Raw genomic sequence first — 144,179 nt, 5'->3', positions numbered from 1 at the left:
CAACTGCACTGTGCTGTTGTGTGCAATCTGCCAAAGTGCTCAAGTTACTTAAATTATTAATTCAAGATTAACTATTTATATTAACTAGCAGTATTTTATTTTTAATTTGAATTTACACGGGCCTAAGAGCCTAGCCTACTACTATGCTAAAGCTATATTTCCTTACTATTCTAAGTCTAACTCTAGGCAGACGCTCTCAAGCCCACTAAGATAAAGTGAGGTTAAATCAGATTCAGTATATGATTTATTAATTAATATTAAATTATATAATATTAATAGATTAGAATTACTTATATTATGGATTATAGATAGACTATAGATTATGAATTAGAATTACTTATATATTATAGATTATGAATTAGAATGTATTATATTATGTTATATAATATATATTAGAAGAATTACTTACATTATGGATTATAGATAGAAGAATATAGATTATGAATTAGAATTTAGAATTACTTATATTATAGATTATGAATTAGAATTTATATTATATTATGTTATATAATATATTATAGATTAAGATTAAAGATTACAATTATTTTAGTAATACAGCTAGTACCTTGAAGCTTTGCTTAGTACAGTTGTTGTCGTCACACAGTCAATCTTTCTTGAAAAGAAATTAGAAAATAAAATGTCACAGCAAAACACACAGCACTTATGCGGCTGCACTCACTAGCCCAACAAGTTTGCTTCACTGATGGACTGAAGTGAGCAAAACACTAAGGGTACTTTTAATAAAATTAAAATAAAATGTAAAATGAGAAAATCTTTCCAAAACAGTTAACGTCACTGCTTGCTGATCAAAAAAAAACCACAGCACTTATGTGGCTGCACTCACTAGCCCAACAGGTTCACTTCACTGATGGACTGAGGTGAGCAAAACAAATGAAATAAAAATAAATATTAATTAAGAAAAATTGACTTGGTCTCTTGCTGTTGCTAAAACAAAGCACAAACTAAAGAGCTGCAGCACCAGTACTAATATAACTTAGATTAGCTGAACTATAAAGTTATTAAATTATTAACTAAGTAAGTTATTAATAATTTGTTTATTAATTATTAATTAATAATAAAATGAATTATCAAATTCTAGATTGAGTTTAAAGGTAGTAGTGGACTGGTTAATCTTCATGTTGGATAAATTATTAACCCTTCTACCTGACAGACAGTCTCAAGCAAAATAAGCTAGTAATAATTTTATTTATAGCTAATTAATTATTAAGCTAGCTAAAATGAATTATATAATATTACTAATCTATAATGATTTTAGATTAGACACTAGTAGATGTCTTGAATGTCTACAGTACACTCTACACTAGTATACTATAGTATATATATATATGACTGACAAATAGATATAATATAATGTATTAAATTATTATATATTCTATTAAATTATTATTTATAAATTCTGTTATTTAATTTATCTAAGTGAAGACAGGACAGGCAGTAGGCACTGCCAGCCCAGGGCAAGGGCACCCCAGTGCCAGTGAGGCACTGGGTGCACTGTCAACTTAACAGCACTACACAGTTGATGACAGACAGAAGCACTGAAAAAAATTAAATAAAAAAAATTACTAAATTAATAAAATTATTAATTCAGTAGAACTGAAGTGAAGAAGAGTACACTGTGAGAAATGGATCTCTCAGGCAAGTTCTGGTCTTATAAAGACGGTTTCAGAATTCAAAAAACAGCAGCACAGGCATTGGACGAGACCCTTAGCGTGACGTCACAAGAGCGAGCTGATTGGACGGACGAGGATCAGCTCACTCCTGTTTGAAATTTTGGCGGTTGCACGGCGAAAACGAAGACGATCGAAAATTCTTCGTGGGTGTGAGTCTTCGTCTTTGCCTACGTTTTGCCGGCACTGTATTCTGTTCTACGTTTCTTCGGATTTTTACTATATATTTTTACTAACTTCTTCATAGAATGCTAATAGGTTGGTTTAATAAGACCTGTCTTCCACAAATCCATGTTGACTTCTAATAATTGGATTATTGATCAAGATGGTTTTTTTTTGTTTATTAAAGTTTTCGATATTGTACATATTAATCAAATCCTTCCATAGTTAGCAGTAACAGAATTTTTTCATCATTCCAACATTTTACAGGAAAGTATATACAAATTTAGTCTCAATAACCAATTTAACATAGATTATTAAAGTTGTGCATTGATACATCATTAATTCATCGCATATAATTGGGGATAAGACTAACATTAGGCGAGAGCAGGGGAGGGCTGGCAGCCTAAGGCCTGGGGGGCAAGTCTAGTCAAGTGGCCCGTTGCGCCACCGAATCAGCCCACTATACATGCCCATCTTTTCCTGATTTTCTAACGCATATTGATGTAATGTGATGGGACTGGGAGTAAAAAAAATTATGTTTAATACATTAAAAAACAGCTAATCTTTGTAACAAAATAAAATTTAAATACGGAAAAAATTGGACCCTAGACATTTCCTTGGGCCCCTGCCTGTAATTATCCGCAGAGTCCCTTTGTCCCTCATTCACTAAGCCACATCTCTGTTTTACTTACTTCCGGTAGTTCAGGTATAGATCAAATAAACACATGTAAACAGCACGTGCATGTATAGATCAACTGAATAAGAAATACAAACTCTGTATTTGCAGGTATACATAAATAATGTATGCAAACATAGCATAGCAGAATAACACACAAACCCAGCTTTGCAGGTACAGATCAACTGGAAATCACATAACAACTAAGCATTAAAGGTATAGATAAAAACCCCTAAATTACAGGCATAGATCACAAGATGCACACCCCCAAAGCCAGTCCAGAGTGAGCCAACTTTGTCCCCAAACAGCCCAGGGTGAGCCAATTTTGTCCCCAAACAGCCTGCCCTGACACCAGTACAAGCTCTGCAACACCGACACCCAAACACACACACCAGGACAGGCTCTGCCACACCGACACCCAGACACACACACCAGGACAGGCTCTGCCACACTGACACCCAAACACACAGACACCAGGACAGGCTCTGCCACATCAACATCCAAACACACACCAGGACAGGCTCTGCCACACCAACACCCAAACACACACACACACACACACACACACACACACACACCAGGACAGGCTCTGCCACACAGACAGCCAAACACACAGACACCAGGACAGGCTCTGCCACACCAATATCCAAACACACACACACACACACACCAGGACAGGCTCTGCGACACTGACACCCACATCCAAAATGCTTTCCACATTGGTTTGTTTGTTTGTTTTCCCCCCTTGTGTATTGATGCCCAGCCAGCCCCCCCCTTTGGTTTTAATGTATTTCCCCCCACACCCTTGTGTATTGCCCCATGTGGATTTGTGCCCCCAGCCAGACCCCTTTGTACATTATGCCCCTTGTGTATTGCCCCATGTGGATTTGTGCCCATAGCCAGCCCCCTTTGTACATTATGCCCCAACACCCTTGTGTATTGATTTATGTGATGTCCCCAGCCAGCCCCCTCCCTTGTGTATTGATGCCCCCCTTTGCATTGTTAATGACTGACCCATGTAATTTGAACCCAGCCCCCCACCCCCCACCTTTGTGTATTGATTTATGTGGTGACCCAACCACCCTGTTGTGTACTTATACCCCCTAGCCACCCCCATTTAATTGTTGTCCCAATGCAGCCCCCCCTTTGAATATGGCTCCCCTTCCGCCTATTACCCCAACTATTTTTTTATTTTTTTAATACTTACGTTTTTGCCGCATCCTTCACTGCTGCTGAGAGCTTCAACGTGCTCTTCTAGCTGTCACGAGGAGCTGTTCCGTGTGACTCCGCCCCCTTGAGCGGCCCATCACATTGACGATGTGACGTGCCGCTCAAGGGGACGGAGTCACACAGGACACTGGCCGGCACTGTGCAGGCACGCTGGCCGCTTTAAGAGTCACAGCCACATCGGCTGCAATGGCATTTCGGTGTGCCGGCCACTTCGGCCAGCCTACCGCGGATGCTGCGGGGGTTAAAGACGGCCCTGGTGTGGCCGAATCAGCCGCTTAAATGGGCAGCCGCTTAATGTAGATTCAGGGCGGCCTGGGGGGCAATTGCCCCCCTGCCCCCCGGCCCAGCCCGCCCCTGGGCGAGAGGATTCCCATGAGGGAGCGTCTATTCTTTTTTATCACGCGGAAGATTTTCCCAGGATCTCCAGATTTGTTCATAAAATTTATATTGACCTCTAGTTCCAAAGAATCCTAGTTCCATCTTCTTTTGACATTCAAACTGCATGGCTACGTTTTTCCAGGTTATTTTTTCAGCTAGTTTCCATTTTCTTGCTATACATATTTTGGCTGCTATAAATAACTGTGATATTAAAGACTAATGGAAAGTTTGTTAAATAAAAGAGATTCCACTTTAATTTCTTGGTTTATATTTAACATCCTAAACAAAATGTTTTTCAATTGTTCTTTCAGAGAGTCTAGTAGCGGGCATTCCCACCATATAGGTAACATATGGCCTATATCCTTCAGGCATCTCCAGCAACGATTCGAATTTGCGCTATTTTTATTTTATGCAGTCGTGTTGGAACTAAATACCAGTGGTACATTATTTTAGAATTGAGCTCTATTAGCAATATACAGTGGGTATTCCGTGTAATTAATGATAATTAAGCCAATCTTCCATACAGAATTAATTTCCTATTACATTTTCCCATTTCAATAACTGAGGATATTTTTCTCTATCCTTACTCTCTTTAAAGAGGAGCAATATTCTGTAAAGCTGACCTTTTCTCTGTAAGTTATTTACTAGCCTATTAATTGAGTGATCTGATACAAATAGGGTTTTATATATATATGTATTAGTTTTTCAACCTTACGTACAAAAACATATTTATTTTGAATATTAAATTTTGATTGCAAGTCCCTAAACGATAGGATTTGTCCGTCTACCACTATGTCCGATACATATAATATACCGGCATTAGCCCATATTGATGTGTCCATATTTTCTATATCATAACTAGCTATGACTATTTGAGAGTTCAAAGAGATAACTTGTGTTAACTTAAATGTATTCTTAAATTTATTCAAAGTAAATAGAGTGTCTTCAATTATCTGGTTATTGATTGTTTTTTGTTATAAAATAGAGATGAGAATCCATCTGGGCCTGGTGCTTTCCCAGGTTTTTGGCTATTGTTTCATCTAATTCTTGAAGTGAGATAGGCTAATTCAAGTCGGAATTAGATATTTTTGTTAATTTTAGGTTATCTAAGAACTTTCCAATATCGCTTTTATTCTTGTCCTTCACATCCGATAGATTATATAGTGCACTGTAAAATTTTCCAAAAGCATTAGCTATACCTGTAGGATCTAAAATGTGTTTATCCCCTACCACTAACTTTTTAATTGTCTTTATTTCATTGTTAAATTGTAGTTTTTTAGTTAACATTTTCCCCGTTCTATTATTTCCATAGTACCATTGTTGTTTAAGCTTAATAATAGCTTGGTTAACTTTCTCATATGTTTTTATTTTTTTTTCTGCTCTAATATCAAGTATTTTATCTAGGCACTTCTGATCGAATGTTAATTTATTTGCTCTTTCTAATATAGAAAATTTGATATAAAGTTCATTAATCCTTATTATTTATTTTTTTCCTTTCTGCACCTAACTTTATTATAATATGAGAGGTGTACACCATAAAGTCCCGGGAGATACTTCTCCGTTATCATTAAAAGTTATAAATGGTTCCGCCCCTCTTTTTGAAGATAATCCATATTAGTTACAGTATTTAAAAGACTTATTTCATCTCCATTTTGTACGTAATTTATATTGATCATTATTTTGTAGCTCCAAACCAACAGGAGCGTGATCAGACCAAGATATTAGGCCTATCTCTATTTTAATAATGTCTGTGGTTTCATCAAGTAAAATCTATATGGGAATATGTTTGTACAGTTGAATAAAAAGAATAATCTCTTTCAGTCGGATGTAGAACTCTCCAGCAGTCATATAGTGAGTATTGCAATAATATTTTTTGTAAAGACATAGATGTATCTTGAAGGTGTGTACCTAGTTTATTTTTCTGCTTACAGCTTTTATCGATTCTAGGGTCAATTACGCAATTGAAATCGCCTCCACATATCGAAATTCCAATTGTATAATTTTCCAATTTTGAGAATATTTCCTTAAAAAATCTAACTGGTGATTGATTTGGGGCATATATATTTAAGAAGGTGTACAGTATATCATTTATTTTTATAGTAACAATTTGATATCTTCCATTTGGATCGGCAATCTCATGTATTAATTCTAAGTTAAGTTTATTTTTTTTTATAACTGAATATTTATTGAGATCCGACATAAAAGAAAACATATACAGCATCAGTGTGTCATGGATGAATAACATAAGTGCGCATTACTGTTGGACAGCACAGTAAACATACCGTCGTACAGTGTGTAAAGACAAAAATCATAATCAATACATCGGTATAATGTACATACAATATGTCATACAGATCTCAGTTTTTATTTATTTAAACCGTGAGGGGGATGGGATGGGGAGAGAAAAGAGGAAAAAAGCAAAAAAAAAAAAAAGGGGAACAAGAAAAAGTCAGAAGTAGAAAAAGGTCAATCAGGTTGCTAGAGTCGCCTTCCGATACCAGATGGTCCGCAAATCTTTCTGGATAAAACCGCTAGGCATAGGACAGAATGTAGCAGTATAGTACTCGTCCCAGGCAGCCCAGGTATCATGGAAAATATGTGGAGTATTAGAGGCAGAGTGCGCCGTCTGTTCGTAGGTAAGGGTTGTGGTAAGCGCATATAAGACGTCCTGGATCGTGGGAGGGAGAGGGTCTTTCCACTTACGCGCAATGCAAACCTTGGCTGCGATCAAATCTCAGATCGACCTTGGACAATAAAATTTTTTGAGTATAGATTTGCAAATCTTATTATAACGTCTTGAGAAAGAGAGGCATCTACTTCTTTTGGTTTCTGTAATCTATGATGATTTTCTATATAGTGAGGGCAAAGTTTCTCTAGGGATATAAAAGAACTAAAGAAGCCCTCCAAAAAAGTAAGTATCTGATCATTACAAACTGATTCTGGAATTTCTCTAAGGCGGATCCTACCCCAGACATGCTCTGGCAGGTCGAATCCGACGGGAGGCGGCAGGAGGCGGGTGGTATGAGACAGGTGGCAGACAGTAGGCAACAAACAGCGGGAGCCATCAAACGCACTAGGCCAAACTCTGGGTAAGAGCCAGGCTTTCAGCACCGGAACGTGCTGCGAGGCATGCACGTCCATGTACTCGCGCCATGTCATCACGCCACAGAAATATAATCGATATGTTCTTGAATGTATACCTTTAGCATAAATAATTTCCCTACTACCTATGTTAAATTTACTGGCCTGTAATTGCGTCAATCTAATGGAACTATGCCTGAACTGAAAGAATCCCTAAAGATCAATAATAATGGTTAGGCCAGAATTAGGCTTAGCTTCTTAAGTACCCTTGGGTGTATACCATCCGGTCCAGGGGCCTTGTCTATCTTTGGTCAGGTCCTTTAGTGAGGAAAGTTTTACGATGCTTGTTTAAATTATCTTACTGTATTAGCCTGCACCACTCCTACTGGGAAACTGTTCTATGAATCTAATACACTCTGAGTAAAGTAGAACTTCCTTACGTTATATCTAATCCAAGTTTTAGACCATGACCTCTTGTTCCAACATTGCTCCTCCTTTCAAATAAGCTTGCCTACAGTACTTTGTTAAATCCCTTTAAGTATTTAAATGTTCTATTGCATCCCTCTCTCTCCTTTCCTCCAGGCTATACATATTAAGATAATTTCTGTCCTGCAAACCACTTACCATTTTTGTAGCTCTCCTCTGAACTCTCTCCAATGTGTCGATAGCTTTCTGAAGATGGTCTCAACTGGACACAATACTGTAGGTGAGGCCTGACCAGAGATCTGTAAAGTGGCATCATCCTTTCAAATAAGATTGCCTCCTGTACTGTGTTAAATCCTGACTCTATTGGTTGCTCGTACGGACCTTTAACTCCTGACGAGTTTCGGCTCAAGGATTTTAAAAGTCCGTACGAGCGACTCTATTGGTCGTCATCAGGGGGCTCGTCTGACATCAACCAATGAAGAGCAGCTGCACTTCATTGGTTGATGCCAGAGAAGGTTAACCCCGTGTTATCCCCTTCTAAAAAAATAAAACTAAGAAAAAAAACACGAAGAATATACACAAATATTTGCCCAAACCGAACACAGGAACGGGTGAATATTCGTGAATACAAAGATTTTTTTCCCCACGAAGACTAACACCAAGAGTTGGCCGGCCCCCATGTTTAATATAATATATATATATATATATACACACATATATATATATATATACACACATATATACACACATACACAAAAGACCAATTATATATGAATGTAGGGCTGCAACTAACGATTATTTTCATAATCGATTAGTTGGCCGATTATTTTTTCGATTAATCGATTAATCTTAAACTTATAATTTACAATGGCATTTCACGATTTTCCTTCGTATTTTACTGACATAATAATTAAAGCTATATTTTAACAAGAACCCCAAAAATACCAAAAAAAGCTTTACTAGTAAATATTCATGTAAACTTTTTGCCCGGTTATGCACATCTCACCCCCAGCTTGCCTCTCTGTCCCAGAAATGCCTTATACCCCCTATATGCTACTCTGCCCCTATATATGCCTTATACCCTCCTATATGTATGAGATGCTACTGTGCCCCCTTATACCTCCTATATGCCACTCTGTCCCCTGATATGCCTTATACCCCTCCTGATATGCCTTAGCCCCCTATATGCCACTCTGTCCCCTAATATGCCTTATACCCCCTATATGCCACTGTGCCCCCTGATATGCCTTAAAGCCCCACATATGCCACAGTGTCTTGATATGCCTCCATGCCCCCTGATATGCATTTTACCCTTGATATGCCTCCATGCCCCCTGATATGCCTTTTACCCCTATATGCCACTGAGATGTCACTGTGCCCCCTGATATGCCTTATAGCGCCTTCATGCCACTGTGCCCCCTGATACGCCTTATAGCCCCTTTATGCCACTGTGCCCCCTGATATGCCTTATAGCCCCTTTATGCCACTGTGCCCCCTGATACGCCTTATAGCCCCTTTATGCCACTGTGCCCCCTGATATGCCTTATAGCCCCTTTATGCCACTGTGCCCCCTGATACGCCTTATAGCCCCTTTATGCCACTGTGCCCCTGATATGCCTTATAGCCCCTTTATGCCACTGTGCCCTCTGATACGCCTTATAGCCCCTTTATGCCACTGTGCCCCCTGATATGCCTTATAGCCCCTTTATGCCACTGTGCCCCCTGATATGCATTATAGCCCCTTTATGTCACTGTGCCCCCTGATATGCCTTATAGCCCCCTTATGCCACTGTCCCCCCTGATATGCCTGTGATGGTAGCCGACTGAGACTTGTGGGCATACAAGGATTAATGTGTATTTTGTATTTTCAAACTGATGTTCCTGTATAATCCCGTTATGTTTATTGGTGCTGCTTCCTGTCTGCAATACCATTATCTTGAGGTGATGGTATTGATCCTTTGTTGTCGTGTGAACTATTGCATTGTATTAATTAAAAACCTGAGTTAATTTCTTTCTGTTAACTTTCCTTTTGTATACAAAGTACTTGGTTGTTTGTAGTGTTTTACCCACCCCTTGTTTTCCTATATAACCTTGTATGCCTTGCAATAAACAGAGAAGTCTTCCCCAAGAGTTTGGTGTGCGTCCATTTCTTGGGAGGGTTGCGGCAGAGTCTTCGAATCTGTCAGCATTGAGCTTAACACTTGGCAGCCTCTGTAAGGGCTGTACTTGGAGGCAGAAGGATCAATACATGCCTTCCTATCCAGTGGCTAAAGGACTCGATGCCTACCCCCGCTCAGGTCAAACCTGCTACCGTCTACTGACCCTTCAGCCTCGCTCCAAAAGTTTCTACTGAGACCAGCATCCTGGGGGAGATATAGTCACAGACTTGACCCCAGTCTCAGCAACGCTCCTTTCTGGACGATACATCCTGGGGGAGAGGCTGCTCCAGGTATCCGTATCGTCACATTTGGTGGCAAGCGGTGGGATGTACCTACTCTACCTTGGTCTACTAATACCAATGGACTATGAACTGCTGACTGTTCCCACTCTTCATGAACTAGTGACTGCCCGAGGAGGTGATCCTGGCCAGAAGCGAAAAGCAGCGTTAATCCAAACCCTGCACAACATGGATGGGGAACAACACAACATTGCTACCCCGCAGACAGAGTTTGATCTCCAGATGAGGGAGGTTCTTGCTCTCTATGATAGGCCTGTCACCTTGGAGGAAAAGTTGGCACTGCGGGATAAAATTCGTTTGGAACTTCGAGAGGAGCAGCAGAGCTGCAGCCAGCGTATCGGATCAGAGAGGCTGATTGGGTTCCCCTGCTGCAAGGTAACCTTACGGGTCGTGCTAGAGCTGCCTTTCTGGCTCTACAAGGTGAGGGAGCCCTCCATTATGCAACAGTAAAAAGAGCTATTTTGGACCGATATGCCTTAAATGCCAATACGTATCGACGGCAATTCCGAAATGATAGACTGAAAGATTCAGAAACCCATAGTGAATGGGCCAGTCGGATAAACAGGTCCTATGAGCAGTGGCTCCTAATGGCAGATATCCAGGACTTTGATAAACTAAAACAGCTGATGTTAATGGAGCAATTCTTTTGGCATGCCACGAGGACATTCGGAACTGGGTAAGGGATAGGAAACCTCTTACCCTCAGTGATGCTGCCCGGCTGGAAAATTGAGATATTGATATGCAGGTTCGCCATCATAACCCACTAACAGAGCCACTCACCAGACAGCCTTGGCCCAGAGCGCCAGCTGGCAATACCAGACCTAAGACAGAGAACACACCACCTTTTCCCACCCGAACCACATTCTTTACTCGTCGCCAGTCCTCCTCCGGAAAACAATGCTGCAGATGCAATGGATTTGGACATGTCCAAGCTCAATGTCCGAGGTCTGCTGTTGTGGGATTTGTGCAAGGCGAACCATACTGCAAATTTTCTCCTGTGACTGAGACTGTCTATGAGGCCTACACTACCCATCTACCTAGTAACTCAAGTCTAGACAGACATATGCAGGCTGTTACTGTGGGCGGGCGACCCTTCACAGGATTGAGAGACTCTGGGGCCACTATCACCTTGGTCAAACCTAAATGTCTACCTCCAAATAACCTGTTACCCCAGGAGGTTACTATCCGCACAGCCGGGGGTGCTTACCATACCCTCCCCACTGCCAAGATCCACCTGAATTGGGGGACAGGACAAGGGACTGTCGTAGCTGGAGTAATGGATGGATTACCTGCGGATGTATTATTGGGAAATGATCTGGGAATGTTGGTTAGCCAATACTGGCCGCAGGAAGAAATAACTGCTGTAACTCGCAGCCAGACCAGAGGGAACAGCAACCTAGCTGTATCTGAACCAGCCGGAGACCCGTCTATAGTGAGTACGCTGCCTTCTGACTTTCCTGACCTTGACTGTTCACCTTTAAAGTGGCCCCACCCTGCTGACTTTAAGACACAGGTAGCAAGGGACCCACCCTTGTCATCTCTCCGGTCCCAAGCAGATTCAGGGGGCAGGGGGGAGAGCATGGGTCGAGTGCAATGGGAGGATGGACTGTTGTGTCATATAATAGAGAGCCCAAACCCTGCACAACCCTGGTTAGAGAAAAAACAACTAGTGGTACCTCGACCCTACCGGGAGACACTTCTTAGAGTCGCCCATGAGATTCCGCTGGCAGGTCATTTGGGGGTGAAACGGTCTACTAAACGCTTGTTGAAGACTTTTTTTTGGTCCGGTGTCACAGGAGAAGTGCGTAACTTTTGCAAATCCTGTGATACCTGTCAGCGGGTTGATAAAAGTGGAGATCACTCCCGAATGCCTTTACATCCCTTACCCATCATTCAGGAGCCCTTCTGGCGGGTCGCTGTAGACATTATTGGTCCATTAGCCAAACCCAGCCGATCAGGGAAACAATATATTCTTACAGTGGTTGATTATGCTACCCGCTACCCTGAAGCAGTGGCGTTATCTTCCATCACTGCTAAGAGGGTAGCTGAAGCCCTTATTGTTATTTTTACCCGTGTAGGTTTCCCAGGGGAGATCCTCTCAGACTGTGGTGCTCAGTTTATCTCGGACCTCCTACAACAAATTTGGGAGTTGTGTGGGGTCCGAGCCATTCGGACCGCCCCCTACCACCCCCAGACCAATGGTCTCTGCGAGCGCTTCAATGGCACATTAAAAAGCATGATTGGGGCGTTCGTGGACACTGAGCCAGACTGGGAGAGATATCTGCCGCACCTCCTCTTTGCTTATCGGGAGGTGCCACAGGAATCAACAGGATTCTCTCCCTTTGAACTACTATATGGGCATAAAGTACAGGGACCATTAGACCTACTCCGGGAGTACTGGGAAGAAAAATCACTCTCGGAAGAAAATGTTATCCTTCTCTATGTTCTAGAACTGCGGGAAAAATTAGTGACGCTAGCCCGTTTTGCCGATGATAATTTACGAGCTGCTCAGACACGTCAGAAGGTCTGGTATGCCTAACCCCCAGACCAAATTGCAAGCTAAGTGGTGTGGACCTTGGACCATCAGCGAGCGACTTAACAATACCACATATGTAGCAATGCGAGACCCCCCAGAGGGCGGTCAACGCACCTTTCACATCAATATGCTAAAGTTTTATGTGGAACGTCCTGAGATGTCTTATAGTCTTATGTCTTACAATGCCTTATAGCCCCTTTATGCCACTGTCCCCCCTGATATGCCTTATAGCCCCTTTATGCCACTGTGCCCCCTGATACGCCTTATAGCCCCTTTATGCCACTGTCCCCCCTGATACCACTGTGCCCCCTGATATGTCTTATGCCCCCCCGATATAAGAAAAACTGACATCGATAAAATAGATACATTATTTATATTTATTAAATATAGACAAAAAAAATAAATACACAATACAATATAAATATATATAAATATATGGACAATATAAACAATAAATCAAATATTACAGACATCAAAAAATAAAAAACACAAATTAAAGAATGCACATAATTAATAGATCCCGCAAAAATTCTACCTGCCACACCAAGGGTTAATATATCAACAGAAGAAACACAGGGCATTTGCTCTGAAAAACATAATTTTATAAATCGATAAAAATCAATTCAACTAATCGATTCTGAAAATCGTTGACAGATGCAGATGCTAGCTGTGAACTAAAATTCCTATGATTCTCGGCCTGCCAGGTGTCCACCATAATGCTGGCTGAGCATCATTGGAAGAGTAGTCCACAGCAGCAGAGATTTTTTTTTTTTAATTAAAAAAGGCTAATGTTGGCTTCCCTCCTTTGATTTTGGAATCAAAACATTTGCTACTGCAAACATTTTTAGATGAAAAAGTGGAACAAAACAGTGATCGCATTATTCTTCACGATATTCTTGTAAGAAGCTTTTATTTCTTTATTAATTCATGTAAACTATTTTTTCATATTTAATAAAAGGTATGATCGAGACATTTTTGCCAACCTGCACCCCCAGTTATGCACATCTGCCCCCAGGCTTTCCACTTTGCCCCAGTAAATAAGGCATTTCTGGAGGCAGAGTGGCATATAGAGGGTATAAGGCATTTCTGGAGGCAGAGTGGCTCAGCGGCTGTTTTGAATGTTGGTCTGCTGGCCAACATCCGCTGCAGCGAGGGATCTGGATCTTAGTCTCATAGTCAGACCTATTTGAGGTCTGATTATAAGACGACCCCGATTATAAGACGAGGGGTATTTTTCAGAGCATTTGCTCTGGGAAAAAAACTTGTCTTATAATCGAGCAAATACGGTATATGTTATTCAGGTATATCAGTGTTACAATATCATTATCGCTAATTTTGAAACAGCAATATGTGCAGTGGATTGGACCACAGGCAGTCAGGCAGGCACACCAGTAAGAATGGGAACGGTGGTCGGGGAAGCAAACATGGTGAAAGCATTTAGAGATGGGGGATTTGTGGTTTTGTGTTACACAGCACATATACTACACCTAGTGTTAAGGCAGCTATTCCAACTGACTTGGAAAACTGGTTGAAAATGATGGGCGCTTTGACTGCAGCGTTATAGCAAGCCAGCAGCTAAAGAAGGAGCAGGAGAAGGCAGGTCTATACCACATCGTCTGGATCCAGACTAAGTCACATGATAGAGCGGATCTTACAGCAGTACCAGGCCCTTCATTCCATGTCCTCTGAACAAAATATCAGAACCATTGGTCAGAGGTGAATGACCATTAATGGGTCAGATCGTGGCAGTCCTGAAACCATTCAGGAAAGAACTCCCTGGGTGAAAGCAAAAGGGGCACATGACTGAGGGGATGGCAGTCAACCCCCTTCCTGTTTACTGTTAATAGGGGGCTGTCAGTCAGGGAGTGATTGACTGCCAGGGCTAGTAGGTGATAGGTGCAGAAGTGACTGGTCACCCCTGTTTGTTGAGGCCCAGAGCCCACACCACCTTGGCTACCAATTGTGTCTGGGATCAACTGCCTTACCTCTACTGTGCCCCTTTAAGTTGAGTTATTCCTTCAACCAATGGTGTCTTTGATGCTGTCATATCTGAAAGATAGCACCTCAGTAATTGAATTGATGGAAGAAGTTGCTTGGACAGAAGATATGTGGCTAGTTACGGTTGACATACAATCATTATATACAGCTATTAGACATAAAGATGGAGTAGAGGGAGTAAGACTGTTGTTTTAAAAACATAATCTTACACCTTTGGAAAAGAATCATAGAAATGTTTTGTGTGACAGCATGTACTTTATACTGCAATTCAATTATTATTTTTATTTTAATGGATGCAATTCAATTATTATTTTGTCTTACAGACATGTGGCACCAAAAGGGTCCTCTATATATGCATTTATATATATTTGAAAAAGCCCTCCCTTGACTCGACTGACCTGTCCAATTACTGTCCCATCTCGCTACTTCCTCTTGCCTCCAAGCTTCTTGAAATAATTGTTTATAGCCAATTAACTAAGTTTCTTGATTCCAATTCCCTACTTGACCCTCTTCAATCTGGTTTTCGCCCTCAACACTCTACTGAGACCGCCCTTACTAAAGTTACAAATTACCTACTTACTGCTAAATCCAAGGGACACGACTCCATGCTAATCCTAATGGACCTTTCTACTGCTTTCGACACTGTGGACCACCCTCTTCTCCTTCAAACTCTTCATGCTTTTGGTCTCTGTGACACTGATCTCTCCTGGGTCACTTCCTACCTCTGTGATCATACTCTCAGCATCTCTGTCTTCAGTAACACTTTCCCTCGCCTCCCCTTCTCACCAAGGCTCAGTTCTAGGACCCCTTCTGTTCTCTCTTTACACTTCCTCACTTGGCAAACTAACCTCATCCTTTGGCTTACAATACCACATGTATGCTGATGACACCCAGATCTATCTATCCTCTCCTGATCTCTCTCCCTCTGCCTTAGATTGTGTAACTAACTGTCTCGCCTTTGTCTCTACCTGGATGTCTGCACATTTCCTGAAACTCAATGTCTCAAAAACCGAACTTCTCATCTTCCCTCCCTCCATTGCTAAGATTCCCACATCAGTCTCCCTCAATGTTAATGGTCATCTCCCTGTCCCCTCATGCTCATTGTCTTGGTGTCACCCTTGACTCCGACCTATCTTCACCCCCTACATTCACTCTAAAAACTGCCATCTCCATCTTAAAAACATTGCCCATATCTGTCCCTTCACACAGCATGCTGCTAAGGCTCTTGTCCATGCGCTTATTATGTCCCGCCTTGATTATTGTAATTCTGTCTTAGCTAGTCTTCCTCTTAATCATCTCACCCCTCTACAATCCATCATGAATGCTGCCTCCAGACTTATCTTCCTCTCCCATCGCTTTACTAACACCTCTGTCAGTCTCTTGGCTGCCTGTGTGCTTCAGGATTCATTTCAAAATCCTGACTCTTACTTTCAAGGCCCTTCACATCAGTTCCCCTACCTACATCTCCTCACTCATCCCTAAGTATACTCATAAGCGGTCTCTCTCAGAAGGTACAGATCAAATAAATAACACATGGAAACAGCATTGCAGGTACTGATCACCTGAATAAGGCATACAAAGCCTGTTTTTGCAGGTATACATAAATAATGTATGGAAACATAGCAGATATAGATCAACAGAATAACACAAAAACCCATTTTAGCATGTATAGATCAACTGGAATTCACATACAAACTCAGCATTAAAAGTATAGATATAACCCCCTAAAAGCAGGCATAGATCACAGGCTAGCCCCGGTGTCCACACTGCCAACATAGAACCTGACCAGCACCCAAATTACACACACATAGGACTTGCCATCTTTGCCCCAAACAGCCCAGCCTGAATCAACTTTGTTCCCAAACAGCCCAGTGTGAGCCACCTTTGTCCCCAAACAGCCCATAAACACCCTGGCTGTGTCATCTCGGTCCCCAAGGCTCAAACACCCTGCTTGTGCCATCTTTGCCTTTCCACAAATCAATTATACATATATGATACACACACAAACACTTATGCATTCACTCTCTAATTCACAATTCCATTCACACAATCATTTATTGTCTCACTCATTCACACAAATCATTTACATATATTAATGCATTCTCACAAATCATTCAAGCAATTCATCCACACATTAATTCATTTATTCTCTCATTCATTCACACATTAATTCACTAATTCTCTCACTCCTTCACACAATCCATCCACACATTAATTCTCTCATTCATTCACACAATGCATCCACACATTAATGTATTAATTCTCTCTCTCTTTATTTCAATATTGTTACTACCCCCTTTCTAACTATCTATCCTCTCCCTCCTTTTCTCACTATCTACCCCCCTTCCCTTTGTAGTTCACTTACCTTGCTGAAATCCTGTGGTGGGAGAGCGAGGCCTCTGTCTCTCTGCCACCGTGCCAGGATATGAAGTAATTTTCCGGTGCTCAGCATGAAGCGCTAGCACCGCGACCAAGACAGAAGCCTCGCGGAGGAGACTGAGGGGTGCCGAGCGGTAGGGGAAAACGTATTCCTAACTGACTATCGCGCCTCTCTCTCTGACAATCTTTGCTCCCTTGCAGCTGCACAAAATAAAAAGGTATGGTGTTTCAATTGGGGGGGACACACAGAGGGCCATGGCCCTCTCTGTCTCCCCCTTGCCGAAACCACTGAGGCTTAAACGTGTTGAATTTGGATGTAGATTGTTTGTTTATTGGTTTATGTGTAATAAAATATATATTTGTATCAAAAAATTCTGTACCTGCATATTTGCTTTATTTTATATTTAGCACTGTCCATTTTTTTTATAAATGGTATAAACAGATAACTTTATTGTGCGCATGAATGCAAATTTATGTAAATATTATTATTAATGGTTATTAACATATAACCATTACATGAGCTGGAACTGAGCCAAGTCATGTATTTGTCAACCATGCCACTGATAACCCATTCTCTGTTGTGCTACCGGTGTCCCATGCGTGGCAGCACATATTCACCAAACAAAAATTACAAGGGCAAAAGCCCCAGGAGTGTCCTGCACTTAACCTGGAGATTTATGCACCACAAGGCCAACCACCTGTAAAGGTGGTTATCTCTTGCACCATGAGAGCAACCAACCACACCAACATGAACAGCACTAATAATGGGGGGGCGGAAATTTGGCCCATACAGCAAACAATAACAGGGGAAGATATGTAAAAGGAGAATTCCCTAGTGAAGACTAAGTCAATGTACCATTATCATGTGTACCAGACTAATGGTTGTTAAATGAAAAACGTAAGAGGCCCGAGTGATGAAAGAGTTGCCAATGAGGCAGTTAAAGCCACAAGTTATGAGAGAGGGTGAATTGGATGAGAAAAAGAAAGTGAGCCAGAACAAAAATCTGAATGATAGGTGGGGGGAGTGGTTATGGGAGATTTAACAGCAATATGTGTGTTATGGATTCAAAGGCAGGGATGATAATTTCTCCACTGCTTTAGCAACACTCGTCCAGCTTCCAGTAAATCAACCCAACAAACAGCATGCCGATCTGAACAGTCTATTTAGTAAGCTCCCAATGTAGCGGACAAAACCAGTCGCATTACGTTTAAAAGCAGACGGACATTTACTGTATTGGCTCGGATATAGGCCGCACCCGCATATAGGTCGCACCCTAAAAGTTAGGTGCTTTTTTAATGAAAAAAGTTTCTGCCCCCCCCGAGATATGCTGCCACTCTGTCACGAAGATGAACCCCCCCCGAGATATGCTGCCACTCTACCCCCCCGAGATATGCTGCCACTCTACCCCCCCCTTGATATGCTGCCACTCTGTCCCCAAGATGCCCCCCCCACCAGACTTACCGGTGCAGACTCCACGGGGTCTTGCGGGGCCGGCGGGGGACATCTACACATAACACGTATTCAACTTCCGGTGCCGGCACTTCCGCCGTGGGAAGTACCGGCAAGGAAGATTGTTCACGCAGACGTTCACCGGCAGCGGCGTTGCGAGCAGAAACCACCTCCGCTGCCGGCACGTCTGCAAGATGTGCTTTAAAATCTCCCTTGCCATGACTCCCCCGTGGGAATTCCCAGCAAGGGAGATTGTTAAAGCACATCGTGCAGACGTGCCGGCAGCGGAGGCTGTTTACGCGCATCGCCGCTGCACGTCTGCGCGATGCGCTTGGACAATCTCCTGTGCCAGCACTCCCCCCGTGGGAAGTTCTGGCAGGGGAGGCTGTCTGAGCACATCCGAGAGTAGGATACAGGTCCCCTGCACCGCTGCGGGGGATCTGTATCCTAACCCCGCTGCCTGCCCGGCGCCCGAATATAGACCCCGAATATAGGCTGCACCCCCACTTTAAAGACTTAAAGTGGGGGGGGTGCGGCCTATATTCGAGCCAATACGGTATTACAGGGAAAGGCAGGCTTTTCTACAGAAAAGCATCAGATAACTGGGGTAACACAATTAACTTCTAACAATGCAAGAAGCTAATTCTCCATCAGGTACTCTCATTATGGAGTTACGGGATACAATGGGGAAGGGGAGTGTACCTGACACACAGGGGACATAATACAATTACCTTTGGTGAAGATACCAGTACACAAGACATATAATTGGATTAACGATAGTCTTGATGGAAATGTATGTTTATTTGCTGATGACACAAAAATTTGCAACAGGGTTGATGTTCCTGGAGGAAGAAGCCAAATGGCAAATGATCTAGGTAAACTGGAAAAATGGTCAGAGCTGTGGCAATTGGCATTTAATGTAGATAAATGCAAAGTAATGCACCTGGGGCATAAAAACCCAAGGGCAGAGTATAGAATATTTAATACTGTCCTAACCTCAACGTGTGAGGAAATGGATTTAGGGGTAATTATTTCTGAGGATTTAAAGGTAGGCAGACAATGCAGTAGAGCAGCAGGTAATGCTAGCAGAATGCTTGGTTGTATAGCGAGAGGTATTAGCAGTAGAAAGAGGGAAGTGCTCATGCCGTTGTACAGATCACTGGTGAGACCTCACTTGGAGTATTGTGTACAGTACTGGAGACCATATCTCCAGAAGGATATAGAAATGTTGGAGAATGTTGCAGAGAAGGGCTACTGAAATGGTTTATGGATTACAAGATAAACCTTACCAGGACAGGTTAAAGGATCTTAACCTATATAGCCTGGAAAAAAGACGTGACAGGGGGGATATGATAGAAACATTTAAATACTTAAAGGGAATCAACAAGGTAAAGGAAGATAGTTTATTTAAAAGGAGAAATACTACCACAACAAGAGGCCATAGCCATAAACTAGAGGGGCAAAGGTTTAATGGTAACATCAGAAAATATTACTTTACGGAAAGGGTAGTGGACACATGGAATAGCCTTCCAGCAGAAGTGGTAGATGTTAATACAGTAAAGTCATTTAAACAAGCATGGGATAGACATAAGGCCAAGCTAGATATAGGATAAGGGCAAGTACTAAAGGAAGTTGGGCAGACTGGATGGGCCTACTGGTTCTTATCTGCCGTCACTTTCTATGTTTCTATGTTTCTATGTTTCTATGATAGGGAGTTTCGCCATTAACATACAAACATTTCGCTCTTCTGCATGTGATCTGGCAGTTCTTATAACTTTCTTTGTCTCTTTCTGCCTAATTTTATAGATCTGTCTATCTTCCTCACTTTGGGTATTTTTGTATCTACTAAAGGCTAACTTCTTGTCTTTTACGATTTTGGCCACTTCTGCAGAGTACCACGGTGGTTTCTATAATTTTTTTCTCTTACTGACCAGCCTAATACAAATTTCTGTTATCTTCAATAATACAGCTTTTACATAATCCCATTTCTCCTGGACAGCTTTTGTTTTTGTGTGGTGTGACTCACTGTGAGTCACTGTTCGTATATTAAACCACACAGACTGATGATCACTAGATCCCAAACTTTCACCTACAGAAATATCTGTTAACAAATCTCCATTTGTGAACACTAAATCCAATATGGCCTCCTTACGAGTTGGTTCCTCAACTACTTGTTTTAAAGATAATCCCAGTAGGGAGTTTAGACTATCCACACTCTGGGTACAACCGGCTACTTTCGTTTTCCAGTTCACATCAGGGAGATTAAAGTCACCCATGATTATAACGTCCCCCTTCACTGTCATTTTAGCTATTTCTTCCGCTAGTAGATTATCTAGTTCTTTTACTTGTCCTGGGGGTCTATAAATCACATCTCCGTGAGTTACTTTATTTTGGCAAATTGTACTGTAACCCAAACCAACTCTATGTTCTCCTCACCAACTTGTATTAAGTTAGATTTTATGTTATTTTTCACATATAGGACCACCCCTCCCCCTTTCTTGCCCTTTCTGTCTTTTCTATATAACGAGTACCCCGGTATTGATATGTCCCAGTCATTTTTCTCATTATACCATGTCTCAGTAACAGCCACTATGTCAACATTCTCAGTTGATACAGTTACAAGTTCATGGATCTTATTCCCTAAACTGCAAGCATTTGTAGACATGACCTTTAGCTTGTCATTTAACACTGACGCTGCAATCGCTTTCTGTCCTTGCTTTAGGGGGGCAAAATACAGTGGGACAAAAAAGTATTTAGTCAGCCACTAATTGTGCAAGTTCTCACACTTACAAAGATGAGAGAGGCCTGTAATTTTCACCATAGGTACACTTCAACCATGAGAGACAGAATGAGACAACAAAGTCCATAAATCACATTGTCTGATTTTTAAAGAATTTATTTGCAAATTATGGTGGAAAATAAGTATTTGGTCAATAACAACAGTTCATATCAATACTTTGTTATATACCCTTTGTTGGCAAACGTTTTCTGTAAGATTTTCACACACTGTTGCTGATATTTTGGACCATTCCTCCATGCAGATCTCCTCTAGAGTAGTGATGTTTTGGGGCTGTCGCTGGGCAACACGGACTTTTAACTCCCTCCAAAGGTTTTCTACGGGGTCGAGATCTGGAGACTGACTAGGCCACTCCAGGACCTTGAAATGCTTCTTACGGAGCCACTCCTTCGTTGCCCGGGCGGTGGGTTTGGGATCATTGTCATGCTGAAAGACCCAGCCACGTTTCATCTTCAATACCCTTGCTGATGGAAGGAGGTTTTCACTCAAAATCTCACGATACATGGCCCCATTCATTCTTTCCTTTACACGGATCAGTCGTCCTGGTCCCCTTGCAAAAAAACAGCCCCAAAGCATGATGTTTCCACCCCCATGCTTCACCGTAGGTATGGTGTTCTTTGGATGCAACTCAGCATTCTTTCTCCTCCAAACACGACGAGTTGAGTTTCTACCAAAAAGTTCTACCTTGGTTTCATCTGACCATATGACATTCGCCCAATCCTCTTCTGGATCATCCAAATGCTCTCTAGCATACTTCAGACGGGCCCGGACATCTACTGGCTTAAGCAGGGGGACACGTCTGGCACTGCATGATTTGAGTCCCTGGCGGCGTAGTGTGTTAGTGATGGTAGACTTTGTTACTTTGGTCCCAGCTCTCTGCAGGTCATTCACTAGGTCCCCCCTTGTGGTTCTGGGATTTTTGCTCACCGTTCTTGTGATCATTTTGACACCACGGGGTGAGATCTTGCGTGGAGCCCCAGATCGAGGGTGATTATCAGTGGTCCTGTATGTCTTCCATTTTCGAATAATTGCTCCCACAGTTGATTTCTTCACACCAAGCTGCTTGCCTATTGCAGATTCAGTCTTCCCAGCCTGGTGCAGGTCTACAATTTTGTTTCTGGTGTCCTTCGACAGCTCTTTGGTCTTGGCCATAGTGGGGTTTGGAGTGTGACTGTTTTTGAGGTTGTGTACAGGTGTCTTTTATACTGATAACAAGTTCAAACAGGTGCCATTAATACAGGTAACGAGTGGAGGACAGAGGAGACTCTTAAAGAAGATGCTACAGGTCTGTGAGAGCCAGATATCTTGGTTGTTTGTAGGTGACCAAATACTTATTTTACCGAGGAATTTACCAATGAATTCATTAGAAATCCTACAATGTGATTTCTTGTATTCTTTCCCCCATTCTGTCTCTCATAGTTGAAGTGTACCTATGGTGAAAATTACAGGCCTCTCTCATCTTTTTAAGTGGGAGAACTTGCACAATTGGTGGCTGACAAAATACTTTTTTGCCCCATTGTAGGAAAGGCTGAACTTGATGCACGCATGTCTTTTTTCAGCCTATATAACTATGTAACTACGTAACATCATCAGCTACACAATATACACCATTTGAACTTATGACTGGTAGGAAAATGCCACTTGCTTTTCCTCATGAACCATATTTGTCCACACCACAAAAAGATGCTATAGCTAAGACAAACTGGTTACAATTGTGGCAAGATAACTTAGCAGAACTTCTTTCATTTGCAGCAACCCGTATACAGACCTTGTCAGATCTAAACTCACAGGGGGTCTGGGTCTTCCTAACTTGGAATGGTATTGGATGGCGTCCCATTTACGCCGGTTGGTGGAATGGTCCATTGAAGTTCCCTTAGGGGGTATAAGGCATATCATGGGGCAGAGTGGCATATAGGGGGTTAAAAGGCATATCAGGGAGGCATATTTATTCATGGGGGAAGTGTAGGAAATCATTGTTATGCTTTTATTCTGTTCTACACACTTTAGGCCTGAATGCAACTTGAGTGCTAGGAACATATGTTATCAATTATGTGACGTAGCTATTAGAGGGACTTCTGTAGAATGCCGGTGTATCCTTTGACTGCTCCAATAGGATTCCTTAAATTCACATATTGCCCATATATAGTAAGAACTTATACCCTAACTGAAGGTAAAGGGGTAAAAATACTCATGGTTACAAGGGCAAGGTCTATTTCTCCTCCATCCCACCAAGCCTACAGTACCTACAGACACCATCAGTTCATCAATCAGTGCTGTATGTATACTACTTTGTTACCAAATAAACCTACTTAAGAAGACTTAGAAGCTGTGGTCTTGAGTGCTGTTTGGTCACTGGAAAAGTTTAGATATTTAAGACAAAGAATATCTAACAATCCTGGCTTACACTTGCCCTTGCATCCACACACTTGCCTTTGTCTCGCATTTCTCATAATTTCTACCCAATCTCTCCCTGATATGCCTTTTAACCCCCTATATGCCACTCTGCCCCATGCTATGCCTTATACCCCCTAAGGGAACTTCAATATTTCCCCTTTCTTGTTACCCCTACTTTATCTCTCCTCTTTCTCTTTATTGTTTCCCTTCACTTTGATCCCCCCTTTCTTTTTATCTCTCTGTCAGGATTCCACCCTGTGAGCCAGGAATTTGTATTCATTTGCTAGGTGTCATTTCCACGGCAGCCTCTAGAGGCCAGCTGCCTCTGCTTACCTGGGTGTAACCCTACCCCTTAAATAGCTCCTTCCTCCTCCATTTGAGGCCTTTGCATTGCAGTGTGAGCAGCTTATTGCTTTACTGTGCGTTTGGGCCCTGATTATGAGAAACAGTCATTTAAGGCAGCAGGCTGTCTACCTTAAGCCGGAGTAATTTATTGCTATAGTGAAAGGAAAATGCCTGCAACTATCAATTATGCATCTGTTAAGGACGGAAGACTAAGGAATTCAATCAAGATTGAAGTTCCTGAGAGAAAGAAGGAGGAAATAGGAACAACGTATGTTGTAGAGGAGGTGCTAATTAAAACACTTGGACTGAATCTTAACGACATCTACCAAGTTAAAGGTACATATGTAATAACATTATTAAACATCGGTGTGTGTCATAATATCTACAGGAGCCTCAAATGAAAGAAAGATGACCCTCGATTGGATGGACTCCACTTCATGTTGTTGTATGAGGAGGAAAATCATCTTACTGTTCATATGTATAATCCATACATGTCTGAGAAAGCTATCATAGTCTGGTTATATTGCTATTGTAATAAAATATCTAGCCCACAGAAGGTACGGAATGAGATGGGTATTTGGAACGGTAAGAGGAGGTTCGGTGGAATAGTGCATCCCCCCCAGAGTTTCTCCATTGGTAGCAACAGGGGATACTTTTTCTACCCAGGGATGCCATTCCTGTGCGGGTGGTGTGGGGCCTATGGGCACACTCGGGTGACCAGCACAGCTGACCCTAGGCCTCCTATGCAGGAACTGTGGAGAATGGGGCTACCTCACCGCTAGCTGTAATAAGTTCAAGCTGTGGAACGGATGTGGCAAGCCAGACCACGTGTATAATATGGCGACTGGACGGCCTGGGAAATTAAATCCAGGTCCAAGTAAGCCCTCCTCTACAGCTTACCTGAAGGAGCCTGTAATGGTGATGTCGGCACTGGATGATCTTGCTGTGCTGGTTGCAGTGGCATCAGTAATCTCAAGTGATCAGATGAAGGAACAGGCTGTTTCGGGTCCAATGGGTCCCTCCCAGTGGTGGGTGCTGTGGATCCCAATGTGTTTTTAAATCCCTGTGCAGGTCCTTCTACCAGCCATGAAAGTCGCATTCCTAAGAGAGACCCTGAGAGAGCAGTCCTGATAACAGAGGTGGAAAGTCCAGCAGTGAGATAACCCTGCGCATATGATTGCTCTGATGGAAGCGGATGTGGAGCATCCAGCTGGTCCTATGCCTAAGAGGGGAGGTCTGACAGTGAATGCTGTTTGGCACCCCTTCTGGTGGCTAATGTCGAGGTCCTGGGAGACAACACGGAGGAGTAATCCAAAGTAGAGTTTTCCGGAAGCCTTGGAGATGATGCAATTGAATCATCAAAGCGGAATTCAGAGCAAGGAGACCTTCTGGAGTCATCTGTCCGGAAGGTAGTTCGGAACATACAGAGCTGTGCAGGTGTTGTTGAGATAGGACTTTCTCTGTCTGATTTCATCATGGATTACAGCAGCATATCAGAAATTTCGGACTCTGAAGGTGAGAGGGGCATTGATAAAATACACTAATGCTCTCACTGGATCTCACTGTTGCCTCACTTAATATGAGGAGTATGAGGAGCTCTGTCAGAAGAGCGTCTTTGCATATTTACAGTAACTTAATGTATTATTACTAGAGGACGAACAAATCCGTGATAATTTTAAGGTCTCATATGGGCGATGGCGGCACCAGAAAGACCCAAGTCAGAATTTTTTGGATTGGTGGGAAACCATCAAGTCCAAAAAGAGAACTTTTTTTATTGTTGCTGATAAGAGGAGGAAAAAAAGAGAGCAAGTTTTTAAAGATCTTTTTTTTTTTATTTACATTTTTCTTTATTAAGAGGCACAATTGTTGAGTCAAACAAGTACAGGTATTCAGGACATACAGTAGAAAGGAGTCAACATTCCACAGCAGTAAAAGGAATCAAAGGAGACATGTCTCCCAGGAGCAATAGGCGGAATACAAACAGTATTGGTACTGTAACCACAGGAGATACAATAAATCTGAGTAGACAAAATCTGTAGTATGTCTCGTAATACAGTGGGGAAGACATGGCATCGTCGCTGAGAATAAAAAGAAAACAGTATGTATTCAACCTGAGAAATGCGTATGAAGTGCCAGTAAAGATCGAACAAGGGCACCAGAATGCCCGGAGAAAACGGATAAACAAAAACGTATAACAGCCGAGAAGTCTGGGAGCGGTCTGTGTCAGGAATATAAAAGGAACATGTATATGTAACATTGTATACAGAGCAGTGTCACATACAAAAAGAAAATTTGAGGAACAAATAATCAATGTCTAATGAAATGTATGACATAGGCATATGACACAGGTCTAAAAGAAACAAACAAAAGGACGACTGGGTGCGACCGTTCCAAGAGCTGAAGTTAACTTTCCCAAAATGCAGCCTCACAAAGCTTAGACCAAGGAGACCAAATTTTGTCATATTGAGACATTAGTTGCTCATTGTGCAGCCTTCTTTCCTCTTGTGGACAGAAAGTTTCTCTAAAATGTGGATGCTTTCTAAATGATGTCATATAGAGGACAAACGTGGTGTCTCTGTTGATTTCCAGTGACGAGCAATGAGCAATTTAACAGCCAAAAAGAAATGTATGATTAGCTTCCTAAAAGAAGCGGGTAGGTGGTCAGGGAACATGTGTAAGAGTGCAAGTTGTGGAGAGAGGGAGGTCAACCTGTAGAGAGGTCTCTAGAAAACAGAACACCTGTTTCCAAACTTCAAATATAGGTGGACACAATCACCAAACGTGTAACATCGTACCCTCAGATTGGCATCCCTTCCAGCAAAGGGAGGAGCAGGAGGGAAACATGTGTGACAGGCGTTTTGGCGTAAGGTACCACCTACAGGCTATCTTTTTTTGCAATTCAATATGGTTGGTGCAATGTGTGACGCCTCTCATAGCCTCTTCAGACTCAAGCCATATTTTGAGCGGGAACATAGTGGCTAGTTCCTTCTCCCACGCCAGCATGTGAGGGAGTTTGTCCTCCCATAGACCAGAAAGGAGAAAAGCATAACACACAGAAATCATGCCCTTTTGAGGAGTAGTTGCAGAGCACAGTTTAATGAAAGGGTGAGAGGAGAATACATTAACAGTGAAAGAGGAAGATTGGGATTGAAGTAAGTGCCTGATTTGTAAATATTTGTAGAAGTCCCGACGTAAAGAGCGTTGATGAAACAGATCACCAAGTCTTAGAGGAAAAACGGTGCACCATGAACTAAGATGTAAGTTCGGGATCAACAATTCTAAGGAGCTACGCGGAGTAGCCCTATTGATATGGTGTAGAGAGTGGGTTTTCCTGGCAACCTGAGACCAAATCTGAAATGTACAAAGTGTGGTGGGCGGGAGGTCAGGGAAAGGGGAATGATATCGTTTGGGGAGCCATAGTAGTTGAGAAACTGAATATGGGTGTAAGTAGGAGTTTTCCCAAATAACCCATCGGGGGATCTCGTCTCGGTAATGAAAAGTGGCCGCTTGTGAGAGTATAGTGGCCTTGTAGTAAGCCAAAATATCCGGAGCACCCAAGCCCCCTTTAAATCTAGGAGAGAAGAAGGACTGTTTAGAGATCCTCAACCGCCCTTTGAGATTGATGAAGTCATTAAGCGTTTTTTGTATATGTAAGAGGAATTTATGAGGAACAGTCACCGGGACTGCTCGAAAGACGTATAACAGTTTTGGAAGAACCATCATTTCAACAGACGCACCATGAAAAGTCAAAAGAGCGTCATCTCTGGATAGTGTTTAGTATGCGTTTCCACAAGGGAATAACATTAAAATCATTCAATTTCGATAAGGTCTTGGGAAGTTTGATCCCTAAATAGGAGAGGTAGTCTCGTCTTCATTCAAAGTCATACGAGGCTTGAAGGGGGATGGACAGGTGAGCGGGTAAATGTAAGTGCATAGCTTGCATTTTGTGTATGTTAAGTTTGTGATAAGAGATCGCCGAGTAATGTTTGATTTGGTCCAACAACGCTGGTAAGGAAATAGAGGGACTCGTAATAGATGCCAAAATGTCATCGGCGAATAGGCCGAGGATGGAGTCGTCACCACCTGAGCAAGGAAAACCGTGTATCAGCGGGTCAGAACGAATGCGCTGGGCCAACGGTTCGAGAGCTAATGTATATAGCAGAGGGGAAAGCGGACAATCCTGGTGCGTCCCATTTGAAATCATAAACGGAGGAGACACAAAGCCTGAAAAATGGACAGAGTAGAGGGCCATAATGGCTCGAATCAAGGATGAGGTAAAGGATAAAACATGTGTATGATATCAAAGAAAAACAGAAAACTTAGTAGATAAGCCACCGTTCGAGCAGATGAGTGGAAACAGTCCGCGAACAAAGAGGAACGATGGATGGAGTCCAGTGCCACGAGGAAGTAGCGGAAGTGGGTGTAGAGGCACAAGAGTGCCGCAGAAAGATGAATGTGGTGCGAATCGTCAAACGGTGTCAGTGAGGCCCTCGTAGAGACAAAGTGGAGTTGAGACGAGCTTCCGAATCATACCGAAGAAAAAAAAAAAAAAAAGTCTCTTCTGTTCTGTTCTGGCCCTTCATCTTCACAGCAAAGTATAAGGAGATGAAGGAGTTTATGTGTGTGTAGGAGATCGTTTTGAGTGCATAGTCTCCCATTCATGAGCAAGCCGCTTGGGGGGAGATCTACGAGGTTGAAGGCGGACTTGATTGGAGTCAATAGTCGGTTGTGAGTCAGGTAAACCCCAGTCCGAAAGTAGTTGAAGTCCCTCGACCGGCGTCTTGATTGAGTGTGTAATGCCATGTCTGTTAATGAGGAGACGGGTGGGGAAACCCCATCTGTAGAGGATCTTGTATGCCCGCAATGTAGCAGTAACGGAGGAAAAGGCTTTGCGTTGTTGCAAAGTGTATTGGGAGAGGTCTTGGAAAAATTGAAGATCATGATAACAGTCCGGAATATTGTGTTTGAACTTTACCTTCTGCATAAGTTTGTCCTTGATCTCTGTCAGGGTTTCGGCCTACCTGCACTGGCTTTCCTCCTCATGGCTCTCTGTTTGTTAGGCCGCGCCCCCTTCCTCTTCCAACTTTATGTCCTAGTTAACCCCTCCTCTTCCTGCAGGCTGTGACTATATTAACCAGCTAGTTCAGTTGCTGGTTGCCCTTTCGTGGTTCTGGACCTGTGAGTGCGTGCTTCCTTCCAGTGTTTGATTCTTGTGTATGACCCGGCCTGTCTGACTCCCATTCTGGTGCTGACTCCTGCCTGCTTTTGAACTACGTGGATTTCTGGACTCCTGACCTTGGCTCGTATGACTACCCGTTCTGGCTCCTGACCTTGGCTTGTTCTACGACCACCCGCTTGTCTTATGTTTTGGATTCTTGTTATTATTTTATTTTAATAAACATTTTGACCAGTACCTTTTTGCCTCCGTCCTGATTCACTGGTACCCTGACATTACGAAAGGGCCATGAATCCTGATGGTACTGGTACTCTTCCTGTTCCTACAGTCTTCACCCGGTTAGACCAACAGGATCACAGGTTGGACCAGTTGGCTGCTGCAGTACAGACACTCCTTAACCGTACAGCGCATTTGGAACCACCACCTGCACGACCTATAGCTCCAGCTCCTTATGTTGTTCCTGCACCAGCTGTTGCAGCTGAACCACTGGCTCCCAGAGGCATGAGTGGTACTGCTCCTCTGCCCCAACGCTATGGAGGGGACCCCACCCAGTGCCGTGGCTTTTTGAACCAGGTTGGCATATATCTCGAATTGGTGCCTCAGGCTTTTCCGACCGAGCGGGCCAGGGTTGGTTTCCTGATCTCACTACTAACCGACAAAGCTCTAGCATGGGCTAATCCACTTTGGGAGGCGAATCGGCCTGTTGTGCAAAATTATGCAGAGTTTGTGGTTTCTTTCCGTAGAGTCTTCGACATTCCGGCCCGCGCTACCTCTGCTGCCAAACACCTTATGTCCATTCGCCAGGGGACTAGGACTGTGTCTGATTATGCGATTGAGTTCCGTACCTGGGCAGCAGAGGTCGGGTGGAACAATGAGGCTCTAGTGGCTGCTTTCTTCCATGGTCTGAGCGATTCCATTAAGGATGAAGTAGCAGCTAGGGATCTCCCTACTGACCTCGAAGCCTTAATCACCTTCCTGACCCTTATTGATATGAGGCTTAGGGAGAGACCCTCTTTCAAGGAACGCCTGAGGAGGCATCCTTTTAGGTTGGCGCCAACCTTTTTTAACCCACCCGTTCCTCCCTCTCCTCCCGCGCCTCCTGTGGATGTCCTGCCGGAGGGCGTTGAGCCCATGCAGTTGGGGGCTACCCGGCTCTCTGAGGCCGAGAGAGCGTACCGTAGGAGGGAGGGCCTATGTCTTTACTGTGGCCAAAGTGGGCATTTGCTACGTTCCTGCCACACTCGCCCGGGAAACGCTCGCACCTAGGGTCCGGTCGGGGACACACTCTAGGTGGGCTTACCCAGTCCCCTAACATCTTCAAAAACAAGCCTCTAGTTACGGTTGTTTTGTCATGGCCAGTGGCTTCGATTGTTACTAAAGCGCTCATAGACTCAGGTGCTGCCGATGCCTTTATTGACACCTCCTTTGTGGCTAACCATTGTATACCTGTTATTAACAGGGAGAAGCCCTTGGCCGTCCAGGCTATTGATGGTAGGCCTCTACAGCCTTCGCTCATTACCAAGGAGACTATTCCTCTCTCCATGTCCATCGGGGCTCTCCATCAGGAGAAGATCCAGTTCCAGATGATCTCCTCTCCTTACTTTCCTGTGGTGTTGGGCTATCCGTGGTTACAAAAACATAATCCTACCCTCGACTGGCGGCAGTCTGAGGTGTTAGCCTGGTCGCCTTCTTGCCAAAAGGAGTGTCTTTGCGAAGTTATCAAGGTCCTTTGTACTGATGCTACCCCGGTGTTGCCACAAGGATACAAGGACTATGCTGATGTCTTTGACAAAGTTCGGGCTGGTTCCCTACCTCCCCATAGGTCCTATGATTGCGCCATAGAACTCCAGCCAGGCGCTGCTCCTCCTCGTGGTCGAGTCTACCCATTGTCAGTTGCTGAGAATAAGGCCATGGAGGATTATGTCTCCGATGCCCTGGCTAGGGGATTTATACGTAAATCCACTTCCCCCGCTGGTGCCGGCTTTTTCTTTGTAAAAAAGAAGGGGGCTGAACTTAGGCCCTGTATTGATTACAGAGGTCTGAATAAAATTACGATCAAAAATGCATATCCAATACCGTTGATCACTGAGCTTTTTGATCGGTTAAAAGGGGCCAAGCTGTTCACCAAGTTGGATTTACGTGGGGCCTACAATTTGGTACGCATTAAGCAAGGACACGAATGGAAGACAGCATTTAATACCAGAAGTGGGCACTATGAATATCTGGTTATGCCTTTTGGCTTATGCAATGCCCCTGCTGTCTTCCAGGAGTTTATCAATGACGTACTCAGAGATATGCTACAGGAGTGTGTTGTTGTATACCTTGACGATATACTCATACACTCGCCTTCTCTCGAGACCCATATCAGTGACGTCAAACGTGTCCTCCAACGCCTCAGAGAGAATGGTTTATACTGTAAGTTGGAGAAATGCGAGTTCCATAAAAACCAGGTTGCATTTTTGGGCTATATTATTTCCGATAAGGGCTTTTCTATGGACCCTCAAAAGGTTTCTGCGGTACTTAATTGGCCTCGTCCTGTTGGTCTTCGGTCTGTCCTACGCTTCCTCGGTTTTGCTAATTATTACCGCAAATTCATACGCAACTTCTCTGATTTAGTCAAACCCATTACTGACCTCACCCGAAAAGATGGTGATCCTTTACGATGGCCTCTGGTTGCGATTCAGGCGTTTGAGGATTTGAAAAAAGCATTCGCGTCCGCTCCCGTCTTGGTCCACCCAGACCCGACACTACCATTCATCCTGGAGGTAGATGCGTCTGAGACAGGAGTAGGCGCCCTTCTGTCTCAACGTCCTAAACCTGAAGGCCCGCTACACCCGTGTGGCTTCTTCTCAAAAAAACTCTCTCCAGCCGAATGCAACTACGAGATTGGTGATAGGGAACTTCTGGCTATAATTCTAGCACTCAAGGAATGGCGTCATCTCCTTGAGGGGACCACGACACCTGTTTTGATTTTAACAGATCACAAGAATTTGACCTACCTCTCCAAGGCCAAAAGATTGACTCCTCGGCAAGCTCGGTGGGCCTTATTCCTTTCCAGGTTTAATTTTCTGGTATCTTACCTCCCGGGCTCGAAAAACGTACGTGCGGATGCTTTATCTCGACAATTCACTTCCTCTTCCAGAGAAGAAGTGCCTCCGACACCGATTATTCCTCCCGATCGCATCCTGGCAAGCATCCGTACCAGTCTGACCTCCCCATTGGGGGAGAAAATCCTGGCTGCACAAAATCAGGCTCCACCGTGCACACCGCCTGGCAAGTGCTACGTACCTGTTCCCCTCCGACATTCCTTGTTGCGCACTTACCATTGTTCTAAGGCCGCGGGCCACCCTGGTAAGAATCAAATGATTTGGGGTATGACCCGTCAGTTCTGGTGGCCCAAGATCCGTAATGAATTAAGGAATTTGTTGCCTCCTGCCAGACCTGCGCTCAAAGTAAAGATCTCAGGCATCTTCCTGTGGGTTTACTGCAACCTATTCCCAATGGCGAAAGACCCTGGACACACATTTCCATGGACTTCATTGTGGAACTTCCTCCCTCCCAGAACAATACTGTCATTCTGATGGTAGTGGATCGGTTCTCCAAGATGTGCCACTGTATCCCACTTAAGAAACTCCCGTCTGCGCAAGAATTGGCAAACGTCTTTACGAGGGAGATCTTTAGGCTGCACGGAATACCTAAAGAAATAGTCTCGGATAGAGGGAGTCAGTTTGTGTCTCGCTTTTGGCGTGCCTTTTGTCTCCAGTTGGGGATACGCCTTTCCTTTTCCTCGGCCTACCACCCACAATCTAATGGAGCCGCAGAGCGCTCGAACCAGGGCTTGGAGCAGTACCTTCGTTGTTACATTTCGGATCATCAGAACAACTGGTCTGACCTGTTGCCTTGGGCGGCGTTTGCTCATAATAGCCATGTATCCACCGCCTCTGGTCTCTCGCCTTTCCTGGTAAACTACGGGATGCAACCTACCATGCTACCCGATAGCTTTCCACCCCAGAGCATCCCTGCTCTCGAGGACCGTCTACGCGAACTCCGATCCATGTGGGCACGGGTCAAGGACTCACTCCAGTTATCAGCACGACGGTACAAGCTCCAGGCTGACCGCAAACGGCTTCCGGCTCCTTCCTACCAGGTCGGGGAGAGGGTTTGGTTATCCTCTCGCAATCTGAACCTCCGGGTTCCCTCTCACAAACTGGCCCCTCGTTTTGTGGGTCCCTACCGTATTCTGCGCAAGGTTAATCCGGTGGCTTATGCCTTAGATCTTCCTCCCAACATGCATATTCCAAATGTCTTCCATGTCTCGCTGCTGAAACCACTTGTTTGCAACCGATTCACTGCTTCAGCTCCTCGCCCTCGCCCGATTCCGGTTAATGGTCGATTCTCGTGTGTCCAGGGGTCGCCTGCAATATTTAGTTCATTGGAAAGGATACGGACCTGAGGAACGATCTTGGGTGCCTGCCCAGGATGTTCATGCCCCTAGACTGGTACGAGCCTTTCATACGCATTTCCCCTCTAAACCTGGTCCCTCCCCCCGGGGGAGGGGTCGTTAGGGGTGAGGTACTGTCAGGGTTTCGGCCTACCTGCACTGGCTTTCCTCCTCATGGCTCTCTGTTTGTTAGGCCGCGCCCCCTTCCTCTTCCAACTTTATGTCCTAGTTAACCCCTCCTCTTCCTGGCTTCCAGGCTGTGACTATATTAACCAGCTAGTTCAGTTGCTGGTTGCCCTTTCGTGGTTCTGGACCTGTGAGTGCGTGCTTCCTTCCAGTGTTTGATTCTTGTGTATGACCCGGCCTGTCTGACTCCCATTCTGGTGCTGACTCCTGCCTGCTTTTGAACTACGTGGATTTCTGGACTCCTGACCTTGGCTCGTATGACTACCCGTTCTGGCTCCTGACCTTGGCTTGTTCTACGACCACCCGCTTGTCTTATGTTTTGGATTCTTGTTATTATTTTATTTTAATAAACATTTTGACCAGTACCTTTTTGCCTCCGTCCTGATTCACTGGTACCCTGACAATCTCATAAAAGTGGATCCGAAGGATAACGTCCCTTGGGGGGAACCAGGTAGTGTTTTGGGACGAGGTAGCCGGTGAATATGGTCTATCTTGACCTCTTCCGTCAATGGAAGCTCCAAAAGAGATCAGATCATTGTGGTGACGAAGGTAAATAGGTCCTCCGAAGTGACGTCCTCAGAGATACCACGAATACGCAGATTATTACGCGTGATCGGTCCTCCAAATTGTTACGTTTCAAGCGAAGGTAATCCACTTCTGCTTGCAGGGAGTTACAGGTATCCACCACGTGTTGTGCGCACATGAAAATTCCTCCATCTTGTCTTCAAGATGAGTAGTGCGATCCCAAGCTCATTGAGGTCTTTTTGTATATCAGAGAGCGCGACTGCCATATCCTGCTTAAATTTCTGTCTCATGTCGTCCAGAAGCAGTTTCATGGCGGTGATGGTAATATTTTGATTATCAGGGTCCTCAACGGAGGGAGATGGAGAGTGAGGAGCAAGGCCAACATCGAGGCCTTGGGAGGCGTCAGAGTCTTCATCCCCGCCTCGTATTACCAGCAAAGTAACTCAACTCGAAAAAGGTATTGATTATTGATTATATAATATATTGATTATATTGCACAACCCCAGAGTCCTTGAAAAGAGCTGTTAGAACGACTAAGTATTTTACATGTGCCTCTGGTTTTCAGCTGAATTATAGCAAATGTTTTACTATTAGTGATTGGGATGGCAGTCAGACACCTGCTGTCCAGACCCAAGGTGACAGTATTAAAATTCTGGGAGTGTTTTTTGATTACGCAAATAATGGCGAGAGATCATGGGGATCTTGTTTTAGAAAAATTAAACCGCAAAATAGAATTATGGCAAACCCGAAAGCTGACAATGGAAGGGAAAAGTTTAATCATCAAGACAGTACTCTTGCCTACGATGATGTATTTAGGAGTGATATTCCCCCCTTCTGACTTGCAAAGAAACATATGCGTGTTTGTTTTATGTTTTTCTGGAACTCCAGAACTGAGAAACTAAAAAGAGAGAGAGAGCGCGCAAACAAAATGTGAATGGTAGTAAGGGGATGCCTGATGTGAAGCGTATTTTATATATATAGTTTTTTACTAAGTGTTTTAAAAACTTTTACAAAGAATGTACATTTGCTTCTTTTTTAAGCTACGCGGCTGGTTATATTTTTAGGAAATATAACTTTTACTCGCTGTCTCTTAACTCTCCTGTGCTTTTAAATCCGCGAAAGTATGTCTACTTAAGGAAAGCAATACAATTGTATCACCTCCAAGATTTTAGCCCGGATATTTTAGCAAATCCAAAGAAGTTGACTGCTGCTATTTTATCAAAGGAAGAAACTGAGCAAGTGGCACAATACTCTCTCATAGAGTCCAGAAGAGTTTGGCAGAACAACAAGGTTGTTGGAGGGACAGGAGGTGTATGCAGGCAAGAGGGAAAGAATGATTGGAAGAGAGATCACGGGGGTGCTATGGGCTGGACTCCATAGTCTCCCCATGTCGTCTACTGCAAGAGAAGGCAAGTTTGCTGGCTAGAGACAAATTCAAGCCAATAAGACCATGTATTTTGATACTTTTCCACTAACCATTCCACAGTAAGAGCCATTTCCTCCAGTACTCGGGTTTGACCTAGTCTGAGAATCAATTTCCTAAACAAAAGGGGTCACCCGAATTCAAAGGGACACTAACACTTCTGAGCTGGGTTATGGGACCACCCCCGGTGACAGGCTCTTTGGTATGTAGGACGGCAGGGAAGAGTGAGGCCATCTCTGGAACTTGATCCTGAGTTTCTTCCTCCATATTAAGTGTAGGAGAGTGTTGTGGGTGGAGGTAAAGAAGGAAGGTGGTATCTCTATGCGGATGTGGAAAAGATACAAGAGGTTTTGATAATCCTGCCTGTCCATGAGATATTTGGGGGGTTGAAATTCTGCTGGTAAAGTTGAGAGAGGTCATTGGATAGCCATGTGCAAAGGTATTTTATTTTGGTTCGGGACCAGGTAAAGGGAAAGAATTCCACCAGTGCTTGGCCCTTGGCCGGGGTTAGGGTAATGTTGAGAATCTCCGATTTCGAGTCATTGGTCTTTAAGTTGGATATTGCCCCCTAAGTACAAACTTATTCATGATAGTCAATTCTTGGGCCGGTGATTGAGATACAGTAAATTGTAGTCATAACCAAGCACCTTGTGGTGGGGTCAGGGGCGTACCTAGAGTATTTGGAACCTGGGGTGGATCCTGTATGTGGCACCTCCCCCCCACAAACTTTAAAACTGCATAGCTTCTCTCATTGACAGTGGTACAGCACAACTGTTATCTTTATATACTGAGGCAAAGATTGACGGTGGTATAGGATAACCGTTATCGTTATATACTGAGGTACACACTGACGGTGGTACGGCATAACACCAATCACTATATACTGAGGCAAAATTTGACGGTGGTACAGCATGATTTCTATCACTATAGATTGAGCCAGACATTGACAATAATGCAGCATAACCCCTATCACTATATACTAAGCCAAACATTGAAGTGGTAGGCCTACACCACATCAGTGTCTGGCTTAGTATATAGGGATGCACCGAAATGAAAATTCTGAACCGAAACCGAAAATTCAGCATTCACTTGGCCGGAACCGAAAATGACCCCAAGCACCTTTAAAAACAAACAAACAAAAAAAAAAAAACTTTATTAAAAGTAACTCACCAAAATGAGACAAAAAAAAGTCAATAACAATATGAATATGATTGTTAACAGCAATCACAGTCCTATCATGCCCAGGCATACCCAGATCCCAGCATGTACTGGCTGATTTAGCATGATATGATTGTGATTGCTAACAGCATTTTATTTTTACAGTTTTCAAATATTGGGGTAATTCAATTCTGTCAAATGGCAGGATGTGTTTAATGCCAGTGCTACTAGGCCCATTTGCCTACTACTGCTGCCCCTCTCTCACTTTTCTTACATTGAGGGATCCGTTCTTTTTCAAATATTGTGAAAATTCAGTCTTGAACCAATGGGATGCATGCATCATACACTACTGCTGCTCAGTCCTCCACTGAGTGCCTGACTGTCCATGCCTGTCCTACCTCTGTCGCTGCTTCTGTTTCTGGTGGTAGTCCTGTAGTGCAAAGTAGGTGAAAGAAGAGTCTAGAAGATTTCAGGAACCTCCGCCTTTGTGAACACCCACTGATTGTCATTTTCAAAATAAAAAAGCCCTCTGGACTTTCATCTAAACACTCAGAAAACAGAATCCGTTAACCCAGGGTATATTTTTTACTTTTTTGGGTTTTTTTTTTCGTTTTTTTTATGATACACACATATGCATGCACATTGTGTGATCAGTGTCGTATTGTAACAGGAGATCTCACACGAGGGTGATTCCCCGGTGACGCTGTTACAGGGTCACCGTACCCAAGACTGGGTACCCCTGTTTGAGGGCTGAGGAATCACCAGTCATAGGGATAGCTACTGCTATCCACAAATCAGTCAGACCACCATCTGTAGTAAAACAAGAACCACTTTTATTACAAACACACAGAACTTATTTAGAGCCTTAATTCTATCAACATTCTTTTAACAAACGTTCTCAATACACACAGAACCCAACCCAAAATCCCATCAGCTTGGGGAGTACATAGGCAAGGGATTAAGTGATACAATGGGTTTCCCCGCCTGTGTTTTCCCCCAGTAGTGAGGCCGCTGTCTGGACAAACAGGGCTGTGCTGGCCGCTTAAGAGTTGCTATAATTGCAGCCACATTTGGTCCAGCTATAACTTAAAAACACCCTATGAATTATTGGGCATTAAAATACACTGCGCAACAGTGTCAAGTAGAGTGAATATGACAACTGGGAACATCAGGTTTTCATTTGACAGCCTAGTCTCCCATGTACTAGCAGGGATTCAGCTCTGCTGGTGCAAAATCACCATGACATACATGAAGGTCATGGGTCCTGTAGGACGATTTTTCGTGACATACTTTATACATCACAAAAAACAAGAGTGTGTTGTTGTTCCAGTTATGCAGTTTTCTGGGTTTTTTTGGCAAAATAAAAGCCTATTTTTAAAGCAATGTCTTACCATTATTATACCATGTTACAGGAAAGCTTATTGTTTTGGCATGTACTTAAATCTCAATAAGAAATTGTACAACATCCTACTTCTTCAAAAGAAGATTGAGTCCTATGTTAAATATGATAAACTTTATTGGACCAACAAAGGAAAATATGTTATGACATAAAAAATTGGGACCTTATAGGTCTCTTTTTCTGATGGAATGCAATTAACAATACTATGACATAAATTATGCCATAGCAGCAAAGCCAACTTGGTTGTTTTCAAAGTCATACACAGAGTAGTACTGACGTAAGAATACATCTCCCAAAATCCAAAGTGGCTGCCCATTTCGGGAAGGTAGGTAGGTAGACTCAAACCCAACAACACAATATCCATTTATCTACAAGAGAGATATGTAAGGTTAATAGGCAATGCCAAACTGTGACATCTGTGAACATCATTTTTGTGTACAGTTGTCTTACAGAATTCATAGGACAATGCTTTATTACAAATGTTTATATAAAATCTATTAGGATTAAAATGTAAGGAAGTTTGACTTTACTGAGAGCATGGTAGATAACTGGTGGAGATTCCTATCAGAAGTTGTAGAGGCTAATAAATTGAGGGAATTTAACCATGCACAGAATAGGCATAAAGCTTTTCTGAATCTAAGAAAAGACGAAGGACTGATTAAAGAGTCGCTACACCAAGAAAAATTAGCAGACTTGATGTGCTGAATGGTTCTTATTTGCCATCATTCAATTTTTCTATGGTAGATAAATAGAGAGATAGAGAGATGTAATAATATGCCATTACCTGTAGTATGTATCCAGAGGGTGGAATGGAAAACTGGGTTCCACTGATGATGAAGCTGATAGATGGCAGATTCTGTACATTGTTGCAGTTGACTGCATACTTATGAATGAAATTGAAATCAATAAGATATCGAGGAAGCCAAGTAAACATCACAAGTGAGGAATTAGGCTTTGCACGTAATTCATTTATCACTAAAGCTAGATACAAAGGAATGTAACACAATGTTTTAACACTATGTAAGCTGCTGGTGATATATATATATAAAATGTAATTTAAACAAATAACTATTGCAGCTTAGTTTTGTCCTTAATAAATGGTTCTAGACCTCAATAGGTTATAAAGTTAACCCCTTAATGACAAAGCCCGTACATGTACAGTACAATTAGAAAAAGACTGAACAAGTATGATTTGTTTGGAAAGATTGCCAACATAATGGCTGGAAAAAAATCAAGATGTTGCAATGGACCAGTCAAAGTCCAGAGCTCAACCTGATTGAAATACTGTGGTGGTAACCCTCAATGAACTGAAGCAATATTGTAAAGAGAAGTGGGATAACATTCTTTAACAACAATGTGAGAGACTGATAAAGCCATACAGAAAATGATTACTTCCAAGTTATTGTTGCTAAAGGTGGTTCTACAAGCTATTGAATCATAAGGTGTACTTCATTTTTCACATATGGCATCATCTTAGTTGAATAAATCATGACACTGTGTAATATATCATGTGTTAGACCTGATTGTTATTATGTCCTCCTATGTTAAACCATAGAATTCAAAGAGGGTGTACTTTCTTTTTCGCACGACTGTATGTTGAAGTGTAATTTCTCTAATCCCTTCACCTCTGTTTTGTATTTGCCATTGTTGTCTCTAGGATGAGGTTTGTCATGTTGTCTGTGTAATCCCTTAACATTGTGTTATGTGTTAGATTATTTTAACACTTTCCTGTTTACTAGAAAAGTCATTTTCTTCTCCCCTGGTAAAGTGGCTATATAAACAATGCCCACTCCCAAGAAGTGTCCTTCTGCATCTGATTCTCTGGTGTGTTACTCTGGTGATTTGTTAATTTTGTTTTGAGGACCAGAGTGGCTACTCATTTGTAGTGGATTAGAGTGTGATGAAGATGGAAGCGAGGGCCAGGAAAGTCCCACCTGGTTCCTGTTACAGTTTTGAATACAAAATTAACTTACGTTTCTGTTCTCCATTTGCTGAGCACCAATGTATTGCAATATAGTTCCTAAATACTGTTCTGGAATAGTGAGTAAAGGAGTTCCAGTGTCCACAATTCCCTGGCAACCCTGACTGCACCAGCCACTTGCCTGGCCGTTAACATAAAACCTGGTAGATGAAAACCAAGACTTAACTAAGGCAAATTTGTAATGTATCTGTTGGCAAATCATCAATATTTTGAGCTGAATTTCTAAAGCACTATTTTTTTTTTAATGTTACTAAAGACACATTCATGACAACAATGCAAATTTACCAGATGCTGACCAAGTGTTCAGATATCTATTTAAAGACAATCAATACAAAGAAAAATAATAAACTGTATTTTACTTGAAAACCAAGATAGATGCATCTGGCATCGCACAGTTAACTTAAATTAGTATGATGCCATTCAGTGAGTGCTGAGTTAACGTGAGATGGTCTGGAGTTTTGACACAGTATTGAGATTCAAAAGTGGGACTCACTCTTCAATAGCAATTTGCCAGTAAATCTCTTCAGTCACTCGAGTCCAGTATATCTGTCCAGAATAGAGGCTGCTATCCACTCCCCCAAGAATCACTTCTCCAGATTGGCTGGAAAGATAAGAATGAAAATATGTAAATCTGTAGTAGTTGATATCTGGTTGTCAACTTGTCACACTGAAACATCTCCTGCACTGCAGCCAGGGCTGCACACTGATGTCCGCGGGCGGATTTGGGTATTGACCCGGAGAAGCAGCGCTCATCTGGCAATCTCCAGGTCAAACCCGGATAGTTCCCAGGTATGGGTATTTGTAAATAAATGCATGGATATGTGTGTGGAAATGTAACAGCAGCAAGACAGACATGGGCAATGCATGTCCACACAGTAGTAAAGATGCAGGTTTAAACAGTATAATAATGAGGTAGATCAATTACTAAGGATATTAGTAATCAAATATAGGTGAACCACTCCCAGGTAGTGAAATAACTAACAAGTGGGTTTTTGAATGAATGTTGCTAACCATTGCACAGGAGGTCAGTAGGATAAAACATAAACCAAAATAAATAATTTAATTTTGATCAGAGAGTATTTTAATATATACTGTATTATAATATATACAGAACATGAATATAATAAAAACATAACACATGTAAATGTAAACATGTTGAAATGTTTTTGCTATTATATTCTTATTCCGTTGATGTTATTTGTATATTCTTTTAGCTATATTTGTTATAATTATCTAATATGTGTTAAATACCCCTTGTTTTCATCTGTACAGTATATGTATTAAGAATGACTCATTGTCTAGTATACAGTTGTGTGAAAAAGAAAGTACACCCACCTTGAATTCTCTAGTTTTACACATCAGGACATACAACCATATGTTCCTTAGCAGTTCGAAACATTAGGTAAACACAACCTCAGATGAACAAAAAGCCACAAAGACATGTGTGATAAACCCTTACTGCTGCCATACAAATTAAGCACTCAGGTGCTGCTAATCAAATGCCCTTGATTAATTGACTATCAGCTAGTGTGATGCTAGTGTGAGCATCCAAAGAGTTAAGACTTCAGCAATGATTTTAGAGAAGCAATTGTTGCTGCTCATTAATCTGGGAAGGGCTACAAGGCCATTTTCAAACACTTTAAAGTACATCATTATACAGTGACACATGCAGTAATCTATTACATGGTTCTTCTTGTCAATGAAATGCATCAGATGGCGAATTATTATCACCACTGAATGTATTAAGTTTACATTTGTTTTTTTATTAAAAAAATATTTTCATTAACAAAACAAAGGAAATTAAATGGCAAATTGTTTTGTTAATGCCAAACTTAATTTCTCACTTGGAAAAAAGCCAGTAAATTAAAGATAAAGATCTTCAAAATTAAGTCCACTCCCCTGTGTCCTTGATATGACATAATCAATGACATAGAGATTACATCACAATTTGACTTCATCAAAGCCTGTAACCTTAATAACCTTACTGATGATTCCACTTGTAACAGCATGAATAACATAATCAATCACTTTATCACTGACGTCACTGGCAACATGAGAGATCCAGCAACACTAATTTTAAACTGAAAGCTCCAGTAGCATTTCAGTTCAATCCAGAGAATTGACAGTGTGCCATTGATGTAAAATCAGAGAGATTGGGAGTACAACAACCTACAACAGTAGCCTCCTAGTAGTAACAATGCACCAGTCAATGGGGAAAAAAAGTTTCACTGCAATTTTAGCTTTAATATAACATAATAATTAGACTTGCGCATTCGTCTTCGGGCGAACATGAAAACGAGCACGAAGAGGCCGTTTTTTTGTTCGTTCCGAAGACACGCCGAAGAGAATACAGTGCCGGCAAAACGTAGGAGAAGACGAAGACTCCCAACCACGAAGAATCGAAGATTCTTCGTGATCGTCTTCGTTTTTGCCGCGCAGCCGGCAAAATTTCAAACAGGAGTGAGCTGATCTCGTCTGTCCAATCAGCTCACTCTTGTGACGTCACGCTAAGGGTCTCGTCCAATGCCTGTGCTGCTGTTTTTTGAATTCTGAAGGCGCCTTTATAAGACCAGAGCTTGCCTGAGAGATCCATTCATTTTTCGCTGTGACTGCTTTGGCAACACTCCTGTGCTGCATCCGAGCGTTACAGAGAGATTGTTCTGTTCTGTGTGAGACTGGTAAGCCTTAGCCTGCCATTTCTCACAGTGTACTTCATCCTCACTTCAGTGCTACTTAATATAATTAATAATAATAATTTGATTAATTTAATTTTTTTTTATTTAATTTGTCATCAACTGTAGTGTAAGTGCTGTTGAGTTGACAGTGCACCCAGTGTCTCAGTGGCACTGGGGTGCCCTTGCCCTGGGCAAATAAATTAAATAGAATTTATAAATAATAATTTAATAGAGTCTATAATTTAATAGTTCATTATAATATTATATATATATATATTTGTCAGTCATATATATATATATACTATAGTATACTAGTGTAGAGTGTACTGTAGACATTCATCTACTAGTGTCTAATTTAAAATCAGTAATATTAATTAATATAATTAATAATTGAATTCATTATAAAATTATATATATATTTGTCAGTTATAGTTAGTAATAGTATACTAGTGTAGAGTGTACTGTAGACATTCAAGACATCTACTAGTGTCTAATCTAAAATCAGTAATATCAATAATTCTATAATTCTTTCTTATCTTAATAGTTAATTAAATTAGCTATAAATAAAAGTAATAATATTAATTAATTACTACTAGTGTATAGTTCAGCTAATCTTATTAGTACTGGTGCTGCAGCTCTATAGTTTGTGCTTTGTTTTAGCAACAGCAAGAGACCAAGTCAATTTTTCTTAATTAATAATCTTTCATTTTATTTCATTTGTTTTGCTCACCTCAGTCCATCAGTGAAGTGAACTTGTTGGGCTAGTGAGTGCAGCCGCATAAGTGCTGTGTGTTTTTGTTCAGCAAGCAGTGAAGCTAACTGTTTTGCTGTGACATTTTATTTTATTTCTAATTCTTTTCAAGAAAAATTGACTGTGACGAGCTGTACTAAACAAAGCTTCAAACTACTAGCTGTAGTACTAAAATAATTCTAATCTTCTTTAATCTTAATCTATAATATATTATAAATAATATATAACAATATAAATTCTAATTCATAATCTATAATATAAGTAATTCTAATTCTAAATTCTAATTCATAATCTATATTCTTCTATCTATAATACATAATATATAAGTAAATTATTTCTAATCTATTAATATTATATAACTTAATATTAATTAATAAATCATACCGAATCTGATTTAACCTCACTTTAGCTTAGTGGGTTTGAGAGCGTCTGCCTAGAGGTAGACTTATAGTAAGGAAATATAGCTTTAGGCTAGCATAGTAGTAGGCTAAGCTCTTAGGCCCGTGTAAATTCAAATTAAAAATAAAATACTGCTAGTTATTAAATAGTAAATAATTTAAATAACTTTAGCACTTTGCCAGATTGCACACAACAGCACAGTGCAGTAGTGCATAGTTTTACTTTTTAAGCAGTAGCACTGAAGAGAACTTCCTCTAATTTTTTTGTCTTTAATTCATTTTTCCTTTTTTTTTATTTTTTTTTTTATTTTTTATTTTTTTATAGTTTTTTAAACACTACACTACACTACACACACACAACACAAAATTTGAAATGGATCCTCCTTTTGGGACTAAGGAGGGACAAGCTCCATCTACCACCACCACCACCACCACCAGTTCTAAGATGCAGCCTTTGCGTCAGTCTAGTCGGCCAAGTAGGCCAAGCTCTCGCTTATCATTTGGGGAAGCATTGCTTGAAGGATCATCAAGTAAAGGAAAGGCACCAAAAGCAGGCAGTAGTAGTGCGGCTAGGCCCACAAGCTCTATGGTTTTTTACGGAAAGCCTAAAGCACCAGAAGCACGTTCAAAGTTAAAGGGTAGCACAAGTAGTACCAGCCCAGTGACTAAAAAGAAGTGCCTTTTGCCCCAAGCAGCATCTTCCCCATCCACAAGCAGCATGCAAGGTACCAAGCAGAGCCAAATTAGCAGCAAGACTCAGAGGGGTCCCAAACAAAAGCGATCTCATTCCTTTGTAGGGAAAACCACCACCACCACCCCCACCGCCTCTACCACCACTAGTGCTGCACCTACTGTTCCCACTGGTACCGCCACGCCATGTCCTCCTAGTACCTCTAGCAAGCCACCAAGTCCTTACAACATTTTTGTAAAGACAGTTAGAGAGAGGGCTACACATAGTGGGACTCCACCTAGCGAGGTAGCAGAGGAGCCTGAGACTGAGAGGCCAAGTGCAGAGTCTATTCTTCCTGCTCGCACTACTACTAGTCACGAGTCTCACGACGATATCAGTCTTAGCTCCAGCCTAGCAGGAATTCCATTCGATCTGGCTAATGAAGAGCTAGACTATGAGCCAGAGGAAGTAGAGGAGATGAGTGGTCAGGAATCAGATTCCTCAGGGAGCAGTCTCCAAATGACTAGTGCACAATTTTCCCCTGAGCCTCCACCTTCTCCGCTACGATCATCACCATCACCACCACCACCAGCAGCTGCAGCAAAACCTAGCAAATCTAAAGCATTTAGCAGTCCCACTATGGCCAGTACTGTTACCACCAGTCCCACCACCACTAGTTCTGCCTCTGTTCATCCACCCCGAGCAGTAGGAGCAGCACCCAAGGCACACTCCAAGGCTATGCGCGCCCCAATTTGGGAGCACTTTGAAAATGTTGAAGAAGGGCGCTATGGAAAGTGCAAACATTGTGGGAAGCTAATAAGCAGAGGGAAAGTGTCTGGCCATTTTACCAGTGCTAGCATGAAGCATCACCTCAGCACTCAACACAACGCTGTGCTATTGGGGAAAGATGCAGAAGTAAAACTTAGTGCAGGCAGCATAGCTGGTGGCCGTGGAAAAACCCCAACAGCTTCTTCTTCTGAGCCAATAGCAGCAGCAGCAGCAGCAGCAGCAGCTAGTGCTGGCAGCCAGAGACCAAGGCAGGTTGGAGCACTGCATGTCCAGCCCACCCTGGAACAATTTGTGGCATTCCAATCCAAAAGGTCAATGCCCAAACAGCAGGCCAATAAAGTAACGCGACTGATTGGTCAGTTCATTGCTGTTGGAGGGGCATCCTTCTCTATGATCGAAAGGGGAGCCTTTCAAACAATTGATGGCGGCTGTGGCTCCACAATATACAGTTCCGTCACGTTCCACTTTCAGCAGGAACATTGTCCCCTCATTGTATCGGTCCTGTGTTGCAGCAGTGAAAGAGGAGCTTTCCAAGGCTGCTGGTCAGTGTGTTCATTTCACTACAGATTTGTGGAGTGCACCTAGCGGCCAGCATGCCTTTCTTTCTTTGACAGCACACTGGTGGCAGCCCGGTGTGTCTAAGGAAGCTGCTGCAGCAGGCTACCGATCTTTCCTTCTCCATGCAGAAGTGATGGATGAAAAGCACACTTCCCAAAATATTCTGCATGCAATGAGGAAAATGTTTAGCCTTTGGGTGGGAGCAGAGGCGGGCACCAATGTTGAAGTTGGTTTTGTGGTAACTGACGGAGGTGCCAATATGGTGAAAGCGCTGCGAGATGGTCATATTGTTGGTGTGCGCTGTGCAGCCCACATCATCCATTTTGTAGTGAAGGCAGCAATGTCAGAAGGAACTAATGTGGCAGCAGTAGTTCTGTCCCGCTGCAGAAAGATCGCTGGGCACTTTCACCATAGTGTTAAGGCTAGCCAACTTTTGAGGGAAGAGCAAGAGAGGTCAGGTCTTCCCGTACACTGCCTACGCCAGGATGTCAGTACACGGTGGAACTCCACGTTAGACATGCTGGAGAGGATTTTGGAGCAGCAGAGGGCAATCCATAATCTTGCCTCAGAGCACAATATTGGGATTACCTCTCCATTGAATAGGGAGGATTGGACAGTGATCGCCCAGCTAGTGGCAGTCCTTAAACCATTCAGGGATGCCACAGAAAATTTAAGCTCAAACACTGCCAGTCTGGCCCAGGTAATCCCAGTGTTCTCCCATCTAGGCAGCAAGATGGATGTGTTCCTTGGAAACCGTGAGGCTGTTCAAGGTGGCACTCTACATCCTGACGTAGCAGCCATAGCCAGGAAGCTGAAGGATCTGCTAAAAGTACACCTTCGCAAACGAATGGAAGAGAGTCCCGAAATGATGCTAGCGTGCCTTTGCAATCCAAGAATTAAGGGAAAGCTAGCTTTGAAATTTAATGTTCTCAGTAGCTACCGGGAGCAATTGGTCAACAAGGTGCGTGACTGGCAGCGTAAAATGGGAATGCTGTCCGAGGAGGGAGAGGTGCAGGAGGAGGAAGAGATGATGTGGTCTGCTACTCCTAGCAGCAGCATCAGCAGCAGTGCCACAAGCAGCACAACACAGCTGAGTGGAGCAGCTGCGTTTTGGGAAGAGGCACTTGGGAGTATAGTTGGACCATCTGACAGAGCTAGCAGCAGAAAGGAGAGTAGTGCTGCTGAAATGGTCAAACTTTACCTCTGTGAAGTTCCTTCTGCGCCTAATGTTGATCCTCTTAGCTACTGGGATGAAAAGAAGAGTGTGTGGCCTGCACTCTCATGGGTTGCGCAGCAGCTACTATCATGTCCGCCAACCACTGTTCAAAGTGAGCGCGTGTTTTCTATGACTGGAAACATACTGAGTCCACAGCGCTCACGCATGGCACCTCATCTGATGGAGCAGATTGCCTTTCTTAAATTCAATCTGCCCAAGTTGGGTTACCCAGCTCTTAGCTTGGAAAGTTAATTTTTTTTCTCTGTAATGTTTAAGGTAGTTTCTCCCCCTGGTTGCACGTGTTTGTGGTGTGGTAACGTCTGCTACCTCCGCCGGTGTAGCCAATTTACGCTAGGGCCTAGTGTCTGAGTTCTGGAAGTCCGCTCCCAAACGCCAAGGACTGACAGTCTTCGGATGCTTTGCCCTGGGGTGAAACAGGTGAGCGGGTCGTCAATTGCCCACTCATTCACCTTTTTCCGTTTCCAACGCTGCTGCTGGTGGTGGTGCCAGTATCTTTTGCCAGTTCGCTTCCTGGCTGAAATCATGCCTCAAATGTCCCTAATGGAGAGGGTAGTTTCTCCCCCTGGTTGCACTTGCTGCGGTGTGGCAATGCCTGCTACCTCCGCCGGTGTAGCCAATTTACGCTAGGGCCTAGTGTCTGAGTTCTGGAAGTCTGCTCCCAAACGCCAAGGACTGACAGTCTTTGGATGCTTTGCCCTGGGGTGAAACAGGTGAGCGGGTCGTCAATTGCCCACTCATTCGCCTTTTCCAATGCTGCTGCTGCTGCTGGTGGTGGTGGTGCCAGCGTCTCTTCTCTGCCAGTTCGCTTCCTGGCTAGTGTCATGCCTTAAATGTCCCTAATGGAGAGGGTAGTTTCTCCCCCCTGGCTGCGTCTGTTTGCGGTGTGGCAACGCCTGCTACCTCCGCCGGTGTAGCCAGCTTACGCTAGGGCCTTGTGTCTGAGTTCTGGAAGTCCGTTCCCAAACGCCAAGGACTGACAGTGTTTGGATGCTTTGCCCTGGGGTTAAACAGGTGAGTGGGTCGCCAATTGCCCACTCATTCGCCTTTCCCAATTCTGCTGCTGCTGCTGGTGGTGCCAGCGTCTCTTCAATGCCAGTTCGCTTCCTGGCTAGTGTCATGCCTCAAATGTCCCTAATGGTAAGGGCAGGTTCTCCCCCCTGGTTGCACTTGCTGCGGAGTGGCAACGCCTGCTACCTCCGCCAGTGTAGCCAGCTTACGCTAGGGCCTTGTGTCTGAGTTCTGGAAGTCAGCTCCCAAACGCCAAGGACTGACAGTGTTTGGATGCTTTGCCCTGGGGTGAAACAGGTGAGTGGGTTGCCAATTGCCCCTTCATTCGCCTTTCCCAATTCTGCTGCTGCTGCTGGTGGTGCCAGCGTCTCTTCAATGCCAGTTCGCTTCCTGGCTGGTGTCATGCCCAAAATGTCCCTAATGGTGAGGGCAGTTTCTCCCCCCTGGCTGCGTCTGTTTGCGGTGTGGCAACGCCTGCTACCTCCGCCGGAGTGGCCAGCTTACGCTATGGCCTAGTGTCTGAGCTCTGGAAGTCTGCTGCCAAACGCCTAAGACTGACAGTGTTTGGGTGCTTTGTCCTGGGGTGAAACAGGTGAGTGGGTCGCCAATTGCCCACTCATTCGCCTTTCCCATTTTTCACTGCTGCTGCTGGTGGTGGTGGTGCCAGCATCTCTTCCGTGCCAGTTTGCTTCCTGGCTAGAGTCATGCCCAAAATGTCCCTAACGGTAAGGGCAGTTTCTCCCCCCTGGCTGCCTCTGTCTGCGGTGTGGCAACGCCTGCTACCTCCGCCGGAGTGGCCAGCTTACGCTAGGGCCTAGTGTCTGAGCTCTGGAAGTTTGCTGCCAAACGTCTAAGACTGACAGTGTTTGGGTGCTTTGCCCTGGGGTGAAACAGGTGAGTGGGTCGCCAATTGCCCACTCATTCGCCTTTCCCAATTCTGCTGCTGCTGCTGCTGGTGGTGCCAGCGTCTCTTCAATGCCAGTTCGCTTCCTGGCTGGTGTCATGCCCAAAATGTCCCTAATGTTAAGGGCAGTTTCTCCCCCCTGGCTGCGTCTGTTTGCGGTGTGGCAACGCCTGCTACCTCCGCCGGAGTGGCCAGCTTACGCTATGGCCTAGTGTCTGAGCTCTGGAAGTCTGCTGCCAAACGTCTAAGAATGACAGTGTTTGGGTGCTTTGCCCTGGGGTGAAACAGGTGAGTGGGTCGCCAATTGCCCACTCATTCGCCTTTCCCATTTTTCACTGCTGCTGCTGGTGGTGGTGGTGCCAGCATCTCTTCCGTGCCAGTTTGCTTCCTGGCTAGAGTCATGCCCAAAATGTCCCTAACGGTAAGGGCAGTTTCTCCCCCCTGGCTGCCTCTGTCTGCGGTGTGGCAACGCCTGCTACCTCCGCCGGAGTGGCCAGCTTACGCTAGGGCCTAGTGTCTGAGCTCTGGAAGTCTGCTGCCAAACGTCTAAGACTGACAGTGTTTGGGTGCTTTGCCCTGGGGTGAAACAGGTGAGTGGGTCGCCAATTGCCCACTCATTCACCTTTCCCATTTTTCAATGCTGCTGCTGGTGGTGGTGGTTGTGGTGGTGCCAGCATCTCTTCTGTGCCAGTTCGCTTCCTGGCTAGAGTCATGCCCAAAATGTCCCTAATGGTAAGGGCAGTTTCTCCCCCCTGGCTGCGTCTGTTTGCGGTGTGGCAACGCCTGCTACCTCCGCCGGAGTGGCCAGCTTACGCTAGGGCCTTGTGTCTGAGCTCTGGAAGTCCGCTGCCAAACGTCTAGGACTGACAGTGTTTGGATGCTTTGCTCTGGGGTGAAACAGGTGAGTGGGTCGCCAATTGCCCACTCATTCGCCTTTTCCATTTCCTTTTCCATTTCCATTTCATTATTTTCCTTCTGATACACAACCAACCAACCAAACATAACACACACAATAACACAAATAACACAGTGACATAATACATAACACATATAACACACAGTGACAACACACATAACACACATAACACATACACGTACAATGCACAAATCACAAGGACCTTTCCTCTTGTTATTTGTCATGGCCTTCACTTCTACACTCACTAGCATTAACGCTATAACTCACACTTCATACTATAACATTTTTCCATCCACATACCTGCCAACAGACCCAACTTTTTCAGGGACAGTCCTGCTTTTTTCCAGTCCTGTCCCATCTAATTTAGCTATCTAGGTATGCAAATACACGTTGGTAGTTATAGCTCGGTAGGTAGCACTAGTATAAACATTAAATAAATATAATAAAGTACTAAATAATAAATCTAACTTTAAAATACATTTAAATAAACCCCTTAATTTTTTAAAACCCATTAAAATTAAAATTAAATTATTATTTAGACATAATACATCTTTAACCAAACCAGTGCACTGCTACTAATCTTAAACATAACCGTACATTAACCCTAAGCTATTTTTTAGTTCTTGTCCAACATTTTTCCATCCGCATACCTGCCAACTCACCTAAGATTTTGGTGGACAGTCCTGCTTTTTTCCAGTCCTGTCCAGTAAAAGTTGGGTTGTTGCAAAGTATGCCATTGTGAATAGGTAGCAAATGTTAGGCATGTATTACAAGTGGTCCAAAATCAATTTAAAAATGTAAAATAATCCCTATTCTTTTATTAAACATCTATGGATGTGTGACTGTGTATGATAAACGGAGGCCAAGTTCCTTGGAGCATTTGTCTCTAGGTCATTTTGTGTACAGTACACCTCAGTACGTGTGTGCAACTCTATTGGTCGTTTCGGCAGGGGGCTGGCCTGCCATCAACGAATGAAGTGTGTTCTGCAATTCACTTGTTGATGCCAGACCAGCCCCCTGCCGAAACGACCAATAGAGTTGCACACACGTTCCTTCACGGCAGCTGCTGCTTCTCCGATGTGTTGTTAACCCCGTATTAACCCCTGCTAGGCAACCGGGAAGGAAAAGAAGATTAAACGAGCACGAAGAATGTCCGCGAATATTCGCCCGAAGAGAAGACAGGCACGGGCGAATATTCGCGGAATACGAAGGTTTTTTTCCCCCCGAAGACGAGCACGAAGACGAACACGAAGAGCCCCCTGGTGCCCAAGTCTAATAATAATCCTCATAAACTCAAAACAATGCCCCTGATATCCTTGTGTCATATATGCCCTGGATGTTCTGCAGCATACAGGCACACCAGAATTAAATATAATATCGCACAATTTAACTGTCAACATCAACTAACAATGCCAGTGATAATGTCATGTGTGATGTCATTAACAAAAGCATATGGAGATGTGAACTTAATTTCAAACAACTTCATCTTGTATTTTCTGATTGTTTTCTGCTTAAGGCTAGGTTTCCACTTGGGTTTTTGTCCTGCGTTTTTTTTCTTGATGAAATGCCACTGCATTTTCTTGCGTTTTTGCGTTTTTTTCTGGAGTTTTTACTGGCGTTTTAGCCTTTCTGTGGAAATTGCTTTTTTTTTGACCTTAGGCAGTTTTTCCAGCCTTTACAAGTTAGAAGTTTCACCCAGCTAAAAGGGATTAGGATAAATGGCAAGTATCTGCCCCCTGATGTCATTTACTTGGTAGAGTTTTACTTAAACACCCCGGCGGACCCTTTTGTCTCTTTTCTGTGGTTTGTAAGGCCTGCTTTATTCCGAATGTCTGCTCCTCTAGGAAGATTGGTCCCAAATGAGGGTGCAAATTGTTTGCTGTTGCTTTTGGCACGCAGGATCCAGTTGATGCGTCGCGTATGTTTGTTTGTAATGGCATGTTTGTTCCAAATGGTGTAGAATTCAATATGAACTTTGTTTTGTGTGAAACTGTTTGTTTCCAGCCTATTTCTCGTAGGATACACAGATACTGGGTCCATCCTCTGCATTGTAACTGTGGAAAAAACGCCATAAAAAACGCCAAGGCAAAAAACCCACATGGCTTTTTCATGGCGTTTTTTCTCTCCCATAGACTTCTATTGGAGAAAACCGCCACGATTTCCTTGCAAAAAACGCCAGAGTGTCAACATGCTGCGATTTTGAAAAACTGCCACAGAGCCCAAAAAAGCAGAAAAACGCCAAAGAGGACTGAAAAAACGCCAAACAAAAAAACGCCAAGTGGATATGGCATTCTGCGATTTCCTATTGAAGAACAGCTAACATCTGGCTGCTGCGTTTTTTCACTAAAAAAACGCCAGGTGGCGCTATTGGCGTTTCTATGGGCGTTTTTAGCTAAAAAAAACCAAGTGGAAACCTAGCCTAAGTGTGGCATTAGCAAAAAAATATTGCCATGTGTTTTGATTAAGCCACTCTTGTTCCTCACCCAGTGAGGTAGAAGCTGAAGACTGCCTGTGGGATAAGATTCTGTTGTATCAGTCCTTGCACTGCAGTGGTAGCTCCTTCTGCTGACAGAGATTGATAGGCCATGCCAAAGATACCATCAAACTTGGAATAGTAGAAGAAGCTGCTGGGCTCAGTGACACTCAGACCCAACTCCTGATTCTGGATAGACAAACCTTGTACCTACAAGATATAATGGCATTAATGTCTTCTGGAAGGAACAGCCCAGATGTACAGCTAAAGAGTTCCAAATATCCACTGGTGTTAACTGTGTGGTGGGAGCTTCATGGAAAACGCTTCCATGGCCAAGTAGCGGCATTCAAGCCTCACATCACCAAGTACAAAGCGTACAAGTACAAGCGTCAGATCAAGTGGTGTAAGGCATGCTGCCACTGGACTAGGTAGCAGTGGAAATGTGTTCCATGGAATGACGAATCACACTTCTCTGTTTTGCAGTGTGATGCGTGAGTCTGGGTTTGGCGGATTAGGAGAATGTAACCTGCCTATGCCAACTGTTAACTTTGGTGGGAGAGCGATAACAGTATAGGGCTGTTTTTCAGCGGTTGTACTAGGCCCCTTATTTCCAGTGAAGGGAAATCTTAATGCTTTAGCATACCAAGACATTTTGGACAATGCTATGCTTCTGACTTTTCTATTCCAGGATGACTGTGTTCCAGTGCACAGATCAAGGTCTATAAAGACATAGTTGGATAAGTTTGGTGTGGAAAAACGTGACTGGCCTGCCCAGAGCCCTGACCTCAACAACACCGTTGGTATGAACTGAAACGGAGATTGCAGGCCTTCTCATCCAACATCAGTGTCTGACCTCACAAACGCTGTACTGGATGAATGGGCAACAATACATACAGGGAATATTTGTGTTGATCTCCTAGGACACTGAGAGATTGGTATCATTATACTCATTATTATATTTAGAATTACTATGCATTTAAACGATTTATTAATATTGTATTTATACATCAATATTGTTATTTTTTTGGTGCCCCCAATATCTGTTCCTTAAACTCTTTTGTGTTAAACATGACTTCACAAGAAAAATGGTTTACTATAGCCTGTCACCCTAATATTATTCATTTCAACTCACTGTCACTGTGTCATATCCCAAAACTCCAGTCATGCTGCCACTGCCATACCACATGGAAAACTGCTGATTATTGGAAGTGTAGGTAGAAGATTGACTAGGATTAAACAACACGTGATTGGCTAGAAAGAAAACATGATGTATGGGTTACAAAAATGATGCATTTTAAGGGGAACCCCCACCAATATTTTTGTTACTTGTAGAAAAGTAAAAATATGTTTCAAAATAGCCTGCCATTTTCTTTTTTTAAACAGTTTCCAATTTTTGCAGACACCTGCAAAATATAAAAACATTAGGTATTCTAGTTCTACTATCTTAGCCCAATCTATAAGGCTGACTCCTTATCATACTGCTATGGGGTAATAATACAATGGCTTAGTCTTAAAAATACAGCCATACACTCTGACAAATGACAGTCTATGAAGTAATGGGACCAAGAATCAGCTTGGTGTGAAGTTTGAACAAGTGAAGTCACTTAACATATCACATACTGATAACAATGACAGACTTCAGGCCTGCAGATAAATTGGTATTAAATAAAATAAACCCCGTATTTTGTCAGTGCTAACCTGCATTACTGCATTACCTTTTTCCCATGAGACTTTCCCAAAAAGCAAAGGACATGTCTTATGACATTCTGTAAATGGCTCATAGTAAGGTAGGGTGACAACAGTCCCGCAAGGGAACTTTAAGTCCTGGGCAGCATCAATCCGGGACAATGCATTGTCATTTGAGGCATTTGAGTTTATTGAGGAGATGATTCTACTTCAGCTGTCTAAAGTTAAGACAAATAAGTCAGTGGGGCCTGATGGGATACACCCCAAGTTACTAATAGAGCAAAAGAGATTTATTTCACCAATCATTGTTAACACGAGTAGTGCCAGAAAATTGGAAATGCTTGGTTCTATACAGAGAGCCTTTAGCAGTAGAAAGAGGGAAGTACTCATGCCGTTGTGCAGAACACTGGTGAGATCTCAATTGGAGTATTGTGTACAATACTGGAGTCCATATCTCCAGAAGGATATAGATATGTTGGAGAAAGTGCAGAGAAGGGCTACTAAAATGGTTCATGGATTACAGGATAAAATTTACCAGGAAAGCTTAGAGGATCTTAACATATATATCCTGGAAGAAAGATGTGACAGGGGGGATATGATATAAACAGTTACTTAAAGGGAGTCAACTAGGATGACCACATGTCCCGGATTGCATGGGACAGCCCTGCAATGGAATGCATTGTCCTGGAATCAGTGGTGTCGGTACGGGGGGCAGATAGGTAGTGATTGCATCGAGGCATTACAGCAACACCGTTTGGGTGCAGAAAGCAAATGTAGATCGCTTTCTACACCCATTTAAAGCCATGATGGTCCTGGCACATCAATTGTCGCTAACTGAATGTTTTGGATTGACGTGCCCGGACCATCAATTGTTGTCAAGGGGTTAAGCTTTTCATTAGCTTTTGAAGATGACTAATAGATTTTCTAAATAAAATTAAGAAAAGGTGCTTTGTTTTCAAATTTTACCTTATTATACCTTATGTAGGTACACTAAATGATATCAGCCTTGGTCCAAAAATAAAATACAGCTTGGTCCTTATGGGGTTACAGCCCTTACTTGCTGGCAAATTGTATGTTTCTACGTAAATAGTGGGCCCTTTCCTAACACAAAAATGGATTTCATTATACAGGCTAAGAAATCTATATAGAAAATAAAAAATGCAGAGTACAAGGAAAAAATTGCCTTTTCTGAACACTGCATTACTTACTGCAAGCTGGACTCTGGCAGTATGTAGATGCGACCCAAAGATTTGAAGAACCAGTATCGAAGGCAACCAGGAAGTTCTGTGGTGGTGTCCCAATACTGATCTCACCAAAGTAATATGTCTGAAATAGACATTGTAATATATGTATTGGTAACCAAGCTCTAACAAAGGAAATATTGCATTTTACAGTGCAGTACTCACATCCAGGTACAGGGGCTCATAAGCAACACTTAAGCGATTGTGAATTTTCGAATTGTATTTAATGCCTGGTTCCCTTATGTAGCTCCTCATAAATTCCTCCAGGATTCCTTCCTCAGCCATTGTTTCTCGAATGGACTTGAACCTTTTCAGTGGGACTCTTCAAGACAGGCAGAAGGTTCAAGTTAGTTTTTCTTGTGCATAGATTACTGAGCTTCCAAGATGTCATTGTACATTATGCAGATTCATCTTGGCTGTTCTTACCAGGGATGGCCCTTACTAACTGATATTTAATTTTGAGAGATAAAATGTTAAATCTCACCTCAATATATCTACAATTAACTGTTTAATGAATAAGCCCCTAGACATATACCTTGATAACCTTGTCACCATAGGAATGTTCAGTAATGCTGGGAGGGGCTTAAGGTAGGGTCCAATGCTGTACTCTGATTGGCCCCTGTACAGCACAGCATTTCATTTCCTTGATGAAAACTGATTTGTATGTTATTATTGTTATTTATTATGCAGCACTTTATGCAGTACATGTATATTGTGGTATGACAAAATTAGAATCTACAGACTAAGACAAACTGATACACTACGTAAAGAGGGCCCTGCTTGCAAGCTTACAATCTAGTGGTAATGGGGTGTAGACAAACAATGTATGGAGAAATGTAGAAATAGTGCCAAACAGATATGGTAACAGCAAGAAATATGTGAGGAACCAGTATTATGATAGATGTTCCCAGAAACAAAGGAGAAAGAGGTGTAGAAAAGACAGAATGGAAAGATTTGGACTGGTCCGACTGAGCATAGCGGGTATTGAAGGGATACCAAGGATTGGTATATATTGCCATTTACGTCTGCTGCTCTCCACTCTCCTCTGGTGTTTTTCACCACTCTGCTCTGGTTATTTGGGTACTGGATAGTGATATCCCTTTACGTTGCTTGGGGATATTGCCTACGGATTGCAGGGAATTATTGTCCTGAAGGGAGAAGTCGCTCTTGGCGGAGAGGGACAACCTGAGGTCCCTGGTCGGGAATCTAAAGATCATTCAGTGTGACTCACAGGAGTTACTGTTTGCCAGTCCCTCCCTGCAGTCATGATTGGCCTCGATTAGAGTCAATGAACCCTCCAGCCTGCCTACTCTAGTGATGTCACTGAAGACAGAGAATCGTTCAAAAATTCAAATATTACAGGGATTCAAATATTACAGGGATTCAAATCTTACAGAGAATATCACTGACACCATACTTTTATAAATAAATACATTAATAATCTTCACTGCCCCCAGGATTTAGATTTCCCTTAGTTTACCCACCTTTACCTCTAACTGCACCTTAAGTTAACTTTATGAAATTAATTAAATTAACCCTCAGTCCTCAGCATTAAATTAACCCTAAACACCCCATTAACCATCACTGCCCCTAAATTAACACTAAAGACCCCATCAACCATACCAATTTATTAGGTAATTTATCTGGTGTACATGCAATTAATTTAGGGGCAGTTATTGTTAATGGGGTGTTTAGGGTTAATTTAGGGCCAGTTATGGTTAATGGGGTCTTTAGGGTTAATTTTAGGGGCAGTTATGGTTAATGGGGTCTTTAGGGTTAATTTTAGGGGCCATTATGGTTATTGGGGTGTTTAGGGTTAATTTAGGGGCAGTTATGGTTGATGGGGTCTTTAGGGTTAATTTAACACTTATGGTGCAGTTAGAGGTAAAGGTGGGCAAACTAAGGGGAATCTAAATCCTGGGGCAGTGAAGATCATTAATGTATTTATTAATAAAAGTATGGTGTCAGTGATATTCTCTGAATAATTTGAATCTCTGTAAGATTAGAATCTCTGCAAGATTCCAATCTTTGAATCATTCCAATCTTTCCTCTGTGAATTAATGAGCTGTAACCTGATCCCAGAGTCTGTGTCTGAGTGCTCTGCAGATGACTCACTCTAGGATCAGGTTACAACTGCATGATTCACAGACTGAACAGTTACAAATGAATCATTCAGTCTACTGAACCGATTCATCCGGATCACTGAAAAGAATCGGATCGAAAGAACGATTCCTTCATGATCCGGACATCACTACACTCAGTGCGTGGTGATGTAGATAGTGTCAGGGGCTTAATTGCGATGTCAGCTCTCAGAAAATGAGTGAGGACTATTTCGATGACGGCATGTGCTTTAAAACTACTACTGTGCCGGTGATATAAAATGAGGGAATGTGATAGGTAGTACAGTGAGGGAATGTGATGTTAGGAGAGGAGCAAAAGGGACAAGGGGAAGTGAATGAAACAGAGAGAGTGTAGAGAGGATAGAAAAATAGAAAGAAGGAAATAAAGTGTCAAAACTCAATTCAATTCAATGATATAGCTGAGTTTTATTACATGTGTGCACAAGGAGAAATCAAACATGTCTTTCTGGAGTGGCACAGTCCCACTATGGGTATTTATACATTCCCTTAGGTCTATATTTTAACATATATTGCTATGCACATTACATTCTTTGGTAAGCATTATAATCTAACAAGGTCCCTTAAGGTAAAAAAATTTTAAATATAACAACTAGTTTCAGTTAAGAAATAGCTAGTTTCAATAAATGTTATATCTGAATGATTGGTATACAGAATATATACTACCAGGCTTTGAGCCTAACATACACACATTCCAACAAGAGTTAATAGACATAAAGACACAATGGAATCTCTCAAAACAAAATGGTCTCTTAACCCAACCTTCCCTAGAGGCCACCACAGTCCATAGCTTGAAAGAAAGATGCAAGAGAAAGAGAGGCGAAGGAAAGGCAGAGGGGAAGAGAGAAAGAAAGAAAATGAGGGAAAAGAAAGACGAAACGAAGGAGAAAAAGAAAATGGGAGGGAGAGAAATAAAGAGGGATAGACAGAGGGAAAAATTATAGACATAAGAGAGAGGGAGAGATAGAATAAATAAAGATGATATAGTTAGATAAAGAGGAAAGATGAATATTGAGATAGGAAAAAAAAGAGGCATCGAGAGAAGAAGGAAAGAAAAGTACACATCATATTAATCACAGGCATATACACTAGTTGTCTATAGTAATGTTTCAAGTCCTGTACACTGGATACAAAAATATTCAACCAATCATTCATTCCATTCATCGCCTTAATCAAAAACAATTCTAGTGCAAAGTGTAAATGATTTGCAATAAACTATGAAATTCTGTTTGTTTCCATGGTGATTGCTCCACATTTATCACTTCAGTATCATTAAGCACAATAACTTTTGTGCTTGGAATGATGTTTCATCCATTCTGCCACAATAATGACATTTATTTCCATAGCTAAATTAGGTATATGTTTTAAACAAAACATTTTGGAGCTTACCTATGGAAGTCCTGTATAATAATATCTCTCACAATATCCACCCATCCTAGATATTGTTTGAAACACTATTTATACCATTGGCGCACAACTCCAGTCCTTGAGGGCTGCAAGCAGGCCACAGTTTCTTTGATATACCAACAGCACAGGCATTTCAATTAACAACTCGGTGAATGGGAGTAACACAGAAAGAAGAAAATAATAAACACATACATAAGAATGTTGGACAACACTGATGTATATAACGTATGAATAATTTACCTCACAAGTCCTTCAGAGAAACAAATCAAAATGAGTATGAAAATCAGCCACTTCATGGTGAATGATTTCACCAACACTGCCAGTGTGGAGTCAAATAACATAGCTTCCTACTTATACAGCCAAGACTACTATGGTAACCACCCATAATTGGATGTTTCACAAAAAATATGTTCTTATCTGTTCTTTGCTTTATGCTTGACACAAAGCCAGAAAACACTGTAAATATAAAAGTAAATAGTCCACATTGCCTTCCAACTGGATTTTTACAGATGTAGCTTCAACTCACAGGCCAGGCTAAGCCCAGTTACCCAAGTAATAAAAACTCCACCACCAAATGATTTTTATTTTACACTTCACACCTCCATTGTCACATACAACTTAAAATAGATGTGTTAACAGAGACAATGACTACTATCACACAAACAAATATATATATCAACACCAACCTAGCCTACCCAGGTACCATACCACACACCAATTTTGAGAAGGCACATACCCAGGTGCCCTAACTCAGACATGAGGTTCCAAGCACCACTCCCTGCAAAATATCTCCCACTAGTTATGACCACCAATATTCATACTAATGCATTAACTCCTTGGTTACCTGGCAAACTACCGCCGAGAGCCTATCCCTTGACACCTTAAGCCAGATGGGCTCCCGCTGCAAACAAAACATGGTGTCATGTCCCATGTTCCTGTAATCATGTTTGTCTATCTCTTATATGCCTTTTGTCCTCTATTCCCTGAATCATCAGGATCTCAGTTCCTCTCTCCTCTCCCCATGTCCCAGCTAAGAGTTCCCATCCTTGCTTAAAGGAGAAGCGTCTGATGATCTCGGCTCCTTGCTCCATCCCCTGTGTTCCTTGCCTTGTTCCGTGTCCTTTGTTGTGTCCTGTACCATGTGTGTCTTGTCTGGCTATGTTTCTAGCTTGGTCTCCCATTCCTTGTTCCTTGCTCTGTTCCCCCTGCTCGCTATGTTTCAGCTGTTACTCTGCTTAGCTTCCATACTCCCAGTCTGCAGCATCCTGCACATGTGTCAGGCTGGTAGGAGCGAGGAGAGGAACCCAGTACGCAGGCTACCTTCCAGGAGATGAGGGAAGGTTTAGAGGATAAGGCAAATCAGAGACGGTCCGAAGGTCAGGGCGGGAGAGAGCAGCAAAGTCCGAAAGACAAGCCAAAATTCAGGGTTGGAGAGATCAGGATAAACGAAGTACAAAGCCAAGGGTCAAACCAGAAATCACAAAAATCGGCAGCGCAAACTAAATAGCTCTGTCAGGGAAAATTACTGAGCACTGAATGAAACTCAGTGCCAGTTTTTAAATCCTCCACTAGATGTCGCCCCTCCTCCTTGCGTGGTGCCGTTGACGTGCATTCCCCAGGCTACGTCGTGCAGGAAACTAGAAGAGGCAGGAGGGGGCGCGCGCGCGCGTGCCTAACACAGTCTGAAGGAGCTGGTTCCGGGAAGATGGAGGATGCGGCGTGGGAGACAGTACCCGCTATCGGCGGGTACTCAGGTGAGTTGCTGCGGCAAGGATTCTCTCACCGTGGACCCTGACAACATGCTATGTCTCATAATTCTGTTTTGCTGTTTCATTTTTCAAAAACAATATCCCATGATTTCTCTCGCCATTACGTGCATCAAAAACCACTCACAGAATTTTAATACTGTCACCTTGGGTCTTGACAGCAGGCGTCTGACTGCCATCCCAATCACCAATAGTAAAACAGTCACATTTGACAACTTACATAAAAGATCAAAACGCTGAATAAAATCATCTGGGAATGCCATTTTCTTTAAAACCATAAAGAGGTGTTCATGGGATACACGGTCAAAAGCTTTTTTAAAATCAAGAGATAAAATGACCAGTATTTGTTTACGGTCTTTCTGATACCAGATCAGATCACGTATTACATTTAGGTGTTCCCACGTCCTGGGATACCACAGATATGATCTAGGTGAATAACCTTATCTATTACAGCTTTTGTTCTGTTAGCTTAGCCATAATTTTATAGTCTACATTCAGAAGGGTGATAGGCCTCCAGTTTTCTAATTTTGATCACCCTTCTTAAAAATTAGTGTAATTATGCCTCTTCTCCATGAAGATGGTAACTCCTGGGCATTAAAAGCTTCTATAAAAATATAAAAAAGATCAAACTGTAAAAGTTCCCAAAAACATTTATAAAATTTCATAGGGATTCCATCTGCTCCTGGGGACTTAGCAGCAGAAAAGCTTTTAATTGCATCATGCAATTCAGTTAATGACAGCTTTCTGCTGAAAACCGCTTGATCACCAGATTCTTGTTATGGCCCTCAGAGTATTTGTTAAAATCTCATTAAAAAGGTTTTGGTAAAACTCCTGTGGTACTTTTCAAATGCCCGAAATGGAGGACTGGCCTTCCATTTCTAAAATTAGGTCTCTCTTTTGAGATATTTGTTTAAAAAAGAAACAAGAGCACTTCTCCCCTTCCTCCAAATGCTTTACCCGGGCATTAAAAATAATTTGTTTGCCTTTTAAAATCTAAAACCTTTTTAATCTCCTTCTTTAAATTAAACATCAGCTCATCAGTATTGCTTACACCAGCCTCTTTCAACTAAAAAAGAGTTTGCAAACGAACATTAAGATCTTTAAAAACTTGTTTTCTTCCTCTTGCCAGCAACAATAAAAAAAAAGATCTTCATCTTGGACTTGATGGTTTCCCACCAGTCCCAAAAATTTTGACTTGGGTCTTTCTGGCGCCACCATCGCCTTAAAATTATTCTGGATTTGTTAATTCTCTAGTAATAATAAATTGAGTTTCTACAGATCATTCCTAGTTTTTGATTCATTAGGAATTAAAAAGCGTTTTTAAAAGCTTATGGTCTGAGATTATCTTCTAAAAACATGTCCTGGAGATTAAAACCAGCAGAAGACAACATAAAATCTATGCGGGAGCTGACCTGGCCATTAGACCATGTATATCCAGGGTCAGAGGGTTTTAAATGCCTCCACACATCTTTCAATTTAAAATCAATGATACAATTTCTAAGCTGGTAAAATGGTTCTCATCCCCTCTCCTTCTATTTTCACCCAGTAGGATACAATTAAAATCAATTCCAACTATTAGAGGGGAAGAACCTGTGGCAAAGAAGGAGATATGCTCTAAAATTTCTATGCTTTCATTCTTAACTGGTGAAGCATATACATTCATAAGACGCACATTAAAACCTTTAAAAACAACATCAATTAAAATTGCTCTCCTGGGAGCAATTTCAATAAAATAATTTAAAACCACATGTTTGTTCTTCAAAAGGATCCCAACACCAGTGGCTTTACTATCCTTTGACCCAGACCAGTAAGAGGGTCCAGTCCTTCTTTAAATGTCCATAAAACAGTCCATGATCTATTGCACACTCCTGTAAGAAAATTATGTCCACATTTAGAGTCTGTAAATATGAAAACAAAGCAGCCCTTCTGACAGAGCTCCTCATACTCCTCACATTAACTGAGGCAACAGTGAGATCCAGTGTGAGGTCTAGTGTATTTTATCAGAGTCCGAAACTTCTGATACGCTGCTGTCCATGATGAAAAAAGGATCAGACAGAGAAAGTCCCATCCCAGCAACACCTGCACAGCTCTGTGTGATTCGAGCCACCTTCCGGACAGGTGACTCTGGATGTCAGGCCCCATCCAGGCTGCGGTGCTGCATGTCTTTAGTTTCCCTTGTCTTGCTACTGTTCCCACTCCGCTGTAATCCATTTTTGGATTTCCTTATGCTCTGTTCTGTACTTCTGATTCCTTGATTCCAGTTCTGCTCCTTGCTCTGTTTCCTTTATAAGGTGTGCCCCACCCATTATGTTGGTCTCAGTCTGCAGTCTACAGGTATGTCTCTCTGATATGTGTTTAGATTCCATGTTTAGTAGACTTACGCATTCGTCTTCGGGCGAACATGGAAACGAGCACGAAGAGGCCGTTTTTTTGTTCGTTCCGAAGGAACGTAGATCAGAATACAGTGCCGGCAAAACGTAGGCGAAGACGAAGACTCACAACCACGAAGAATCTTCGTTTTTGCTGTGCAACCGCCAAAATTTCAAACAGGAGTGAGCTGATCCTCGTCTGTCCAATCAGCTCGCTCGTGTGACGTCACGCTAAGGTTCTCATCCAATGCCTGTGCTGCTGTTTTTTGAATTCTGAAACCACCTTTATAAGACCAGAGCTTGCCTGAGAGATCCATTAATTTTTCACTGTGACTGCTTTGGCAACACTGCTGTGCTGCATCCGAGCGTTACAGAGAGAGATAGTTCTGTTCTGTGTGAGACTGGTAAGCCTCAGCCTGCCATTTCTCACAGTGTACTGTGTTCAGTTCTACTGAATAAAGAATTTTATTAATTTAGTCATTTTTAAATTTAAATTTTTTCTGTGCTTTTGTCTGTCATCAACTGTGTAGTGCTGTTGAGTTGAGTATAAATGAATACATTATAAAGTTATATATATATTTGTCAGTTATATATATATATATATACTATAGTTAGTATACTAGTGTAGAGTGTACTGTAGACATTCAAGACATCTGCTAGTGTCTAATCTAAAATCAGTAATATTATATAATTCATTTTAGCTAGCTTAATAGTTAATTAGCTATAAATAAAATTAATAATTAATTACTACTAGCTTATAGTTCAGCTAATCTTATTAGTACTGGTGCTGCAGCTCTTTAGTTTGTGCTTTGTTTTAGCAACAGCAAGAGACCAAGTCAATTTTTCTTAATTAATAATATTTAATTTTATTTCATTTGTTTTGCTCACCTCAGTCCATCAGTGAAGTGAACTTGTTGGGCTGGTGAGTGCAGCCGCATAAGTGCTGTGTTCTTTTTTGTTCAGTAAGCAGTGACGGTAACTGTTTTGCTAAAGATTAATATTTTCTCATTTTACATTTTATTTTATTAAAAGTACCCTTAGTGTTTTGCTCACCTTAGTCCATCAGTGAAGTGAACTTGTTGGGCTAGCGAGTGCAGCCACATAAGTGCTGTGTGTTTTTGTTCAGCAAGCAGTGAAGCTAACTGTTTTGCGCTGACATTTTATTTTCTAATTTCTTTTCAAGAAAGATTGACTGTGTGACGACAACAACTGTACTAAGCAAAGATTCAAGGTACTAGCTGTAGTACTAAAATAATTCTAATCTTTAATCTTAATCTATAATATATTATATAACATAATATAATATAAATTCTAATTCATAATCTATAATATAAGTAATTCTAATTCATAATCTATATTCTTCTATCTATAATCCATAATATAAGTAATTTTCTAATATTTATTATATAACATAATATAATAAATTCTAATTCATAATCTATAATATATATAAGTAATTCTCTCTAATTCATAATATATATTCTATCTATAATCCATAATATAAGTCATTCTAATCTATTAATAATATTATATAACTTAACCTCACTTTAGCTTAGTGGGCTTGAGAGCGTCTGCCTAGAGTTAGACTAGAATACTAAGGAATATAGCTTTAGGTTTAGCATAGTAGTAGGCTAGGCTCTTAGGCCCATGTAAATTCAAAGTCTTTAAATTTTTAATCCCCTTTTTTTTTAATTTTATTTATTTTTTATATTTTTTTTAAACACTACACTACACACACAACACAAAATTTGAAATTGATAATCCTTTTAGGACTAAGGAGGGACAAGCTCCATCTACCACCACCAGCACCACCACCAGTTCTAAGATGCAGCCTTTGCGTCAGTCTAGTCGGCCAAGTAGGCCAAGCTCTCGCTTATCATTTGGGGAAGCATTGCTTGAAGGATCATCAAGTAAAGGAAAGGCACCAAAAGCAGGCAGTAGTAGTGCTGCTAGGCCCACAAGCTCTATGTTTTTTTACGGAAAGCCTAAAGCACCAGAAGCACGTTCAAAGTTAAAGGGTAGCACAACTAGTACTTCTACTAGCCCAGTGAGTAAAAAGAAGTGCCTTTTGCCCCAAGCAGCATCTTCCCCATCCACAAGCAGCATGCAAGGTACCAAGCAGAGCCAAATTAGCAGCAAGACTCAGAAGGGTTTTCCCAAACCAAAGCGATCTCATTCCTTCGTAGGGAAAACCACCACCACCACCACCACCTCTACCGCCTCTACCATCACTAGTGCTGCGCCTACTGTTCCCACCGGTACCGCCACGCAATGTCCTCCTAGTACCTCTAGCAAGCCACCAAGTCCTTACAATATTTTTGTAAAGACAGTTAGAGAGAGGGCTACACATAGTGGAACTCCACCTAGCGAGGTAGCCGAGGAGCCTGAGACTGAGAAGCCAAGTGCAGAGTCTGTTCCTTCTGCTCGCACTACTACTAGTCACGATATCAGTCTTAGCTCCAGCCTAGCAGGAATTCCATTTGATCTGGCTAATGAAGAACTAGACTATGAGCCAGAGGAAGTAGAGGAGATGAGTGGTCAGGAATCAGATTCCTCAGGGAGCAGTCTCCAAATGACTAGTGCACAATTTTCCCCTGAGCCTCCACCTTCTCCGCTACGATCATCACCACCACCAGCAGCAAAAGCTACCAAATCTGGTAGAGTTAAAGCAATTAGCTGTCCCACTATGGCCAGTACTGGTACCACCAGTGCCACCACCACTAGTTCTGCCTCTGTTCATCCACCCTGAGCAGTAGAAGCAGCACCCAAGGCACACTCCAAAGCTATGCGCGCCCCAATTTGGGAGCACTTTGAAAATGTTGAAGAAGGGCGCTATGGAAAGTGCAAACATTGTGGGAAGCTAATAAGCAGAGGGAAAGTGTCTGGCCATTTTACCAGTGCTAGCATGAAGCATCACCTCAGCACTCAACACAACGCTGTGCTATTGGGGAAAGATGGAGAAGTAAAACTTAGTGCAGGCAGCATAGCTGGTGGCCGTGGTACTACAACAACAACTAGTACCATCTCCAGAGAGAGTGGAAAAACCCCAACAGCTGCTTCTGAGCCAATAGCAGCAGCAGCTAGTGCTGGCAGCCAGAGACCAAGGCAGGTTGGAGCACTGCATGTCCAGCCCACTCTGGAACAATTTGTGGCATTCCACTCCAAGAGAACAATGCCCAAACAGCAGGCCAATAAACTAATGCGACTTATTGGTCAGTTCATTGCTGTTGGAGGGGCATCCTTCTCCATGATTGAAGGGGAGCCTTTCAAACAATTGATGGCGGCTGTGGCTCCACAATATACAGTTCCGTCACGTTCCACTTTCAGTAGGAACATTGTCCCCTCATTGTATCGGTCCTGTGTTTCAGCAGTGAAAGAGGAGCTTTCCAAGGCTGCTGGTCAGTCTGTTCTTTTCACAACAGATTTGTGGAGTGCACCTAGTGGCCAGCATGCCTTTCTTTCTTTGACAGCACACTGGTGGCAGCCCGGTGTGCCCAAGGAAGCTGTTGCAGCAGGCTACCGATAATTCCTTCTCCATTCAGAAGTGATGGATGAAAAGCACACTTCCCAAAATATTCTGCATGCAATGAGGAAAATGTTTAGCCTTTGGGTGGGAGCAGAGGCGGGCACCAATGTTGAAGTTGGTTTTGTGGTAACTGACGGAGGTGCCAATATGGTGAAAGCGCTGCGTGATGGTCATATTGTTGGTGTGCGCTGTGCAGCCCACATCATCCATCTTGTAGTGAAGGCAGCAATGTCAGAAGGAACTAATGTAGCAGCAGTAGTTCTGTCCCGCTGCAGAAAGATCGCTGGGCACTTTCACCATAGTGTTAAGGCTAGCCAACTTTTGAGGGAAGAGCAAGAGAGGTCAGGTCTTCCCGTACACTGCCTACGACAGGATGTCAGTACTCGGTGGAACTCCACTTTAGACATGCTGGAGAGGATTTTGGAGCAGCATAGGGCAATCCATAATCTTGCCTCAGAGCATAATATTGGGATTACATCTCCATTGAATAGGGAGGATTGGACAGTGATCGCCCAGCTAGTGGCAGTCCTTAAACCATCCAGGGATGCCACTGAAAATTTAAGCTCAAACAGTGCCAGTCTGGCCCAGGTAATCCCAGTGTTCTCCCATCTAGGCAGCAAGATGGATGTGTTCCTTGAAAACTGTGAGGCTGTTCAAGGTGGCACTCTACATCCTGACGTAGCAGCCATAGTCAGGAAGCTGAAGGATCTGCTAAAAGTACACCTTCGCAAACGCATGGAAGAGAAATCCATCCCGAAATGATGCTAGCGTGCCTTTGTGATCCAAGAATTAAGGGAAAGCTAGCTTTGAAATTTAATGTTCTCAGTAGCTACCAGGAGCAATTGGTCAACAAGGTGCGTGACTGGCAGCGTAAAATGGGAATGCTGTCCGAGGAGGGAGAGGTGCAGGAGGAGGAAGAGATGATGTGGTTTGCTACTCCTAGCAGCAGCATCAGCAGCAGTGCCACAAGCAGCACAACACAGCTGAGTGGAGCAGCTGCGTTTTGGGAAGAGGCACTTGGGAGTATAGTTGGACCATCTGATAGAGCTAGCAGCAGAAAGGAGAGTAATGCTGCTGAAATGGTCAAACTTTACCTCTGTGAAGTTCCTTCTGCGCCTAATGTTGATCCTCTTAGCTACTGGGATGAAAAGAAGAGTGTGTGGCCTGCACTCTCATGGGTTGCGCAGCAGCTTCTATCATGTCCGCCAACCACTGTTCAAAGTGAGCGCGTGTTTTCTATGACTGGAAACATACTGAGTCCACAGCGCTCACGCATGGCACCTCATCTGATGGAGCAGATTGCCTTTCTTAAATTCAATCTGCCCAAGTTGGGTTACCCAGCTCTTAGCTTGGAAAGTTAATTTTTTTTCTCTCTAATGTTTAAGGTAGTTTCTCTCCCTGGTTGCACGTGTTTGTGGTGTGGCAACGTATGCTACCTCCGCCGGTGTAGCCAATTTACGCTAGGGCCTAGTGTCTGAGTTCTGGAAGTCCGCTCCCAAACACCATGGACTGACAGACGTTCATGCTTTGCCCTGGGGTGAAACAGGTGAGCGGGTCGTCAATTGCCCACTCATTCACCTTTTTCCGTTTCCAACGCTGCTGGTGGTGGTGCCAGTATCTTTTGCCAGTTCGCTTCCTGGCTGAAATCATGCCTCAAATGTCCCTAATGGAAAGGGTAGTTTCTCCCCCTGGTTGCACTTGCTGCGGTGTGGCAATGCCTGCTACCTCCGCCGGTGTAGCCAATTTATGCTAGGGCCTAGTGTCTGAGTTCTGTAAGTCTGCTCCCAAACGCCAAGGACTGACAGTCTTTGGATGCTTTGCCCTGGGGTGAAACAGGTGAGCGGATCGTCAATTGCCCACTCATTCACCTTTCCCAATTCTGCTGCTGGTGGTGGTGGTGCCAGTGTCTCTTCTCTGCCAGTTCGCTTCCTGGCTAGAGTCATGCCCAAAATGTCTCTAATGGTAAGGGCAGTTTCTCCCCCCTGGCTGCGTCTGTTTGCGGTGTGGCAACGCCTGCTACCTCCGCCGGAGTGGCCAGCTTACGCTAGGGCCTAGTGTCTGAGCTCTGGAAGTCCGCTCCCAAACGCCAAGGGCTGACAGTGTTTAGATGCTTTGCTCTGGGGTGAAACAGGTGAGCGGGTCGCCAATTGCCCACTCATTCGCCTTTCCCAATTCTGCTGCTGCTGGTGGTGGTGCCAGTGTCTCTTCTCTGCCAGTTCACTTCCTGGCTAGTGTCATGCCTCAAATGTCCCTAATTGTAAGGGCAGTTTCTCCCCCCTGGCTGCCTCTGTTTGCGGTGTGGCAACACCTGCTACCTCCGTCGGAGTGGCCAGTTTACGCTAGGGCCTAGTGTCTGAGCTCTGGAAGTCTGCTGCCAAACGTCTAAGACTGACAGGGTTTGGGTGCTTTGCCCTGGGGTGAAACAGGTGAGCGTGTCGCCAATTGCCCACTCATTCGCCTTTCCCAATTCTGCTGCTGCTGCTGGTGGTGGTGCCAGCGTCTCTTCAATGCCAGTTCGCTTCCTGGCTAGTGTCATGCCTCAAATGTCCCTAATGGTAAGGGCAGTTTCTCCCCCCTGGCTGCGTTTGTTTGCGGTGTGGCAACGCCTGCTACCTCCGCCGGTGTAGCCAGCTTACGCTAGGGCCTTGTGTCTGAGTTCTGGAAGTCCGCTCCCAAACGCCAAGGACTGACAGTGTTTGGATGCTTTGCTCTGGGGTGGAACAGGTGAGCGGGTCGTCAATTGCCCACTCATTCGCTTTTCCCAATGCTGCTGCTGCTGGTGGTGCCAGCGTCTCTTCAATGCCAGTTCCCTTCCTGGCTAGTGTCATGCCTTAAATGTCCCTAATGTTAAGGGCAGTTTCTCCCCCCTGGCTGCGTCTGTTTGCGGTGTGGCAACGCCTGCTACCTCCGTCGGTGTAGCCAGCTTACGCTAGGGCCTTGTGTCTGAGTTCTGGAAGTCCGCTCCCAAACGCCAAGGACTGACAGTGTTTGGATGCTTTGCTCTGGGGTGAAACAGGTGAGTGGGTCGCCAATTGCCCACTCATTCGCCTTTTCCATTTTTCATTGCTGCTGGTGGTGGTGCCAGCGTCTCTTTTCTGCCAGTTCACTTCCTGGCTAGAGTCATGCCCAAAATGTCCCTAATGGTAAGGGTAAATTCTCCCCCCCGGCTGCGTCTGTTTGCGGTGTGGCAACGCCTGCTACTTCCGCCGGTGTAGCCAGCTTACGCTAGGGCCTTGTGTCTGAGCTCTGGAAGTCCGCTGCCAAACGTCTAGGACTGACAGTTGTTTGGATGCTTTGCCCTGGGTGAAACAGGTGAGTGGGTCGCCAATTGCCCACTCATTCGCCTTTCCCAATGCTGCTGCTGCTGGTGGTGGTGCCAGCATCTCTTTTCTGCCAGTTTGCTTCCTGGCTAGAGTTATGCCCAAAATGTCCCTAATGGTAAGGGTAGTTTCTCCCCCCTGGTTGCCTCTGTTTGCGGTGTGGCAACGCCTGCTACCTCCGCCGGAGTGGCCAGCTTACGCTAGAGCCTAGTGTCTGAGCTCTGAAAGTCTGCTGCCAAACGTCTAAGACTGACAGTGTTTGGGTGCTTTGCCCTGGGGTGAAAGAGGTGAGCGGGTCGCCAATTGCCCACTCATTCGCCTTTCCCATTTTTCAATGCTGCTGGTGGTGGTGGTGGTGGTGCCAGAATCTCTTCTCTGCCAGTTCGCTTCCTGGCTAGAGTCATGCCCAAAATGTCCCTAATGGTAAGGGTAGTTTCTCCCCCCTGGCTGCCTCTGTCTGCGGTGTGGCAACGCCTGCTGCCTCTGCCGGAGTGGCCATCTTACGCTAGGGCCTAGTGTCTGAGCTCTGGAAGTCTGCTGCCAAATGTCTAAGACTGACAGTGTTTGGGTGCTTTGCCCTGGGGTGAAACAGGTGAGTGGGTCGCCAATTGCCCACTCATTCGCCTTTCCCATTTTTCAATGCTGCTGGTGGTGCCAGCATCTCTTCTCTGCCAGTTCGCTTCCTGGCTAGAGTCATGCCCAAAATGTCCCTAATGGTAAGGGCAGTTTCTCCCCCCTGGCTGCGTCTGTTTGCGGTGTGGCAATGCCTGCTACCTCCGCCGGAGTAGCCAGCTTACGCTAGGGCCTTGTGTCTGAGCTCTGGAAGTCTGCTGCCAAACGTCTAAGACTGACAGTGTTTGGATGCTTTGCTCTGGGGTGAAACAGGTGAGTGGGTCGCCAATTGCCCACTCATTCGCCTTTTCCATTTCCTTTTCCATTTCATTATTTTCCTTCTGATACACAACCAACCAAACACAACACACACATAACACATATAACACAGTGACATAACACATAACACACATAACACACACACTTACAATGCACAAATCACAAGGACCTTTCCTCTTGTTATTTGTCCTGGCCTTCACTTCTACACTCACTAGCATTAACGCTATAACTCACACTTCATCCTATAACATTTTTCCATCCACATACCTGTCAACAGACCCAACTTTTTCAGGGACAGTCCTGCTTTTTTCCAGTCCTGTCCCATCTAATTTAGCTAAACTAGGTATGCAAATACACGTAGGTAGTTATAGCTCGGTAGGTAGCACTAGTATAAACATTAAATAAATATAATAAAGTACTAAATAATAAATCTAACTTTAAAATACATTTAAATAAACCCCTAATTTTTTTTAAAAAACCCATTAAAATTAAAATTAAATTATTATTTAGACATAATACATCTTTAACCAAACCAGTGCACTGCTACTAATCTTAAACATAACTGTACATTAACCCTAAGCTATTTTTTAGTTCATTTTTCCATCCGTATACCTGCCAACACATCCAAGATTTTGGTGGACAGTCCTGCTTTTTTCCAGTCCTGTCCAGTAAAAGTTGGTTGGTTGCAAAGTATGTCATTGTAAATAGGTAGCAAATGTTAGGCATGTATTACAAATGGTCCAAAATCTATTTAAAAATGTAAAATAATCCCTATTCTTTTATTAAACATCTATGATGTGTGACTGTGTATGATAAAAAGGAGGCCAAGTTCCTTGGAGCATTTGTCTAGGTCATTTTGTGTACAGTACACCTCGGTACGTGTGTGCAACTCTATTGGTCGTTTCGGCAGGGGGCTCGCCTGCCATCAACGAATGAAGTGCGTTCTGCAATTCACTCGTTGATGCCAGACCAGCCCCCTGCTGAAACGACCAATAGAGTTGCACACACGTACCTTCACGGCAGCTGCTGCTGCTCCGATCTGTTGTTAACCCCGTATTAACCCCTGCTAGGCAACCGGGAGGGAAACGAAGATCAAACTAGCACGAAGATAAAGCTGTTAAGATCTTGCAAGGTGCCTTCCCAAATAAAAAAATATATCATTGATAAATCTTTTATACGTCACCAGATGCCTTCATGGAATCTCCATCATATATAGTAGAATTTTCCCAAGCAGCCATAAATAAATTTGCATAGCTTGGGGCAAATCTGGTGCCCATAGCTGTACCCCTTTGTTGAAGGAAATTTTTTTTTCCAAAAAATAAATAACTGTACTGTAAAAGCAGTTGTATGCCTTCAATAATAAAATCTACTTGATCCGGCTGGAGTTTATGTGTGATTTTCAAAATATCACATACTGCCTTACATCCTATCTCATGATCAATGATAGTGTATAAGCTTGTCACATCACAGGTGACCAAAAATAGCGAGGTTCTCATTTCGCTTCATGTAATAAAATGTCCTTAGTATCCTTCAAGTAAGATTTTTGTTCTATCACAAAAGGTTGTAAAAGGTGATCAATATATTCAGAAAGTCTCGATGTTAATGAATTTATTCCAGATACTATTGGTCTTCCTGGAGGGTTCACTGCGTCTTTATGTATTTTAGGCAGTAGATAAAATACTGGAATCCTGGGATTTGTAATAGATAAATAATTATATTCTTGGCGGTTTAAAATGCCCTAGTGTAAACCTTTATCTAAGAATGTTACTAATATTTTCTTATAATCACTAGTAGGATCCTTATTTAATTTTATATATACCTCTCTATCATTAAGTTGTCTTATTGGCTCTTCTACATATTTTGGTCCGATTGTAGATCTTTTAGTGCTTCATATTGTTTTTTAGTTAAATTATACTTATATTTACATTCCAATTTCTCCACATCCTCCATATACAGTCTTGGAAAAAAGTGGATTTCTCTTTAAACTGGGTATGAAAATATTTTTTAGCACTTGATCACTTGCATGATTCTTTTCTATTGCTGTCTTGGAAAAATATTTCTTCAAACATAAATTGCGAATAAATTTGTTTAAATCAATAAATATATTAAAAATATTTGCTTTTTGTGTGGGTGCATATTTTAATCCTTAATTTTAATCTGTAATATGGTCCTTATTTAATTTTGTTTGTCTGAGATTAAAAATTCCTATCTGGAATCTCCTGTCTCTCTTCCTTAGCTCCCTTATTTGAAGCTCTTCCTTTTCCCTTTCATCTAGGTCCCCTAGGTTTTAAAGGGGGTTCTCCGGGCATTGAACTGTCTTTCTCTCTACCCCATATGTGTTACTTATTTGAGTGGGTGAAGGTGTCTGTATTGTGTCTTTCTTATTGTGCTTAAAGTGGTCTCTTCTCTTTAGTTGTTCAATGTTAATAAAACTCTTTACTATTTATAGTTCTATATTTAGGGGACTCTTCATGTCTTGGCCTTTGTGTATATTAAAATCTGTGTGTCCTCTGTGTATTCAGTGTTGCTTGGTGTTCTCTCTTGTGTATATATGTATTGTGTTTATTAAAGTCCCTAATTTTATCATTTTTATAATCATCTTTATCTCGAATATATTTGTCTTTAATATCTCTTTTATTCATTTCTATATATATATCTTATTGAGGGTCTCATTTCTATGTTTAACAATGAGTTGCATTAATTTGATAGTGGCCCTTTTTAAAATATCATTCCATCTGCTATTTTTATTTATAGATTTTTGTATTTCTTATGGTCCTGGAGCCCATTCTGGTATCGCTAGGGTTAATCCAAGCGATTTTCCATAGCAGTAACGCAAGGGTTAATAAAATTGGCTTGAGATGGATTGATGAACGAGACACTGATTTACCATATTATGAACTTGATTATTTAATTACGAAGATTAATACTTAAGGAGGAGGAGAGAGCTGAATGTCACGCCCCTGATGAAGCAGTTTTGCGAAACGCGTAATGCGCATTGACGTCAGAGGAGACGGGAGGAAGCTGCATAGACGCACACAACATAGAGACTGTCTGTAGGGATACTCTTATGGTGAAGCTGTAACTGGAACAGCCACAAAGACACCTAATTTTAAGACATTTTACGTAATCAAGTTGCTTTTATTTTTTATTTATGATTAAAGTTTATCTATTACTAAGTACCTCCCGGTCTTCTCTGCTTCGGATCTCTAGTTGCAAGAGTCGCTACAAATTGAGCGATCTCTCCATCACTCTACATATGGGCATATTATTGCCCTTCATATTGTAAGGGGCTCTCATACTATATATTTTTCTCTTTACGTATTACCCTATGTATGTTCTTCTTCCTTTTTGTTTTCTATGATATTGGGACTCCCTACTAGGGTGACCAGACTTTATTTCTGCCATTCAGGGACACACTGTGAAGTGCATGAGATCACAGACACACAGGTGTGTATATATATATATATTATATATTAAGCCAGTATCCCAAACTCATGCTGAAGAATCCCATTAAGGATGAAACAGCATGTCTGAGCCTCAACCAGCTGGACATCGACAACCAGGTCTCCCTCCTGGAACAACTGCTAGACGAGGCCGTATGGACCCCCACTAAACCCCATCGACCACGGCGGGGAAGATCCTCCCCCACCAGGGGGAGGAGGCGGTAACTAGTGCCTCTGTTTGAGCTAACCTTCTTTTTACTCCCAACTAATGGCGTCAATTTCTATTTTCTCCATTAATGTGAGGAGCATGTTCCAGAGGAGCGGTTTACTAACCTTCCTTTCTTCCCAGCAGTGTGATGTATATATGTTGCAGGAATGTGCTTTACCCTTCTCTCGTTCTTATCCCCATCTATGCAGGGAATGGTCTCACAGCCCGTCCTTCTGGTCTGGCGGTAATGGCTGCAAGTCGGCGGCGGTTGCTAATCTGATCCGAGGAGCCAACTTCACTGTGGACGCTGTCCAGGAGCTGGTCTGCGGCAGACTTCTAGTCGTGGACGGATCCTGGGCAGGGGAGCCTGTCAGGCTCATCACCGTGTATGCCTCCCCCGAAAAGAAGCAACGCCTGGGGCTACTCCAGACCACCACCAGGACCATAGTGATGGGCGGAGACTTCAAATGCCCGATCGAGGAAGGAGGGCGCACTTCCAGCCAAACCTGGACGTGAATTCCAAACTGCTCAGAGAGATTGTCACAGAGGCATCCTTAAGGGACGCTATGGGCTCCATCGGGACCGGCTCCGTGAACTATTCTTGGAGCCAGCCGGATGGCTCTGTGCGTTCCCGGATAGACTTTGTGTTCACCACTTTCTCATTTATTGTTACCCCTGATTCACTACCGTTTAGGGTGTAAAGTGCTTGTGCATTCCTTACCCCGAAGTGCTTAACTTTGCATTTATCTAGATTAAATTTAATCTGCCATTTATGTGCCCAGTCCCCTAGTCTAAATCCCTCTGCAGCAGTAATATCCTGCTCACATTGTACTATTTTACAGAGTTTAGTGTCATCTGCAAACACAGAAACATGACTTTCAATGCCTATTGCAAGATCATTTATAAATATGTTGAATAAAATAGAATTCTTACCTGGGAATTTCTTTTCTTTGTCCATTTCCAGGTGGCACTAAGGAGAGATAGTCTCCGCCCCTCAGGAAAGGCAGGGTACCTATTAAAGATTTGGAACCTCCCCAAATCCACAGTTACTTAAAAAGACTACATACTACAGTTTGGCCATCCTAGGTGTAATAGAGCAGATGCAGGAGATCTATTTATGGTCTTTAGTGTTAAGGTATAGACAAGATCAAATATTCTAGACCAAATTTCTTTAACTCCCTGGCAATTCCACCATATATGGAGAAAACTCCCCTTTTCCAATCTACATCGCCAACACAAGTCAGAACAATTAGGGTACATCTTGTCAGTAGCGTACCTAGCGGGGGGCGGTCCTCACCGGGTGCCGCTCATCAGGGGAGTGCCAACTTGCCGGCACCCGGCACCCCTCCAGAGACGGACAGTAATGTCGCTTCTCTTCTTCAGTTCTTCTGTCTTCTTCCGGTTCAGAGGGCACGGACAGCGCTGGGCGGGCTTCAGTGTTGTGCGCCGGGATCTGACAACAAACCCCGGTGCACAGCAGCTGTTGCCGCGCGGATCGCAAGGGAGCGGTATCGGAGGTCTTTAGCAGACCTCCGGCTCCCTTGAGTGATTTTAAGCCAGTTCAAGGATCTCCCTTGAACCCGGCTTAAAATCACTCAAGGGAGCCGGAGGTCTGTTAAAGACCTCCGATACCGCTCCCTTGCGATCCGCGCGGCAACAGCTGCTGTGCACCGGGGTTTGTTGTCAGATCCCGGCGCACAACACTGAAGCCACGCCCAGCGCTGTCCTTGCCCTCTGAACCGGAAGAAGACAGAAGAACTGAAGAAGAGAAGCGAAGAGGAGGAAAAGGAGCTGTAAGGCGAAAAGAGGAAAGGTAGGAAAGCATTCAGTGAGAGTGACAGTGGATTGGTATATGTGTGGATTGGTATATGTGTGGATTGGTAAGTGTGTGAGAGTGATGGGTGTTATGCTGTACCATTTCCAATGTCTTTTTCATGATATAATTATGCTCTAAAAGTACATCATAACTCCCATCACTCTATACTGTTACATACAGTGGCAGAGCTGGGAGACAGAGGCCTTGCACCCCCACCCCCGAACTCCTGAAAGGTAAGTGAACTTCAAAGAGGGAGAGGGTAGATAGTTAGGAGGGGGTAGATGGGGAGACGGGAGTGAGACGGGGGATAGGGGGCAGATAGGGAGAAGGGAGTGAGAAGGGGTAGATAGGGCAGAAGGGAGTGAAAAGGGGTAGATAGGGCAATCATACTCCTATCATGCCAAGTCTGCGAGTACATCCTGGAATCTGGGTATGCCTGGGCATGATAGGAATGTGATTGCTGTTATCAATCATATATATATATAAATAATATTGTTATTTAATTGTTTTGTCCTATTTTGGTGTGTTACTTACTTTAAATAAAAGTGTTAGATTTTTTTTATGGTGTGGGGAGGTCATATTCCATTTCGGCCAGGTAAATGCTGCATTTTCGGTTTCAGTCCAGAATTCGTTTCGGTGCATCCCTACTACTAATAAAGTGGTAGGCCTACACCACATCAATGTTTGGCTTAGTATATAGTGATTGGGGTTATGCTGCACTATTGTCAATGTCTGGCTCAATGTATAGTGATAGGGATTATGCTGTACCACCGTCAATGTGTGCCTCAGTAAATAGTGATAGGTGTTATGCTGTACCACCGTCATTGTCTGCCTCAGTATATAGTGGTAGGTGTTATGCTGTACCACCGTCAATTTCTGCCTCAGTATATAGTGATAAGTGTCATGCTGTACCACCTTCAATGTCTGCCTCAGTATATAATGATAACAGTAATGCTGTACCACCTTCAGTGTCTGCGCCGGTATATAACGGTAGAAGCTATGCAGTTTTAAAGTGTGTGTGTGGAGGGGTGCCACATACAGGATCCCCCCCAGGTGCCAAATACTCTAGGTACGCCCCTGCATCTTGTGTAACCTCGAGGGGACCAAATACCACCTGTTCAAAATTTTGAATTGGGTTTCTGCCAAAGATAAAGAATGGATAGATTAGTAACATCGAATAAAGATTTTTGCCAATTAACCAAATCAATCTCTATATTTAGTTCTCTTTCCTAGATAGCTATAGTCTGTATATTTCTTGCTACTAGAATAGAGACAGAATTAATTAAATATCTGCTTTTAGATAACACTGTCTACAGTTTTTCCTGAGTTCGTAGCATTGTGTCTTGATTACCTTTTATTATCTCTTTTAATAAAAAGTTTTTAATCCTCAAATATTTAAAGATATTAGAACTATTCAGGTTAAATTCTTGTATTAATCGTGGAAACGTTTTAGGACCTGCTATAGTTATAATTTGATCTAGAGACTCTATACCTTTATCTCTCCAATCATCCAGGTTTATATTTGGAATATAATATTCTGCTGATTTAAGTTTGGAGAAAGTCGGAACTCCTTTATAAAGATTTAAAGATTTCTTAATGGTTTCCCAAATCGGGAGTAATTGACCCAATATCATATTTTGTTTTCTTATATTTAAGATATTTTCTGTGGTTAAGGGGTACCAAATGATAGCCGCTAACTCCTTACCACCACTAACCTCTGATTCTATATCATACCATCCTTCATTGATAGATTCCTCTAGTTGTAATCTGTAGATGTGTACAATCATATTTGCCAAAAATATATTTTTAATAATAGGAAGGCCCAGACCGCCACATTTAGGTTTTCGGGCCAATATAGTAGACTTCAATCTTGGTTTCTTTGCCTTCCAAACAAAACACTCAAAGCTCCTCTGAGCTAAGCTTAACAATGATTCAGACACATTTAACGGCAGCATTGAGAACAAGTATGACCATTTCGGAACTATATACGAATTTAAGATATTGATTCTACCCCACCGAGAGAATTCCTTATTCCTCCATTCTTTTAACCAAGAATTTGTTTGCTTCAAAAGACAGATAAAATTGGTTTCTAGAAATGTTGTCATTGTTTTTGTTATATAAATGCCTAAATAAACAAAATCTGATTTTGCCCAGACGAAATCAAAATTACTTTGTATTTGTTCTTTTTCTCTACTGTCCACCTTGACTTCTAATATTGAGGTTTTGTTTATGTTCATCTTATAATTTGAGGCCAAACTGAATATTTCAAATTCCTCTAGTAAATAAATTAAAGAAAGCTGTGGATTAGTAATAGAAATTAATATATCGTCTGCATAAAGATTGATCTTTAGATCTTGTAGGAAAACCATATATATTATCGTTACTTCTGATAGCGGTGGCTAATGGTTCAACTGATATAATATATAGCAGGGGAGAAAAGGGACAACCCTGTCTTGTTCCATTTTTTTTTTAAAAACATTCAGCACATATATTAGGTCCTACTGTTCTGGCTGATGGGTTTGTATAAAGGGCCATAATTGCCACATATATCCACCCCGTAATTCCAAACTTTGTCAGAGTACATCTCATAAAATCCCAGCTAACCCGGTCGAAAGCTTTCTCTGCATCGACAGACATAATAATAGTTGGAATAGACTTCTTTTCTGCTTGATCTATAATGTTGATTATTCTTCTCATATGATTACAAGAAGATCTTCCAGGAATGAAGCCGACCTGATCCCGGTTAATAATCGTATTCAAAATCAGTTTTAATCTACTGGCAAGTATAGAAGAATATAATTTCATGTCTACATTGATAAGTGAAATAAGCGTGTAGTTAGCAGGGTCTGAGGGGTTTTTACCTTCTTTAAGGATAGGGAGACGATTTGATCTAATCATTTCATCAGGAAATATGCCTTTATCAGCAATAGAGTTAAAAACAAGCATCAGAGGGTCAAGTAATTGTATACTGAAACTTTTAAAGAATAAATTTGTGAAGCCATCTGGGCCAGGAGTTTTGTATTTATTTAACCTGGAAATTACTAGACTTGGGCACCAGGGGGCTCTTCGTGTTCGTCTTCGTACTCGTCTTCGGAGAAAAAAAAAACTTTGTATTCCGAGAATATTTGCCCGTTCCTGTCTTCTTTTCGGGCGAATATTCGTGGCCATTCTTTGTGCTCGTTTCATCTTCGTTTTCTCCTGGCTGCGTAGCAGGGGTTAATACGGGGTTAAGAACACATCGGAGCAGCAGCAGCAGCAGATGTGTTCGCGCAGTGAAGGTACGTGTGTGCGACTCTATTGGTCGCCGGAAGGGGGCTGCTCTGGCATCAACAAATGAATTGCAGAACTGCAGAATGCACCTCATTCGTTGATGGCAGGCGAGCCCCCTGACGAAACGACCAATAGAGTTGCACGCACGTACCGAGGTGTACTGTACACAAAATGACCTAGACAAATGCTCCAAGGAACTTGGCCTCCTTTTTATCATACACAGTCACACATCCAGAGATGTTTCATAAAAGAATAGGGATTATTTTAAATTGATTTTGGACTACTTGTAATACATGCCTAACATTTGCTACCTATTTATAATGGCATACTTTGCAACAACCCAACTTTTACTGGACAGGACTGGAAAAAAGCAGGACTGTCCACAAAAATGTTGGGTGTGTTGGGAGGTATGCGAATGGAAAAATGTTGGACAAGAACTAAAAAATAGCTTAGGGTTAATGTACGGTTATTTTTAAGATTATTAGCAGTGAACTGTTTTGGTTAAAGATGTATTATGTCTAAATAATAATTTAATTTTAATTTTAATGGGTTTATTGAATTTTATTTTAAAGTTATATTTATTATTATTTACTTTATTATATTTATTTAATGTTGTAGTGCTACCCTACCCAGCTATACCTATGTGCACTAGCATACCTAGTTTAGCTAAATTTGATGGGACAGGAAAAAAGCAGGACTGTCCCTAAAAAAATTGGGTCTGTTGGCAGCTATGTGGATGGAAAAATGTTATAGGGTGAAGTGTGAGTTATAGCGTTAATGCTAGTGAGTGTAGAAGTGAAGGCCAGGGCAAATAACAGGAGGAAAGGTCCTTGTGATTTGTGAATTGTACATGTGTGTGTTATGTGTTATGTCACTGTGTTATATGTGTTATGTGTGTTATGTGTTATGTCACTGTGTTATATGTGTTATTGTGTGTGTTATGTTTGGTAGGTTGTGTATCAGACGGAAAAAAATGAAATGGAAATGGAAAAGGAAATGGAAAAGGCGAATGAGTGGGCAATTGGCGACCCACTCACCTGTTTCACCCCAGGGCAAAGCATCCAAACAACTGTCAGTCCTAGACGTTTGGCAGCGGACTTCCAGAGCTCAGACACAAGGCCCTAGCGTAAGCTGGCTACACAGGCGGAGGTAGCAGGCGTTGCCACACCGCAAACAGACGCAGCCAGGCGGAGAAACTGCCCTTACCATTAGGGACATTTTGGGCATGACTCTAGCCAGGAAGCGAACTGGCATTGAAGAGACGCTGGCACCACCACCAGCAGCAGCATTGGGAAAGGCGAATGAGTGGGCAATTGGCGACCCACTCACCTGTTTCACCCCAGGGCAAAGCATCCAAACAACTGTCAGTCCTAGACGTTTGGCAGCGGACTTCCAGAGCTCAGACACAAGGCCCTAGCGTAAGCTGGCTACACCGGCGGAGGTAGCAGGCGTTGCCACACTGCAAACAGACGCAGCCAGGGGGGAGAAACTGCCCTTACCATTAGGGACATTTTGGGCATGACTCTAGCCAGGAAGCGAACTGGCATTGAAGAGACGCTGGCACCCCCACCACCAGCAGCAGCAGCAGCATTGGGAAAGGCGAATGAGTGGGCAATTGACGACCCGCTAACCTGTTCCACCCCACAGCAAAGCATTCAAACACTGTCAGTCCTTGGCGTTTGGGAGCAGACGTCCAGAACTCAGACACAAGGCCCTTGCGTAAGTTGGCTACACCGGTGGAGGTAGCAGGCGTTGCCACATCGCAAACAGACGCAGCCAGGGGGGGGAAACTGCCCTTACCATTAGGGACATTTGAGGCATGACACTAGCCAGGAAGGAAACTGGCAGAGAAGAGACGCTGGCACCACAACCAGCAGCAGCAGCATTGTGAAAGTTGAATGAGTGGGCAATTGACGACCCGCTCACCTGTTTCACCCCAGGGCAAAGCATCAAAGTCTGTCAGTCCATGGCGTTTGGGAGCGGAGTTCCAGAACTCAGACACTAGGCCCTAACGTAAATTGGCTACACCGGCGGAGATAGCAGACGTTGCCACACCACAAACACGTGCAACCAGGGGAAGAAACTACCTTAAACATTAGAGAAAAAAAAATTAACTTTCCAAGCTAAGAGCTGGGTAACCCAACTTGGGCAGATTGAATTTAAGAAAGACAATCTGCTCCATCAGATGAGGTGCCATGCGTGAGCTGTCATAGAAAACACGCACTCACTTTGAACAGTGGTTGGCGGACATGATAGAAGCTGCTGCGCAACCCATGCTGCTTGGGGCAAAAGGCACTTCTTTTTACTCACTGGGCTAGTAGAAGTACTAGTTGTGCTACCCTTTAACTTTGAACGTGCTTCTGGTGCTTTAGGCTTTCCGTAAAAAACCATAGAGCTTGTGGGCCTAGCCGCACTACTACTGCCTGCCTTTGGTGCCTTTCCTTTACTTGATGATCCTTCAAGCAATGCTTCCCCAAATGATAAGCGAGAGCTTGGCCTACTTGGCCGACTAGACTGACGCAAAGGCTGCATCTTAGAACTGGTGGTGGTGGTGGTAGATGGAGCTTGTCCCTCCTTAGTCCCAAAAGGAGGATCCATTTCAAATTTTGTGTTGTGTGTGTAGTGTAGTGTTTAAAAAAATTTAAGGGGGATAAAAAAAAATTAAAGACTTTTAATTTACACGGGCCTAAGAGCCTATCCTACTACTATGCTAAACCTAAAGCTATATTAGTATTCTAGTCTAAGTCTAGGCAGACGCTCTCAAGCCCACTAAGCTGAAGTGAGGTTAAGTTATATATATTATATTATTAATAGATTAGAATTACTTATATTATGGATTATAGATAGAATATAGATTATGAATTAGAATTTATACTATATTATATAATATATTATAGATAAGATTAAGAAGATTAAATTATAAGAATTATTTTAGTACTACAGCTAGTAGCTTGAAGCTTTGTTTAGTACAGTTGTTGTCGTCACACAGTCAATTTTTCTTGAAAAGAAATTAGAAATAAAATAAAATGTCACAGCAAAACAGTTAGCTTCACTGCTTGCTGAAACACAGCACTTATGCGGCTGCACTCAGTAGCCCAACAAGGTCACTTCACTGATGGACTGAGGTGAGCAAAACACTAAGGGTACTTTTAATAAAATTAAAATAAAATGTAAAATAAATGAGAAAATCTTTGCAAAACAGTTAACGTCACTGCTTGCTGATCAAAAAACAAATGAAATAAAATGAAATATTATTAATTAAGAAAAATTTACTTGGTCTCTTGCTGTTGCTAAAACAAAGCACAAACTATAGAGCTGCAGCACCAGTACTAATAAGATTAGCTGAACTATAAGCTAGTAGTATAGTAATTATTAATTATATTTTTTATAGCTAATTTAATTAACTATTAAGATAAGAATTATAGAATTATTCATATTAATGATTTTAGATTAGACACTAGTAGATGTCTTGAATGTCTACAGTACACTCTACACTAGTATACTATTACTAACGTAACTATACTATATATAACTGACAAATATATATATATCATTTTATAATGTATTCAATTATTAATATTACTGATTTTAGATTAGACACTAGTAGATGTCTTGAATGTCTACAGTACACTCTACACTAGTATACTATTACTAATACTATACTAACTATAGTATATATAACTGACAAATATATATATGTAATTTTATATGTATTCAATTATTAATAATATATTCTATTAAATTATTTATAAATTCTATTATTTCATTTATTTAAGCAGGACAGGCAGTAGGCTACACAGTTGATGACAAATTAAATAAAAAAATTATTACATTAATAAAATTATTATTATTAAATATTAATTCAGTAGAACTGAAGTGAGGATGAAGTACACTGTGGGAAATGGCAGGCTGAGGCTTACCAGTCTCACACAGAACAGAACTATCCCTCTCTGTAACGCTCGGATGCAGCACAGCAGTGTTGCCAAAGCAGTCACAGCGAAAAATGAATGGATCTCTCAGGCAAGCTCTGGTCTTATAAAGGCGCCTTCAGAATTCAAAAAACAGAAGCACAGGCATTGGACGAGACCCTTAGCGTGACGTCACAAGAGTGAGCTGATTGGACAGACGAGGATCAGCTCACTCCTGTTTGAAATTTTGGCGGCTGCGCGGCAAAAACAAAGACGATCTTCGGTTGTGAGTCTTCGTCTTCTCCTACGTTTTGCCGCCACTGTATTCTCTTCGGCGTGTCTTCGGAACGAACAAAAAAACGGCGACGAATGCGCAAGTCTAGTATCTACGATATTTCCAAATTGATGCTTCTATTATTTGATTCCAATGAGTCTCTTTAATAAACGCTATATCTATCCCCTCTTTAGTTAACGTATCGTATAGATAGGATCTCTTATAGGGGGAATTTAAACCCTGTGCTTTGTCATCATCTTAAGAGACATGGAAAATTTGTTTTCCACCCTCATCCAGTACTGCTCCCCGCCCACGAATCCCCGAGCGGAAACACACATCCAGAAACATTCAGACACGAAGAAAACAATCATACCCATCACACTGTGAAGGAAAAACGTGCTTCCATCATTAGTGTGAAGAAACTCCCTGAGCCAGCAAGGAGCGAGGGGCCAGCGTATGAAGTAGGGAACGTGTTCGCCCCTTGTTCTTATACCTATAACATATCTCATATGTGCAAATATCCATCTAAAACATTAAGCTTACAAGATTTCACAATATCTCCCTTGTAAAATTAAAACATTTAATTATAGTAAATTTGAAAAGAAAAAAAATCCTTGTGCAATCGTTAGTAATAACAAGCAAACAGTTATACATCCCTATTACATGATTTCTTATATCATATCTATTACTATTACCCAGTTCATATAGTGTGTTCATATCTTATATATGGGAGTATCATTTCAAGCCAGTACATTTAGATCATCCCAGTGTCTTAATTCTATGATTATGACAATATATTATCGGGAAAAAGTTAGTGAAAAAAAAACCACTCACTGTAATAATCATAAGTTACTAGTAACTAGCAAAAGCAGCTATACCTTTGTGACTTTGACACCCTTTCCGTTTACCATTACCTAATTCATATAACATGTCATATATAAGGATATCATTCCAAACCAATGCGTTTTCATCCCAGTGTCTTACAAAAAAAAATCTATATATATATTGTGTTTATATTCAGTGTTCCTATGTGTCATTATCGCTTTTTTTTTAAACTTTCCTCCTTCCTTTTACAACTACCAGTTAATAAAGACTAGCGGAGAAAAATACATTTGTGTTTCTAGCATAACTCTTCCCTTTCTTAGTGATTTCTTATATAATACATATTATAGCCATTAGCCTGTTTATATAACATATTTTATAAATGAAAACATTATTCCAAAATGTTGAATTTACGACAGCCTTATATCTCGGTTTTAAAATTATAACACTGAATTATTTAGTGAAAAAAAAAAAGGAAAAAATCACAAGGAAGACTGACTATATATTCGTATATTACCATTTTCGTGAACCATTGAGAATAATCCCTCTAAAGCCTGTAAATCTACATAGAGCCGATTCTAACAAATTTCCCCCATTAGGTGACAAGTCCTGGTTTGATTAAGTTCCACTTCAATAAATTATCTTTTGCTTGATTATTGATTCAGAGTTTTGTCGGGAAACCCCAAGAGTATATAATATTGTTTTGTCGTAGACAGGAAGTAATGTCTATAAATTTCTTTCTATGTAATCTGGTTGCCCGTGAGAGATCAGAAAAAGTAGTTAAAGATGCAAATTTTTTGTTTTTAGTAGGATTCCTACTCATTTCTTTAACTATGTTATCTTTGATTCTAGAATTGGTAAAGCAAATAATAACATCTCTAGGTGTATTTGTTTGTGACCAGTTAGGGGGCATCGGAAGTCTATGAGCTCTTTCAATTGGCATCAGCCCATACTTTTCATAGTCTATAAATGTTGAAAGTAGATCCATCAAATAGGGTTCAAGTTCTTTCACATCTTCGGTGATTCCTCTGGGAATCTAATTGGGGGAGGTTTCTTAATTTTCACAGACATTTTAGATTTTTCCTCCTTGTCCCCCTTTCCAGCCTTATCTCCTTTTGGTGCCATTTAGCGTTCTAATTTAGAAATCTATCCCAAAATATCATGTAGAAAATAAGAATAGTCACCAGTTTTTGTATGTGAAGAAATGACCTTCAAAAGCCCTTAGGCTAAAATACTTTTAGTAGATATTGTCAATGAATCCGCATACGTCAAGCCCAAGAGGTGGGGAATACTATAGTTAATAGTAGCTCTGTGCAGACCCAGTTCACCCCAATAATTACGGATGGTAGTATACATAAGGCTTCTTAAGAATGATTCCAGCACTGGAACTTCATATGTATATGTTAAAGCCCAGAAAATGTCTTTGACAAATATCATGGGTTCCATTTGCACAGCGATTGCTAACACAGAAAGACGCATATCTTGACTCACAGTTCGTTGAAGAGGGGTCCGTCCTTGTTCAGATATTCACCATTTAATCATTTTAGCCTCTATGGGTACCTGTAGCAGCAACAGTAGACAGTGGAAATGTCTTCTTAAATATTTAATCGTTATGCAAATAAGCTTGTCTTCATGTCACCTCTGCTCCGTATTTGTCTCCTTATTTGATAAAATTTGAGTGGAAGAAAGTTAATCAATAGGTCGCGCACATCAGCGGCATAGTAACCTGCCACACGGCTGCAGGCTTCACGGTAAGGGTTCGCTGGCACCCTGCCAGAGACCGCATCAGCGGTCAAACACAGAGGCCAAGAGTCCACGCCCCCCGGGATGGTCTAAGAACGCCAGAAGCACTATAAGCACCGTCAGTGGCGAAGGAAGACACCGGAGAGACAGCCGACATAGCCGCCGAGCAGACCACTGTGGGTGTAGCAGAGCCGGTTCTGGGGTAACATAGTAACATAGTTCATAAGGTTGAAAAAAGACCAAAGTCCATCAAGTTCAACCTATATACATATTGTGTCCCTACTGTGTTGATCCAGAGGAAGGCAAAAAACCCTTATGAAGCAGATGCCAATTGCCCCATACCAGGGGGAAAATTCCTTCCCGACTCCAAATATGGCAATCAGAATAAATCCCTGGATCAACGTTCTGTCCCTATTAATCTAATATCGATAACTTGTAATATTATTGCTTTCAAGAAACACGTCCAGGCGCCTTTTGAACTCTTTTATTGAGTTTACCATCACCACTTCCTCTGGCAGAGAGTTCCATAATCTCACCGCTCTTACTGTAAAGAACCCCTGTCTGTGCTGGTGTAGAAACCTTCTTTCCTCCAGCCGTAGAGGATGTCCCCTTGTTATAGATACAGTCCTGGGTATAAATAGGTCCTGGGAGTGATCTCTGTACTGTCCCCTTATATATTTATACATAGTTATTAAGTCCCCCCTAAGCCGTCTTTTTTCCAAACTAAATAACCCCAATTCTGATAATCTTTCTGGGTACTGTAGTCCTCCCATTCCCCTTATTACTCTGGTTGCCCGTCTTTGAACCCTCTCCAGCTCCACTATATCTTTCTTGTACACTGGTGCCCAGTACTGTACACAGTATTCCATGTGTGGTCTGACTAGTGACTTGTACAGGGGTAGAATTATTTCCTTGTCGTGGGCATCTATGCCCCTTTTGATGCACCCCATGATTTTATTTGCCTTAGCAGCAGCTGCCTGACACTGGTAGCTACAGGTAAATTTACTGTTAACTAAAACTCCTAAGTCCTTTTCCATGTCAGTCGTCCCCAGTGTTTTCCCATTTAATACATATTCCCAGCCTGGATTTTTCTTCCCCATGTGCATAACCTTACATTTATCTGTGTTGAACCTCATCTGCCACATGTGTGTTTGGATGTCAGAGCCTGTCCTGGTGTATGTTTGTTTAGATGTGTGTGTTTGGGTGTTGGTGTGGCAGAGCCTGTCCTGGTGTGTGTTTGGTTGTTGGTGTGGCAGAGCCTGTCCTGGTGTGTTTTTGGGTGTCAGTGTGGCAGAGCCTGTCCTGGTGTGTGTGTCTGGGTGTCAGTGTGACAGAGCCTGTGTTGGTGTGTGTGTTTGGTCATCTGTTTCCTGGCACTTAACTTACAATAGGAATTATTTCATTTATACTTATCCAGAGATAAAATGTCCTCCTGAAGTTGTAGTGACTTCAGGGGACAAAACGTTCAAGGCCCTGAAATCATTTAGTGGAAAAGTTATTTATTGTGTTATAATATTTATTTCAAGGATTAGTCGCACTAAATTGTGGCTTCAGGCTTCCCATGTTGAATGATCAAGTATTATGTTAGTCCAATAACAAAAGTACTTTTGGCTATATATAGTTTTTTCAGTGGTATGATTTAATGGTGGAAATTATGAATGCCCCCCCCAGTTTGACTGTGGGATCTTGTGTGCCCCCCCTATATATTGTTTCTAGAGTCGCCACTGGAAGTGTTCAATGTTAGTGAATGGTATTTATTATGCTACATTATGCTAGTAGTAAAAGTATTGAACTGAGCTGAGTAGATGGAACAGAATCTTTAAATATAGAACAACATTAGATTAATATCATCACTTTGTATTAGGGTAGCACTGAATGTGCTATGAGAGGGAATCCACAGATTATATTAAGGAATTTTTGGCTACCTTCCTTTATATAATGGAAATTAAGAAGTGTGTCCTAGGGAACAAGCTAGAGGTGTGCAATGTGTGAAGGTTTAATATCTAGTGTTGAAATACCAATGTTTTTAATTTATCATGATATTTGTTATAATGCTTGCATTCAAGTAACTGATTTTGTTTATTAAAAATCACTGATTGCACAAGAGTATAGCTGAGTTTACTGTTAATCTACTTCCTATAGCGGTAAAAAAGTGTAGACAATGAATATTTTTACAAAGTGAATGGTTTAATCTGGTGTTGGTAGAAGCAGCTAAACGTGAATCATCAAATTTATTTTGAGAGTTAACATATTTATAGTTGTTCTTCCATAGGTTTCACTATTCCAAGGCTCATAGTAGTAGTAGTTTATGCTGACTGAGCAAAGCCCATCCTGTTGTTGCCCATATCATATATGGTGTAGTACTGCCTGAGGAAAACATCTCCCAAGATCCAAAAAGGTTGTCCATTTTGGGATGGCAGGTAAGTCACCTCTACACCTACAGTGCAATATCCATTCTTCTGTAAACAGAGTGAACCAATAAGTGAAATTAGAAATTTAGACAGCGATAGAACAGATTTAGTTGTTCTATTATGTGTATAAGCCAAATCACTGATTTTCAGGATGCAGGGAAAAACTGTAATGGTTAAATAAAAGTGAGTATATAGTCAAATGGTATATTTAATCACTTTTGACTAAAGATTCAGAATACAGGTGAAATCACAATCTGTATCATACTTCTTAATTATGGAGGTAATTATTTCAATGAGAAGGCAACTTTTTGGAACACTGACAGTATGAAATATCAGTGTCAGAGCTTAGTTTGTGATTTATGATGAAAATAATTGATTTGCTTTACTTTACATTAATCACATGATCATTTTAATGTATAAGAATTAAGACAAGAAGATTCATTGAGATCTGGTACCTGGTTTATATATCCAGAAGGAGGGATTGGGAACTGGACTCCATTAATGGTAAAGCTGATTGGAGGCAGGCTCTGTACATTGCTACAATCCACTACAAACTACAAATAGAGGGGGGAAATATTATTCACACATGTTGCCATTTAGAAAGACCAGAGTTGCTTTTGACAATTTTAAATTTATTTATTTTAAATGATTTAACATTACAACAAGTATTGACGGATCAAATGGGATCTCTAGGCTGGATTTCATAAAACTAGAGTCGTTATTTTCAAAGTAATGCAGACTAAAATATTATGCATTTACCATACAATGTGTATTCAAGAAGAAACACTATATAACCACCTGAAGACATCTAGTCTTCCTGTGGTATTCCATGAGCTCTTACCTCTCCATATTGGCTCTGCTGGGCTCCCAGGTACTGAAGCAGAGTGCCCATAAATTGCTGAGGCACTGTAAGGAGAGAAGTCCCCGTATCAACCATAGCCTGGCATCCTTGATTGCACCATCCAGTTGCCTGTCCATTTATGGAAAACCTGAAAACAAGATCTTCTCAGTATCTTTGCTAATTAATACCATTAGAGTCAGGCAAACCTGATTCATCAGTGATATTCAGTTTACAATAAACCTACTTAATTTTGTCTTCTGAAGCTATAAAAATACTCACTCGTCAATGGCGATCTGCCAGTAAAGCTCCTGGGTCACTGGGGCCCAGTATATCTGACCAGAGTACAGGTTGTTATTAACTCCACCAAAGACAACCTCTCCAGATTGGCTGGAAGAAGATACAAGCATCAAAGACAGCAAGTAAACATTCTTTAAGGATTTCTAATTTAACCCCTTAAGGACCTTTTACACCACAAGACAGAATGTTTTTGTTTTTACTATGTCTCTCTTGTCTCTGTATCCACGCAAATTTCATATTGTTTTTTCAGCACAAGTAGGGTTTCCTTTTGACCATAAATGTAAAATGTTATTTTGCAAGAATAAGATAAAAAAAAAATTACAAAAAAAAAATGTACACAGGTAGATCTGTTGGGGAAAAATACCCTAAACATTAATTACCTTGATTTTAAAAATACTTTTTATGCTCAGGATTCTAATCTATTTTGTCCATTGTTGGGTAAATATTACAATTCATTTTCAAACTCAATTTTTTTTTTCAAACTTGGTGGACCTCTACGTTCAATAATGTTTACAGATTTCAAAAACAACCCATAAAACTATGTTGCTGAAAAGAATTGCAGCCATTTTATCTCTAATATCTTAAAAAAATGTTTTTTGCATGTTGCTTTTCATTTAATTTTTTTACCTTTTTATTACACTGACCTCCATTAGAGAGTAGTGCACAATGTATAGAGATCCACTTTGGATGCAGCCGGCCCCCCAAGCGGCACAGACACATCTGCTGTTCAGGTAAGGGGGTGGGGGAGGCTGTATGAATGAGTATTTGATATTGAGTGAATAAATTAGTGAATTAATGTGTATATGAATGAGAGGAGTGAATGAATATTTGTGAATGAGTATATGTAAATGAGTATCTGAATGAGGGAATTAATGAGTATCTGTGAATTAATATTTGTGAATAAGTGAATAGCATGGATGTGTAAGTGGGGGTGTGACACAGGGAAGCTGTTTTTTGGGCAGAGATGGCACAGGGAAGCTGTTTTTAGGGCAGAGATGGCACAGGGAGGCTGTGTGGGGGGCAAAGATGCCACAGGCAGGCTGTTTTGGTCCTATGCTTCCAATCTGGGTGCTAGGACGGTCCTGTGGTGCCAGGGCTGATTTGATACTAAAGTGGCATAAATACACAATGTGGGGCTGGCAATATGCAAGGGTGTGGGGGCATCAATTCACATGGGTGTGCTGGCTGGGGCATCACATTAATCAATACTAAAGGCGGGGCTGTCTGGTGGGATAAATATACAATGTGGGGCTGGCTAGGGGGCATAAATACACAATGGGTGGCTCGCTGAAGTGACACAATGGGTGGCTCGCTGAAGTGCACAAATACATGTGGGGGCTGGTGGCATCGATACACAAGGGGGCAGCTGGGGTCATCACATAAATCAAAACCAAAGAGAGGGGCAGGCTGGGGGCATAAATACACATAGGGCTGGCTGAGGGCGATACACAAGGGGGCAAAAACACAAAAAGACATAAGCAGTGGGGAATTAAAAAAAACAACTTAACCCGTCTGGATGTGGGTGTCAGTCTGGCGGAGCCTGTCCTTGTGGGTGTGTTGGTGTGGCAGAGCCTGTCCTGGTGTATGTGTTTAGGTGTCATTGTGGCAGAGCCAGGCCTGTTGTGTGTTTTTGGGTGTTGGTGTTGCAGAACCCGTCCTGGTGTGTGTGTTTGGGTGTTGCAGAACCCGTCTTGGTGTGTGTGCTTGGGTGTTGGTGAGGAAGATCCTGTCCTGGTGTGTATGTTTGGGTGTTGGTGTTGCAGAACCCGTCCTGGTGTGTGTGTTTGGGTGTTGGTGTTACACAACCCGTCCTGGTGTGTGTGTGTTTGGGTGTAGGTGTTACACAACCCGTCCTGGTGTGTGTTTTTAGGTGTCGATGTGGCAGAGCCTGTCCTGGTGTGTCTGGTTGGTCATCTGTTTCCTGGCACTTTACTTATTGTAGGAATAAATTGAATTATTTAATTTTTACTTATCCAGAGACAAAACGCCTCCTGAATTTGTAGTCACTTCAGAGGACAAAACATTCTAGGCCCAGAAATCAGTGAGAGGAAAAGTAAAGGATTTGTGTTATTTACTCTATTTTATTCTGCATATTTTATGTGTGGCTTCAGGCATCCCATTAGTGATGACTTTTTAGTTTACTGATGTACTACCAATCCCATCACATAAAATTCTATCTTATACTATCTGCCTAGCACTGATATTCTCTTTATCCAGTACACATGGATGCTGAGGAGTTAAGATTCTGTCTATTCTTTCTATTTTATTTCTGTAAAAAGGCCCACCAAAATCCACAGCACCAGGCCCATGATGCTATTAATCCAGCCCTGACTAACTGAGGTGAGAAAAAGGGCTGTATGGGGTTAGATTCTGAAGCTCCACCTCCTCATGGCTAGTCCCCCCAGAATGCATATTGCCCACTTTAAAGTTTGGTGGAGGAGGGATACAAGTCTGGGGCTTACAGTATATGGCATCGAGGGGGTAGTAACTGGTGTGGGGTGGCTTAATAACAATTAAGTTTAGCAAAGTGTGGATCTCTGAAATGTTTAATGTGTAAGATTTGAGGGGTGTATGGAGGTTTATTATAAGTCATGTTGTCTCAATAGCAGCTACCTACTGATCTATACATGCCCAAATAATATCCCTATCTCCTTTTGAGGCTATATGTATTTTTCTGATAACTGGGCATTAAAAGACTGCTATTATATTAGATCACAGTGAAGTGACTTGCCTTATTATTCATTAAATCTGTCCAAAGAACATGTGATTTATTTTTTAAGAAAACTAAGACATCTTCTTTTTCTTCTCAGTCTTACTTGCTAAAAGTTGGGTAAAATGTGGGGCCTGATGGTGACTTCTTCCCCAGAAGTCCTGTTTTTACATACATTTTAATAATAAAGAATATGTTTGACTAATATGAGGAGTAAGATATTTTGGTGACAAATTCTGATTTTCTTCTAAATTACATATTACACCAGACTTACCTGCCCAGCCAGACACTAAAGATGGGGGAGGTCAGCAGGTTTTGTTGCAGCATTCCTTGCATGGCAGTGGTAGCACCACCAGCAGAGAGAGCTGGGTAAGCCATACCAAAGATACCCTCAAAGGCAGCATAGACAAAGTTGGTGCCAGGCTCATTGATACTCAGACCAATCTCTTGGTTAGTGATGGTCAGGCCTTGTACCTGTAAAAGAAATACAACTGCTTAGGGTTGACTGGCACAGAACTGAAACTGAATACCATATTTGCTCGATTATAAGACGTGTTTTTTTTCAGAGCAAATGCTCTGAAAAAATAACCCTCATCTTATATTTGAGGCCATCTTCTAATCAAACCTCAAATAGAGGTCTGACTATAAGACTAAGATCCAGATCCCCCGCAGCGCTGTAGGGGACCTGGATCCTCCTCTCTGGTAACCTCTGCTGCTGCCGGCACTTCCTCTGGAGGCTTCTATGACGGAGCGCCGACGTGACGTTCTGGTGCTCCATCATTGAAGCCCCGGCAGAAGTACTGGCAGCAGCGGAGGTTGTCTGCGCGATACGCACAGACAACCTCCTCTGCTGCCAGCACTTCCACCAGGGCTGCTATGACTGAGCACTGGAAGGTCACGTCACGCCAGCGCTCCATCATAGAAAACTCGGTGGAACTAACGGCTCCCCCCACTAGACAACAGGGAGTCTTAAGTATGAGGAACGAGTCTAGGGAAGCATAGGTAAGTTGGAGGGGCAAGAGTGGCATATGGGGGGATATAAGGCATTCCTGTAGGCAGAGTGGTATAATGGAGGTTAAAAGGCATATAATTGAGGCAGAGTGGCATATAGGCAGGTATAAGGCATATTTGGGGGGCAGAGTGGTATATAGAGGGATAAAGGGCATTTCTGGGGGTGCAGAGTGGCATAATGGGGGTTAAAACGCATATCATGGAGGCAGAGTGGCATATAGGCAGGTATAAGGCATATCTGGGGCACAGTGGCATATATGGGTTTAAAAGGCATATCTGGGGGGCAGAGTACCAAGCCGTGGGGCAGATGTACATAACTGGGGGGCAGGTTGGCAAATAAAAGGAAAAAAAAACAACAAATTTTTTTTTTCTCAATTATAGTTTTTATGAAATATGAAAAAATAGTTTACATGTGAATGAATATTTACTAGTAAAACATTTTTCCTATAAGGTAGTCTTATATTCAGGCTTTTTCTTTTTTTCCTAAATTAATATTCAAATTTTGGGGGGGTCCTCTTATAATCAGGGTCGTCTTATAATTGAGCAAATACAGTATATCTAACAATGCTGGGTAGCAGTGGCACTCAAATATGGCCATCTTGCTGTTATTGGCTGGTGACATTCTCTTACAGTATATTCGGTGAATGTGCTGATTTACGGGAATTAAACAACAAGTGATTGAATTTTACAGTGTTTTAGGAATATATGCTGGAAATCATGAAAACACGTATGCATTGGTGTTTCATGCTTTAAAAAGGATCTATCAAATGAAAATAATATATACTTATGAAGAGGATATAACAAATGGTTTTTATGTTAACAGTTTGAGATGGTGCAGCAAGTTAAAATATGTTTACAATGTATTTTAACTAACATGTTTTTTTGCAGAGTGCTTGTTTAGTAGTTGACCCTTTTTCACACATAGAGGTCTTCTATGCGTTTTGACAAAGGACTTTCAGTATGGGAGTTGAGACATAATTGGTTTATCCAGAAGTGGGCATAAAGGAAGCAGAAATTACTGGGAGCAGGAAAAGCTACCTTTCCAACACCACTGTAATGAGTGGGCTGACCCAGAGGTGTGGGGGGCACCTTTAGGAAAAAATTAGGGACACCTCCTAAAATCCTGTTGCGGAGCACCACGTGTTTATGTTACTTTTCTGCAATCTCTTTTTATATGTGCAGTAACTGTGTAATATGTAATAAACTTTTGAATCATACCACAGCTTTGTGTCACATGCAGTGGCGTCTCCAGGTTTCATATTTAGGGGGGGCACATGGGGGGCCAGGGACCAAAGTAGGGGGGCCAATTATAAAACGGTACATATACACTATATATATATATATATATATATATATATATATATATATATATATACACACACACACGTTAGACGTGCATTTTTAACTACATAATATGTATTTATCTCTTTGAAGTAAAGACTGTGATTAAAATATGATTTCAAAATAACAGCTAAAGTGACAGTTATTTTTCATTATTTAATATTAGCCCCTGCTGACAATATATATAAATATTAGACCCTGCTGCAGATATATAGAAATATTAGACCCTGCTGCAGATATATATTAATATTAACCCCTGCTGCGGATATATATTAATATTAGCCCCTGCTGCGGATACATACTTATATTATACCCTGCTGCCGATATACATAGAAATTATACCCTGCTGCCAACATATATTAATATTAGCCCCTACTGCCGATATATATTATTAGTCCCTGCAGCCAATATATATAAATATTAGCCCCTGCAGCCAATATTTATTGATAATAGGCCCTGCAGCCGATATATATAAACATTAGTCCCAGCTTCCGATATATATTAATATTAGCCCCTGCAGCCAATATATATTAATATTAGACCCTGCTGCCAATATATTTGCCACACTGACTGCAGATCAGGGGAAGACAGTGAGAGTCAGTGCAGTGTTCCCTCCTTCTGACTGCACCGTGACATTGAGAGGTCCTCTCCCCTGTAATCATCCCCAGAGTCCCTTTGTCCCCTCATTCACTAAACCATAGCGCTCTTTTACTTACACCCTGTAGTTCAGGTATAGATCAAATAAACAACACATGGAAACAGCACATGCAACTGAATGAGATTAAAAAAAAACTTGTATTTGCAGGTATACATAAATAATGTATGGAAACATAGCATTGCAGGTATAAACCAACAGAACACACAAACCCAGCATTGCAGGTATATATCAACTGGAAATCACATGTACACTCAGCACTGAAGGTTTAGATCAAATAATCAACACATGGAAACAGCACTCCAGGTATTGATCAACTGAATAAGACATGCAAATCCTATATTTGCAGGTAAACATTAATAATGTATGGAAATATAGCCGATACAGATGAACAGAATGACACAAAACCCAGCTTTGCAGATATAAATCAATTGGAAATTACATATAAACTCTGCATTAAAGGTATAGATAAAACCCCCTAAATTACAGGCATAGATCACTGGTCACACACCCCAAAGCCAACCCTGGTGTCCACACTGCCCACATAGAACCTGACCAGCACCTAAGTTACACATTATGTCAACTTTGTCCCCAAACAGCTGAACGTACGCCGTTTTTGTCCCATAAAGACCTCTCCCTCCCAATCTATCCTATCTACCCCCTCTCCCTCCCAATCTATCCTATCTACCACAACTGCCTCTCTATCTACCACATCTGCCTCCCAATCTATCCTATGTACCCCCCTCTCCCTCCCAATCTATCCTATGTACCCCCCTCTCCCTCCCAATCTATCCTATGTACCCCCTCTCCCTCCCAATCTATCCTATCTACCCCCTCTCCCTCCCAATCAATCCTAACTATCCCCTCTCCCTCCCAATGTATCCCATCCACCCCCATCTCCCTCCCAATCTACCCCCTCTCCCTCCCAATCTATCCCATCTACCCCCCTCTCCCTCCCAATCTATCCCCTCTCCCTCCCAGTCTATCCCATCTACCCCCCTCTCCCTCCCAATCTATCCTTATCTACCCCTTCTCACTTCCTATCTACCTCTTCTGACTCTCTAACCCCCTCCTAACTTTCTAACCCCCCTTTGAAGTTCACTTACCTTGGGCTTGTCCAGCGGTGAGATCGCGAGGTCTCTGTATCCCTGGTTCTGCCGGCTTCACTGCTGGGCGCCGGATATGACGACATATACCGGCGCTCGGCTTGAAATGCCGGCACTGCGAACCAGGAAGAGGCCTCGCGGTCGCGGAGAAGAGTGAGAGGCGCCGAACGGTTGCTGAGAACTTATTCCTCAGCAACCGCTCGGCGCCTCTCACTCTCTCCTCCGGGTCTATTAAAAAAAAAAAAAAGCCGGCGTTTCAATTGGGGGGGCACACCGGGGGGCACAGCATGATGTAGGGGGGGCCATGGCCCCCTCTGGCCCCCCCTGCCGACGCCACTGGTCACATGATGTGTGGCTAATGGGGATATGTTCAATTAAGTGGGACATGAGACAAACTCCCTAAATTAGTGACTCTCCTGTGATAAGGAGACTTGCTGGAGCTCTCCCTCTTCTTAGAAGTGGCTTAACAACAGGGCATGATTAACTTGCTGTGTAGGTGGGGCTATCCCCAAACAATCTTTAGTAGGAGTGAAAGTGGGCAGGAAGTGGGCATGTTTAAACACACCTCCCTGAGAAAGTGGAAGGAGACTGGAATGGAGATCAGAAAGCCTTTTGCTGCATACATCTGCAGAGGGGCAATGCGCATTTTTTATAGGGTGTGCAAAGGTTATGTGGTAATAATGTCTGGGAACTTGTAGGTTTATACCAAGAGTCTTATTTTGCAGTGCTGCTTGCTCAGAGTTTTGGGTTACTATTTTCTATCTCCTGGCAGTGTTATTTGGTAATACTCACGCCTGCATTTTCGCCATTGACTTCTTATATCTTTTAAAGTCTCACTGGGACTATACCTGCTACCACTGGCTAGCCCTGCCTCAGTAGAGGGGAGGTGCTGGCAGCCAGCACTGGGAAGTTCACAGTAGTGATAGGAAGTTCGGATCAGGAAAGTGAATCGGATCATTTCGATTCGTTCATTGAAATGATCCAATTCATGATCCGAATCTTCAGATCATTCAGTGTGACACACAGGAGTTACTGTTTCCCAGTACCTCCCTGCAGTCACACTAACGATTGGCCCCGCCCATTTCATTACAGTCAATGAACCCTCCTGCCTGCCTACTGTAGTGATGTCACTGAAGGCAGAGAATCGTTCAATTCAGTTATGGTTGATGGGGTGTTTACTGTTAATTTAGGGGCAGTAATGGTTGATGGGGTGTTTAGGGTTAATTTAGGGGCAGTTATGGTTGATGGGGTGTTTAGGGTTAATTTAATGCTGATGACTGAGGATTAATTTAATAAAGTTAACTTAAGGTGCAGTTAGAGCAGGGGTGTCCAAGTTTTTTCTGCAGTGGGCCACTTCATCAGAATTGTATATATGCGCGGGCCGCACTCATTTTTCACTGAGAGAAAATATGGCCTTTAATAAAATATGCAGATTAAAATAAAGTAAATGACACAAAACCTTTACTTTTCCTCTCACTGATTTCTGGGCCTACAAATTCAGGATTCTGGATAAGTAAAAATAAAATAGTTCTATTTATTTTAGGGATGCACTAAAATGAAAATTCTGGACCAAAACCAAAAATTCAGGGTTCACTTAGCTGAAACTGAAAGTGACCCCCCCCACACACACTTTTAATAAAAGTAAGTTACACACTAAAATTGTACAAAAAAATTATATATTATGATATATAACAGCAATCTCAGGCATACCCAGATTCCAGCATGTACTGGTTGGCTGGGCATTGTATTTTTTGTCCAATATTAGTGTGTAACCACACTTTTATTAAAAGTAACATACCACAATTGGACAAGTCACAATATGACTTGGCATGATAGGAGTGTGATTGCTAACAGTAAACACAGTCTTTTTATACCCAGGCAACCAGTGAATGCTGGAACCTAGGCATGATGGGACTGTGATTGCTGTTAGCTGTTACCAATCACACTCCTATCATCCCAAGTCAGCCAATACATGCTGGTACAGGGTGGCTGTAAGTGCAGACCCCATCCTGCTGGCAGCATCAATACACAAGGGGGGCAGCTAGCCAGGTTTCAGAATGTACTGGCTGACATGGCATGATAGGAGGAGTGTGATTGCTAACAGCAAACACACTCTTTTTATACCCAGGCAACCAGTAAATGCTGGAACCTAGGCATGATGGGACTGTGATTGCTGTTAGCAGATTGCTGTTAGCTGTTAGCAATCACACTTCTATCATCCCAAGTCAGCCAACACATGCTGGTACAGGGTGGCTGTAAGTGCAGACGCCATACTGCTGGCAGCATCAATACACAAGGGGGCAGCTAGCCAGGTTTCAGCATGTACTGGCTGACTTGGCATGATAGGAGTGTGATTGCTAACAGCAAACACACTCTTTTTATACCCAGGCAACCAGTAAATGCTAGAACCTAGGCATGATGGGACTGTGATTGCTGTTAGCAATCACACTCCTATCATCCCAAGTCAGCCAATACGTGCTGGTACAGGGTGGCTGTAAGTGCAGACCCCATACTGCTGGCAGCATCAATACACAAGGGGGGCAGCTAGCCAGGTTTCAGCATGTACTGGCTGACTTGGCATGATAGGAGTGTGATTGCTAACAGCAATCACAGTCCCATCATGCCTAGGTTCCAGCACTTACACATCCATGCTATCACACACACACAAATTCATTCACATACTCATTCAAACACCCTCCCCACCCCCTTACCTGCTCTACAGCTCTCAATGCCGCTCACAGACTTCAGCAGGGGGCACGGCCTCCCTCGTTCTCCCCACAGAGGAAGCAGGACTGGAGCAGAGAATAGACCCTCCCACAAGTAAGCAGCAGGGCTCTTGTGATCCTGGCTGCTGATCTCACGCGGGCCGCACGTCGAGGTTCCGTGGGACGCATTTGGCCCGCGGGCCGCATGTTGGATGCCCCTGAGTTAGAGGTAAACTAAGGGGAATCTAAATCCTGGGGGCAGTGAATATTATTAGGGCTGCAACTAACGATTATTTTCATAATCGATTAGTTGGCCGATTATTTTTTCGATTAATCGGATAAAAAAAATGAATGTAAATTTTTCAATTATTTAAAATAATTTAATAAACAAATGATGTTAAATACAAACTGCAGAATAAAAAAAACTTTGATAAAATGTATTTCTTCTCTTTATTTCCCAACCAGCCCCAATTTATGCACATTTGAGCCCAGACATGCCACGCTGCCTCCCAGACATGCCACGCTGCCTCCCAGACATGCCACGCTGCCTCCCACATATGCCACTGTGCCTGATACGCCTTATACCCCCTGATACACCACTCCATCCTCCCCAGACATGCCACACTGCTTTCCCACATATGACTTACATACCCTGTATGCCTCATACCCCCAGATATGTCTCTCCGTCCTCCCCAGATATGCCTTATACCCCCTAGATATCTCATAGTGCCCTCATAGAGTCACAGACCCATTCGCATCACACAGACACCATACTTTTATAAATAAGTACTGGGTTAATCTTCACTGCCCCAGGATTTAGATTCCCCTTAGTTTGCCCCCCTTTATCTCTAACTGCACCTTAAATTAACTTTATTAAATTAATTCAATTAACCCTAAACACCCCATTAACCATAACTACCCCTAAATTAACCCTAAATACCCCATCAACCACAGCATCCCCTAAATTAACCCTAAAGACCCCATCAACAACAGCCCCTAAATTAACCCTAAACACACCATTAACCACAACTGCCTCAAATTAACCCCAAACACCCCATTAACCATAGCTGCCCCTAAATTAACCCTAAACACCTTATTAACCATCAATGCCCCTAAATTAACCCTAAACACCCCATTAACTATAACGTCCCCTAAATTAACCCCTACTTCCCCTAACTTTCAGCAGCCCAAATATTAATTTTATACTTACAGTGAGATGAGTGTCACAGCCATGTGGTTCTGGAGAAGGAAGGGGCAGGGCCAGTTGTCACAGTGATTACAGGGAGGGACTGGTAAGTAGGAACTGCTGCTGTGAGTCACTGAAACGGATTATATAATGAGGGGTATTTTTCAGAGCGTTTGCTCTGAAAAAACCCTCATTTTATAATCGATAATAATAATTTTATCGATTAGTTGTTGCAGCCCTAAATATTATTAATGTATTTATTTATAAAAGTATTGTGTCAGTGATATTCTCTGAATGATTTGAATCTCTGTAAGATTCGAATCCCTGTAAGATTCGCATCTTAGAATCATTCGAGTCTTTGACTCAATGAGTCTTCGTTCCTCTGTGAATGAATGATCTGTAACCTGATCCAGAGTCTGTCTAAGTGCTCTGCAGATGACTCACTCTAGGATCAGGTTACAACTGCATAATTCACAGACTGAGCTGTTACAAATGAATCGTTCAGTCTACTGAACCGATTCATCCGGATCACTGAAAAGAATCGGATCAAAAGAACGATTCATTCATGATCCGGACATAACTAGTTCACAGGTTTAATGGTAAGACATATTTTGCTCTAAGCTGTTACAGGACTGAAGGTCTAGGCATATACTTGAAAAAATGGTTTTGTTAAATTTGGAATTATTACTGAACTAAAAAAAAGTTGAGAAATGGCTGTAGAGATCTCTCACATATGGTTTTGCTATCTGGTACTTTGTTGGCACTAAACATTATACTAGTTATTCACATTGCATATTTTGAAGCATAATTAAAATATATTAAAAAAACAAACTTACTGTCACAGTGTCATAACCAAAGACACCAGTGAGACTTCCACTGCCATACTGCATAGAGAATCGCTGATTACTTGAGGTATAGGTAGAAGATTGGCTTGGGTTAAACAGAGGGTGGTTCTCTAAGAAAGAAGAGCAGTTTTCAGGTGAAAAATGCTGTAATGCTGTACAGAATTAATGATTATGATTTCATAATAATTATTATGATAATAATGATTATGATTTCATAATACACACTGAGATTAAACAGCAACAAAAATAAAGTTCTTTTGGGAAAGTTATTTTGGGAAATGTGACTGTAGAGCTGGTCTTAGTACAAGGCGCCCCAGACACCTGCCTAGGGCATTTGAGTATCGGGAGAGCCGCAGCACCCAGGCAAGTCACCCCAGGGTCACGTAATGAGCACATGGTAGGTAGCTGGGCGTAGTATGTATGTGTGTGATACAGAGTAGAATGCACAATGGAAACAATATATATACTCTATAGAGACTATGTTTAGTGTGACAATGAATGTCGGTGTCAGTGTACAGTGTGGGGGAGTGTACAAGATTACAATAAATCTGTGTGGAGGAGACAGTTACTGGGCTAGAATGAATACGTGACTGGATGTCAGTGTACAGTGTTAAAATGTGTGTGAAGGTGTCAGTGTACAGTGTTAGAATGAATTTGTGTGAGGGTGTGCATGTTAGAGTGAATGTGTGTGGTTTGTTAGAGTGTTTTCTAGTATACAGTGTTTATTGTGTGATATGTCAGTGTATGAAGTTAGAGTATGTTTGTTAGTGTACAGTGTATTGTATGTTAACATATGGCGTTAGACTGAATGTGTGTTAGAATATGGTGTTAGGTTGTGTGAGCAAAGAAGGTGGTGTGCAGAGTGACATGAAGGGAGCAGAGCACTGATCAGTGAAGAAGCTGTACAGAGTAGGGGCCAAGCAAATATTTCCTGTGTCTGTGTGTAAGGCACCCTATGTACCCTGTGCATACAGCTTCTTCACTGCTCTATAATGCTAAGAATAAAATAAATCTCTCTCTGTCAAAGACTGGGGGAGGGCACACGAGAATATTCTTGCCTAGGACTGGTCCTGTGTGACTATTAGAAAACTCTTTCCAGCGAGTGAGAAATGACAAAAACTGTGGAGAAAAAAATAGTGGTGAATAAAGGGTATGAACTGGCATTGCGAAGCCCCTCACCACTTGTATACAAACTCATACAAATTTCTGGGATATGTGAGAATCTAACATTTTGTAAAAAACCTCCATAACTAGATATATACAGTATCTCACAAAAGTGAGTACACCCCTCACATTTTTGTAACTATTTTATTATATCTTTTCATGTGACAGCACTTAAGAAATGACACTCTGCTACAACGTAAAGTAGCGTACAGCCTGTATAATAGTGTAAATTTGTTTTTCCCATCAAAACACACAGCCATTAATGTCTAAAGCTTGGCAACAAAAGTGAGTACAATTAGCCATTTCCCCTCCCCAGTGTTAGTGTTACAAGGTCTCAGGTGTGAATGGGGAGCAGGTGTGTTAAATTTGGTGTTATCGCACTCTCTCATACTGGTCACTGGAAGTTCAACATGGCACCTCATGGCAAAGAACTCCCTGAGGATCTGAAAAAAAGAATTGTTGCTCTACATAAAGATGGCCTAGGCTATACGAAGATTGCCAAGACCAAGCATGGTGGTGGGAGTTTCATGGTCTGGGCCTGCATGAGTGCTGCTGGCACTGGGGAGCTACAGTTCATTGAGGAAACCATGAATGTCAACATGTACTGTGACATACTGAAGAAGAGCATGATCCCTCCCTTCGAAGACTGGGTCGCAGGCCAGTATTCCAACATGATAACGACCCCAAACACACCTCCAAGATGACCACTGCCTTGCTAATGAAGCTGAGGGTAAAGGTGATGGACTGACCAAGCATGTCTCCAGACCTAAACCCTATTGAGCATCTGTGGGGCACCCTCAAACGGAAGGTGGGGGAGAACAAGGTCTCTAACATCCATCAGCTCCGTGATGTCATCATTGAGGAGTGGAAGAGGATTCCAGTGGCAACCTGTGAAGCTCTGGTGAACTCCATGGCCAAGAGGGTTAAGGCAGTGCTGGAAAATAATGGTTGCCACACAAAATATTGACACTTTGGAGCCAATCTGGACATTTCAACTTAGGGGTGTACTCACTTTTGTTGCCAAGGTTTAGACATTAATGGCTGTGTGTTGAGTTATTTTGATGCGAAAACCAAATTTACACTGTTATACATTGTAGCAGAGTGTCATTTCTTCAGTGTTGTCACATGAAAAGATATAATAAAATATTTACAAAAATGTGAGGTGTGTACTCACTTTTGTGAGATACTATATATATATTTGTTAAATATAAACCTCATTTTATAATCCCCCCACGGATGATATTATAGATACTTTTAACTCTTTACTTATTCTCCTGTACTCATGATATACAACCTTTTAATACGTATGTTTACATATATGCCTATAACGTATTGTGTTATTGCATTTAATGACGGCATTGTATTATAATTAAATGTATTAATGCTTATGTTTTATGGATGGAGACAGTACCCTTTCCCTTCCCCTCCCCTGTTTAGTCTTGTTTATCCCCTTATTTTATTACCCATTTGCAACCCATTGTTGTATATTGCAAACTTTCATAAAATATATTTGAAAGAAATGTCAAAAAGAACTTTAAAGGGCCATTCTTTCTTTCTGTTGTTCATTTATGTATTTATGTGATCAGGGAAGCAAAATGAGTGTTGATTTCTATTTGAGTGAAAAAACAAGCTGTCTAATAGGTGCACAGGCAATTCACTTGCATCACTACAGTTCAGCACACTAGGTCAACTACACATTGATGTAAGGCTGAAATTCTTCAAGGAAATGGGTGCTTAGGAAGCTTTCACAAATAGATTTAACTTTGCATTTAAATCACTACCACCCCCCAACACAGGACCAGATTAACATGGGGGCTGATGGAGCTGCAGCTCCAGGCCCCTACCTGAAAATAGGCCCAGTCAGGGCCAGACTGACTGGGCGTATGTGTGATGTGGCCGCCAGGCAAAAGAGGCAGCTTCCCCTTGAGCACGTGGTTGCATCCGGGCCCGCCGGATGATCATTTCCGCAGGGACCCGCTACTTACCTGTGCGTTGCTCGCACACTATGTGAGCAACGTCTCTTGTACCGCCAAGGGGATGCAGGAACCCAGCTGAGTAAGGTCATGTACATCACGTATGTCACATGACCCTGCTGTGCTTCTGCTTCCCTTGTGCAGTAAACAGAAGCAACACAGAAGGATGCAGTGGGCCCCCCGAGCGGTACAGACACATCTGCTGTTCAGGTAAGGGGTTGGGGGAGGCTGTATGAATGAGTATGTGATATTGAGTGAATAAATGAGTGAATTAATGAGTATATGAATGAGGGAATGAATGAGTATCTGTGAAGGAGTGAATTAATATTTGTGAATAAGTATATGTAAATGAGTATCTGAATGAGGGAATTAATGAGTATCTGTGAATGAATCAATATCTGAATGAGTGAATGAGTATCTGTAAATTAATATTTGTGAATAAGTGGGGGGGCATGGCACAGGGAGGCTGTTTTGGGGCAGAGATGCCACGGGCAGGCTGTTTTGGGGGCAGAGATGCCACAGGCAGGCTGTTTTGGGGGCAGGGATGCCATGGGCAGGCTGTTTTGGGACAGAGATGCCACGTGGAGGCTGTTTTGGGGGCAGAGATACCACAGGAAGGTTGTTTTGGGGGCAGAGATGCCATGGACAGGCTGTTTTGGGAGGCAAAGATGCCACAGGCAGGCTGTTTTGGGGGCAAAGATGCCACAGGCAGGCTGTTTTGGGGCAAAGGTGGCAAGTCTTTGCTTCCAATCTGGGTGCTAGGGAGGGCGTGTGGACACAATCTGGGTGCCAGGGCTGATTTGATACTAAAGCTGGATGAGTGGCATAAATACACAATGTGGGGCTGGCAATACGCAAGGGGGCAAAAACACAATTTTAAAAATTATTGTTAACTTAACCCGTCCGGATGTGGGTGTCAGAGCCTGTTCAGTTGTGTGTCTTTGTGTGTCCGTGTGGAAGAGCCTGTCCTGGTGTGTGTTTGGGTGTCTGTGTGGCAGAGCTTGGCCTGGTGTGTGTCGGTGTGGCAGAGCCTGTCCTGGTGTGTGTTTTTGGGTGTTGCAGAACCTGTCCTAGTGTGTGTGTTTGGGTGTTGGTGTTGCAGAACCCGTCCTGGTGTGTGTTTTTTGGTGTTGATGTTGCAGAACCCGTCCTGGTGTGTGTGTTTGGGTGTTGGTGAAGCAGAGCCTGTCCTGGTGTGTGTGTTTGGGTATCGGTGTGGCAGAGCCCGTCCCGTTGTGTGTGTTTGGGTGTTGATGTTGCAGAACCCGTCCTGGTGTGTGTGTGTTTTGGTATTGGTGTTGCAGAGCCTTGTCCTGGTGTGTGTTTTTGGGTGTCGGTGTGTCAGAGCCTGTCCTGGTGTGTGGGTTTGGGGGTCGGTGTGGCACAGCCTGTCCTGGTGTGTCTGGCTGGTCATCTGTTTCCTGTTTCCTGGCGCTTTACTTACTGTAGGAATAAATTGAATTATTTAATTTTTACTTATCCAGAGAACGCCTCCTGAATTTTGTAGTCACTTCAGAGGACACCATTTTTTAGGCCCAGAAATCAGTAAGAGGAAAAGTAAGGATTTATGTTATTTACTCTATTTCAATCTGCATATTTTATTAAAAAAGATTAGTGGCACTAAATTATGGCTTCAGGCATCCCGTGTATGATTACTTTTTTAGTGTACTGATGTTCTCCTAATTCCATCACATAAGATTCTATTTTATCTGCCTAGCGCTGATGTTCTCATTATCCAGTACACATGGATGCCAAGGAGTTAAAATTCTGTCTATTCTTTCTATTTTATTTCTGTAAAAAGCCCACCAAAATTCTCAGCACCAGACCCATGATGCTATTAATCCGGCCCTGCCACAACATAGATATTTTTTCAAGAAGGGTTCATCAAATTGCAGTTATAGTGCATAGAAATTAGGTACAATTTCCAAATAATTATGATGCAACTATAACTGTGTGTGGAAACTGGGATATATAAAAGGTACCACTGCCAAATGAATGAAAGCAAAACAAATGGTGTGAAGAAATTATTTAGAAAAATGAAATGAAGCAGTGCTCAAGATGTTCCTAAAAGTTCTTGTAACAGACATCAACTAATAATAGATGATAGACTTAGTATGGTTCAATGTTACTAGCACCTGTATTGTTACTATAGTACAGTACATGAAGCTGCCCCAATTCCCTACATTTCTGATGTTGGTCTTAAGAAGAACTTCAAATGGTCAGTTCCAAAACTCCTGCCAAGGGAACAATAGAAGAGAATTACGATATCACGCTCTTCTAAACTACATTGAGATTATGATAAATGAGGGACTCTTTAAAATAGCCTACCTAGTTTATTAGTAGAGTGTAGCAACACAGCTTCAGGAGTCTGTTCACACTTGGGGTCATCAATCTTTCATATAATTCGGATAACCACAGACCAAGAAGGTAGGAGGCAGGTACATCTGGGCACTTGTTGAACCCTGTACCACCTGGTCAAAATTGTATATGACAATTCTTGAATCTTTAAGAGTGTCTTACAGTTATTGAGCATTTATAAGTTAAGGTAGGGATGTTTTTCTGATGTTCAGGGGTAGGAGGGAGGTGAAGGTCTATTTTGTCTATATTCTTTTGATTGTGACACAGTGATACAAAGAGAGTGGAGTGGTAGATCTATCTAAAACCTTGTGTGGAAATATGAAGGGGCTAACGCTAGGTGGATGTAGAGAGATAAGAATCAAAGGAAGATATCTGCTGATACCAAAATCATACTAAAAAGTAAATTGAGGATTTATGGGACAAAGAACCAAATCTCCTTAGTTTATCTACATAAAGGAGGTGGAGTAATCTTAATATCTGATCACCTTTTCACCCCATGGAAGTTATGACCCTGCATTACAGATGTATTCTGCCTCTCAATTGAAATTCCAATCTACGTAAAAAATCTGGGACGTTTGTCCATAATCATTAAAAAGTTAAGGCAGCCACACACTGCACTTTTACACTGTATTTCCCGGGTGTGCCCTCTGGCCAGACTGGGCATGTTTTTGATGTTGATCATATGCAATACAGATGTTGTATTGCATGATACTTACGACAAGCTGGGCTCTGGCAGTATGTGGAAGCAACCCAAAGGTTGGATGATCCAGTGTCAAATAGCACCATGAAGCTCTGAGGAGGGGTTCCAACACTGATCTGCCCATAGTAGCAGGCCTGAGATGAAAACCACATTCACATTCAGTTTAAGTTGTCAAGTTAAGAGTCCAAAATTCCCATTACAGGGTTCATGACAAGATTTTTTTAGGAAATCAAAAAGGGGAAAAAGATGGCCTGAATAATAACGCCCGTTCCTGTTTCTCCCTCTTTGACCATAATCTTAAATTTAAATTGTGATGGAACCCTCCATCACTGGGGCCACTGGAGAGGCCTGACAGCCAGCCCCCTCCCTATTGACTATAGGCCTTGACTTTGTAAAGACTTCTGTTGCTACCCCCAGCAGGATATCATCTCATCACTTGCTGAGGGGATTATCCCTCGCAGACAGCCAGGATCTGCAACCAGGGAGTGACCGCCATTGTTTTACTTAAATATCAGAAAGGCCCCCCACCCCATGGTGCACTACTATGTTGTCCCCCAGTTCCACCACTGCAGACATTTACCCCGGCCAAAACTTGGAACTAATTTTGGCCAGTAATAGATAGTGGAGGTTGGGACCCCTATTGTATTGTTAATCCCTTTACTGACCCTGTTGTCTCTGGAAGGCAGATTAAGGGGTGGTTTGTATCCCAATATCTTGTTTTATGTTAATGTTGGCTATATCCAGCCCTATGTGTGAAAACTAAACCAGTCTTCGTTTTAGTTATACCCTACACTGAGTCTCGGCTAGTGACTGGGAAACCGGGGAAAGAGTGTGTTGTGCCAGGCTAAGGGAGCACAAGTCAGCGGAGGTAGTCGGTCGTACTATCCAGGTCCGTGACATAAGCATTTTATATCTTTTTACCCAGATGCTCCATCCAGTTCTGTTCTATGCCCCACCATGGTCTGTGCCTGGCCCAGGGTGCAACAGGGCAATTGATCCCCATTCTGGCCCAAAACTCCATATAGTAAAAGCAAGGCAGACAGAGAGCACTAACTGCAGGTGAGACAAAGTGAGGGATAGATTGATTGGATGAAAGGGTAAAGGAGTAAGTGAGGATGTATGTTAGAGTGAGAGTATATGTAAAAGTGTGTATGAATCTTACATAAGTATGTGTGAACATTAATGGGTATATGTGTGTGGACATGGTGTGTTAGCATGAATCTGTAAGTGTGTGTGTTAGGCTGTGTGTATGTGTGTAAGCATGCGTGTATGTATGCTATCTCACGCTCTGTCTCCCTACTCCCTCCAACCGATCTGTGTTCCTGTCTTTTTTCCTGCAGCTCCGCTTCTTCTCTTGCCTCTACTTGTTCTTCCCTCTTCTGGCTTCTCTCTTTGTCCAATTATCTCCGCTATCTGCTCCCTTAACCTGACCTCTGCAAAAGGGTGAAGCCTGTGTGAATACCCTCTTCCCAATTGGAGGAGAATAATGGAAAAAGAATTTCAATATGAGAAGTGCAGAAGCTCCTCTCAGAGTACTTCCACAAAAAGCAGAGCCACAGAGACAGCCTTTTCCGTTTCTGCGAAACGGGGGACAGAGTGTGTCCGGACTTTTTTGAAGGCCTGGTTAATAGAGCAAATTGCGGGGAAAAACAGCTAATCGTTTACTTTTTTCCATTTTCATTTGGCAACAGTGTTATCAATGCCTCAACGTGTTGCTACCAGTAATATAGCCATGGAATTATATACTAAAATTGATGGCTGCGGAAGAGTTTCAAAAGCCAATTCTGAAAAGTGTCTCCCCTGAAAAGGGATGTACTGGACCTGCATAAAGTTTTTTTTTTTGCTGAGGTGAAATACCTTATGCAACTATACTTGCAAGGCCTTCCAAGCTCTTTCTGTAGAAGAAACATGTTTCAGAATGAAAAAAACTCTATTTAGGAAAAAAAGAAAAAAGAGAAGTGTATTGTGTCATTTTCTAAGTTCAACTGTGATATATTAAGATTGTACCTTGTGGTTGTACATCTCATTATACTCTCATGTGGATGTACTACAGTATATATGAAAAATGTACATTAACTATTGAAAAAAAAATTAATTGAAAAAAAAAGAAAAGTGAAATAAATAGAAATTGCAAATGTGAATGTGTTTGTATCAATGTACAGTACTTCTACACACATTAACAAGTATAATATTGTAAGTATAATCTATGTTATACTTACATCCATGTACATAGGCTCATAGGCCACTGCAAATTCATCTTTGTGGTTAAAGCTGTATTTCATGGCAGGGTCTCTTTTGTACATTTTTAGAAATTCCTCAAGAACACCTTTTTCCTTCATCATTTCTCGGGTGGATTTGAATTTGCTGAGAGGGACTCTGAACAAAAAAAATGTGGAGTGTCAGTCAGACACAGTCCAGTAATATCAACAATTACAATAATGTGCATTGACTATGCTACTAAAAGTAAGCATGACCAACTCTTATTTTTGAATCTTTCCCATATGCTAATTACAGCAATGCCCAGATTAGTTTTATTCATGATAACAAATAGAAAAGTTTAAGCTTTTTCCCCAAAACTGTTTTCATTCTATTCTTTTTTAAAATATTTTTTTACAGATTTTTTTAAGGTAGATTTATGCACATCACACAATTTTTAAGAATTTATTTACTGTAATTCCCCATTTAGAAGTCTACTCCAAGTATTTATTTTCACACATTACACCTCATCATACTAGAGACTTAAAATTTTACTTGCTTCCCATGTAGAAAAATGCCAGGTTGCACTTGGTATTTAGCAGGGCAGCCATGCATATTCAGCTAGTGTCCACATACTACAGGACCCAATCTGCTGCTGGAGCAGCAGTAGGGGTAATTATGTTCTATAGGCCAAATCTGGTTATCAAAATGTGCAGAGGCAGTTGCATCCCCTCTTTAGCCCCTTGTTAATTTGGTGAGATATATAACACAGTACACCCATCCTCCTCTTCTTTAAACTGCTCTTCTATTTGTGCAGAGCACTGGGGTGACACATTAAATGCTAGTGTGCCACCCTCAAGGCTTGTACAATGCAAGGAAACAATACTACAGTTGCGTGTTGGTTAAGCAAAGACCTCTGTAGTCAATAGTCCAGTTATATAGGAGATTAGAGATCTCTCCGACAAACACACTAGTGCTGCAGTTCAATAAGGAATTCGAGTTGATATCTGACACATTTTACCAAGTTGTGAGCTAAATGCTTAGCAAATAATATTTTGTGTCTGGTAAAGAGACATAAGCACCGAAAAAGTTTGTAGATATAAATATATATTACGCTGACCTGACTAATCCCTCTGACAGCTGGAGACAAACGAGCACAAAGACCACCCACTTCATGGTTACCGACTGTGATTAACTCAACAACTCAGTTTTTGGGAAACCCAGGATCAGCTTTTATATTCACAATAACAACTTTTGCCGTATCACTTTCCAACACCGTTTTGATTAAACATGTTTATTTTGGAAACCTGTTGCATTTATTATCAACAGCTAATAGTGCTGTTAATGGAATGCTAATCTAGCAAGCTAAGTTTCCAAGTATCAAAAATGTGTCCTCCAAAGCTTAGCAAATTTTGTAACACAATGATAGGTGTAGTTCAAAGTAGATGGAACTATTGGAAGGCAATTGTGTTAAGACTTTAAGAATTTAGTAAAGGTCAATGAGCCAGAATTAAACCTTTTTATTGGTCTTTGTTGTTCGATTGTTGACTGAATAATATGATGGCCCAAAACATGTACCCTTCTCAGGTCCTCCAGCAACTGCCTTCTGCAAACTTCACTGAAAAAAAATCAGTTCTGAGGCAACTGGCCCTACTTTTCTGGATCGCTTTTACAAATGTGCTGCTGCATACCTCCAGCATTTCATGTGTCTAAATTGGGACACCTGTGTTGGAGGTGCAAGAAAAGAGGTGGAGAGGGACAGGGCTGGGCCTGGAAGTGGACATGGCCAGGGTACAGCCACCACCCAGTTACCAGAATAGCTATCTAGTGTTGCAAGGTGTTGAACTCCATTTAAGAGCTCTAAAGAAGCATTAGCATAGACCTCCACTGATCATAAAGATTAGAAGATTTCCCCAACTAATCCCTGATCCCCACTGTTTGCTAAAGCTACCCAAGACAGTGTCACTGAAAACTGGTACTGTTTTGTGAAAATCATGCACTGATTAAAGCTCTCAGAGCCTATAACCCATCTGGGTTCTTTTCTTTTTGTCTATATCCAATCAATATTTCTAAGCTCCAGCCATTGCCACCAAATTTTACCAGACAAGGGGATTGTAAATTCCGGCCCATACAAAAAGGGCTGAAATCGTTCAAGGGCCAGGCAGTCTTTTTTTTTCAATGGCTGCATATCCCATTTCTCTGTCCAGCAGCTAGCAGATTTGGAACTCCACAGGATTCTCTACTCTTTGTTCGTTAATTTTGCTAAATGTCAGAAGTGATGCCCAAGGTACTGCTAAATATGTTAAATTCATGGAGGCATTTGTCCTCCAGTCTCCTGCAGTCTACAGTTTGTTGAAGAAGGCTTGACCAAAGGTTCAAATCATGTTTGTAGATAAGGATTGGCAAATAATGGGAGTCTGGAACAAGGAATAACAGATGACAGAAGTCTGGAATGGGATCAACTGTCAGATGTCAGTATCAGGACAAATAAGGGTTGGCACAACCAAGGTCATACACAAGCAGGCCAAAACATGGTACAGAAGGATTAGGCAATGGTATAGTCCAGGATCAGTAGCTGGATAATCAACATTTTTCATCCATAATTAGGTTGAAAGAAGAAAATATTGGATAATTAAATATATTATTGTTAAGCATAACATAAAGGGCTGCAACTGTTAAAAGGACAGTAGTATTAGCAAATTGATCCAGGGAGTGATCAACCCATTAGTGTATGGAATGGGTTAAAATACCATATTTGCTCGATTATAAGACAAGCTTATCTCTGAAAAATAGATATATAATCGAGGTTGTCTTATAATCAGACCTCAAATAGCGCTGCAGGGGACCTGGATCCTTCTGTCTGCTAACCTCAGCTGCTCCCGGCACTTCCTCGGGCGTCTATCATCGAGCGCCTTCAGAAGTGCGCAGCGGAGGTTGTCTACGCGCATACCTTCCCCGGCTGCCAGAGGAGAATTCCCCGCACCTCTGCACGGTGTGTATAGACAACCCCCGTTGCTACGCTTCTATGATAGAGGACCGGCGTCACATGACCTTCCAGGTCATAGAAGCTGCAGCGGAAGTTGCCTATGCACTGGTAAGTCGGCGGGGGCAGTGTTAAATGGGGCATAAGGCATTTCTGTAGGCAGAGTGCCCCATGATATGCCTTTTAACCCCCTTAATGCCACTCTGCCTCCAGAATGCCTTTTAACCCTCTATATGCCACTCTGCCTCCTGAAATGCCTTATACCCCCCTATATGCCACACTGCCCCATGATATACATTTTAACCCCCTATATGCCAGAGTGGCACATAGGGGGTTAAAAGGCATATCATGGGGCACAGTGGCATATAGAGGGTTAAAAGGCATATAATGGGGCACAGTGGCATATAGAGGGTTAAAAGGCGTAATAGGGGGCAGAGTGGAATATAAGGGGTATAAGACATATCTGGGGGGCAGATGTGCATAACTGGGGGGCAGGTTGTCAAATAAAAGGAAATAAAAACAAAAAAATTATTTTTCTCAATCATAGCTTTTATTATGAAAAAATAGTTTACATGAATTAATATTTACTAGTAAAACTTGTTTCCCTATATGATCGTCTTATATTCAGGCTTTTTCTTTTTTCCTGAATTAATATTCAGATTTTGGGGGGTCGTCTTATAATCAGTGTCGTCTAGGTTTCAAAAATATAAGGTTCGATGGGGTAAATTGCATTGGCAGGCTTCAAAGAGGACCCAAATAGCACATGGGGCAGAATGTCCAGATTTGGGAAAAACGTTAGTGATACTTATTGCCCTATAACTTGCAAGAAACATAAAAACATTGGGTATTTCTAAACTCAGGACAAATAGTAGAATCTATGTAGCAGGTTTTTTCATTAGCTTTTGTGAGTAAGTAAAAGATTTGTCAAATAAAAGTGATTTTTTTTGTTATATTTTTCAAAATATTTTATCATGTTTTATAGGAAATTAGATGATATGATCAAAAAATGGTTTCCGAAGAAACAGTGGCGACTCTAGAAACAATATATAGGGGGGCACACAAGATACCACAGTCAAACTGGGGGGGCATTAATAATTTCCACCATTAAATCATACCACTGAAAAAACACACACACATATATATATATATATTGCCAAAAGTAATGTGCTATGGAATGATACTTTTGTTATTGGACAATACAATACTTGATCATTCAACATGGGAAGCCTGAAGCCACAATTTAGTACGACTAATCCTTGAAATCCTTTAAACAACACAATACCTTAACTTTTGCACTGAATGATTTCAGGGCCTAATATTAGATCCTGCTGCTGATATATATATATATATATATATATATATATATATATTTATTAGCCCCTGCTGCCCATATATATTAATATTAGCCCCAGTTGCCGATATATATATAAATATATATATATAAATATTAGACCCTGCTGCCGATAGCAGGTATAGATCAACACATTAACACACAAACCCAGCTTTGCATGTATAGATCAATTGAAATTCACTTGTGATCTCAGCACTGAAGGTATATATCAAATAAACAGAATCAGACATACAAATCCTGTATTTGCAGGTATACAATAATAATATATGAAACGTAGCATTGCAGGTATAGATCAAATAAATACATGGAAACAGCATTGCAGGTATTAATCAACTGAACAAGACATACAAACCCTGTATTTGCAGGTATACATAAATAATGTATGGAAACATAGCATAGCAGATATGGATCTACAGAAGAACACACAAACCCAGCTTTGCAGGTACATCACAGGTTGCACACCCCAACCACACTGCCCATATAGAACCTGGCCAGCACCCAGATAACACACATAAGATTTGTCATCTTTGTCCCATATACACCCTGCCTGTGCCATCTTGGTCCCCAAGGCTCAAACATCCTGCTAGTGCCATCTTTGCCCTTCCACAATTATACATCTATGATACACACAAACACATTAACTCATGCTCTCCCTCATTCAGACAAATCATCCACATATTAACTCATGCTCTCCCTCATTCAGACAATTCATCCGCATATTAACTCATGCTCTCCCTCATTCAGACATTTCATCCACATATTAACTCATGCTCTCCCTCATTCAGACAATTCATCCATTTTAAGAAACTACACCCCTTGGAGCTTCAAATGAGGGGCTACATGTATTTCTAGGACAAAATAATGATGGAATATGTCGCTTTGGCTAGAAAATATGTTTTTTCTAACCATAGCGACATGTTCATTTGTGTCTTGCGCACTCCAGGTTTGTACTAGAAACACATGCAGCCCCTCGTTTGATGCGCCAAGGGATGTCGTTTTTGCAAATGTAATTTAACTTCCTATGTGAGCAGTAATGCCACGTCAAGGCTTCAACCCTAATTACTGATCATTCACACGCCTTTCATATCTCCATTCACTCGCAGAAGCACACACCATTCTTCCCCCTTACAATCCCAAAGAAATGATGGTAAAGGGAGAAAAAAAAAATCACTTTTACAGCAAAAATACGTTTTGCAATAAAAATGCAAGGTGCTCCAGGGATGAGATGGTTACTCACGTACCACACAGGCTAAATGGCTGATTTTAATAATATTTGCAGTTCATCAGGATTTCAAAAATTGCCTCCCTCTACCGTTGGCTAAATTTAACCCCATGATCAAAGGGATCATAGGATTAAAAATTAGTATCGGCCATTTTTAAAAAGGGAAATGTGACTTTTTATAGCTATATGATCACTGTGGTAACACTGGCTACCACAGTGATCATTTAGCTAGAATACTTAAACTTTTTTTTTTTAAAGTTAAACTACTTTATGTTTAAATAATTAAATTTTTTATCTGCCTTTAGAGACCCCCAAATCATTTTTTTTATATTTTTATTTTTTTCACTTAATATTTTTTATTCTGGTTTTACAAGAAAACCTTTCCAATGGTATATGTTGGGGGTCTGTAGCTGCTTAGATGCCTGAGATACAGGCATCTAAGCAGCATGCCCCCATACCTCTTTAACTGACAATTGTCAGTTGTTAATAAAGTTGCGCGGTGACATCATCGCGTCATTGCGTGAGACGTCACCGGGTGGATCGGGTGGCCCCGATGATGCCCTTCAGTTTGAGGGGCAGATCGCCGGGGTAGGTGGTGATGGAGGTCCACAGACCTCCATCAAGGTAGGGTAGTGCTAGTGACGGCATGGTGCCGTCGTTAGCACCTGACTGGGACTGCTAGCGACGGCACCATGCCGTCGTTAGCAGTCAAGGGGTTAAAGTCCCATTGCGGGACTGTCCTGGGTGGTTACAAATTCGGCGGGGGGGCAACAGGAATAACCTAGGGGGGGGGCAGAAAATTACAGCTAAACGCGAGCACCGCAAATTACATAGTTACATAGTTCATAAGGTTGAAAAAAGACCTAAGTCCATCAAGTTCAACCCTTCTACCTAACCTTCCTATTCTTGATCCTAAAGAAGGCAAAAAAACCCTAATTAAGCTACTTCGAATTCTGCCATCAGGGAAAAAAATTCCTTCTTGACTCCAAGAGGCAATCAGATTTCTCCTTGGATCAAGAAGCTCTAAAATATTAATGTTATTCTATTTATATCCCTGTATATCATGCCTTTCTAAGAAAATATCGAGGCCCCTTTTGAAGGTATCTAATGTATTGGATAACACTACCTCCCTTGGAAGTGAATTCCATACCTTAATTGTCCTCACTGTGAAGAATCCCTTCCTTTGTCGTCTATGAAACCTGCGCTCTTCCAGTCTCAGAGGGTGACCTCTTGTTCTTTGTATATTTCTGTTAATGAACAGGTCACCGAAGAGCTCTTTATATTGGCCCTGCATATATTTGTATAATGTTATCATATCCCCTCTCCAGTGTATATAATTTTAACTTTTTTAGTCTCTCTTCATAACTAGTATCTCCCAATCCCCTTATTAATTTCGTAGCCCTCCTTTGCACTTTTTCTAATTCCATAATGTCCTTTTTGAGGACCGGTGCCCAGAATTGTACCGCATATTCAAGGTGAGGTCTTACCAGTGACCTACGTAAAGAGGCAAGATGATATCCTCCTCCCTTGAATCAATACCTCTTTTGATGCATGCCAAAACCTTATTGGCCCTCGCAGCTGCTTGCTGGCATTGCGCACTGTTGTCAAGTCTGTTGTCAACCGTTATTCCTAAATCCTTCTCAGTGGTAGTTTCCCCCAAGGATATTCCATTTAAAGAATAGGTTGCATTTTTATTATTTTTACCATAATGCATAACTTTGCCTTTCTCTATATTGAACCTCTTCTGCCACTTGCACACCCAGTGCCCAACTCTGTCTAAATCTTCCTGCAATGAAGAAACATCAGGATTAGTCTGAATTACCCGGCCTAATTTTGTGTCATCAGCAAAAACTGTGACATGGCTCTCAATGCAGCTTGGGAGATCATTTATAAATAAATTAAAAAGAAGAGGACCGAGGACAGACCCCTGAAGCACTCCACTTAATACCTGCGTACAGGCTGAGAAACATCCATTCACAACAACCCTCTGCATTCTATCTTTTAGCCAATTTCTGATCTACATACAGACATTTGCCCCTAAGCCTATTTCTGTTAATTTATAGAGTAGCCTTTTATGCGGAAACGTATCAAACGCCTTGGCAAAGTCCAGATAAATCACATCTACAGCCAACCCCAGGTCTATATTTTTACTAACTTCTTCATAGAATGCTAATAGGTTGGTTTGACAAGACCGGTCTTTCACAAATCCATGTTGACTACTACTAATTGGATTATGGATCAAGATATGATCTTGAATGTATACCTTTAGTAACCCTTCCAATAATTTCCCCACTACTGATGTTAAGCTTACTGGCCTGTAATTGCCCGGTTCAGATTTTGATCCCTTTTTAAATATGGGCACAACATCTGCCTTGCGCCAATCTAATGGAACTATGCCCGAGCTGAAAGAATCCCTAAAGATTAGTAATAATGGTTGGGCCAGAATTAGGTTTAGCTCCTTCAGTACCCTTAGGTGTATACCATCCGGTCCAGGGGCCTTGTCTACCTTAACAGTATTTAAGTACTTGAAAAATTTCTTGGGATTGGTTTTACTTTCCTTGGCAATAAGTTTCTCATTTTCTAGTTTAGCCATTTTAATCTCCTTTTTGCAGGCTTTGTTGGCATCTTTGTATGCCATAAATGATACTACCGACCCCTCGCTTTTATAATGCTTAAATGCCAATTGTTTATTCCTTATTTCCTGTTTTACTTTCCAGGTAAGCCACATTGGTTTTGATTTGTTTCTTTTGTATTTGTTTCCCATAGGTATATATTAGCCTGTCAAAGTTTGCCCTTCTGAAATTAAGTGTTTTGGTAGAGCAGTTACCCATTTGCTTTTTGGAATTAATCTCAAATGAAACCATGTTATGGTCACTATTTCCCAAGTGTTCTCTTACTTTAATGTTTGAGATAAGTTCCTTATTGTTAGTTATTACCAGATCTAGACAGGCATCCAATGGGTTACCGCAAACAGCCTTGGTCTTTAAGGGGTTAAACAGCGTGTGCATCTGACATCACCAAAGGGTGACAACCACAACATTGTTACAGTAACAGAAAAAATGGCATATAACACCAGTTAAGAACCAGTTGGTGATAGCTCACATTGTAGGTACCAAGCCTTAGAGAAGGGATTTGCGCACACATAAATTTGGCACATTCCTTTATTTATGGTATTAACATTGCGATAGTGTGATCAAAAGTAAGACCTTTTCATACCCCTATACTGTCAAAGATTTAAAATCCAATGTTACTATACCTGTGACTCTGATTTTGTTGTCTATGTTCTCAAATGCCCCTGTGGTTTCCTGTACGTGGTTGAATCCACTAAAAAAGTTAAGATAAGCATTGGGGAGCATAAAAGTAAAATAGGGCTATACTGGCACAGGAGAAAGCAATGGGCAGGACATTCCTGATTATTTTTTTCTATTTATTCTTTTTATTTTATGAAATTATTTAAGAAATTGATTATTAGCTTACACCATTAACCCCTTGAGGACCAGACTGTTTTTTTTAATTTTTTGTACCCTTTGTCAGCTGGGACCATAGTCACCAAGAAAACAATTGGTAACGCAGTACGCCGTGAAGGACTGAAATCCTGCAGCGCCTGCAAGGTCCTCCTGCTCAAGAAAGCACATGTACAAGCTCGTCTGAAATTTTCCAATGAATGTCCGGAACTGGGTGAAAGTGTTGTGGTCAGATGAGACCAAAATCAAGCTATTTGGCATCAACTCAACTCGATGTGTTTGGAGGAGGAGAAATGCTGCCTATGACCCCAAAAACACCATCCCCACGGTCAAACATGGGTGTTTTTCTGCTAAGGGGACAGGGCACCGTATCAAAGGGATGATGGATGGGGCCATGTTCCGTCAAATCTTGGGTGAGAACCTCCTTCCCTCAGCCAGGGCATTGAAAATGGGTCGTGGATGAGTATTCCAGCATGACCCAAAACACACGGCCAAGGCAACAAGGAGTGGCTCAAGAAGAAGCACATTAAGGTCCTGGAGTGGCCCAGCCAGTCTCCAGACCGTAATCCTATAGAAAATCTGTGGATGGGAGCGGAAGGTTCGACTTGCCAAACGTTAGCCTCAAAACCTTAATGATTTGGAGAGGCTCTGCAAAGAGGAGTGGGGCAAAATCCATCCTGAGATGTGTGCAAACCTGGTGACCAACTACAAGAAATGTCTGACCTCTGTGATTGCCAACATGGGTTTTGCCACTAAGTCACGTTTTGCAAAGGGGTCAAATACTTATTACACTGAGTAAAATGCAAATCAACTTATTTGCATGGGCATAGGAACTGGGGGGCGGGGGAATCATGTGGGGGGGGCGATTATGAAGAAATCCCCCCCAGGGCCATAGGAAGGGAGGAATAGTTACATAGTTACATAGTTCATAAGGTTCATCAAGTTCAACCCTTCTACCTAACCTTCCTATTCCTGATCCAAAAGAAGGCAAAAAACCCCTAATTAAGCTACTTCGAATTCTGCCATCAGGGGGAAAAAATCCTTCTTGACTCCAAGAGGCAATCGGATTTCTCCTACAGCCTACAGCAGTCATCAAAGAGACTCCCCCTGCAATGGCTGGTCTATAGACCAGCAATTGCGTCCCAGCTGCCAGAGGCAGCTTCAGGGACAGGGGGAGAGGGTTCTTCGGTCTCCACATGAGTGTGGAGGCCAGCCCCAACACCCCCTGCTGCCTGATCGCTCCATGAGAGCAACAGTGCAGCGTTAACCCCTTCAATTCCACAATTGTGTATAACACATTTGTGGCATTGCAGGGGTTAACATTTGTCCCCACAAGCTTGTGGGGACTAAATATCAGTCAATGCTGTGCTCCAATGGAACATCAGCATTGAAAGCGTTAAAAAAAAAAATTATTAAAAACCCCCCCAAAAAACAACAAAAAACAGCACTGACCTGAAAGTCCAGGGTGCTTCCAGGTCAAATGCTGTGATTTTAGTAAGAGGGCTGATGATGATCAGATCACTCCTAACCAACTGTTAGTTTAAAAAAAAATCCTGGCTCCTAACTTTTTTAGCTGGCGCCTAGATTCACAACAAATTTGTCAAGCCCTTTAATAAGGTTCATTTAAGGTGCGGTTAGAGATAAACGGGGGCAAACTGAGGAAAATCTAAATCCTGGGGGCAGTGAAATTAACCCAGCACTTATTTATAAAAGTATTGTGTCAGTGTGCTGTGAACGGGTCTGTGACTCTATGAGGGGACTATGAGATATCTGGGGGGTATAAGGCATATCTGGGGGTATAAGGCATATGTGGGTAGGGCAGTGTGGCATGTCAGGGGAGGACGGAGTGGTGTATCAGGGGGTATAAGGCATATCAGGGGGCACAGTGGCATATCTGAGGAAGACGGAGTGGCATATCTGGGGATAGAGTGGAGTGGCATATGTGGGAGGCAGTGTGGCATATCTGGGGGTATGTGGCATATGTGGGAGGCAGTGTGGCATATGTGGGGGTATGTGTCATATGTGGCAGGCAGTGTGGCAAGCCTGGGCTCAAATGTGCATAACTGGGGGGGGGCAGGTTGGGAAATAAAGACAAGAAAGATGCATTTTATCAAAGTTTTTTTTTATTCTGCTGTTTGTTTTTAACATTTGTTTATTAAATTATTTTAAATAAACAAAACATTTACATACATTTTTTTTATCTGATCAATCGATTAATCGAAAAAATAATTGGCCAACTAATCGATTATGAAAATAATCGTTAGTTGCAGCCCTAGTTTATTGAGTATATATAATACAAACAATAGTTAATTTGAATCCAAAAATGTATCTATAAAGCAAAGTTCATAAGTATAATGCTTGCCAATAAAGATAATAATTTGCAACATACCCGTGGAATACAGTCTCTTAGTAAGCGCAGTATCCCCCCCCCCCAAACTCGTGATCTCACTATCTTATATACTTTTATCTTAGCCAAAAGTTAGCATCCCCACACGGTATGATCCTGACTATGTTTACCACAAAACCCACCTATAAGATCATGACACATACTTTATACAAAAACAAAGCACAAAGCGCAAATGTAGACAGTTAACCATCGTACTTCATGGCTGTCTGATACCTGCTAATATACTTACAATATTATAAATTAAAGTGTGAGTACACTAAATCTTAATAGATAATTATATATTGCATTAATCATGAAGAAATTATAATCTATATATTATCATAAGCCTATAACACAAAGAGTGCCAGAACGGGATGTAATTGCACCAAAATGGCTTGTAATGGTGCCCAAACGATTTGTAATGGCAGCTAAATGGAGCAAACAAATGAACAAATCTTTCTGAAATGTCAATGTTTTTGACATTTATTTTTCGGCAAGGACATCCAGTGGGCCTCCGTTACCGTCCGCCCTTCCAGTGGGCCTCCGTTACCGTCCGCCCTTCCAGTGGGCTTACCTGAGCCTGAACCTGTACCTGCCATCCGCCCTGCCAGTCGGCTTACCTGCCAGTGGGCCTGTGCCTGTTCCTGTACCTGAATCCAAGCCTGTACCTGAACCCGAGCCTGTACCTGTACCTGAACCCAAGCCAGTACCTGCCATCCGCCTTGTCTCTGCCTCAGCTCCCCTGTCTCTGCCTCAGCACCCTGTCTCTGCCTCAGCTCCCCTGTCTCTGCCTCAGCTCCCCTGTCTCTGCCTCAGCTCCCCTGTCTCTGCCTCAGCTCCCGTGTGTCTGCCTCAGCTTCCTTCTATCTTCCAGTTCTGCTACTCTGTCTGTACCTACCTATCTTTCAATATGCATAAAGGGGTACAGACAGACTCCCCCGTATCCCCTGCACATGGACTCCTACCCGACTTGCTCGCCCGGGTTCTGACAATATGTGTGTGTAAAGACAGGGGGGTGTAAGGGCAGTGTATGTGTATATATATATGTATATGTGTGTGTTTGTAAGCTGGTGTGTGTATGGGCAAGTGTGTGTAAGAGCAGTGTAGGTATTTGTGTATTTGTAAGTTGGCGTGTGTGTGTGTAAAGGCAGGGGTGTATGAGGGCAGTGAATGTGTATGTGAAATGTGTATATGGATAGGTGTGTAAAGGCAGTGTCAATAAAAAAAAATGCTGAAGGGAACAATATTCCATTCTTGCCTCGGGTGCAAAAGGAACTAGCTAGAGCTCTGCTCACAACAACCAGTTAGTACGAGAGCCTGTTGCTCTGTCTTTGCACTATAAAAACTATAAAGAAAAGCTTTTGAGAGTTTTCCTCTTTTTCTTAGGTCTGAAGCAATACCCAAGGAAGAGAGGAAAACTTTTGACAGCTTTTCTTTTAAGAATTATCATGCATTCTGCAATACTCTGCCATTTTGGCATCTTATTTATATATATATTTATTAAGTTTTTTCAGTGGCATGATTTAGTGGTGGAACTTTTTAGTGCCCCCTCATTTTGACTGTGGTATCTTGTGTACACCCCCTATATATTGTTCATAGAGTTGCTACTGAGGCTTTGGGCTACATGGATGACATATCGCATATAGCGTATATTGCAGAAGCCCAGAGTCCCTGAAAACAGCTATAAGAACAACTTTTTCATGTGCCTCTTGTTTTAAGCTGAATCGTAACAAATCTGACTGTTTTTTACTATTGGTCATTGGGATTGCAGTCAGACCCAAGGTGACATTATTAAAATTCTGGGAGTGGTTTTTGATTACTTAAATAACAGCGAGAGATCATGGGATATTGTTTTAGGAAAATTAAACAACAAAATAGATTTTTACAGCAAGACAGGAGGCTTCATATTTGCATATCCTTCTTTACCCAGCAATGAAACAGTTAACAAACAGTAGAAACAATAACCACCAATCAAAAAACAACAGAACATATAAAAGTCGGTGCACATCCCCTCTCTTCCTCTTGCTTTGCTGCTAACCTCCAGATGAGCACCTTCCATAATTGTGTTATTTCCTTGTAATATTTGATTGTGGTATTCTAGTAAATTTTTTATTGTGGTACTTTTGTTTAATTTTTTTCTCTCATTTTCAGTTATTTTCCTTAGTGTTTTGCCATGGGCTCCTGGTTAAGGCCTTCTGTGTTGATTTAGTGGTGGAACTTTTTAGTCCGGTCTTTCCTGCACTCCGTTAGTGCGATTTCTTCCATCCAGGAGAGAACAGTGTCATGGAGACCAAAAGCATGAAAAGTTTGAAGGAGAAGAGTGTCCTTAGTGTCAAAGGCAGCAGAAAGGTCCAGTAGGATTTCCATGGAGAATTGGCCCTTGGATTTAGCAGTGAGTAGGTCATTTGTAACTTTAGTAAGGGCGGTCTCAGTAGAGTGTGAAGGGCGAAAACCAGATTGAAGAGGGTCAAGTAGGGAGTAGGAATCAAGAAACTCCAGGCCTCTGCTTTAGTGCTCCCTCATCACTATGCGCCGACTATTAATGCAGAGTGCTGGGTTGACGTCATATCCTGGCAGTCTGCATCATTTGCCAGCACGTAGTGATTAGGGAGAACGGAAGCCGAGGTCTCAATTGACAGACCTCGCGCTCTCCCTAATGTTAGGCCTTTTACAGGGGGATTGTGATCTCCCCAACCAGCCCTGCTCATCGGACACCTCTTCCCCAGACCAGCGCTGATGGTACACTGCCCCTTGGGGTGGCAGATGAGTAGGGCTGGTTGGGGAGAGCACAATTGTGCAGCTGCCTCGACCGGCCCAGGGGAGGCGGCCTTTCTGCTCACCCATCCCATATAGAATCGCTACTGTTTTTTTAGTGGCTTCGTGGTGAATCATATCTGTGATCTCCCCAACCTGTCCTGGAGACTGCAGCTGTTGATCGGGCGTCTGTGCGCCCCCTCGAAGATGCGCCCGAGGCGAGTGCCTCTCTCACTTCACCCTTCCTATGGCCCTGGGCTGGTGTCCAAATGTTTCCAGGGCTGCTTTTCATTCCCAGTCTGTGTTTCATGTAAACAAATCAAGACACAGTAAGCTGTTGGTTTGAGGAATCATGTTGAACTGTATAACTACATCCAGGTCGGAGGTTGGAACAGGAAAACAGGAAGTACAAGGCAATGCAATATTATCATAAACAAACAGTCACAGTATTTGCATAATACCTTCATAACATCTCCCCTTTTTTGCATTCAATCCAGAATTTGCAAGCAATTAACCGAAAACAGATCCTGAACAGTCTAAAACATAACATACTGTGTTACCGGTAGATACGCTACAGATTGAGTCTATCTGGTGGTCTTGAAACTCGACTGATACGCAGGGCCACAGGGACTTTGCCTGGGGGAAGCTGCAAAAGGTGTTGATAAGGGGCTGCCATTGTTCCTGGCTGGTGTGTTTGGCACAGAAGAACATACTGGTACATGCGGCTGCATTATGTCATCCTCATTGTATCCTTCTGATATGACAGCAGTATTGTCTCTGCCTTGCTTACGTGGTCCAGTAGGACTAGGGGCATTGAGCGCCTCGGTAGGGTCCTGTGCAGGGTGTTCACAGGTTTGTTCGGTGAGTTGTTCAGCCACTCGCAGGTCAATTCGATTGCGGCGGTAGAGACTGCCTTCCATATCCACAAGATATGAGCGAGGAGCAACCCTCTGAACACAGTTACCCAGTCTCCAGCGACCAGTCCTGTCACCAGGGAGTGGCTTCATACGGATTGGCTCTCCAACGTTTAATTCAGGTAAGTCTTTGGCAGAGACATCATATGTCAGTTTGGAGATTTGTTTCCTCCGTCGCAATTTCTCCAGTACACCTGTTACCACACAAGTTTCAAGTAATTTGTTGGCCACCGGCAATGAAGTCTTCAGTCTCCTTGACATCCAGCGCTGTGCAGGACTACTGTCCATGCCTTCAGTTGGGGTGTTCCTCCAATGCTTTCCATGGGTCATTTCCATCATACTTGGCCTTCTTGCAAAGATTCTTTACTATCTTTACAGCTGATTTTGCTTTGCTGTTAGCTTGCGGGTGCCGTGGGGAAGAGGTAACATGCTCAAACCCCCAATCTGTAGAGAACTGTCTAAATTGCTCACACGAAAATTGAGGTCCATTATCCAAGATTACCCTGTCCGGCTGTCCATGACGTGCAAACTGTGCCTTACAACGCTTGATCGTAGTTTGAGCAGACAGATCGGGAAGGAGCTCAATCTCCCAAAAGTCAGAATAGTGATCAACAATTACCAGAAGATCTTGCCCTGCATAATTCAATAAATCCATGCTTACAATTTGCCAAGGTCGGGTGGGCAGTACATGCGACATCATGGGTTCTTTCTGTTGTGCCTGTGCATATTCATTGCATGCTGAACAACGAGTAACAAAGTCTCTAATCTCACTCTGCATGTTGGGCCAGTATAAGGTATCTCATGCCTGCCTATAGCATGCTTCTCCACCAATGTGACTGGCATGTATACGTGTCAGCATCTCCGATCTTAATGATTTTGGAATGATGACCCTTGACCCTTTGTACAGTACGCAATCCTGAATGCCGATTTAATCTTGGAAAGTCCTGTATTGTCTCACAATTAATGGCACCTCTGCTTTTGAATCTGGCCAACCATAAAGAACAACAGACTTGCAAGCTCTCGTCGATTTCTGTGTGCTGTCTTATCGGAAGCAATCAATGGTCTGTGACATTTAAATAGTCTGAATGATTAATCTGCGACAGGTCTTCCAGGTGCAGCTGAACATTGCAAACTGTGTGTTGTGCACACTCAGGTGTACCACCCGCTGCTGTAGCTCTGCTAGGAGTGTCACTAATGTACATTTCAGGTCCAGGTTTATAGACAACATTTAGGCAATAGTTTTGTAATGTGAGCAACATGCTCTGTAAGTGTTTGGGTGCACACAAAAGTGGTTTCTTGAAGATAGATATCAGAGGCTTATGGTCAGTTTCTGCCGTGATCTTGTCACGACCATAGAGGTAGTGATGAAAGCGCTGGCAGGCAAACACAATACTCAGACATTCCTTTTAGATTTGTGTGTAGTTTTGCTCAGTAAGGGTCAGGGCCCTTGAAGCAAAAGCGATAGGCTGGTCAGCTTGCAATAGGCAACACCCAAGTCCACTTTTGCTTGCGTCACTTTGAATAGTTACAGGTTTTGTAACGTCATAGTACTTCAGGACAGGTGTATCCGTGACCAAACATTTGATCTCCTGCACCGCATTATCATGCTTAGGAAGCCAATGCCAAACTGCATCCTTGTCCAGAAGCCTTCTCAACGGCCCGCAAACCTCTGAGAGATGCAGCAGGAATTTTGCTAGGTAGGTAACAAACCCTATGAAGGGATTTCACATTCGCCGGCTGAGGCATATCCAGTATGGCTCTGACTTTTTCTGGGTCGGCCTTCAAACCCTCCAAGGATAGTATGTGTCCATGGAAGCAGACCTCTTTGACCTTGAACTGCAGTTTTTTCACGCCTGTCTACAACGATTCATCAGGTCAAGCAGTTTGCCATCATGATCTTGCTCTGCTTCCTCATCTCTATCCCCACAACCAACCACAAGGATGTAATTAGCTATTGGTTCAATACCACTGAGTCCAGCCAATAGTTCATGTTGTTTTCGTTGATACACCTCTGGTGCAACGGATACTCCAAAAGGCAATTTGAGCCATCTTTTCCTGCCCCCGGGGAGTCCAGAAGGTTGTCATGTAGCTACTTGCATTATCCAATTTACATTGTAAAAATGCATTCCGGGCATCAACAAGTGTGAACAGATGTGCCTTAGGCAGCTTGTACAAAACATCCTCGAGAGTTGGCATGATGTAGTGGGATCGCCTCAGTGCCAGATTCAAGAATTTGGGATCTATACATATTCTTAGCTTATCAGGCTTCTTTACAATCACCATGCTACTTATCCAATCAGATGGTTCAGTCACTGCTGCAATATGTCCATCAGCCTCATACTGGTCAAGTTGTGCCTTAACTGCCTGCTTAATGGCTACTGGCACATTGCGTGGTGCACATTGGACTAGAGGGACACTCACGTCAAGGTCAAAATTAACTTCCCCTGGTACAGATTCTACAGGTCCAGTAAAAACATCACTAAATTCCTGTAATAGCAGTTGTTTTGTCAAGGGCCCTTTGAATTGATTGTCCATCACGTTGAGCTCTGCAGGGATGGAGAAATGTATCAGCCCTAGACGCTCACAGGTTGAGCCAGATAACAGTGGCTTTTGGCAGGCTTCCAAAATTTCAAACTAGCTTGTGCCTCAGTCCACGTATGACACATTCAGTCTTGAAGAGTCCTAGAGATTTCATAAGGTCACCTGAGTATAACTTTAGTCTGGTGTCACTTGGCAGTAGACGTGCTTCTGGTGCTAACTTCATTTTGTCTCTCAAGCACATCACATGTTGCTCCTGAATCAAGCTGGCAGGATTGGGGCTTATTATTTAAATTAAAAGTGACAAACCATTTCTTTCCTCTGGTTTACACAGCGCCGATCAATTTACTGCTGTATATCATTTCAGCGGTGTGTGGTTCTTCCTCAAATGCAGATAAATTCTCCATGGTGTGTAACTTTCCTATTGATGGCTGTCTTTTACTTGACAAACATACTTTAGCAAAATGATTTGTTCTTCCACAAGACCTACAAGACTTCCCATAAGCTGGACACTGCTCTTTAATTCTTTGATGCAGAGTGCCACAATATTTGCACGCTGTAGGGTCGGCAGCATTTGTTCTAAACAGCTGGCATTCTAAAAATTGCTGTAACATTCTCTTGCTGCCCCTACTGTGAGGTTCAGATTATGCTTATACACATGCCTACATTCACTGCCCATGATTCTCCTCAGAGTTGCTGCCTGCACTGCTGCAGATTTCTCATTCAACCCTGTAGCCAGGGAATAATCTTCAAATTCAGATCTGAAATTATCCCAATTGCTGCTCCAATCCCCACTGATTCTCATGCCCTCAGGGGGAGGTATGCAATTCATGGCTGCCATGTTTAAGCCTCTGAGCTCTCAAATGTCAGAAAATCCACAAAGAACAGTCTTAGGTTGTAATTCACAAACCTGTGCAGTATCCCAAAGCTGCTGTGCTCCAAACAAGAGGCTCAGTTCTGAATCTAGCCACTTCTGACACCATGTTTCATGTAAAGGAATCAAGACACAGTAAGCTGTGGAATCATGTTGAACTGTATAACTACATCCAGGTCAGAGGTTGGAACAGGAAAATAGGAAGTACAAGGCAATGCAATATTACCATAAACAAACAGTCACAATATTTGCATAATAACTCCATAACAGTCTGGCCCTGACTATATGATTGATAATACTATATATTATCTTATATTACTATTACATAATATTAGTTAATTAATAATACCAATAGTTCAGCTTAACTTATTGACTTACTGACTGTCCTAAATTGAAAAAAGTATTACAAAATCAAGTTTTAAATGAACACAAGGTAGGCAGAAGGTACTGCCAGCTCAGGGCAAGGGCACTGCAGCACCAATGAGGCAACGTGTGCAGCAAACTGTCAGCTCAACAGCACTAAACAGTTGATAGTTTGACAGTAGCACTGGGAAAACAAAAATCCTCGGAGAACGAGGAGGATGACTTGACCCTAAGGCTCAGGTGACCCCAGGCATTCTGAGGCGTATGCTGGACACTATGCAATCCTCTATGACAGATGCCATCAAAGATATGCTCTCTGATTTAAAGCAAGATTTGGCACATTTGGGCCCTAGTACAGAGCACACCGAGCACACGTTTTCCTACTTCACATCCACCTTTAATGACTTAGTCGATCGTCACAGTCCTTTGGAAGATAACTATACTGCTTTGCTCTCTAATAGCTGATATTGAGGATCGTTCCCGCCGCAATAATTTGCGAATTAGAGGTATTTCGGAGGAAGTGGTGGACGATATCCTTCGCACCTACATACACTCCTTCTTCCTCATGATCATACCGAACACTCCTGATTTGGAGCTCCGTCTAGATCGGGCCCATAGGGTGCCGAAGCCTAAATCATTGCCGCCGCTGGTCCACAGAGATGTGGTTCTGCGGCTTCACTATTTCACTACCAAGGAGGCCATTATGAGGCAGGCCCGTCAGCTTTCTTTGTTTCCTGCACCATACACTCACCTACAGCTATTTGCAGACCTATCCCCTGCAACTCTAACTAAACGCCGTACCTTCATGCTGTTCACATTGGCCCTACGGAAGAATTACATACCTTATCGGTGGGGTTTCCCTACTAAGCTTCTGATCACCAGGAATGGATCTCTACATGTTGCCTGCACACCCATGGAGAGTCTTCAGCTTCTTCAGCAGTGGCACCTGTTTCACAGAGATATCACAGAGGTGGACCAAATGGAGCCTCTGCTTATTCCTTGACGTGCTGCTATGGATGGAGAGGCGGTGAGACCCGGCAGAAAGAGATCGACGAGGCAACGTAACTCCCGCTTAGAGGCGGGTGCCGGTGCAGTGTTATCTATCTCGCCCTCTGAACTTTCGCCTGCATCCACCTGATTTCCAGATAAGCGCATTTGTTTTGTTTGCTGTTTGATTTTTGCAGGCCTTGGCTGCTGTTTCTGGTTGGATCGTCGGTGCCGCTGGGAGCCTTGCGGTCTGTGGTTGGACTCTCCATTCGGTACCTGTTTGGGAGGCTGTGGTTGGCTTTTGTTTTAATTGCTTTCTGTCCCGTTTCACGTGCCATAGTTATAGGGGAGTGCACGACACGATCCGCCCCTTTGAATGTTATAATTTTTCCCTTGTCACTCCGCAGGGGTTCTCATGTTTTATTGATTTTGCTACATTTCTCAGGGGTATCCCCCTTCACATTCACATGGTTTATCTTCTACTACAACTATAGTTTGGGTTATTCTGTACTTTATCAGGATGTTTTCTCACATGTCCTAGGATTTTATGTCATTATGTTTTATCGCCAGTGTGTAAGCGATTTGATATTGCTTGTTTAGTTTATTCCCCCTACGGTTGTTACTGTATTTCAGATACAATTTACCGTATGATTATTTCTCATTCCACATGTCTCGCTGGATAACAGGATACACAGCGGTATTTATATCTCACACCTCCTCTCACAAGGCCGTTTGCAGTCTTTTCAGGAATTGCAAGATCTTTTTTCTCTACCTTGACGAGACTTTTTTAAGTACTTACAGATTCGACAACACTTGGGTGACCTCTTCTCTTCAAGTCCTATTACACCGATTGTTAAGCTTTGTCTGAAAGCTCCCTGGGTCCCGCGGATGCTCCGTACATGGTGCAGTGGGAGAAGGAACTTGGACGGGAGTACGATGTTCAGATTTGGTATCATGCCCTCTCTTCATTTCGGGGGGGGTCTAAAAACGTTACTCATTTTGAAACCAATTGTAAGGTTATTTTTCGATGGGATTACGTGGCCTCTAGTCTTGCTAGGATGTTCCCTTCCTCCTCCCCACTGTACTGGAGACAATGTGGTGAAACTGGTACTATGCTACATATTTGGTGGAGCTGCTGGGTGCTCCGACCATTTTGGAAGGGTGGAGGTGGCTTTTCTGGATATGTTTCCGCAAACCCTGGCCTCCCCATTTAGAAAGCTCTTGGGCCACGTTGGTCGTGGCTAAAGTTTGAATTGTGTGCAAGTGGAAAGATGCACCCCGCCTAAGTTTCAAGACGTCTTATACTCGATTACTATGACACGTACTTATGAACGGGTGGCTCATTCGGACTCTAACACGTTGCATCTTTTCCAAGATACTTGGGGCAACTGGGATGAGTACTATGTTACCACATAGAACACAGTGTTTGTAGCACTACTCCAGAACAAACAATCAAGGGGTCAGGAAGTTCAATGCTCCAGCAAGGGCCCTTAATTGTCTGACGGCCACAGGTGCAACAGGATCCTGACACACACTTGATGTGGGCATGGTGAAGACAGGAATCCCAGCAACCACAGAGCTTCTTGTGGTGAGACAGGGTCTGCCATGCTTAAGGTCACTGGTTCTAGTCTTCTGGTTCTAGGGAAAACCTTGTTAGTTTGTGGAATTTGAACTTTCTGTGTGTGGAGCCTCTGGCATCCATGCAATATGCAGTGATTTTGGACTCAGTTCAGCAGGTATCTACGAATTTCTGTGATCCTTTGGCCCCTGAGACGATTGAGGGCCCTTGCAGGGTTAAGTTTATTTGGGCATAGAAATCGATTATGTAGAAATAGTGTGTAGGCTTCTTGAGTCCAAGGTTGTGGCTTTTTTGTTGGGCAATTTGTGGGAGTGCAGTGTCCCGGGTGGCTGTAGCAGCCTAAAATGTCCCTAATGGTAAAGGTAGTTTCTCCCTCCAGGGTGCGTCTGTTTGCGTTGTGGCAATGCCTGCTACCTCCGCCAGAGTAGCCAGCTTACGCTAGGGCCTAGTGTTAGAGCTCTGGAAGTCTGCTGCCAAACATCAAGGACTGACAGTGTTTGGACACTTCGCCCTGGGGGTGAAACAGGTGAGTGAGTTGTCCAGTTGCCCACTCATTTGCCTTTTCCGTTTCAATGCTGCTTTTGCTGGTGGTGGTGCCAGTGTCTTTTGCCTGCCAGTTCCCTTCCTGGCTAAATGTCATGCCTAAAATGTCCCTAATGGTAAACGTAGTTTCTTCCTCCTGGCTGCGTCTGAAACACTGGCTCAAGTGTATATGCACTGGTGCTGACTCAGGGCAGCACTCCCTTCTTTAACCCTTAGGCGGCCGGATACAACCAGAAAAACGGGCTTTGCAAATATGGCTAAAGGTATTTATTACAACAAAATAAACAAATACAGCCAATGTCCCCGATGACGCGTTTCGCCCCGGAACGGGGTTCCTCAAATTGGTCTGATTGTACTCTGGAATCGTCTGTGGTTTTAACTTAATTTCCGGGTGCTGCCCGGTGTTTCGTTGGCCAATCAGAAGCAATGTAGGGGCGGTTCATTCATTAAACGTCCTTCTAAACTGATGCCACTACTAGAGTGTTAACATCTCTGTCCTCTACCAATATGGCCGCTTGCCGTCACAAGGTACGGCGAGCGGTTGGGACCAAAAAGTTCATAGAACATGCCTTAAATATAAAATGGAGGTTTTTAAAGTCCTCCTCACACTACCATATGGACCATGCAGATTAAATATTTCTGAGTATCTGAGTATACTGTCAGTACGTTTAGGGAAACACAGTACATATATTACAGAACAATGCATACAGTATACAATGTTGTGAGCTAATAAAGGTGCCTGCACTCTGACTTTATTAAATTTTATTGTCATAGCAGGTCCTTATAAGACATAACTCACCCCAAGTAAACAAATATAAAAACAACTTAAAACAAAGACACAAAAACAAAATCTAAAATAATTTACCCATATATAATTTAATATTAACGATTTAATATTTTAATACTCCTCTAAAGGGAGTGACAAATAGGGGGAGCATTAATTCTTGCCAATTCCATAAAACAATTGCATAAAAAGCCATTAAAAGAATAAATAATCATTTAAAGAAACAGACACCATGAAATAGTAGAAGTTCAAAATACATCCAATATATCTCAAATATTAAAACCTTATCCTAAAATATATAAATAAATATATATTTATATATATAAAAAACTTCCCAATATACACATGCATTATAGAAAGTGACACAACTCAAAATCTGAGTTTCTTTCTAAATACTCTTTATTTCTTTTGTCAAATAATTAAATACAATAAAAGCAAATACACAGTATTCACAAATTTATAACTCCCCTCCCACCCCTCCCTGTGTCTGCTAGGGGGAAAAAAAAGGAGTATATATCACCATAGACCCCAAGTAAATTGGAAGTCCTTCTTTTTCTTTTTGGATTCCCCACTTCTATATTGTTCATATTTTTTAATTTGGTCAATCAAATTTAACCACTGGGCCAATACGGGGGCTCCTTTATGGAACCATTTCCTCAGGATCAATAGTCTCCCTAGAAATTTTTTTTTCCTAAAGAGTTTATTTAACCTACCAAACTGTTCCACATCTCCTAGAATCACAACCTTTGGATCCATTACACCATTGCAATTAAATTTCCTTTTCACAAAATTAAATGTCGTCCCAAAAGTTTTTTATCATATAACCATAAGTGCAATAAACCGGCATTAAGGACCCCGCATCTGGGGCAATCTGCGTTGTCTCTACAGTTAACCTTCCATAACTGGTGCGGAGAATAGTATAACCGATAAATAATTTTAAGTTGAGTGAATTGGTATTGTTTATTTACAGTGCAACACCCTGTGTTATTTAGAATACGGTTCCATGAGGCCTCATCAATAACCCCAATCTCCTCTTCCCACCTCTGTTTAATCTTATCTCGGAACCTTATATCCATTTCTCCAAGAAATATTTTATAAATAATACTAAGTGTCTTTTTCCCATGACCCTTTTCTGTAAAAATTGAAACAAATCGTGTGTCTCAAGTTCAAAAATCTTCTTATTTTCTGTGCGATTATATGCGTGTACTAATTGGTTGTACCAAAATTTATGTCCATTATCCAAGCCGAATTCAAGTTTAAGCTCATCGAAATCCTTAATATGACCAGCAGTAAACAACTGACCAACAAAATTAATACCTTTTTTAATCCAAAAGTCACTCCCTAAACCCTTGTGAAACTCCTTAAATTTTAAATTGTGCCATATTCGTGTACGGGGTAAACTCCCCTCAATTTTGCAAATATGTTTAATTTCTTGCCACACTTTCCTATATAATTTCACCAAAGTTGTGTAATCAAATTCCCCTTCCACTTGTAAATCTGTCTCCAACATTTCAATGGGGTTAGAGGTCCCACTAGTTTCTAACAGAAACCGTATTAGTCCTCCATATCCATTTAACCTCAGATTCTGGGTCTTCGTAGCCAGGAAATATAATTTGAAATGGGGTAATGCCCAACCACCCTCGCCCTCCGGTGATGTAAGCTTGGTATATTTCATACGCACTCTTCCTCTTCCCCACAAAAATTTTCTCAATGTAGCTTCTAATCCTCTAAACCATTTATCCGGAATCCACACTGGTGAGGCAGATAAAACAAACAAAACCTGCGGGAGAACAATCATCTTCACTAGACTCGCTCTATCTGCCAACGACAATGGGAGTTTTGCCCAGATCTCCACCTTTTTTTGTATCTTTATACCTAGTGGGATAAGGTTCTGCTTCATAAAAAGATCAACTTTACTCGAGATTTTAATCCCCAAGTATTCCACAGGATCCACCTAACCCAAGATCTTAACCCCCTGAACCTTGGGGCTACTTACTGGGTTCAATGGGAGAAGTGTCTATCACTATTGGGAGCATTTTTTCAGTATCTTCCAAAAATAATAATAGATCATCCGCATATAATAACAGTTTATCTTAGCTGCCTTTTATCCCAAATCCTCTTATTTCTTATTTCTTAGAGCTAGTGGTTCAATATATAATATAAATAAAAGGGGCGAGAGTGGGCATCCCTGCCGGGTTCCTCGACTTAACGGGAAAATGTCCGAAAGCTTACCATTTAAGGTTATCCTTGCTACTGGAGATCTATACATAAGTTGTACCCAGCTCAAAAAACCCTCCCCAAAACCAAAAGCTATTAACGTATGCCATAAAAAACTCCACTCCATCCTATCAAAAGCTTTCATGGCATCCAAAGACAGGATGGAGTGGGAAGAGTTCCCGCCCAACTGGAGATTGGCAAAAACTCTTTCAAGGTTAGAGTGTAATAATCTTCCTGGTACAAACCCTGTCTGATCTTCTCCAATCAGATCCGACACACAGCTTGCCAATCTTCTAGCGAGCACTTTGGCTAAGATTTTCGCATCGGTGTTAAGTAAGGAAATCGGCCGGTATGATTCCACTTTTGCTGGATTTTTATTTTTTTTAAGAATAAGAATAATTACTGCTTCCAACATAGAGCTTGGTAGCTGCTTTTCTTTCAGAACTTCAGTAAAAACTGAGCATAACATAGGTAAGAGAGCACCTGTGTATTCCTGATAAATCCCAAAAGGAGACCGTCCCCTCCTGGGGCGGATGAGGATGCACAAGAAAAAAGTGCATCCCTCATCTCATCCACCGTAATTTCCCTTTCTAATGCATCCTTCTGTTTATTCGAAATCATAGGTAGAGCACACTTCTTTAAATAATCCACTATATCTCCCTCATTTACTACTGGATCTGCTTGATATAGCTTAGAAAAAAATTTAACAACTGTAGCCTGTACTTTACTTGGTTCCCTTACCACCCTACCATCTTCATCTTCAATTACCAGGATATCACTTTTATCTTTCTGGGCCTTTACCAAGTTTGCTAGTAATTTCCCCGGCCTACCCCCTTCAACAAAGTTCCTTTGCTTATGTTGTGCCTTATCTATCATCAGAGATGCAAGTTGATCTTGTAATTATTTGATTTGCTTATGATTATCCATTGAAGGGTCTTTTGCAAAATTTGCTTCGCTACTAGAAACTTTCTCTCTTATATCTTTCTCTTTTTGGAAAAAACTTTTTTATAACCACATCCCTAAGGAGCAACCCCCGCAGGAATGCTTTTAGTGTATCCCGAACCATACCTAAAGTTGCGGATGCTTTATTTATCTCCCAAAACTCTTTTAGGGAATGATCATTCCAACCTAGTTCTTCCATTATTCTTGCTAATGGGGTCTGAGTATTTACATTAGTATGCCGTATATTACCCACGCGCACCACATCTTTAGCAGAATCCAATATACAATTAAAATCCCCAAACAAATATTATGGGAGATGCTCCTTATTTCGAATAAATTGAACTAATTTATTTATTGGCTGTGGGGAGAAAGGGGGAGGGACGTAAAAGAAGGCCATAATCATCTCCTGGTTGTATATTGTTAAGTGTACAAAAATGAATCTACCTCTCCCATCAATTTTTTTGTTCTTAATCACTAACGGAATATTTTGATGGAAAAGTAGTGAAACTCCAGCCGAATAAATAGGAGGAGTGTAGTTCCACCTAGGCCCATCTTCTTGTCAACCTCCTATGAGTCTCTCCTACCGTATGTGTTTCCACTAAACAAATAATAGCCGGAAGATGTTTCTGAACACGATCAAATATGGCTACCCTCTTACTGCGTTCTAACATTTAGAAATTACAACCCCTCTCCTTCCAACCACCTAGTCGCCTCCTGAGGACTTAAAAAGAATAGAGTCCCTGACTTATATTGCACTCGAAGCTTTGTGGAAAACAACAAAGAATAAGGAATATTCGCCAGTCTAAGCCGTTTTTTAATTTCCCCAAAGGCCACTCGTTGTATTTGTGTTTCCCTGGAGAAATCTGGATACATGGCAATCTTTGCCGAATTATATGTAATTGTTGTAATGGCCGAAGATAGTCAGGGTCAGTAGCCGAGGATCCACAGTGCAGAACCCGTGCATGAACCAGAGGCAGGCAAAATGGTACTGGAGAAGTTCGGATAAACGTGAGACAAAGCCGAGGTCAAGGATTGGAGAAGTCAGGATAGCCGAGAGATGAAGCCGAAGTCAAGGGTTGGAGTCAGGATAACCGTGGTACAAAGCCACAGTCAGAACTGGAGCAAACACAAAACCGCAACTGAGCCCAGAGAAACAAAGCATGAAATTCTTTGACAGGCAGTGAGTGAAGCCGAAGTCAAGGGTTGGAGAAGTCAGGATAACCGTGGTACAAAGCCGGAGTCAGAACTGGAGCAAACACAAAACCGCAACTGAGCCCAGAGAAGCAAAGCATGAAATTCTTTGACAGGCAGTGAGTGGACAGCTAAGGAGCCCTCAAATAGCCCCAGGCAGATAACCCCGCCTACAAACTATAGCATAAATAAACAGAGAAAATGTCCGGCTATTTTAGTTGTGGCGTGTGCATGCGTGAGGGTCTCGTCCGGCAGTGTCTGCGGGAGGCTGCTATGGCTGTAGCAGCTGCAGGTAAGTTGTTAGCTGTTACAATTGTAGCCATTTCCCTGGCACGTCTAAGAATTACATCACGATCTGATGAATTTAACAGTCAAATTAACATAGTCCTGACTGGAGCCCCCGGTGGAGGGGCTTTTGCCGGGATCCTATGGGCCCTTTCCACACAAAATAACGGGGAGAGTATTTGTACCCCAACAGTCCCCTCAATCCATTTTTAACAAAACATTCTGGAATCACCCCTCTGGTAAACCCAGAATACGAATATTATTCCTTCTGGATCTATCTTCCATATCTCTCATTTTCTCTTTCAATTTCCCCATTTGAAGTTGTAGTGTTCCTTATACCCACCATTTCTTTATCCAAAGAAGGGACCAATGTTTCCAACTTATCAATCCTTTCTCGTATCTTATTTAAGTAAGAAGGAAACTTCAACCGACAATTTTTCTACTTTTGAATTTAACTCCACTTTAGCTTGATTGGAATTTTGAACTTTAAGAATGGTGCTAAGGAGTCCCGGTTCATTTAGCCGACTATACTCCCCCCCAAAGTTCTCCGTTTCTAGGGGAGATGCAGATCTTGACCCATCTATATCTTCTCTTCCTTCCACTGAGGACACATTTTAAGCCTAGTGGGTTTTCGTCATAACAGTATTCAATAGCAATATTCCCTTTTGGAGAGCTAATACCTGCGGACTTCCGGTTTGGATTTTTAGGAGGCATTTTCTGTCTCTTAGCAGTATCCTACTATTCCTACTAATATATATTAATAATATATAATAATAATATTTTTCCTTTTTTCCTCCCCTCTTCTCCTTGTTCTTTTACTTTGTTATCAAATATATAGACTTCCAGTCTAGAATTGGATTGAAATAATCTAAGGTGAAACAGTGTCCAGACTGCCTCTTATAACTGAACAGGCATTTAAACAATAAGCCCCAACAAACACTTCATCAGCCTTCGAGCTTTGCTCCATTTGCAGGGAATACAATTGTAATCAGATTAGCTCACCACCAGCTCAGATAGATATATCATATGATGGAACAGGCGGTGATACCGGATCTTACTGCAGTGCATTAGATTCAAGAAGGTCAAGAAGACTGCCGTGCTGCCATGCCGGCATATTGCCGTGATGTCGTGACGGATCGTATCAGGCGGGCCGAGCCGGCGTGCTGTCATACCGCCGAACCGCTAAGCCGCTGAACCGCTCAGCCGCCGAGCCGCCGAGCCTGGATCATGATCGGCGAATTCCGGCAGAGGAGGGAGAGGAAGGAGAGAGGAGAGAGAGGGGAGGAGGAAGCACGTAGGAACGTTTCTACGTCATGACGTCACCTGTTTGATACGAGTTTAAACCATTTGGTTGAAGAACATTCAAATTAAAACTCCACCTCATTTCACATTGACAAAGTTTCTTTAAAAATTCATCCCCTCTCCAATTTCTGCTGACTCTCTGTATTCCTATAAATAAAGTTCTTCAATTTGTAATGTAAAGAAAGGCTATTAAACTTAAAGCCCTTTGCAATATTCACCCCTATTTTAAAAGAGGGGTTGATTATATAATAATATAAAGAATTTCTTTAATAATTAATATTTATATAATAATAATATATAATAATAGGGACAAATAGGGGGGAACATTAATTGTCTCCAATTTGGCAGGACTATATCTATACCCATAATTTTAAAACTCTTCAGAGAAAATTTTGGACACGTATTACAGTGTCTGGGCACGCTATGTTTGATGTTCTGATTTCTGATATTTCCCAAATGCTCCAGTATTCTCTCTTTTACAGGTCTAATCGTTCTGCTTACATTTTGGGAGCCACATCCACATTCCAACAGGCAGACCACATTCTTGGAGTTACAATTTATGAATTGTTTGATCTCATAGGTTATTCTTCTTTTTGTGCCTGTGAATTGGTCTGTTTTTTGGGGGAGGAAGGTGCACATCTTGCACCGTCCACATTTAAAAAAATAACCTGTTTTTTTCCTAAAAATGGGTGCCCACTATGTTCTATTTGTAGTGTGGGAAGAACACTAGGAGCCAAAATTATTTTGAGTGTATCTGTTTTCTTAAAAATATTTTGTGGTTTATTTGGTAATATTGAGCCCAAAACGTCATCATTTTTAAAATATACCAATGTTTTTCTAAAATCCTTTTTATATGGTTTGCTTTTGTATTGTATTGAGTGAAAAAAGAAAAACCATAGTCTGTCTTATCATCCCTAACCTTCTTTTTCTTTTCTTCCAATAGCTGCAATCTATTCATTCTCTCTACCCGTTTAAAACTGTTTTCTATTTTCTCCACTGGATAGTGTCTTTTATGAATGCTGCTTTTGTCTCAAAATCTTCCTTCCTAGAACAGTTCCTTCTCACCCTCATCAGTTGTCCTTTAGGGATATTATCCAACTACATGGGGCGGTGACAGCTTGTATACTCTATATATCCATTTTTATCTGTGGGCTTGGTGTAGTTCCTAGAACATATAATATTATCCACAACAAATAATTCAACATCTAGGAATTCTATAGATTTCTCTTGTATGTTTGATGTGAACTTTAAATTACTGTATTTGCTCGATTATAAGACAAGGCTTTTTCCAGAGCAAATGCTCTGAAAAATACCCCTCATCTTATAATCGGGGTCGTCTTATAATCAGACCTCAACTAGGTCTGACTATGAGACTAAGATCCAGATCCCCCGCAGGGATGCAGGGGACCTGGATCGTCCTGCCCCCCCCAACTTACCTGTACTTCTGAGTCCCCGGTTCTTAGTACGGGCAGCGCGTAGAGCTCTATGCGATTCGCGTACACAACTTCCGCTGCAGCCGGGGTTGTCTGCGTCCATCATGCAGACCTTCCCCAGCTGTCAGAGATCAGAGTACCCACTCACTTTATTTTGGGAACCAGCAGAGTTACAGGAAGTATCACTAGTGCTGTTACTAAATTCTGCTGGGTCAAACTCCGACTCTATGTCACTCACAGAAGAGTCAGAGGCTAGCATGGCATATGCCTCTTCAGCAGTATAAACTTTCTTCATCTTCAGGCTAGGTTTCCACAAGTCTGTCTACCTAGAGTTGTTCTACTCACTTTAAGGAGACATGAGTCCCATTCTTGTTTTTTTTTTGTTTTTTTTAAAGCGGTATTTAGTAGACTTGGGCACCAGGGGGCTCTTCGTGTTCGTCTTCGTGCTCGTCTTCGGCAAAAAAAAAAACTTCGTATTCCGCGAATATTCGCCTGGTCCTGTCTTCTCTTCGGGCGAATATTCGCGGACATTCTTCGTGCTCGGGTTTTCTTTGTTTTCCCCGGTTAAGGGGTTAAAACGGGGTTAAAGCCGCTCTGGCGCCAGGAGTTTAAATGTCCGTATGAGCAACTCTATTGGTCGTCAGCAGGGGGCTCGTCTGCCATTGGTTGATGGCAGACGAGCCCCCTGCTGGCGACCAATAGGGTCGCTCGTACAGACTGTTATACTCCTGGTGCCGTAATTGTTCGGCAGATCCCGCTGGTCTCCCTGTTCTATCATTTATTAACTGATAGAACAGGGAGACCAGTGGGATCTGCCGGGTAAGTTGCAGCATTGGGATTTTAAAAGTCTGTACGAGCGACTCTGTTGGTCGCTCGTACAGACTTTTAGGCTCCTGGTGCTGTAACTTACCCGGCACATCCCACTGGTCTCCCTGTTCTATGAGTTAAATGTCCGTACGAGTGACCAATAGAGTCGCTCGTACGGACATTTAACTGATAGAACAGGGAGACCAGTGGGATGTGCCGGGTAAGTTACAGCATTGGGGTTTTAAAAGTCTGCACGAGCGACTCTGTTGGTCGCTCGTGCAGACTTTTAAAACCCCAATGCTACAACTTACCCGGCACATCCCACTGGTCTCCCTCCCTGTTCAATTAATTAAATGTCCGTACGAGCGAACAATAAAGTCGCTCGTACGGACATTTAACTCTGTACTGGGAGGGAGACCAGTGGCATCGGCAGGGTAAGTTGCAGCATTGGGGTTTTAAAACCCCAATGCTGCAACTTGCCCTGCCGATGCCACTGGTCTTTAACTAATTGAACAGGGAGGGAGACCGATGCCACTGGTCTCCCTCCCTGTTCAATTAGTTAGTCCGTGCCGGGTTAAATGTCCGTACGAGCGACCAATAAAGTCGCTCGTACGGACATTTAACTCTGTACAGGGAGGGAGACCAGTGGCATCGGCAGGGTAAGTTGCAGCATTGGGGTTTTAAAACCCCAATGCTGCAACTTGCCCTGCCGATGCCACTGGTCTTTAACTAATTGAACAGGGAGGGAGACCGATGCCACTGGTCTCCCTCCCTGTTCAATTAGTTAGTCTGTGCCGGGTTAAATGTCCGTACGAGCGACCAATAAAGTCGCTCGTACGGACATTTAACTAATTGAACAGGGAGGGAGACCAGTGGCATCGGCACTGCCGATGCCACTGGTCTCCCTCCCTGTTCAATTAGTTAGGGGTTAACTTTTTTTTAAAGGGTTAAGGGGCCGTGCAAGTGAGCCTATTGGTCGCTTGCACGGCCCTTTAACCTATGGATTTCTGCTCCCGTTAACCCCTTCGATGCTGTGTTAACGCAGCATCGAAGGGGTTAACGGGAGCGGAAATCCATAGGTTCGCTGTCAGGGGCTACAAAGACCGTGCGAGTGAGCCTATTGGTCACCTGCAGGGTCTTTCTCTGGCATCAACCAATTGGTTGATGCCAGAGGAGGTCCCTGTAGGCGACCAATAGGCTCATTCGCACTGCCCTGTAACCCGTGACGGCGAACCTGCGGATTTCCACTTCCGGGAACTGCCGCGATGCCGCGAAGCCTCGAAGACAAGACAAGGTAAGATGAAGGGGGGGAATGGTAGACGAAGACGAAGACAATCACGAAGATCTTCGTGGTGTGTGTCTTCGTCTTCGCCTACGTTTTACCGCCGCCGTCTTCTCTTCGGCGTGTCTTCGGAACGAACACGAAAACGCACTCTTCGTGTTCGTTTCCATGTTCGCCCGAAGACGAATGCACAAGTCTAGTATTTAGCATCCTTGAGACTTCTTTTTCCAATTTAATTTGGAATTTTAATTGGGTCTCAAAATGGGGCCAGATAAAGTCTATTTCTTGTTTCCATTCTCTAGCTATAATTCTTTTGGCAGCTAGACAACTATGGATGGATAGATTCAACTGCACCTGAGTCAGAGGGGGCCAACCTATTTGTAATTACAAATGAAGGGGGAGATTTTGGTAAGACAATGTTATCTATTCTTTTCAGATTTTCCAGCACCTTCTCCAAAAATTTATGAACTTTGACATGTCCACCATATATGCAGGTAAATTCCCTCCGAATAGCCACACCTCCAGCATATTTTAGTACTAGTGGGGAACATACTTGCAATTCTAGTTGGTACCAGATACCATTTATTCGTAATCTTAAACTGGGTCTCGAGTAAAGATAGATCATGTACTCTAGGTAGCATGCTCCTAATCCCGTTTAGCCAATCGTTGGGTGGGATATGGGCATTTAAGTCTTTCTCCCACCGTGCTATTATTGGCTTTATGACTTTAGCTCCCTCTTTTATCTTTATAACTTTTACGCATTTTGAAACAAGCTTTAATGTAGAATTGGAACTAAAGATTTTTGCTAATTCCTGCGTAGTTTCGTTATTAGTAGGTAGGACGTGTTTATTTATATAGTTCTTGACCGTTAGGTAGTTAAAAATACTTATTCGTAAGCTTATATTTTTAAAATAATATAGAAAGAGGAAGTATCTGACCTTGCTTCATAATGTCTGCTTGTCTCCATTGCTCTAGAGCAGGGGTCCTCAAACTACGGCCCGCGGGCCACATGCGGCCCGCGGAGCGCATTTACCCTGCCTGCCTGGTGTTTTTGCCTCAGGACATCCATGTGTTCCGAAAGATGCTTTCGGAACACAAGGATGCCTCTGTGAAGTCCCTGCGGCACGTTTTTAAAGTAAACGCGGGGACCGCCGGGAGCAGGCGCACGCAGCGACGTCACTGACGTCCCATGCGTGCACCCATGGCAACCGAGCGCCGCAATATGCCGGCATATTGCGGCGCTCAGCAGTGAAACAGCCGGCACCAGCAAGCGGCTTTTAAACACTGATGCGGAGGAGAGAGAGGGGCGCCTAGCAACCGCTCGGCGCCCCTCGTTCTCCCCCGCATCAAAAAAAAGAAGACAGCCTTTAAAAGCCGCTCGCTGGTGCCCGCTGCTTCACTGCTGGGCGCCGAAATATGACGTCATATTACGGCGCTCAGCAGTGAAGCAGCGGGCACCAGCGAGCGGTGCAGGAAGAAAGAAGCATCGTGCTCCCGTCGCTGGACTTCAAAGTGAGGAGGAGGAGGAGGGGGGATATATAATGGGTAAGGGGGGAGGGGATATATAATGGGTAAGGGGGGAGAGGATATATAATGGGTAAGGGGGGATAATATATATAGTGGGTAAGGGGGGAGAGGATATATAATGGGTAAGGGGGGAGAGGATATATAATGGGTAAGGGGGAGAGTATATATAGTGGGTAAGGGGGGAGAGTATATATAGTGGGTAAGGGGGGAGAGGACATATAGTGGGTAAGGGGGGAGAGGATATATAGTGGGTAGGGGGGAGAGGATATATAGTGGCTAGGGGGGAGGGTATATTTGTTGATTTAACTTTACTTGTTCTTCATTTTAAATATTGTATTTATTCCCGTTTTGTTTCTTCACTTCAAAATGAGATATATGCAGTGTGCATAGGTATTTGTTCATAGTTTTTTTTTTAACTATAGTCCGGCCCTCCAACGGTCTGAGGGACCGTGAACTGG

The 144,179-nt window shown here is 42.4% G+C and overlaps 2 protein-coding genes across 5 annotated transcripts; both read right to left on the bottom strand.

Moving 5' to 3' along the window:
- Positions 1–38,521: 38,521 nt before the first annotated feature.
- LOC149280825 (gastricsin-like) lies at positions 38,522–59,434 on the bottom strand. Of its 2 annotated transcripts, XM_089500068.1 has the most exons (10): positions 59,379–59,434; positions 55,759–55,915; positions 55,561–55,678; positions 53,799–53,917; positions 52,677–52,876; positions 41,619–41,630; positions 40,781–40,888; positions 40,280–40,427; positions 39,091–39,189; positions 38,522–38,674 (listed from the first exon to the last, which is right to left on the bottom strand). In XM_089500068.1, the coding sequence occupies exons 1-10, from the start codon at positions 59,432–59,434 to the stop codon at positions 38,522–38,524; spliced, it is 1,170 nt and encodes a 389-aa protein (XP_089356194.1). The 2 variants fall into 2 exon arrangements, with proteins under 2 accessions (XP_089356194.1, XP_089356195.1); XM_089500069.1 differs by lacking the exon at positions 41,619–41,630.
- A 29,366-nt stretch (positions 59,435–88,800) lies between these two features.
- Positions 88,801–111,169, bottom strand: LOC149280824 (gastricsin-like). 3 transcript variants are annotated; one of them, XM_089500064.1, is made up of 10 exons: positions 111,114–111,169; positions 110,017–110,173; positions 107,814–107,931; positions 101,594–101,712; positions 93,028–93,227; positions 91,253–91,267; positions 90,026–90,133; positions 89,747–89,894; positions 89,361–89,459; positions 88,801–88,953 (listed from the first exon to the last, which is right to left on the bottom strand). In XM_089500064.1, the coding sequence occupies exons 1-10, from the start codon at positions 111,167–111,169 to the stop codon at positions 88,801–88,803; spliced, it is 1,173 nt and encodes a 390-aa protein (XP_089356190.1). The 3 variants fall into 3 exon arrangements, with proteins under 3 accessions (XP_089356190.1, XP_089356191.1, XP_089356192.1); XM_089500065.1 differs by lacking the exon at positions 91,253–91,267; XM_089500066.1 differs by lacking the exon at positions 91,253–91,267 and having other exon boundaries at positions 88,801–88,950.
- Positions 111,170–144,179: the final 33,010 nt, after the last annotated feature.

The sequence above is a fragment of the Sceloporus occidentalis genome, unplaced genomic scaffold, assembly GCF_023333645.1.
Source record: "Sceloporus occidentalis isolate IW3139 unplaced genomic scaffold, rSceOcc1.0.p SCAF_146, whole genome shotgun sequence".
Lineage (NCBI taxonomy): Eukaryota > Metazoa > Chordata > Lepidosauria > Squamata > Phrynosomatidae > Sceloporus > Sceloporus occidentalis.
The sequence above is the reverse complement of the archived record's forward strand: the minus strand, read 5'-3'. Positions and strand labels throughout refer to the sequence as shown.

Bases quoted from the DNA above. Each gene is read 5' to 3' on its own strand.
- LOC149280825 (XM_089500068.1), bottom strand. From the start codon at position 59,434: ATGAAGTGGCTGATTTTCATACTCATTTTGATTTGTTTCTCTGAAGGA. The intron at 55,916-59,378 runs GTAAATTATTCA...CCTGTCTTGAAG, and splicing joins TTCTCTGAAGGACTTGTGAG to AGTCCCACTGAAAAGGTTCA. The intron at 53,918-55,560 runs GTAAGTAATGCA...TTTTCTTTCTAG, and splicing joins CTGCCAGAGTCCAGCTTGCA to CCAATCACGTGTTGTTTAAT.
- LOC149280824 (XM_089500064.1), bottom strand. From the start codon at position 111,169: ATGAAGTGGGTGGTCTTTGTGCTCGTTTGTCTCCAGCTGTCAGAGGGA. The intron at 110,174-111,113 runs GTCAGCGTAATA...TTTTTTGTTCAG, and splicing joins CTGTCAGAGGGATTAGTCAG to AGTCCCTCTCAGCAAATTCA. The intron at 107,932-110,016 runs GTAAGTATAACA...TTTTCATCTCAG, and splicing joins ATGAGCCTATGTACATGGAT to GCCTGCTACTATGGGCAGAT.